At 31.5% G+C, this 117,950-nt stretch overlaps 11 protein-coding genes and 1 pseudogene across 27 annotated transcripts; 6 read left to right on the forward strand and 6 right to left on the reverse strand.

Moving 5' to 3' along the window:
* Positions 1 to 14,112: 14,112 nt before the first annotated feature.
* LOC112797049 (endochitinase) lies at positions 14,113 to 16,710 on the reverse strand. The gene is made up of 3 exons (XM_025839799.3): positions 16,186 to 16,710; positions 15,510 to 15,660; positions 14,113 to 14,754 (listed from the first exon to the last, which is right to left on the reverse strand). The coding sequence occupies exons 1-3, from the start codon at positions 16,649 to 16,651 to the stop codon at positions 14,385 to 14,387; spliced, it is 987 nt and encodes a 328-aa protein (XP_025695584.1). The 5' UTR covers positions 16,652 to 16,710; the 3' UTR covers positions 14,113 to 14,384.
* Positions 16,711 to 39,829: 23,119 nt separating this feature from the next.
* On the reverse strand, positions 39,830 to 42,589 carry LOC112797040 (endochitinase). The gene is made up of 3 exons (XM_025839789.2): positions 42,069 to 42,589; positions 41,203 to 41,353; positions 39,830 to 40,499 (listed from the first exon to the last, which is right to left on the reverse strand). The coding sequence occupies exons 1-3, from the start codon at positions 42,523 to 42,525 to the stop codon at positions 40,106 to 40,108; spliced, it is 1,002 nt and encodes a 333-aa protein (XP_025695574.1). The 5' UTR covers positions 42,526 to 42,589; the 3' UTR covers positions 39,830 to 40,105.
* A 704-nt stretch (positions 42,590 to 43,293) lies between these two features.
* Positions 43,294 to 46,044, forward strand: LOC112797078 (uncharacterized). The gene is made up of 5 exons (XM_025839837.3): positions 43,294 to 43,623; positions 43,867 to 43,998; positions 44,219 to 44,307; positions 44,615 to 44,712; positions 45,490 to 46,044. Exons 2-5 carry the CDS (start codon positions 43,989 to 43,991, stop codon positions 45,596 to 45,598), a joined length of 306 nt encoding a protein of 101 aa, XP_025695622.1. The 5' UTR covers positions 43,294 to 43,623; positions 43,867 to 43,988; the 3' UTR covers positions 45,599 to 46,044.
* A 361-nt stretch (positions 46,045 to 46,405) lies between these two features.
* On the forward strand, positions 46,406 to 50,489 carry LOC112797086 (uncharacterized). Of its 3 annotated transcripts, none has more exons than XM_072237682.1 (6): positions 46,406 to 46,625; positions 47,073 to 47,424; positions 47,620 to 47,747; positions 48,039 to 48,773; positions 48,876 to 48,989; positions 49,689 to 50,489. In XM_072237682.1, exons 1-3 carry the CDS (start codon positions 46,525 to 46,527, stop codon positions 47,704 to 47,706), a joined length of 540 nt encoding a protein of 179 aa, XP_072093783.1. In that variant the 5' UTR covers positions 46,406 to 46,524; the 3' UTR covers positions 47,707 to 47,747; positions 48,039 to 48,773; positions 48,876 to 48,989; positions 49,689 to 50,489. The 3 variants fall into 3 exon arrangements, 1 of the variants encoding a protein (XP_072093783.1); XR_011882370.1 differs by lacking the exon at positions 46,406 to 46,625 and adding an exon at positions 46,706 to 46,875 and having other exon boundaries at positions 47,047 to 47,424; positions 49,689 to 50,034; XR_003199580.2 differs by lacking the exon at positions 46,406 to 46,625 and adding an exon at positions 46,724 to 46,875 and having other exon boundaries at positions 49,689 to 50,034.
* LOC112805304 (protein STRICTOSIDINE SYNTHASE-LIKE 7-like) lies at positions 50,331 to 53,432 on the forward strand (annotated as a pseudogene).
* A 2,058-nt stretch (positions 53,433 to 55,490) lies between these two features.
* Positions 55,491 to 60,254, forward strand: LOC112797093 (protein STRICTOSIDINE SYNTHASE-LIKE 5). The gene is made up of 4 exons (XM_025839855.3): positions 55,491 to 56,235; positions 58,108 to 58,415; positions 59,182 to 59,311; positions 59,875 to 60,254. The coding sequence occupies exons 1-4, from the start codon at positions 55,792 to 55,794 to the stop codon at positions 60,148 to 60,150; spliced, it is 1,158 nt and encodes a 385-aa protein (XP_025695640.1). The 5' UTR covers positions 55,491 to 55,791; the 3' UTR covers positions 60,151 to 60,254.
* A 1,171-nt stretch (positions 60,255 to 61,425) lies between these two features.
* LOC112797145 (LRR receptor-like serine/threonine-protein kinase EFR) lies at positions 61,426 to 66,751 on the forward strand. Its single transcript, XM_029297192.2, has 3 exons — positions 61,426 to 61,976; positions 62,256 to 64,480; positions 64,565 to 66,751. Exons 1-3 carry the CDS (start codon positions 61,507 to 61,509, stop codon positions 64,894 to 64,896), a joined length of 3,027 nt encoding a protein of 1,008 aa, XP_029153025.2. The 5' UTR covers positions 61,426 to 61,506; the 3' UTR covers positions 64,897 to 66,751.
* Positions 62,991 to 70,176, reverse strand: LOC112797109 (isovalerate--CoA ligase AAE2). 14 transcript variants are annotated; one of them, XM_072237740.1, is made up of 5 exons: positions 66,896 to 67,366; positions 65,201 to 66,477; positions 64,656 to 64,819; positions 63,473 to 64,401; positions 63,052 to 63,400 (listed from the first exon to the last, which is right to left on the reverse strand). In XM_072237740.1, the coding sequence occupies exons 1-3, from the start codon at positions 67,229 to 67,231 to the stop codon at positions 64,792 to 64,794; spliced, it is 1,641 nt and encodes a 546-aa protein (XP_072093841.1). In that variant the 5' UTR covers positions 67,232 to 67,366; the 3' UTR covers positions 63,052 to 63,400; positions 63,473 to 64,401; positions 64,656 to 64,791. The 14 variants fall into 14 exon arrangements, with proteins under 14 accessions (XP_072093837.1, XP_072093832.1, XP_072093841.1 ...); XM_072237733.1 differs by having other exon boundaries at positions 63,473 to 64,390; positions 65,078 to 66,477; XM_072237736.1 differs by having other exon boundaries at positions 62,991 to 64,401.
* Positions 70,177 to 72,813: 2,637 nt separating this feature from the next.
* LOC112797153 (isocitrate dehydrogenase [NAD] regulatory subunit 1, mitochondrial-like) lies at positions 72,814 to 75,878 on the reverse strand. Its single transcript, XM_025839960.3, has 4 exons — positions 75,250 to 75,878; positions 74,760 to 74,999; positions 74,599 to 74,677; positions 72,814 to 73,334 (listed from the first exon to the last, which is right to left on the reverse strand). The coding sequence occupies exons 1-4, from the start codon at positions 75,751 to 75,753 to the stop codon at positions 73,060 to 73,062; spliced, it is 1,098 nt and encodes a 365-aa protein (XP_025695745.1). The 5' UTR covers positions 75,754 to 75,878; the 3' UTR covers positions 72,814 to 73,059.
* A 1,237-nt stretch (positions 75,879 to 77,115) lies between these two features.
* LOC112805374 (serine acetyltransferase 2-like) lies at positions 77,116 to 80,003 on the forward strand. The gene is made up of 9 exons (XM_025847788.1): positions 77,116 to 77,340; positions 77,740 to 77,937; positions 78,394 to 78,453; positions 78,540 to 78,635; positions 78,746 to 78,770; positions 78,906 to 79,000; positions 79,232 to 79,398; positions 79,837 to 79,910; positions 79,984 to 80,003. The coding sequence occupies exons 1-9, from the start codon at positions 77,116 to 77,118 to the stop codon at positions 80,001 to 80,003; spliced, it is 960 nt and encodes a 319-aa protein (XP_025703573.1).
* Positions 80,004 to 80,760: 757 nt separating this feature from the next.
* LOC112797143 (G2/mitotic-specific cyclin-2) lies at positions 80,761 to 84,280 on the reverse strand. Of its 2 annotated transcripts, none has more exons than XM_025839934.3 (11): positions 83,958 to 84,280; positions 83,682 to 83,817; positions 83,421 to 83,477; positions 83,180 to 83,228; positions 82,950 to 83,075; positions 82,732 to 82,860; positions 82,024 to 82,113; positions 81,690 to 81,911; positions 81,497 to 81,595; positions 81,222 to 81,400; positions 80,761 to 81,132 (listed from the first exon to the last, which is right to left on the reverse strand). In XM_025839934.3, exons 1-11 carry the CDS (start codon positions 84,010 to 84,012, stop codon positions 80,988 to 80,990), a joined length of 1,287 nt encoding a protein of 428 aa, XP_025695719.1. In that variant the 5' UTR covers positions 84,013 to 84,280; the 3' UTR covers positions 80,761 to 80,987. The 2 variants fall into 2 exon arrangements, with proteins under 2 accessions (XP_025695719.1, XP_025695730.1); XM_025839945.3 differs by having other exon boundaries at positions 83,682 to 83,814; positions 83,958 to 84,222.
* Positions 84,281 to 87,115: 2,835 nt separating this feature from the next.
* Positions 87,116 to 94,809, reverse strand: LOC112797102 (uncharacterized). The gene is made up of 7 exons (XM_025839866.3): positions 94,641 to 94,809; positions 94,003 to 94,565; positions 92,269 to 93,382; positions 91,892 to 92,053; positions 91,654 to 91,782; positions 89,398 to 89,520; positions 87,116 to 89,059 (listed from the first exon to the last, which is right to left on the reverse strand). The coding sequence occupies exons 2-7, from the start codon at positions 94,458 to 94,460 to the stop codon at positions 87,239 to 87,241; spliced, it is 3,807 nt and encodes a 1,268-aa protein (XP_025695651.1). The 5' UTR covers positions 94,461 to 94,565; positions 94,641 to 94,809; the 3' UTR covers positions 87,116 to 87,238.
* Positions 94,810 to 117,950: the final 23,141 nt, after the last annotated feature.

Genomic DNA, 117,950 nt, shown 5'->3' on the forward strand with positions numbered 1-117,950 from the left:
CAGGTGTACAAACACAAGCAATACAGACAAGTAATACAAAAATAAGGTACAAGTAGAACAAGTAGCACATAATCAGGTAACATAGCATATATGATGTAGAAATCCAAAACAAATAGGCAAACCCAAACAATTCAATCATATGCAAATGATGTATGCCTGCCCTATGGTTGATGATATCATCTGTCGGTTATATAGGCAACCCGACATGTCCTGGTAACTAACCATTGGATAGAAACACCCCTTGCGGAGCAAGTAGGTTTGAGCTACAACCCCCTTGCTTCTACCCGCTCAACCCAGAGCCAGTGGAACAACCACTACTGCGGCTACTACCCAGGCGGGTGTTTAAAAGCTCAACCTGGAGTGAGTGGATTCACCACTACTGCCGCTACTACCCAGGCATCACAATCTCTGACCTGGAGCAAGTGGGATGAACCACAACCCTTGCTACTGCCCAGGTATCTTAAGTATTGACCCAGAGCAAGCGGGACGAACCACAACCCTTGCTACTGCCCAGGTATCTCAAACATATATTCATTCAATCTCAATTCATATTATCAATCCTCATTGTTATCAAATCTCAAACATTAACCTGGAGCAAGTGGGACGAACCACAACCGTTACTACTACCCATGTATCAGAGCTACATTCATTCAAAACTCCATAATTAACTCATTTATCATAAACATCCTTTTCCGTCTCATACCCGGAGCAAGTGGACAACGCCACTGCCTACTAGCCGGGGTTACACATCATATTTCAACATCTTCCATTATTATCCATTTAACACATTCATTCATTAATCATATATACATTTATACTCAGCCATAATAAATAATGGCTTTGCCATAACCCGGCAATAACTCAGCCATCCGGCTCATGGTTCAATCAAGGACTACCCATTTATCAATAAACATAGCCCTTCAGCTCATGACATACACGGTACTTCCACCGTCATCCTTCATATCTCATATAATCATCGTTGATCATCATTGATCATAACTTTTCCCCTTGCTTCACTCGCAAGTTACCACATTCCCTAGCTCCTTTCTCATTGCTAGGAATATCATAATGATTTAATACATAAGGGATGAGATCAGAGGCTTAGAAGTATGAGAATTAATTTTCAAGACTCAAAAATCAACTTTGGGATGAAAACAGGGCCACGCGTACGCGTACTCCACGCGCACGCGTGGATGGCCACAAAGCTCATCGACGCGTATGCGTCATACACGCGGACGCGCAGATTGAAACACAGCCAGACGACGCGTACGCGTCAGCCACGCGTACGCGTGGGTGTATTTGCGCCCCAGGCACAAAACTGGCACAACTCTGGCACAACTCTCAGGAAAAATGGCTGGGCATTGGGTGCAGTGCATCGACGCGCACACGCACACCACGCGCACGCGTGGATGGTGCCTTCTTGAAGAACGACGCGTACGCGCCAAGTGCGCCTACGCGTGGAGGGTCATTCTGCTAAAAATTTTCTAAGTTAAAAGCTGCAGAATTCACAGATTCAACCCCCAATCTTCTGACGGACATAACTTTATCATTTTAAATCGTTTTTCGCCCGTTCTTCGAACGGCATGGACATCCCGGATCCAATTTCACTTCTAAACAAGTTTGGCACAAAACGGAGATCTAGAGTCCAAGTTATGTCCCATCAAAGTATGCCCAAAAATCATATTTTCATACAAAACCACAAGGTGCCCTTTTCAAAACAAGCCATTTTCAACCCTTTTTAAAATCAACCAAAACATGCTAGTTTCAACCCTTTTTGAAATCAATCAAAATATACCAAAATCAACATCAAGCCTCCTCAACTCATACATTAACGCTTTGCCACGATTCACAAAATCGCCATATAACCATTTTTACCCATTTCAAACAAATGGCTAAATTACAAACATATCAACATGTCATACACCCTTCCTCATCCCAATTTCCAACAATACTATTTCCAATCAACCATCATTATATATAATCAATATCATACTCACTATCACGTGGTTTCACCCCCAAATCAACCTTAATCATTCGTCAAGCATATATCACAACATACATATCTCTCATGCATTATCATACCATCAAGGCATCAATAATCATGATCACATATATGACCACATAACATAGCTCAACCAAAACCAAACATACCTCATCTATACAATTTCACCCAAAATTACCAATTTCCACACTTCAACTCCTCAAACCTCATTATTCAATAACCAACCCAATCATTCATATATTCATTATCTGAAATTCATCCAATCACTTGTGTCATCATACAATGCACACATCAACTTACCTTCCTTACCTCTTTCCGTCCTCTGGCCCAAAATTTACGGCCTCTGGCCCAATTTCACAATTTAAATGCATAAACCACAAATCAATACTCATTACCCAATACATCAAATTTTCAATACACCAAGCATACAAGGCCGCACAATTCTCAATCCAATCATTAATTCACATTACAGACCAACTATGCATATTAGCACCAACCATTTACACAATCCAAACTTAATCCTAGGGGCATCTAGCCTAGAAATTCTCATCACACCACACGGTACTTAAATGAAACTTAAACCGTACCTCTTATAGCCAAATCAATTGAGCCTCTTCTTTGGAAGTCTCCACCAACCTTAGCCCCAAGCCTCACCAAAGCTCCTCAAGCAATACCAATCTCTCAATTGTGCACCAAAACCATCAAATGCACTAACATAACCAATATCACATACATACATCAATCTAGGGCTCATAAAAATGACAATTCACAAGGGTTGGAGGGTTTCTTACTTTAACCCACTGAAGTTTGTGATGAATATCACCCATGGCTTATACTAGAGCACTCCTAAACAACCAAAATCACAAGGTTTCCTCAAAACCCAAACCAAATTCGAATTTGAAGAGGAAAATGAAAACTGGGCAGAGAAAAGTGGATTAATCACCACAAAACTTAGATAGAATTGTAGAGGATGAGAAGAGCGACGCGTGGCCGCAAACGACTCGTCAATCGGAGCTCTGTAGCTTAAGTTATGGTGGTTTTAAGATCAAAGAGAGTTAGGTTTTCTCTCTTCTCTTCTCTCTTCTCTATTTCAGCGCCCCAACCTCTCTTTTAGGGTAAAATGAGCTGAAATGCTCATAACTAATGTTTATATATGTTGGGTCTTGGGCCCACTTAGACCCAGTTCACTTATTTTTGTCCGTTGGCTTAATTTTGGACCAAAACCTTTAAGATTAGCGCTCTAAATCGCACTTCAAATATTTCTACCTCCCCTAATTATAATTCCTCATTTCTTAATCTTATTTACTCATAATCAATTTTCTCAACTGCAGTACCAGACAGATCTCAGCCGGTACTCTCGGGCAAAATTTCACTGGCGCTTTTACGCAGAAAACTATGTTTTCCGACTCGAAAAAATTCACTGAATCCAAATATCATATTTAAATCATCAAATTCCAATTGCCAAATCTTCCACCCATATTCGCTCCTACTTAACTTGTTATTTAATTAATTTTGGTTAGACCGGGTATTACAGGCACTGTGAAAGCCCCGGATGAGCTCACCCCCATAAATATTCACCAGTGAGGGTGATGGATATGGATCATGATTATGATCAAGTTTATATTGAGTATAACTTGAGTTGGGGAGACACGACAGAGGGACAGTCCAATGGTTAACTACCAGGATTTGTCGGGTTGGCTCTATAACCGACAGATGATATCATCAGCCACTAGGGACAGGCATGCATCATATGCATCTATGTGACATTGTTTGGATGTGCATATTGTACTTAGTTTGCCTATGTGATTAACTGCTAATTGTTCTACTTGCAATAATTGTTTGTTTGTGTTTGTATCTTCCTATTTGTGTTTGCATCTGGAACTCTGTTGGATTGTGGTGGATTGGTTGTGGTTGGATTATTTGGGCCTAGGGCCGTGGTTGAATGAGATGGACCGATGGTTGATTTCGATTTTGTGGTTCTGGTTTGGAATAAGATATGAAAGGTTATTTTGGTTCAGTATAGATAAACCTTTTTGAAAGGCTTTGATGTTTTGAGAATTGAACGGTTCCTCTTTCAGAAAAGATTTCCGACTTTATTTTTTATCGAAAAACCGTTGTTTTTGAAAAGAGGCATAAGATGGTTATTAATCACTGGTGCGGTTATCTTCACGTATCCTATTACAGTAATTCCCAAAAACCCTCTACTGAGAACCCTTTTGAGGATGATGTTCTCACCCCCTACATTTTTTCCCCTTTCAGGATAAGGGCGCAGAAGTCACGAAGGGTTTATTTTAGTTGTTTGTGAGATGCTCCGTATTGTCTTAGTTATGGTTTATTGTACCCTCGCATTTATCTTGATATATTCTGTAAAAGGGATAGGAATTGTATTGGATAATATTTGTAATATTATTTATAAATATATGTATCTATATGGATGTATCCTTTATGAGTTTTTTTTGTAAGTTATATGGTATCTATGAATATACGTTGTCGAACGAAAGTATTCTTGGGAGCGGTATTGCGGTTTAAAGTTTTAAACAGGCTCATATTTTAATATTAAATAGTATAAGTGTCGTAGTAATGTTCGAGCTATCAGAGTTGCGCAGCCGGAAGCGTGAGCTTTGGTAGTTAAGGTGTTACATTATGGTATCAGAGCAGTTCTTCCTGTAGAGCCTGACAAATGGACCGACTATGCTTCAATTGCATACTCTGGGCGTTTGTCATGTATTAGGTCTTGTCAAATGACGAGAATTAGAGCTTTATGCACATGACGGTCTATTGGTTAACGCTGTTAGTCTTGCATTGCATGATTCTTGGTATTAAGTTTGGCCGGCTTAATACTAGTGAATTATGTGTATGAAAGTACTAATGGGTTACCATAGATAATATACGAGTTTGAGTAAAGCGAATCGCGGGTTTTGGGAACGTTAGAAACTATTTCTCGAGGCTATTTAGTTGTGTATCTTGGATTTTATTCGAGTCAACCTGTTTTTTCATATCCTAACTTGAAGTTCTTGTTTGCTAATCCTCTTGGAAGTAGTTTGATTTTTTCAACTCTATTCCTCTATTCATATGCATTCTTGTTTGATCTTAAGTGCATATGCTTGTTTGAAATCCTTGTTGCATCTATTTTCCTCTGTTTGAGTTCTTCTTGATTCACGTATTCTTTGATGTAGCTTTGAACTTGTCTTGATGCGCTGTGCCTTTTAACTTCGGATTTCGAGTCTGTTCTTTGAGAAATTGTTGATTCAGTTTTTCTCTTCTTTGACAGTGATTATAGCCAGTTTTGAGATTTTATGAAAATTGCTGTTGAATAGATACATACTTATCTATATATGAAACTTTGAAGATTTCTTATACAATTCAACAACTATTTATTTTTAATATGTCACCTGTACTTTTACTGCTTTACGGAACTGCAATTGCTTTAAAATTACAATTTGACTTTCTAGTAATTTTACTATAGTTCCAATGCACATTTTCATTTGATTATGTATTTGGATATTTTTCAAAATTTTGGGAAGAAAGAATTTTTCATTTTTATCCCGGTTGAGTTTCGTTTGATAAGCTTTACTTAACTTATTTTGAATTGAGTTGATTTAGCATGCTATATGGTTTATGCCATTGTTGTTCTTTTGAAAGTGTTGGACTCATAGCTTTCTTCCTATGAACAGACTAAATTCTCTATTAAACCTTCCATCTCTATGAATGTCATACTTGACCTTATTTTTAACTAATCTTTTACAATTTGTGAACATTACCATTGATCTTGGTTTTTCCAATCTTGTGAATCTCATTCTTATGTGAGTTAGTTTGATTCGTTTCAAAATAGTGCATCGTTTATCCTCTCATTGTCTTTACAAGAGTTTTTAGTCAAAGATTTATCCTTGAGAAATTACTAATGATTGGGTTGTCTTTTCCTATGACTTTTTTATTCTTTTGAATCAATTGAAAGCTTGTTTGACGTCTCATGCCTAGTGGATCTTGTTTGGACTACTTTGATTTAAGATCCTTTCTTGTATGACTTGACTCCTTTTCAATTACATTCCAATCTTCTTGACTATTATTGTGAGATGGTGATTTCAAGTATATTTTTGGAGTCTTGTTTTGAATTTTATAAAGCAGATTGAATTCTCTTTGAAGAAGCTCTAAATCGAACTTATTTTTTTAGTTGTTTGGTTACAATTTAAACCATTGTTCAATTTTTGACAAAGTTGATTAAATTGGGCATGCGCTATTTTAAATGAAGTTTTGAAAGCTTTCTTGTTTATTGGAAGCCAATTTGTTTGTAATGCAGCACTTAATTCCTTTACCAATTTATAGCAAACTTTTACCTCGGGTTTTCTTTTCTAAATAGAGCTTAACTTCCTCTTTCGACCTCGCTAAGATTTTTATACACGCTTGTTTGAATATGGACTTTGGAGATTTTTGAACAAGCATTTAATTTCTCTTTCGAGTTTTATGATTGCTTTTGGTTAAGTTGTGCACCTAATTATCTTTCTAAAATATTTGAGGGAATATTTTAGCCTTTAGCCAAACTTGTGAGCACCTTGTTTTTTAAAACTCTGCATAATCTACTTCAACATGGGATTGAATTAGAGCAAAGCCACGTTTATGCTTTTGTTACTCTCTTGAAGAATGTTTATTACTTAACTTTCTTATAAGCTGTGAATTGATATTCCTACAAGTTTTCGATTCTTTTATGAACAATATATTCGAAAGTGTTTTTAATCGTGTTTTTGAAGTTCTGTGAGTTTTGTCTTGGGTTTGAGAGATTGTTCTCTATAAACCTCATATTTCTTCGACTCAGCTTGAATTTGTTTCAAACTAATGTGCTGATCCTTCTCCTTGTTGATCCTATTGGATTTCTTTGATTCAAGGGTTATCTTTGAGGTTGTCAAATGAATTGTGTCTAGCAAACTTCATTGCTTGAGTATCCTTGGTTATCTGGGATTGGATACATTCTCTCAAATCTATTATTGATATCCTTGACATTTGACTCTCCTTTCTAAATCTTGTATCCTTCTGAGTAGACTCGAGAATTGTTTTGATATCACGTGTGACTTGTAGACGTAGTAACGCGATGCGTTAGTTCTTTAAGACGTGATATGTGTATATGGAAAGTGAAGCGGTAGGTGTGTAACGTTATGATGAGTTGTGGATGTTTGGTCCCTTGCAAACGAGCTTGCAGGTGTTAGGCTCATAATCGACTATGAGGTTGTAAAGTGCTTGATGGAGTTGGAGAGTTGAAGCTTTGAGGTTGAGATGAGATTAGTGTGCGGATGTTGAGCACGTCGCTGTAACCTCATCCTGTTTTATAACCTTCAGTGCCTTGCTTTACTACCACATGCTTGAACCATGACATCTTTTGCATTTGAGCACATCTTGTAATATTTGCTTTGCAACCATATTCCTACCTTTGTATCCTTATGCATACGATAATCCAAGTAATTGAAAACCGTACATATGTTTATATTTTGAGATATTTTTGCTCCTTCCTTAAATGTGTTCAAGGGTGAACTGATATGAAATTTCTTTTGTTTTGTATCAATTTTCGAGAGCAAAAATTTTTATAAGGTGGGTAGAATGTAAGACCCAGAACTTTTGAAAAGTCTTATTATGATCAAGTCTCAAATCATATGGTTATTTATAGCCTTAATTTCAGAAATTATTTTATTAAAAGTAATTAAGGCAAGTTTTGATTTATATTATTTGAGATGAGTTATGATTATTATCCAATTTTATAATTATTGGATTGTTTTCTATATTTAAAGTATAAAGTTGATAGTTATGAAATAATAAGAATTTTATATGATTTGGATTAGATAAGTAATATTTTGAATATTAATACTGCTATTTTGGAAAAATGAAGAAATTAAGTATATTATTTCTAATTATTTGGTTGGGACATTTTATTGAAAATAATTTGTAAAATTGATGAGCAGATAGTATTTTCTATATACAATTAGTGTTGAATTTAATTTGGGTTTCAATTATTATATCATTCCCAATTTAATGTGAAATTACCAAATCACCCTAACCCTAATTTTTAAAATAATAAAACCCTAACCCAGCAAACCATTACATGACCCGGTTCCCTTTTCCCCATACCCAGCTGAATCCGAAATCCCCTTTTTCCTAACTCAGCAGCAGCGTTTTTTTTCCATGAAAGAAAGAAAGGAGAGATTTGGGAAGGGGAGGGGGAGGTCAGAAGAAAGAAGGCAGGGGAGGACTTGTCATCGTCGATCCACCGCCAAGGAACTCGCCGCCGCCACTGCGCATTTCTGCTGCGGCCTAACTGTGTCGTCGCCGACCATGGAACTGCCGCCGATTTGTCGCATGAGGAGCCGCCATCCTTGCTCGTCGTTCCCCTCGGAGTCGTCGCCGTCGAGGGCCAGCAGAGGGAGAGAGAGCGACCGTGAGCCAGGTTCACCACCGAGGAGAGGGGCTGTGTGGCACGTCACCGTCGTGACCCATTTCACGACCATCATGACAAGGGCTCTGTGGCCGTCGTCCCAACATCGCCGTTCATGCCCTTGTCGCCGTCGCTTTTCTGCCTGGCATCGCCAGTGTTGAGGTCAGCCACTCCACTACCACCGTCAAGCTATGTTTGGGGCTGGTGCTTCTCGTGGAGGTTTGGAGGAAGGGAGGCAGAACCGCAGAGTGGAGGAGCCACTGTGGTCTGCCGTCGATCTACACGCCGCCTCCGCCGGAGTTGCCGCCGTCAGAAAATGGTTTAGGCTGCCGCAGGTGTCGCTGCCGGAGAGGAAGCTGCGCCTCTGTGTTTCTGGCTGCCGGGAGTGGTTATGTGGCTTCCGGGATCACTGTCGGAGCTCCGAGCTGAGCTTCTGCCACTTGAGACCCTGCTGCCGTCGCTGGAAAAGTTTGCCGGTAAGGGTTTTAATTGTGGTTTCTGTCCTTTTTGAATTTTCGAGAATACTATAGTCACTGCGTGTTGGTTTCAGTTGTCGTGATCAGAATTTCTCGCCGCTGCCACTTGAAGTGGCTGCTGGGCTGTCGCTGAACCGGCCTGGAGACCGCCGCTGTTTCGGTTCAGCCGTCGTTTCTTAGTTTTGGTAAGTAATTATGTTTCGAAAAGCCTCGCGTTAGTATTCGGTCGTGTTGGTTAATGAATATGAGTTTTGATAATGTGAGATCGAGTCCTGATTATTATATGTTGCGATTAGTGTTGCTATGGTTATTGCAAAAGTGGCTGGGAGCTGAGGTTTTGGTTCCCGTCAGTTTCGGTTTGAGGCAGAAAGGACTTGATGAGGCATTTGGGCTATGGTTTTGCGTTTTGAGGTAGGGGCGCTTTCCAAAAACTATGTTTTGTGTATTGGAATTATTACATATGGATACTAATGTGAGATATTGTGTATTTGGTGATTGTATCTGCCTTATGTATTATTTGATTGACTCGAATGATTATGGATGTTGGTTTGGCTGAGTTGTTGTGCGGCTTTGTGAAATGTAATGTTTTGAAGTTGATTCTTTAAAGATTTGAAATCTGAGTTTAAACCGTTGAGGATTGGTTTGAATTGAGTCAATTATTTCAATGATGTGAAAAGTCGAATGCACTTTTAAATTCAGCTTGGTTTATTTTAATTGACTTGGTTTTGGACAAATGATTTGTTATTGAACCGTTTCATTAAAGCTTTGGAAATGAGTTAAATCGATTGATATTGATTTGATTTTGAAATTGTTTCCTTGAGATACGCCATTGAGGCGACTGTTGGATTTAGCGTGATTTTGAATTGATTTTTGGGCTCTGGACTGTTGAAAAGGATTGAGAAACGGTTTAGTTGGGACCCAAACCAGGTGGCAAAGTCCAAGTTTTAGGGGAGATGCTGGCGAAATTTCTATAAAATCCGAGGCTTTATTTGAAATGTTATTTGGGAAACTTTGAGTTTAATGCCTTTCTTATTTACCTGGAGGATTGTGAATTTAGGGCTTCTTTTATTATCTTTACTTAGATCAATTATGAAAAGCGATGAAGCTATGCTTTGAAAGAATTACTGAAAAGAGAATCATGATTTCTCCTTATTTTCCAAGAAGAATAGTATGTCTTTGGGTACAATTTATTCGAAAGAGAATTTTGCCTTAAGGCTGTTTTAAAAGGTAAAACGGGTTTATGTTTTTCTCTATTAAACATAAAGAGTGTCCATTGGAAGAGTTTTCGTGATTTTAAAAGGAATTGGATTTCGATTGATGAACCTCATTATTTTGACGTTTTGAATAAGATTCAGAGTACCCTTTGAACTCTAGTTTAACACAACAAAAAATGATTCTCTTAGCAGTTTGAAATGCTTCAGATTTAATTATGGAACTGAAGCCGGTTTTGTTTAAGTAAAGAAAATGGCTTTGAAAAGAGTAATTGATTACATGACTCGGATTGGCTTAGATCCTATTTTACTACTCAGATCAGGAAGCCAAGGTTTTTAATGAATTTAAAATTAATTTGGCGAAATGAGTTATGTTATTCTCCCCTAAAGACTTGGAACTCTGCCGAGAAATTTTGTTATAAAATCCCATTGTTGGATGGATGATTTTGAATGTTTCAAATGAATCTTTAACTTTCTATGGTTATGGAAGTTTTGAAAAGAGGATGTCGAGAGTGGTATTGTTTTCAAAGGGGAATTTACCTTGAGTAAAAGTGGCTTATGAGCCTGAGATGATTTGAGAAACGAGATTTCTAAAAGCCAAGGTTGAAAAGAGTTGAAACTTGATTTCAAAGTGAAACGATTTGAGAAAAAGTGATTTATGGCTTAAATGCTGATTTTACGAATTGATGATGTTGAATGTGGAAGTGTTGTTTTGTTGTGAGCCGGAATGGCTGTGTATGTTATGAATATTGGCTGGTTCTGGATTGAACCGTGAGCCGGAATGACTGTGTATACTATGAATATTGGCTGGTTCTGGACTGAACCATGAGCCGGATGGCTGAGATGGATGTTGATCCATGGATGAAAATGAATGCATGTATATGCTGAATAATTGATAATTTGTGATATTGCACTTCCACTGTCGGAGATAAGAGTTTCCCTGGGAGAAAGCAGTGGCTAGCCACCACGTGCTCCGGGTTGAGACTTGAAGCTCTTTTGACCCTATGTCGTCAGGGTGGCCGGGCACTGTGAAAGTCCCAGATGAGCTCACCCCCATAAATATTCACCAGTGAGGGTGATGGATATAGATCATGATTATGATCAAGTTTATATTGAGTATAACTTGAGTTGGGGAGACACGACAGAGGGACAATCCAATGGTTAGCTACCAGGACTTGTCGGGTTGGCTCTATAACCGACAGATGATATCATCAGCCACTAGGGACAGGCATGCATCATATGCATCTATGTGACATTGTTTGGGTGTGCATATTGTACTTGGTTTGCCTATGTGATTAACTGCTAATTGTTCTACTTGCAATAATTATTTGTTTGTGTTTTTATCTTCCTACTTGTGTTTGCATCTGGAACTCTGTTGGATTGTGGTGGATTGGTTGTGGTTGGATTGTTTGGGCCTAGGGCCGTGGTTGAATGAGATGGACCAATGGTTGATTTCGGTTTTGTAGTTCTGGTTTGGAATAAGATATGAAAGGTTATTTTGGTTCAATATAGATAAACCTTTTTGAAAGGCTTTGATGTTTTGAGAATTGAACGGTTCCTCTTTCATAAAAGATTTTCGACTTTATTTTTTATCGAAAAAACATTGTTTTTGAAAAGAGGCATAAGATGATTATTAATCACTGGTGCTGTTATCTTCATGTATCCTATTACAGTAATTCCCAAAAACCCTCTACTAAGAACCTTTCGAGGATGATGTTCTCACCCCTACATTTTTTCCCTTTTCAGGATAAGGGCACAGAAGTCACGAAGGGTTTATTTTTGTTGTTGTTGAGATGCTCCGTATTGTCTTAGTTATGGTTTATTGTACCCTCGCCTTTATCTTGATATATTCTGTAAGAGGGATAGGAATTGTATTGGATAATGTCTGTAATATTATTTATAAATATATGTATCTATATGGATGTATCCTTTATGAGTTTTTTTGTAAGTTATATGGTATCTATGGATGTAGGATGTCGAACGAAAGTATTCTTAGGAGCGGTATTGCGGTTTAAAGTTTTAAATAGACTCATATTTTAATATTAAATAGTATAAGTGTCGTAATAATGTCCGAGCTATCAGAGTTGCGCAGCCGGAAGCGTGAGCTTTGGTAGTTAGGGTGTTACAATATCAATATTTGTACATCATAGATAAATAGATATAAATAAGTATAAGAAATGAACTTTTAATTAGTTAATATTAATTAATTATTTTCTTATAAATTTTTTTAACTCTTATTTATTGGAGAATTTAGCGTTAGAATTTAAGGATTAGAGTTTAAAATTCAAAATTTAAAAATTTTAAGATAAAAAATAAATTAAAAATAACTGATATTATTAATTAAAAAAATTAGCTAATTTTGGCTTCATATATAATTAAATTTCCTTTGATATATGTGATCTATTTTGTTGAGAGTCATAGGAAGGAAGGGTGTGGCCGCCCCTATATATGTTGAATCCTATAAAAAGAAAGTGACATATATTTTAACTGAGGAACGATAGAGTTTTTAATAATTTTCCTCAATATTTGTTTAAATATCAATTGAAGATAAAAGAAATAATATTTTTCTTCTTCCATTTATTATTATTCATTTGGAAAGTTTGAATAGGAGATAATTTGGGTTTAGAGGGAGGGGCCGGGGTGGATGGGGCATGAAGAAAAAGAGAGAAACAATTAAAAAAATAAATCTCCTGTTTTCATGTATATATTTATTAAGAAAAAAGAAAAACAATTGAATTTGTGGTTAAAAAAAATGGAAAAGGGAAAAAGAAATATATTCCTTCTCTGTAATTGTATGAGTGAAATGTTGGTAAAAATAGGGCAAATATAGCCCAAATTTACTTCATTTAACATTGAATAATTTAAACGATAATCAGTGAATATTAAATAAGATAAATTTAAAATATTTGAATAAATATTTTATTATCTCCCAAATTTATTAGTCTTTAAAATATTATGGATCGATATCTTTTGTTAATATTAACTAATATTTGGTCAATATTTTATTTTTATACTATTATATAATTTAAAATTTTAAGTTTAGAATTTAAAAGTTATCACTTAAAATTCAGAATATCAAGTAAATGTTAGGCAAAAATAATATATTTTTAGTCATATATATGACATCACTCTTTATTATAATCGTTAATTAGTTAATGCATGTGTGTACGATACTAGTTAAAGTAACACATATATTTAGTCCATTAATAAAGTATTTTGAATTTGATTCTAAAAATAGATAAATTTTTGTTGGGAGGCTAATGAGGTAATAATGCTCCCTTTATTTGAAAATCATAAATTGATGAACTAGATCAGTCAAATTCTTAATGGCAGAGTTTACTAAATCATCAATTGGTTTTATTACCTAAATATATATATAATTAACAAAAATATTATATATACACTAAAAATCAACCACCACCCTAACATTGCCTGTATCTACATATTTCTAGATACATTCTTGTGAATACGTTCTGAATATTTATTGCTTGCAATTAATTGACCTAGTAATATTTTATAATAATTTCAACAAAAAAGAAAAAAGAGACCAAAGCACATGTAGGTACATTTCGTGTTAGGCATGGCATTCCAGCTTTGTTTCAAGAGGTGCCACATCCAATTGTGTATAAAAATAAGAAAAAGTCTAGGGACAGTAAATTTGTTAAAATTTGATCAGTATTTAGTCAGTAAAATAAAAATAATTTATTTTCTATAATTAAATAAATCTCACACCATTAAATACATTATTAATGGCTATAACTTACAAAATCTGCTAGTCCTGTAGCACTTCTCTAAAAATAATTTATACACGTATTTAATTAAATAATTATATTTTTTCTTTCCTTTTGTTACTTTTTATTTTGATAGTGATTAAAATATAAATTCTCGTATATAAAAAGGATTTTATGTAAGAGTGTTAAGAATGGACTAATCAAACTAATGAAATCGATCAACAATTTATTTAGGCAATTAGGATATCCATAAATTTTTCTCAGTTTAGACTTTAGATACTGAAAATTTATTCTTAGTTGTATTATTTACTTTAGGTAATAGTAGCAAAGTAATTTGCTATTACCTGTGGGTATCACTATAAACCCTTATTATTACAACATGTTCTCTTATTATTACAAAGGTAAAAATTTAGGTACAGTTAACTTTATGTGAAATTGATAGTTGAAAGTCATTAAATAATTTGATTACTCTCAACTATCAACTTCACATGAAGTTAACTGCATCTAAATTTTTACCCATTACAAAACATACAATAATAGCAATTTGCCCTAAGCAAAAGGCTTTTGATTGTTGCAATCCAAGTTATCTCCAGGACTAACTCCCAATATTTGGCAATACCTTTTATAAAACCCGATCCGATCTTGGACCCGGGAATCCGATCCGTGCCCACATTCAATTCCACCATTAATAATGTTAGTGATCACTCCAAATCCGGAGATTCGGCCGGCTGCCTTGTCCGCAGCCGATGGTGTCCATCTTCCGGTGATGACATTATGGCTTGATGGCTTGTTTCCTTGTGCTGTCATCCAAAACCATATGGCTGTCTTGAATGAAATAGTTGCATCTCTAGCCACTAAATCAGGGTTGTTTAGAAGATCTTGTCCTATAGCCTTACCAGCTGGCCCATAATTATAGTTGCTGAAAAAAAAATATTAATTAAATATCGTCATCATAAATATAAGGGTAATGTATGTAGGGCAAGACCAAAATTTGATGAAAAGAATTATTATTTGATGGATTCACAATTTGATAAAAATGATATAGTATGTTATGTAATTCTTTGACAAATGAACACCTCAGATCATTATTGGATCACTAGCTACTCTATAAGGCATTGAATTTTAATTTGTATAGACGAAATTAAAACTCATATGAAATGATAATAACAATAATTTGTTAGTTTAAATTTTATGTAATATTATTAATTCATTCATTTTTCACTAATAATAAAATTTATGTATACGTTTAATTATTTAAATTCATTTTATATATATTAACATGTTTTAAATTATTTTCTAATCCAATATAATGTGCTTAAATAAAATTGGAGAATTATTTAGGTATAGGTGAAATTAATAATTATATGGGTAGATATCATTGAACAATATATCGATACATTGTTCAATGATATATAAAAGGTCAGAAATTATATACAAATTGTTTAATTATATTTTTTTTAGTTATAATAAATTTCATATAGAAACATACATCTGCATATAAATTTTTAGAAAACTTTTAAATATACTGATAATTGATATTTTAATAATTTTAATCATTGATCTTAATTATATATTATATATTATATATGTTTTATAATTAAGATCAATAGTTAAAAATTACTAAAATATCGAAAGTTTTCTTAAATTTTTACCGTTTTATATATATGTACTTACTGAGTAAGTTGAATTGGTCCTCTGCCATAGTATTTTTTGCCAGAAGCACATGGCCATTGTTGGGAAGGGGTACAATAATCTGCTTGAGTATTTTCATTGATAAAGCAATATCCCCATGCATATGGTCCATCTGGTGCACTTGCCCATCCTCCTATATATATATATAATATAAATTCAAAAGTCAATAAATTAATTTCATCTCATTTATATTAAATGTTTGTTAGTAATTAAATTAATGTCACCTAGCTACCGACACCAATCAATTCATGTAGTTCTATATATGCTTTTAAAAGATTGTGACTTCTTGCAATGAAGTTGATGTATGTGTAGAATTGAAATTGAAATAGGTGTCTTATTATCATCATCTCCATGTAAATCTAATCTTAAAGATTTCAATTCCAAAGGAACATTATTATTTCATATGTATTATATAACACGTTTTTTTTTAATTAAGCAACAATTGGGATATATATATCATAGACTAAAATTCTCTTTAAATTCATAAAATCTAATTTTATAGACGTTAGTTAAAAGAAACAAGTTTTAAATTAAACAACTCAAGCAAAATAGTAAATGCTTATTTAAAAGTTGTGAATTCAAGTCTTTCTATCTTTGATAAAAAAAATTAAACGGTTATATAACAATAATAGAGTTTGAAATTAAAGTACAATATAACCTGTGGTTTCATGGGAAGTTTGAGCCAAAAAAGCAGCAAGCTCCTTCTTCTTGGTGGTATCATCACCGGTGGTACCAAAGCCGGTGAAAGAGCGAGCGGCGGCGATGAAAGCATTATAGGAATAGAATCCGTTTCCCTTACACCGCGGATCGTTCCGGTACTTAAGCATTTGATCAAAGATAGAAGAAGTTATGATCCTACCAACATCACCACCACCGGAACCACCGCCGGAACTAGGTGGTGTTTTTGGTGTTGAACCTTTGCATTGGCTTTGGCAACCGTCACCACAATAGTCATTTGTGTTACCACAATAACCAAATTTGCTACAACATAGGTTGTTAGGGCACAATGCTCCATTTGCTTGTTTTCCACATTGTTCAGCTATGGTGGTTCCAATTAGCAATGTGAATGCTAATGATGATATTAGGGTTAGCATAAGATAATCAGGAATTTTTGTGTTACTCATTTTTGTGAGTGGGTTGGTGTTGAAGATTTTGATGTGTGTGATGTGTTGGTTTCATGTGGGATAATGTAATGTATTTATAGGTGAGTTTTGAAAATGATGTGTATATTTATTTTCAAATTTGGCTGCTTCTATTATTATATAGATTATTGTATAATAATTATTTACAAAAATCAGTTAGTATCTATTTTTGTGTATATTTATATATATTAATTTACGTATTTTTCTAACTAAATAATCAAAATTATCAGAATAATTAAACACGTGTTAAAGAAAAATAGTAATCAATCTTATTTAGTCTAATTTTTTTTTTATAAAATATCATATATATATATATATATATATATATATATATATATATTATGAGTGACTAATTCGTGGTTAATTTTAATAAGTTTATTGACTTTATTCTTAGCATCATTGATAATGGATTATTAACATTCAGTTGTTTGGTTAAAGTGGCATAAGGCGTTAAAGGACTAATGTCTCCTTTAATTAAAACTTCTATAAATAGAGTTAAACCGATCAAATTCTTGATAATAATAATAATAATAATAATAATAATAATAATAATAATAATAATAATAATAATAATAATAATAATAATGGGTCTAGTAATATTAATCCGACATATATATTTCACCAAAAATAATATTAAAGAGTTTAATTAATACTTTATCTGTTGATAATAAGTAACTATTGACTTGGATAAATTGATATATTTGCGGTCTATTCAGGCAACGGAACAAGCTAAGGGTGTGGGACATGTTTAATCCCAGGAAAAGAAAATAACATGCATATATTTCAATTGAGAAATGATATAACCTCTTAATAATTCTCTTCAACATTATTTGTCTAAATATGAAAGGAAAAAATAGATACATAAGTAACATTTCTTTTGCTAGAGAAAAAGAATCGTGAATAAAATGAGAGAATATTATGACATAGTATCAAAATTTTTATGAAAAAAATTGAAAATTATTTAATTTTTATTTTTTTTAAAACAAAGAATAACATAATATAAATAAAAATTAAAAAAAACAAGAAAAAAAAGTTGTATGTCAATATCAAAATCTTTATTATTTGATAATTATTATATATGCCGGAGGGAGTATAGTCCATTTTGCGTTGAAGAAGTAAAAGCCAAATAATTAATTGATAAAGATGCATGAGATATGATCATATCAACAAAGGATAAACACAATCTTTTGGATGGATGCTTATTCTATATGTTAAGACAAATGAGTGCTGAGCCAATCGTGCCATACTTTGCGGGTACAAACTAGAAACTATCTCAATCTTTTATCATACTATTGAAAATATTATTCGTCTATGACTAAGTTAATTATTTTATTATAAAATGTTTAATTATTTAATTAAAAATATATAAATCGTATAAATATATATTTTTTATTTGCTAACTGATTTTTAGTGTATATATCAAATATCTTTTTATTAGCATATATCATATCAATCAGCTAAGAAAAAAAAATTACACATTTAAAATTATAACTTCAAAATCTAAAATCCATACAATCAAAATTCATGCTAGAGAATTGTTAAATGTTTTTTTTTTATTGTTATCCGAATTTATCCGTTACACATTTGGAAAAGTAACTAGTTTCTTTTGCCGTGTTTTTAAGGGTGGAAGTGGAAACTCAGAGTCTTTGAATTTTCTTAGGGTTGAAACTTGAAAGTAAAGTTCTGTAGCTCTCAATTCCTTATTTTCTACGTAACCAAAAATGACTAAATTTTACTAAAAAAATGACACATTCAAAATTGTTGAAGTAATCAACGACCATTTTTTAATTTATATATATAGATCGGGATAGATAGATAGATAGATAAATACATTGCTTCTCTTTTATTTATTTTTTATTTTTTGGTCATGCCATATGTTTTAGTATTGCTGTTGCCTTATTGACTTATTGTTGCAATAGCGTGTGTAAATCTAAAACCGTACAAGAAGTGAATACTCAATATAATATATGATGTGAAATCCTATTATTTAATCAACCCAATAAAAATATGGAGAGTGTTAGATAAACAATAATCATGTTGAATAATATGAATAATTACTAATTAAATAAAAATACATTACACTCTAATTTAATGTTATTAATTAAATTTAAAATTAATTTATTCTTTTAATTCTATTAATTCATATTATTCACACATTGTTCAAAAATATTGTTAATTACCTATACTTTTTCTAAAAATATATATAATTTCTGACAATTTTGGCCTCTAGAAGCTAAGATAAAATCTCCAATTGAGCATGCCTAGCTAGCTTATACAACATGAAGTCGTACCCTCATGATTGATGATTGACTAAGGAAAAAAGAGTATGGCTTGACAAGATTTTTTTAAAAAAAAAAAGAAGTGCCTTATTACCATACTTTAAAATTTAGAAAAACATGCGAGTGGAAGACCTTGACAAAAGATTGGGACTTTTCTCGAAGATTGCATGAGCTCTACGGTTTGGTAAAATTCTAGATGTTAAATGTTGTTTATAGATATTTCTACTTTGTATATCAACGATTTTATTAATCATTTTTAATGAATAAATCTTATTTTTTATAAATAAATTTTATTACAAAAAACGTGTAACTTTTTTTTTTGTAGTAATCAAATAACATATGCATTTGTCTCTCAAATAATGTATAAATTTTTAGTGATATGAGATTCATGTAATTATTTAATTCGGTCTTTAAAATTCTAATTTTACTATATTAGTTCTCTAAATCGAATTTCAATCACCATAAAAAATTTTAAAATTCTTTTCGATACTAATTTAGTTGTCAGAATACTGATGTAGTTATCTTTTATCACGTTAGATTGTTCTAATTTAATTCTTTTCCAATTATATAATCTTAGATCATTTCCAAATGTTCCAAATTGTATTTTTTTCTTCTTATTGTTATTGAAGCATTCTGATCATCTGTAGTAAATTGATGTTGAAAAACTATTATGGGAGGTGGAGGTACTATTACGGGTAGTTTTATCCGGTCAGTTTTAATGAGTAGTGGGCAAATTCATGGGAGGTCAGCGCGAATGCCAGATGTAAACCCCGTTAAATTAGTAAATAATTAGTTAATAAATTAATTTTTAATAAAAAAATTAGAAATGTGAATATTATATTAAATTAGGATAAAGCTCATCAAAACGAAAATTTTGACACTAATTTCAAAAAATTCAGCCCAAAATTAGACTGAACGGGCCAAACCGATTGGACCGAACAGGCCAAACCGATTGAACCGAGTTCAAACCGGACCCGTGAGCCCAACCGGACCAACCTTTAAATGAGCCAAAGCTCATTTTCTCCTCCAAATGCATCAGAAACAGCGTTCAATGCAGCAATGGAGGAGAAGGGTACGAAACCCTTACGGTAATTTCAAAATGCCGTAACTTTTCAATTCGAGTTTCGATCGCCGCATCGTTTGCGGCCACGCGACCACCGCGTTGAGCTCTACGTTTCTACTGGAACAATTTCATAGGTAACTCACTTTATTTTTCTCAGCCGCTCATTCCTCCAATTTTTGAAAATTATGTGGAGGTATTGAATTTCTTTGCTTTTTGATGTTTTAGGATCTAATTAGCTTGAGAAAAACGTTCACTCTTGTTTATACAAAGCTTCGGTAAGGTGAAGATACCATAAATCCTATTTAATTTATTGAATTTATGCCTTGGGTATTAAATTAGGTATATATGTGTTATGAATGTGTATTAGGTTGTGAATAAATAATTGGAGCTTGAAATTGTGGATATTGAAACTTGGAAGAAGTTGAACACTAGTGTTTTGTTGAAGTTTTTGGGGCTGTGTTTGTTTTAATAAGTTGTCTTGATCACTACGAAGAAACCGGACAAGGTATGTTTTAGGTTTCGTGCATTTAATATATAATGTTCTATGAAAACTTAGGTTAGATGACCATAAGATAAGCTGGAACGCATGAAAATGTACAATGCTTAGTATCCTTGATATTTGTGATGTGATTTGGTTGTGTGATGGAGATTGTTGTTATATTGATGTTAGTATGGAATATGGTTGAGTTGGTGATTATATGTTTACATACATATTGAATGAGAGCATGATGGAGTTGTTGAAATGTGAGATTGTATAATGTTAATGAATGACCACTACAAGAGACACACCGAATAGCGGCGGTTTTTATAGGGATTTGCGGCGATTTTTAACCGCCGCAAAACAATATACCAGCGGTTTCGTAAACGTTGCAAGTTAGGGAGTAGAGATTTGATTTTGCGGCAATTTTACTGAAACGCTGGTACAACCGCAGCAAATTAGATAACTAATTTTGCAGCGGTTGCAAAACCGCTGCTATTTGGGTAGTGGATTTAAAAAAAAATTGCGACATTTTAAAACTGCCGCAAATCTATGTAATTTTTTTTTAAAAATGAGACGGTTAACTACCGCAATTTCATGCATGGGCTTATTTAAAAACTGAATAATTACATTCAGATTAAGGGAATGAAGAATTCATAGCAGAACAGGGGCATTTTCTTTTCTTTTTTCTCTCTTTTCATTCAGATTGATGAAAATGATGCCTTTTTTTCTTTCGCAGTTGAATGTATGTAAGCAGGTTCCCTTCAAATCACTATAGTTTCACGATGCAGAAGAGCCTGAAAAACGGGTTAAAAAGCTAAACAAGTAAATAAAGGTGAAAGGACTTGGAAGAAGAGAGAGAGTCAGCAGGTATATAAAAGCTATTAGCTATATAGCTAGTGATAGAAAAGAAAGATATATTAGAAAGAGAAAGAATTTCACATCTGATGTATGTATATAGGTTAGGATAATGGTGATGCCTTCAGGGGCTTTCTTGTCCATGTGAAGTAAGCTAAACATTCCTTGGGCACAGAGACAAAGCTACTACTACTACTATTTCACCTTTTTATATATCTATCTTAACAATGAATTAACATATATAGATATATAGCATAAAACAAGACACATTTCAAGCATACGTACTTGATTACTTGTCTGTCTTTCAGTTTGGGTGATTTCGGCTTAGTTATATCTAAATCTAATAAGCTCCATCTCTTTGCTTTTCTAAAAGAGGTTACTAATAAGTTTATCCATAACACAAGTTAATAAAATCATCATGTATGTTAAGCTGTACTTTCTCAATTGCTTGAAAATTGAGGGCAAAAGCTAATGAAGTATAGATTAGGCATTCAAAGTAAAATCTTTTAGTTAACAATAAAAAACAAAAATGTACCTGGAAACAAAAATGTTGGCACAAAATTAAACTCTAATATGATACCTACTAAACCCAATGCTGGGTATGAGTAGATCATATCAAATTCAGATTCCACCATTCTAACATGTGTAAGAGGATTAACCTGATCAAAATCTTGAAGCTGTTTTATAGCCTTAGCAATTTCCTCCTGGTTTTTCTCGTCCCACTTTTTCTTTCTTTCTTTCTGCCAGTGAACATTTCATAAGAAGAAAAGGGAAATTAGATCCATTTACCAAGGGTAAGAAACCAAAAATAAGACTTAATATTTCTCAAGATTGTGATTCTACCTTCAAACAAGAAGTCAGTTCTTCTGTAAAAATCTCATAAACAAATTTGTAACCAATATGCCATTCACCAGAAGGATTTTTCCATGAAGTATTGATGATCAAAGATGCCCCTGTTCAACATTTTTTCATGGAACTCTAACCTCAGACAACAGTTTAATAATTGAACAGTTTAAGTTCATTGACTAACAAGAAAAAAGTTGTGCAAAAAAAAGAAAAAGACAATTGCATGCAAGCACACAAAGTTACAAAGAGGGAAAACAGAATGGAGAAAGAAAGAACGCAGAGAATTTGGAGGAGGAAAACTTAAAAGGCTTCTTGTTATAACAAAGAATAAAGAATCACCAAAACTATGTGAAAGAGTATTTTCTGATCTTTAATATGAAAACAAAATAGAACAAATGTGTTCAGAAAATATGAACAAGAGCATTGTTAATAAGTTTTAAATTGATATCTTGTGATAAAAAATTAAAATTGTATACAGCCTCATTATTTGAAGAATGTCAGACCATCATAACTTGCACATAAAGGCTATAAAAATGGTATATAGCCTCACTAGTTGAAGAATATCAGACCATCGTAACTTGTATATAAAGGTATTTAATATTCCAAACCACTAACCTGATGCACCGCAAATACAACCATGAGCATCAGCCTTCACCTTTAAGGTATCAACATCTCCACTGCCAGAACTGAAGATACAAAAAAGCAACATTCTTTTATTTTAAAAACTAATATAAACTCAAAAGTTATCAGCTAAGAAACAACAACAACAACAACAACAACAACAACAATAACAAAAGATTTTCTTTCTACCAATCAATGACATCAAGAATTTTGGGTTTCTCATTTGAGGTAACCTGCAATCCAGCAGCGGCCGGGTCTATGCCAAAATTTGTAAACATGTAGATCGAATAATTGAACAAACTTGCACTATCATGTGAAACTATAACAAATAACCCCAGAACATACAAGTACACCAGAACATGCACACCAAAATGCATTTTAAAACTGGAAAACTAGATCCCATAAATCCAGTAGCTGAAAACTAGATTGCCACCAAAACAACTTTACATTATTACTAGTATGAAAATTCATCATTTAATATAAGGAAACAGGATGCATGAATCTGATCATGAAGACAACAGGAAAAAGAAGAAGAGCAATAGTAATGCAAGTTTAGTAGTGCACTGTAGCATGGCTCATGAAGTAGACAACACGGAAAGCAAGTATACGATACATTCATTACATATATGTGTATATTGAGTTATTGACACAACGCAACACAACAACAATATCGAGTTTTAGTAATTAGAAATACTAATAAGAAGTGAAATGTTCCTTTTTTAAAAGCACTAAACAAAATAAAATACTTTGTTTCTCTTTATTTATTTCAATATCAATGCTGTATTCAGCTTTCATTTATAGCATAGCTCAACAAATGCTGCAAACACAGCTAACTACTACATCATTAACACTATCTACCATTAACAACTAACTACTCATGCAAGCTCAATAACTCTTAGTAGTAGTGGAGCAAAACAAAGTGCTATACACTTAATTAATTTGGAAATTAACAAAAAGGAACTAAAAATAAAATTAAACAGAAAAAGTTGAAGAAAGTGAGTGAGAATAAGGTCAACGCGGAGGAAGAGAATACCAAAGATGGCGATGAGAACACCGCAGCCATCGTAGTTAGGGTGATCTTGGAGGAATCGATCGACGGCAATCTCCTTCTTAGGCATGTGTGAGGCCAAGAAGGTTGTCTCGTTCAGCTTGAAATTGGAGGAAGCATCATCATCATCGTCATGTTGAGGAGTGATTATTGAATAACAAGGCATTGGCGTAGCTTTTCTCTTTCTCTGAAATTCAATCCCTAATTAATCAAATCACAAGAGTGTGTAGCTTTCTCACTCTTCAGTGAGTGTAGTGTCTGTTGTAGTGTGGGAAGATTAATGGTTATGATTACGATGATGAGATAGTTGGTAATAACAATAATCGACACCAATGTTAGCACACCAATATGGTCCTTACAAGCATTTGCCAATGTTAGCACACCAACAACATCAACACCAATAGATTCTATTTTGTTAGCCCCAAACCACTCCAAATTAAATGCACTAGTGAAATCATCAACATTAAAAACATGAGTAAGCTTACTAGTCTCAATAACAACTAAGGTTCATGACCTGTCTTCTAAGCTCCCCTTTCCAAACCCAAAGGGTATCACCTGATTCTGACAAATTTATAAAAATATTTGTAAAAATTATTCTCATACTGCAATTTACAACTTGGTTTAGATATCGAATGAAATATACTAAAAAGATTCGCTATCAAGCTTTCTCTTCTAGTCTTCTTTGAAGAAGTAAAAAAATCAATTTAATTAGTAGAAAAACCTAAAAGCAGAACCAGAATCAAGATTTAGAGTGAGCGAAAAATATGAACAAAAAAACATATACTGTGACGCCAATAACTCCGAACACGACTTAGCGATGTCGAGGAGAAGACATATGCAAATTTTGTAAGTAATCAATAATGAAAACAAGAAAGAAAGAGCAATGTGGAAGAACAAACCAGTGATAGGGAGAGGCCGCGATAACTCAGATTCGCTCACAGTGGAGGAGAGGGAAACGGTCGACAATAGGGAGAGAAGGTTGTTAATATTATTGATATTATTGTTAATATTAATATTAATAAACGGTCACTAACCGTTTAGTACCATTTGGTTGAAAGGACACAACCTTTTAAGGATTGTGTATGTTCAAAACATTGTGTCTATTGGCTAAAGGGACACAACTCTTTAAGAATTGTGTATGTTCAAAACATTGTATCTATTGGAAATAGAGAAGACACAACCATTTGTATACGTAACTAATCATAATTGCTATGTGCAATATGTATAAATAAGTCCTTGCCCACTATTTCAGGTATGAAGTACTAAGTGTACATGTTAATCAACTATTAAGAGATTTTCTTTGTTCAAGAGAGTTGAGAATTTCTTACTATTGCTAATTAAGAAATTCTTAGGTTTCATTGTATCCTAGGAGAGTATTGTCATCAACCCTATAGCAACTAAGTGTGGGGACAAATATCTCTCTAAAGAAAGCGATCTAATCGTGCCTTAAAACCACTACACAAATATAAGATTTTGTCATCTTCTCATACTAATATACCCAACAATTTTATAGAGATATTTGTTGAAGATGGCACAAGATCAAAACACCACATTCAAGGTCATGAATCAAGAGTTTGTCATGTTAGATTGCTTTGATGGAACAAACTTCAACCGTTGGAAGGACAAGATGATGTTCCTTCTTTCGATTCTCAATCTTGCATATGTGATTGACCCAAAGACTACACTAATTGCCGATGCCACTGAAAATGTCACACCAGAAGAGAAAGAAAAGATCGTTCAATTGAAGAAGAAATGTGATGAAGATACTTTTGCATGTCGAGGTCATATTCTCAATACTTTATCCGACCGACTCTATGATCTCTACATGTCAATTCAATCACCATTAGAGATTTGAAAATCTTTGGAAGAAAAGTACAATATCGAACGATAAGGAACATATAAAGTTTATTATGATGAAATATTTTGAATTTATTATGAATGATACTATGCCTGTCATGGATCAAATTCATGAATTACAAATCTTTGTAAGTAGACTTCGTGATCTACAAGTGGTGATCCCTGAATCATTACAAGTTGGAGCAATTATTTCAAAATTGCCTTCATCTTGGAATGGTTATAGGAAGAAACTTTTACATCTTGGCGAGGACTTCACAATTGAGAAATTACTACGATATATACGTATAGAGGAGGAAACTCGAAAACGTGATGCTATGTATCTTTCTCAAAGTTCTAAAGTGAATCATATTGGTGAAAACAACACCAATAAGAAGAAAAGAAAGTTCTCTAAAGATTCAAAGCAAGATAAAAAGAGACAAAGAGAGTGTTATCATTGTCACAAGAAAGGACACTATATCAAAGAATGTAGACTTCTGAAAAAAGGAAGCACCAAAGACCAACTTAGTGGAAGAGAAGGATCTAATTACTATGGTTGCAGAAAAAGTACAAAACATGCATATTGGCATGGTTACAGAAGTCAACATAGCAACACAAGAAAAATCACTTGAGTGGTGGTTAGATTCTGGGGCTACTGTTTACGTTTGCAATGATCACAACCAATTCAAAACATATGAAGAAGTGAACAATAGAGAAGTCTTGATGGGCAATGACAACTCAGCCAAAGTTTGTGGTCAAGGAAATGTGGAATTAAATTTTATATCTGGAAAGAAATTAAGTTTAATAAATGTATTTCATGTTCCAGATTTGAGAAAAAATTTAGTTTCTGTTAGTCTCTTGTGTAAGAAAGGATTCAAAGTTATAATGGAATCCGATAAAGTAATCTTGCTTAAGAATGATGTATTCATAGGAAAAGGATATTGTACAGAAGGCATGTTTAAACTTAGTATTAATGAAGTGAATGTTTCCTTGTATGTTGTTGATTCTTGTGATTTATGGCATAGTAGATTAGCACACTTATATTACAAATCAATTGAATATATGCAAAAGAATAACTATATTGATCTTAGTAACAAGGATTTTAATAAGAAATGTGATATTTGCATACAATCCAAAATTACTAAGAAACCTTTTTCTAAGGTTGAAAGAAATACACATTTATTAGAATTGATTCATAGTGATATTTGTGAACTAAATGGCAATATTACTAGAGGAGGAAAAAGATATTTTATAACCTTTATTGATGATTGTTCTAGATTTACTCATGTGTATTTGCTTAGAAATAAAGATGAAGCTTTTGAAATGTTTAAGAAATATAAAATGGAAGTAGAAAATATGCATGATAAGAAAATAAAAGTTCTTCGTAGTGATCGAGGTGGAGAATATTTTTCTAATGAATTTGATCACTTTTGTGAATTACAAAGTATTGTGCATGAATCTTTCGCTCCATATACTCTGCAACAAAATGATTTGGCAGAAAGGAAAAACCGTACCTTAGTGGATATGGTAAATTCAATGTTACTAAATGCGAAATTGCCTTACAATTTGTGGGGTGAAACATTATTAACATCATGTCATATCCATAATAGGATACCATCAAGACATAGAAAGGTTTTTCCTTATGAAATTTGGAAAGGAAGAAAACCTATTTTAAATTATCTTAAAGTGTAAGTGTTCAGCCTTTTATCGAGTTTATGATCAAAAGAGAACCAAATTGGGGCCAAGAGGCATAAAAGGCACTTTTATAGGATATGCTCAAAATTCTAAAGCATATAGAATATTAGACTTAGTGTCTAATGTAGTTGTTGAATCAAGAGAAGTAGAATTTATTGAAAATAAATTTATCAATGATTCAACTTCTAATTCAGAGTATCCCCAAAATGATACTGATATTTCACAAGAAATAAATAATCAAAACAATAAATGTCTAAGCGACAAAAAGTAGATTGAACCAAGGAAGAGCTTGAGAGTAAGAAAAGAAAAGGACTTGGGTCTAGATTTTATTTCTTCTTAGGCTATCACTTTTTTGGTAGAAGGAACTAGGAATTCTGTAACAAATAAGATTCCTATTATGATGAACATAGAAGGTGGTCCTCAAACGTTCAAAGAGGCTATGGCTTCAAGGGATTCTGCTTTCTGGAAAGAAGCAATAAATGATGAAATGGACTCAATATTATCTAATAATACTTGGGTCTTGATTGATTTGCCTCCAGGATCAAAGCCTATAGGATGTAAGTGGGTATTTAGAAGAAAGTATAATACTGATGGGTTCATTACAAACCTTTAAAGCAAGGTTAGTGGCCAAGGAGTTTAGACAACAAGAAGGTCTAGAATATTTTGATACCTACACACCTGTGGCAAGAATGACTTCTATTAGAGCTCTTATAGCATTAGCATCTATACATAAGCTTTATATACATCAAATGGATGTTAAAACGGCTTTTCTAAATGGAGATCTTAATGAAGAAATTTATATGGAGCAACCAGAAGGCTATGTGCTACCCGAAAATGAAAAGAAAGTTTGCAAATTAATTAAGTCTTTGTATGGGCTAAAACAAGCGCCTAAACAATGGCATGAGAAGTTTGATTCAGTGGTGTTATCAAATGGCTTCTCACATAATAGTGCGGATAAATGTATTTACTCAAAATTTACTAAAGATTATGGAGTAATCATTTGTTTATATGTTGATGATATGTTAATCATCGGAACAAATTTAGAAGGAATTCGTATAACGAAGGAGTATCTAACTTCTAAATTCAAGATGAAGGATTTGAATGAAGTTGATACAATATTAGGCATCAAGGTGCATAAGAATGAAGTTGGCTTTACTTTAAGTCAATCTCATTATATCAAAAAGGTATTGGAAAAGTTTGATCATCTCACAATTAAAGAATCCAATACGCCGTATGATCCTAATCTTAAATTAGAAGGAAACATGGGAAGACCTATAGCACAATTAGAATATGCTAGTGCTATAGGAAGTTTAATGTATGCAATGCATTGTACTAGACCTGATATAGCATTTGCTGTGTGCAAATTATCAAGGTTTACAGTAAAGCCTAGCAATCAACATTGGAAAGCTATAACAAGAGTTCTTGGTTATCTCAAAAAAACTATAAACTTGGGATTAATTATAGTGATTATCCCGCAGTTTTAGAAGGTTATTCCGACGCAAGTTGGATTACAAATCTTAGTGACAACAAATCCACTTTAGGATGGATTTCCACCATAGGTGGTGGAGCAATAAGTTGGGCCTCAAAGAAACAAACATGTATTACACATTCTACTATGGAGGCTGAGTTTGTAGCTTTATCAGCCGCATGTAAAGAAGCGAAATTTTTAAGAAATTTGTTATATGATATAAAGTTATGGCCACAGCAGACGACAGCTATTTCAATCTTCTGTGATAGTGAATCAACCATGTCTCGAGCATATAATAAGGTTTATAATGGAAAGTCTAGACATATAAGTTTGAGACATGAATTTGTGAGGCAACTAATAGATGATGGTGTAATTACCATCACTTATGTAAGATCTCAAGGAAATTTAACAGACCCTTTGACTAAAGGTTTGTCAAGGGATAAAATCAAAGAAACTATTGCTAAAATGGGATTAAAACCTATTATTGCTAAGTGATGGGAACCTAACCTTATTCTAGTAGACCACTAGTTTCAAGGCTTAATGGGTAATAACCGTTTAGTACTATTTGGTTGAAAGGACACAACCTTTTAAGGATTGTGTATGTTCAAAACATTGTGTCTATTGGCTAAAGGGACATAACTCTTTAAGAATTGTGTATGTTCAAAACATTGTATCTATTGGCAATAGAAAAGACACAACCATTTGTATACGTAACTAATCATAATTGCTATGTGCAATATGTATAAATAATCCTTTCTTGAGATGATATCGAGGGTTAGGAAAGGTTAGACACAAGCAAAGGTAACAGAGAGGGAAGCAGGGAAAGGTTTTCAATGTATTTTCTTCTATATACTTTATTTACAATCACTCTCTTAATATAGAATTCTAGGAAACTAAATAAAGAAAGTATTCTAAATAAATATAATTGATTTCCCTTGATTATCTCTGATATCCTATGATTTGTTACTCTAATTATAATATTCTAACAAATATTCTAACACTCCTCCTCAAGGTGAGCAGTGGGATCACCAATGCTTAGCTTGCTAAGGACACGGGTAAATGCTCTACCTGCAACGGCTTTGGTGAGGATGTCTGCCAACTGGTCTTCAAACCTTAAAAATGGAAGCTCAACACTGCCATCCTCAATCTTCTCCTTAATGAAGTGTCTATCAACTTCAACGTGCTTAGTTCTGTCATGTTGTACAGGATTCTCTGAGATACTGATTACTGCCTTATTATCACGCTTTAATTGACTTGGTAGTTGTGGTGGAAAATCAATTTCGGTCATCAGTTTTTTGATCCATAAAACTTCAGTTATACCTTTGGCAATTCCCCGAAATTCAGCTTCAGCACTGGAAAGAGCAACCACTTTCTGCTTCTTACTCCTCCATGTCACCAAGTTACCTCTCACAAGAGAAAAATAGCCCGATGTAGATCTCCTGTCATTTGGATTACCAGCCCAATCAACATCAGTGTAAGCCTCAATGTTTAAGTGCCCATTCTTTTGGAACATGATCCCATTTCCTGGTGTTCCCTTCAAGTACCGAACAATTCTCATGGCAGCTTCCATATGATCCTCTTGAGGTTGGTGCATAAACTGACTTATCATCCCCACTGCATATGCTATGTCTGGTCGAGTGTGTGACAGATAAATCAATTTTCCAACTAACCGTTAGTACCTCTCTTTATCTGCTAGATTAGCCCCTTCCTCAAACTTTAAACCGTGGTTAACTTGCATAGGAGTATCTGCTGGCTTACAATCGACCATCCCTATTTCTGCAAGTAAATCCATGATGTACTTTCTCTGAGAAATAAAGATCCCTTTGTTGGAGCGAAGAACCTCTATTCCCAAGAAGTACTTTAGTCCTCCTAAATCCTTCTTCTCAAATTCTTTGAACAAGTTATTCCTCAGTTTTGCAATTTCTTTCAAATCACTTCTGGTTATGATCATGTCATCCACATATATTATTAGGCATGTGATCATATCTCCTTTTCTTTTCAAGAATAAAGTATGGTCAGAGTTGCTTTGTTTGTACCCATACCTTTTCATGGCCACTATAAACCTTCCGAACCAAGCACGTGGAGACTGCTTAAGCCCATAAAGTGCTTTCTTAAATCTGCAAACTTCATTTCTTTAGAAATATTCAGAGAACCCTGGAGGAGCTTCCATGTATACTTCTTCTTTCAGATCCCCAAGTAAAAAAAGCATTTTTGACATCAAACTGATGGAGTGGCCAGTTTTCATTTGCTGCTATTGAAAATAGTACTCTGATGGTGTAAATCTTTGCAACTGGTGAGAAAGTTTCTGAGTAGTCAATGCCATATGTCTGTGTATAGCCTTTTGCCACCAACCTTGCCTTATATCGCTCAATGGTGCCATCTGCTTTGTGTTTAATGGTGAAGACCCATCGACACCCGACTGGTTTCTTCCCTGCTGGTAAGATGCACCTCTCCCAAGTTCCATTTTTACAAGAGCCTCCATCTCTATTTTCATAGCTTTTCGCTATTCACCCTTCTTATTGGCTTCCTGAATTGTTCTGGGAATGTCTTCAGCTAGAAGGGAGGTAAGGAAAGCTCTTGCAATGTCTACCACTCCTTCTCTGGTTGTCTTTATAGGATACTTTAAATTTCGAGGAACATGTTCTGGAGAATATCGAACAGGTGGTACCCCTCTGTTTCTTCACGGCGAAAGTGTGAAAGGTTCTGGTTCCGATTCTAACCTGTCATTGTTAGTGACTTCATTCATAACAGGAGAAGACTCAGCAAAGTGAAGGTCACTTACCTCTTGTTGGACATTCTCAGAAGGATGCTCATTGGTTGTGTTGGTCTCTTCTTCGTTAACAGAGGCATGCTCGTTGGCTCTATCTACTTGCTCTTTTGGAACAGTTTCTTGGCAACTCAGGTTAACCAACCAACTTGGTGGTTCACTAATAGTTTTCTCCCCCTAAACATCAAGTTGGCTGCTGAAGAAATATTCTGATTCCAAAAAATCACAATCCATAGTTACATGTACACGATGAGTGATTGGGTTATAACATTGATACCCCTTTTAATGCGTAGCATACCCAACAAAGACACATTTCTCAGCACATGGGTCAAATTTGGTTCGGTTAGCTCTGGGTATATGGACGAACACAGAGCACCCAAAAACTCGTGGTAGTAACATTTGGACAGGAGGGATGTCAGATTGAGTAGCTAGGATCTGTAGGGGTGTTTTGTGGTTGAGGGTCTGAGAGAGTAGCCTGTTCAGAAGATAGGCTGAGGTAGCAACGGCTTCAGGCCACAAACATGTCGGAACCTTTGCATCAAAAATCATGGCCCGAGTCATCTCTAGTAACTTACGATTTTTCCGTTCTGCCACACCATTTTGTTGGGGTGTGTTTGGACAGGAAGTTTGATGAATTAAGCCTTTTTCTCTAAAAAACTCTTGCATCGATTTGTTCACAAATTCACCACCATTATCTGATCTAAGTACTTGAACTGAGTGAGAATCATTTGATAGAATGTATAGAACTTGTCGGGTACTTCAGATTTGTGTTTTAGAAAATATACCCACGTCATGCGAGAAAAATCATCCACAAATAATACAAAATACTGAAATTGATTATTATGAGAATTAGGAGCTAGACCCCACACATCATAGTGCACTAATGAAAAAACAGAATTGACTCTAGTGTTGCTAGGGAAAAACATAACTCTATGATTCTTTGCCTGAATGCAAGTTTCACATTTGATGGGCTCAGTGTTACTAGTAAATAAACTAGGGAATAAATAAGGTACCCAAAGGAAGGATGTCCCAAGCGTCTGTGCCATAACCAGAGTTGCCTTGTAACCATTCCATGAGCAAGCATGGCATGTCCCTTGTGAACAACCTCATTAACGTAATAAAGACCTCCACGTTCAGTACCACGTCCAATGATCTCTTTCATAAGAATGTCCTGTAAAAGGCAAAAAGTAGAGAACATGAGAACCACACAATTTAGTTCCTTTGTAACGTGGCTTACAGAAAGTAACTTTGATGACAGTGCAGGGACATAGAGACAATTTTTTAATTTTAATTTTTTTTGAAAAAAACAATGGAGCCTTCTCATTGAACCGCAATTAATTTTCCACTGGCTGTTTGAATATGAGTTTTAACAGGTGTGGAGAGGCTGTCAAAGTCATGAGGATCATGGGTCATGGTGTCAGTGGCCCCACAATAAAAAATCCACTGATCAGATTTTTCTGGGCTGGTATATTTTTCTGATTAGGATATTTTAAAAGATTTTGGGCTTTCGGCTGGGTCATAGGGAGAAGGAATTTGGGCTTTCTTTTTTAGTGGGCCATTTTGCTCAAGAGACCCATTAGGGTTCCCATTCTCTTCTGAACTTCCATTTCCTTCTCCCTTATGCGCCACATCCTCTCTTCTTTTACCTCTATGAGTGGTCGCGGCTTTTCCATGAACAACTGCTGATTTTGTTTCTTCCTCTCTTCATGCGTCACCACCGTTGCTGCTGGTGGTCTGCGGAGTGCCCACTATGGTGGCGGCCTTGCAATTTTTTGGTTTGGGATCTTCCCACCATTCGGGATAACCCACAATTTTGAAGCAAGTCTCCTTGGTGTGTTTCTTCATTCCGCAATGAGTACAATAGAGGTGGCTTTTGTCTTCTTTGTCTCGCTGTGATGAACGCCGTCTGGCAGTTTCTGAGCGATTCTATCCCTGTCCATGTGGTCTATTTCTTGCGATTAAGCTGATTCCGACCTCCCCTAATGATGTGTCCCCTCTGCTGCTGGTGGTAGGCTTCAAAATCTGGAGTCGGGCCGCCTCTCTTCTGACGGCAGCATAGGCGAACTCCACTGAAGGGGTCTTCTCTTGCATCAAAAGATCTCTTCTAATGGCTTCAAAATTTTCATCTATCCCTGTTAGGAATTGATATAGTCTCTGTTCTTGTTTAATTTTGTTGAAAATTGCAATATTATCTAAGCACTTCATAGGATTAGGTTGTTTTCTGTCAATAGCCATCCATATAGCCTGTAATTTATCCAGAATTCTTCTAGGGTATCCTGTCCCTGTTTTTGTGTGTTTGCTTTTCGGTGTAAATCGTAGATTTGTACTGGGTCTGTGCCGCTCCCATAGGTTGTAGCCAATCCCTCCCATAAAGCCTTTGCGGTTGGGAATTGGGAGACATTGGTCATCAAACTCGTCTCAATATTTTGAATTATCCAGGTAAAGACAGCTTGATCTGCCTGTTTTCATTTTTCATATTCTGGTTCTCTCTCTTCTGGTGCAGGAGGAATACCTGTTAGATGGCTTTTCTTTCCTCTGCCATCGATAGCTTTCTTCATAAGTGTTGCCCACAATGGATAATTGTCTCCATTTAATTTAAAACCAATTGACAAATTGTCAGGATTGGCTTGTGTTTGCTGAATTCCTAGGCCATTACGAAGCATATTTGCAATTTGCAAAATTAGCTCATCAGTAATGATTGAGGAGTTACTCTGGTTTTGGTTCATGTTGTTGCTAATTTCATCCCCTGAAGATGACATTTTTTTTGGATTTTTTGGTGTTTAGGGTATTGAAACAATAATGTTGGTTTCTGGGTTCCCAGGATCTAACACCGCTCTGATACCATCTTGAGATGATATCGAGGGTTAGGAAAGGTTAGACACAAGCAAAGGTAACAGAGAGGAAAGCAGGAAAAGGTTTTCAATGTATTTTCTTCTATATACTTTGTTTGCAATCACTCTCTTAATATAGAATTCTAGGAAACTAAATACAGAAAGTATTCTAAATAAATATAATTGATTTTCCTTGATTATCTCTGATATCCTGTGATTTGTTACTCTAATTATAATATTCTAACAAATATTCTAACATTCTTGTCCACTATTTCAGGTATGAAGTACTAAGTGTACATGTTACTCAACTATTAAGAGATTTTCTTTGTTCAAGAGAGTTGAGAATTTCTTACTATTGTTAATTAAGAAATTCTTAGGTTTCATTGTATCCTGGGAGAGTATTGTCATCAACCCTATAGCAACTAAATGTGGGGACAAATATCTCTCTAAAGAAAGCGATCTAATCGTGCCTTGAAAACACAAATATAAGATTTTGTCATCTTCTCATACTAATATACCCAACAGTTTCTTGAGCGTTGCGCTTTTATTTCATCTGTTCTTCAAGACTGCTAGTATATTATAATCTTTCTACTATTATATGTACACATCTTATTTTAGAGGTCGTAATACCACACCATTTCTGTTTTACGGCTTAAGCGTAAAGTTCAGTGTGGTAGGGTGTTACACCGAAATGATGTGGTTGTGGCTTTCATCCGATTTTGTGGTGATCTGGGACAGATTCGAATTCAAACAAATTTTTTTGTTGTTGTTCTAATTATAATATAAGCAAAAAAGTTAGTTCTCTATGTTGATTTGTTAGTTCTTTCCCCTCTTTTAAGCATTTTTTAATTTTTGATTGATTTCAGATAAGTGGTGTGGATTATTTGTGTGAGCGAATATTGAACAAGAGGAAGGTGGAAAACTAAAACCTAATAGTGAGAATGGTAAACTGAAAATGAACTTTGTTTGATGGAGACTTGGAAAGTTGCAAAATGATGTTAAGAGTAAAAAAAAAATTATTATTCATTTGGTTCGTTGTTTTGATTCTATTTTTAATAGTAGCGTTCTTTGTAGTGATGTTATGTAAAGTGTGAATGGAATTTATTGTTGGTCAATCTATGTAATGAATGTATTATATGAACTATATGAATGAATGATATTTGTTCATAGTTTTTTTGACACTATAATTAATTTTGTCCATCAAAGTCGCAAGATATAAAAAATGATAGTAAATAATTGAAACAACAAAAATAACCGCAAGATAGTCACAAATACACTCTGAATATTTGGAAATGATTTAGGGTTATATAATTGGAGAGGGAATAAATTGAATTTAATTAAAATTTATCTACGTCAGCTAGTTGTTAAGACAATTCAGCGTGATAAAAAATAGCTATATTAGCACTTCGACAACTGAATTAACCGAAAAAAATCTCAAAAATTATTATGGTACTCGAAATTTGATATGGAAGATCATTATTATAGTAAATGAGGGCGTCGAGAAATAAATTAGATAATTACGTAAATTTCAGGAATCACTATAAGAATTTATTCTTCAAATAATACAAAAACAAAAGATACAACTCTTTATTTCGTACAAAAGATGACATAGAACATTAAAAAATCTTGATGATAACCCCTAATCCCAATGGACAACACTAAGTTTTATTGCAAAAAACACTGAAATTAAAGCACGGATCGGATAATGTTTATTACTTATACAACTTGCTTAATTAACAAACTATTGCCAAATGATGCTTGGTTATAGCAATCTAAGTTATCCTCTGTTCTAACTCCAAATATGCCACAATATCTCTTGTAAAATCCAATCCGATCTTCAACCCTAGCATCCTACCCATGTCCACACTCAACTCCATCTTGAATGAAATTATTGCATTTTGGGCTACTAAATCAGGATTGTTGAGATGATCTACACCAATAGCTCTACCCGCTGGCCCATAATTGAAGTTGCTGTACGATATTAATTTAAAAGATTATTAGCAACATCATGTATAACATGTGACATTAACAATGTAAAACACCATAAGTTATTTGCTTTTTTGTTTAAATACAATTATTTGACAAAATGATAAGTATTTGTTACTAATCTTAAACAAAGGATTAGAGACAGAATTTAGTAGAGTATGATAGGATTTAAGTTTTATTTATTTCTATTTGCTGGTGTAAAATATCCCGAAAATTTTATCGTCGTATATTATTTAATTTGTGGGTTTAAAATTTCTTTACTCGAATTTTAGCCTATTACTCGTAGAAATAACTCTTTTTCGATTCAACCCATCTAATTTTTTAAATAGAGTTTAGATTTACAACAAATTAATTTTTAGCATATTAGATTAAAGGAATATTGTGAAAAAAAATACTAGTAATTAAATATTATTTTTGTATATATGACAATAATATATCTATTTGATAGTCCAAATTAAAAAAAAAAAACAGATTGGTCCATAGTGTAGTAAATAAACTTACTAAGAGATTTGGATGGGTCCTCTTCCATAATATTGTTTACCAGGAGCACATGGCCACTCATTGGAATTAGAACAATAAAAGAGCTCAAAACATTGCATTGTGAGACTGCTTGAATGACAGTATGTACCTTCGTACATCTTGAAATAAACTATTCATCCGTGATCCATGTGATAATAACATATTAACATCATCTAATAGATTAACTATTTTTTTAATTTTTTAGACGGGCTTTTCGATAATTAAAGGATTTTTTTTTAAAATATAAGCTAAATATAATAATATCCATTTGAGGCATAGATTAGCTTATTAAAGGGAATGTTTGTCGTCTTCTTAGTAATCGTCACATATAAAACTCAACTAAGATTTTGTGAACAGATATATGTCACGAAAATACTGGCTGTATTAAAAATTAATTATTAAATTAATTATTATATATTTATTTTTACTGTTATTGAATCTTGACTACTATTAACAGAAAATTTATCTAATTCATCAAAAAATTATGATGGTGAGATTTAAAAATCATTATTTAAAATACAAAAATATTATGTATATATTAAAATCTATTGTTAAATTTATTATTATGTATTGTGTATAAATATGTGTATTATTTAATTCATTTTAATATATATTTTATACAGATAGTTGATTTTATTAGAGATATAATTATTTATGTACTTCTTTTTATTTATTTAAAATTTTTTTAAAAATAATTTCAAATTTAGTAATTAATTTTTGTTATACACTTAAGATCAGATGATTGTTTAAATTTTAAAATAAGACCATTTTAATAATAATAATAATAATAATAATAATAATAATAATAATAATAATAATAATTTCGGTATTTAAGCATGACACCTTGGATCATTTCGGTATTTAAGCATTTGATCAAACATAGATGAACTAATATAGTTCGAAATGCCACCGGTGACAGCGTCGGCGTCGGCGGTGTAGGTGTTGGTGTCGGAGAATCTTTGCATTGGCTTTGGCAGCCATTGCCCACTAAACAATAATCATCACCGGTACCACACCAACCCCACCGGCTACAACACAAGTTATTAGGGCACAATGCACCACCAGCTTGGCTGCCACATTGTTCAGCTGTGCCACCATGTAACAAAAATAATGTTAATATTAATAGGTTTAGCATAAGATTAAGAATTTTGGTGTAATTCATTTTTATGAGAGTAGTGTGAAGAAGATGGTTTAATTTATATATATGTGTGTGTTTGTGATGTGTTAGTTTCCTTGGGGTTATGAAGTACTTATAGGTGAGTTATCATAGGATGATAACTCATCTTGGGGTTATGAAGTATTTGTGTGTTTGTTTAATTTTATGAACATGGGCTGCTTCCAACACTTAGAAAAAAACAATGGGGAGTGGCTGCTTTCACTTGTATTATAGGTCAGACTGATGTTTAATTTGTTTGTATCTGAATTTGTTAATTTTGTAAATTATTATTAATGTAATAATGCAGAAAAAAAGAATATCTTTGAATCATTAATTTGTTTTCAATGATCACTATTAAATATATTTAATTATTTTAAAAAATATTTTTTATAGTAGCTAATTGTAAAAAAAGACTCCACATACATATTTCAATGGTTATTTTAAATTAAAAAATAATTTTTACTAAACTTTAGATACTATAGTCCAAAAATGTTTATCAGTATGGTCAGGTTAGGTTTAAGTAAATCTAGATACGATTCTAAAAAGTCACAAAATTTATTTTAATCCAAATCCAAAAATGATCCGAAATAAATCGAATTAGATTTGATATAAAATTAGTATATATAATTTTGTAAATTTTATACAATAAAATAATAAAATTTTATTTTAAAAAATTAAATTTAACAAATGTTATATTATATTTATATTAAAATAAATTATTTTAAAATAAAAATAGTATCGTATAATATAAAAAATATTAATTAAAATATAAAAAATATAATATAACATCACTAATTTCACTTTAAAATATATTTTTTATTATAAAAAATAACTTTGTACCGAGTCTCTCTAATCCAAAAATAATATCGAATAAAAAAATAACAAATTTAAATCCGACAAAATATATCTCAAATTCAGACCGAATTTTAGATGTCGAATCTTAAACACTAAGATATATATATATATGTATTAGTTATGCACCATTAAAAAGAATTTTCAACAGAAAGTATTTTCATGTGGCCTGATGGGTGATGAGCATTAAATGAGAATGGCATAGAAAGTTAATTGACAGTATGCGTTTCAAGATGTTAATCACTGTTGTTTATTGAACTAATTAGGGCTGAAATGAAAGGCCAAAATTAGGGTCAATTTTCATCAATTAAGAAAAACTAAGGGATCGTCGATCTAAGCCAGCCATTAGATCTTATTATATAAATAACTAAGATTAAAAATACATAAATCTTTCTATTATAATTTATTTTGCCATTGGCCATCACAGTGTAAACTTATAAATTATCTAAACGGAGGTCGCAATTCATAATTAAAATTAGACTGTTGTTCATCATTAAAAGTCTTGATTAAATGATTGTATTGTTTAATTTCTGTTTCATCTTGAATCATACGATTGCCACATTTTGATTTACATCTCTGCACTTCTTTAGGGTGTCAAACAAATTTTAAATTTTTCTAAAAAAAAGTAGTATTAACTAATAAAGCACCATATTATTAAAATTTAGTAGAAATATCGATAAATCAAAAGCTTTAATTTTCTCTTTATTAGTAATATTTTTTAATATTACAAATCACTTAAAAGTTAAAAAAAAAAAGTGATTTTACGATAATCATAACACTTGTTTACATCACGATTTCTTATAAAATAGGAGCAATTTTTTTTTAAACAATTAAATACCATAAAATATGACTCTCAAATGGAAAAACATAAAAGATACAACCATTTATTTCATATAGAAAATCACACATCATACACGCCTTAACAAGCTAAGCAATAAACATGAAAATAAAATTACATGACAAACTCAATAACAACCCTAATTCCAATCCACAACACTCATAATAATCTTTTCTTAATTAATAAGTCAACCACACTAATGCGATTATATAAGTGGTAAAATCATTATATCATGGACCATTAACGATTTTATTTCCGTAGCTAAACTCCTTATTTTTTGTAGTGACACTTGCAATTATCACGAGCTAGCAATTTGGATACCTAAATTAAACGACCTTTGGTTGTTGCAATCTAAATTATCCCCAGGGCTCACTCCCAACAATTGGCAATATCTTCTAAAGAATCCGATCCGATCTTCGACCCGAGCATCCGGCCCATGCCCACATTCAAGCCCACCATTGATTATGTTTGTGATCACACCATATCCGGGGACTCGGCCGGCCGCCCTGTCAGCATCGGACGGTGTCCATCTTCCGGTGATAACATCATGACTTGATGGCTTGTTTCCTTGTGGTGTCATCCAAAACCATATGGCTGTTTTGAATGAAATTACTGGATCTGTGGCCACTAAATCAGGATTGTTAAGAAGATCTACACCAATAGCTCTACCAGCTGGTCCATAGTTGAAGTTGCTGTAAGAATTTAATAAAGATTAGTAACATCACATTATCATATTAACATGTCACACATTAACAATATCATATTACACATCTATATATATTAAATAAATTATTTGCATAATTTTATTTAATTCAATTTAGTCTCTTTCTTTCTCTCTCTCTATATTCAATTTTTTAAAAAGAATGGTCAAAGTGATGATAAAATATGTCAGATTTTATATATGACAAAAAGTGTGTAAGTTGACTCATAATAAAAGGCAGGTAAGCAAGAACATAAATTAAATGTGGCAAAAATAATGACGCTAAGATGGATGAATGATTAAATAAATAATGTTTATTGTTCAAAAAATATGTGTAGAATATCATCTCAAATTATTTGGATATGTGAAAAAAATATTTGACAAAAATTTAATTAGAATGATGCATCAGATGAAATATAGACAAATGACAAAAAATATAAAAAGAGCTAAGAAGATTATATTGTTAAAGAAATCTATATATAAATAGTTTTATTGTAGACATATAACATAATAAAATTTACTAACATCATTTAATCTATATAATTAATCATAGTTTACCTAGTAGGATAATACTTTATTATATGTTGTTACTTGTTATAAAAAAATTGTTAACTGTTTTAGACAAGATTTTTTTTAATGATAGTTTTAGACAAGATTAATTGGTAACTTCATGCATGCTATAGTAGAAAACTTACTAGGAGATTTGGATTGGTCCTCTGCCATAATATTTTTTACCAGGAGCACATGGCCATTGTGCAGAGGGGCTACAATAATCTGACTGGCTATTTTCTTGGAGAAAGCAATATCCCCAAGCGTATGGTCCATCAGGAGCACTTGCCCATCCTCCTAATTATTTAAAACATTTACATATATAATTAATTAATTAGTTAATAATAATAATATTAATAATAATAACCATATGATCAATAATGTACTATTCATAATTTCATATATTCACTCGAAAATAAAGACAATAATTTATATATACGTAATGGAGGCTTTAGTTTCTAGCTACCTAAAATATGTAAAAGTTGATTGTGATTGTTGAATGAAACTGTGTATATATCTATGTTACATAAAGAAATAGATTAGAAGTCATCCATATCCACGATGCACGCCAAAATCCAGCCAAATATCTTTTGGATAAATTTAAAATTTTTACGAGTTAATATATATAGATATTTCTTCTACTAAGTATTAGAATATTTCTTTTTCATATTAAATGGATATTTTTTATATATTTTTTGAATTTGTGATTGTTAAAAGTGGATAGATTAATGTGAGAAAAAAGAGAAATGTTTTTATAGATTTTAATTAGGTTTATTTAATTAATTTAAAATTTTTTAGATTTTGAATTTAAAAAATTTAAAATTAATTAATTATTGATATAAATTAATATAGTTTTGTTTAGTTTTTGGGTGATAAACTTTTAGTTCCTTATACTTTTCCTTAAATATAATATATCATGTTTTAAATATAATATCCAAATCGCTTTCATGTAAATTTTCTCACCAAGTGGATATAATAATATATATGATCTTATTATTAGAGCTAGATTAACCTGTAGTTTCATGAGAAGTTTGACCCAAGAAAGCCGCAACCTCCTTTTTGCGAGTGGCATCGTCGCCGGTAGTGCCAAAGCCGTTGAAAGATCGAGCGGCGGTAATGAAAGCATTATAGGTATAGAATCCATTGGCATGACACCGTGGATCGTTACGGTACTTAAGCATTTGATCAAATATAGAGGAACTAATGACGTTTGCAACGTCGCCACCGGGTGGCGCCGGTGATGGTGGTCGTGGTGGTGAAGGTGTTGGTGGACCCCTACATTGGCTTTGACAACCTTTACTTGCTAAACAATAATCATCTGTCTCACCACACCAACCAAATTGACTACAACAATAATTGTTAGGGCATAATGCTCCACCTGCTTGTCTACCACATTGTTCTGCCTTGGCACCAAGCAACAACAATAATAAGGTTAGAGAAAGTAAATAAGGCAATTTGGCGTTTAACATTTTTTTGAGAGTAAGGAAGAAGAAGAAGAAGACTAATGTTTTGAGTGATGAGTCAATATGATTAAGGCAATGAAGGTATTTATAAGTGCGCTATACGTTAGGATACCATTAATTGATTTTTCTCTCTCTTTATTTTCTATTGTTGTTATTTGTTTATTCTCAACGTGGGCTGCTTCCACCATTGTTGATATTATAATTTACTAGTATAACATGGTCATGTCGGTTATGTTGTCTTTTTTATTATTTTTTTTAATTTTTTAAGGTACTAAAATAATTATTAGATTAAAGTATTAAAATTGTTATTATATAATGTGTAATATTTGTTTTTATGATGATGATGATGATAATAATAATACTAATAATTACAAAAGCAACTACTATTTTTAATGTGATAATCGAAGAAAAATTATGTACTTTATCATTTTTAGTAATTTACTTAATTTAAATATTATTTTTTACAATGTCTTTTTAACGAAGTATTTCAACATTTAATAATTATAAATAAATTGTTTGAGGCATTTTTCAAAAATTTATTTCATAACATTTTTATTTTTAAAATTTGATGATATGTTAATCTCATAATGGATATTTGAGACCATTTACCGTTAAACATTAAATAATTTATAATTTATAATAAGAATGTCTTCATATATAAAAAAAAAAGAAATGGATTCTCATTTCCGGTCAGTTTGGGCCAATTCAAGAAATTTGGGCTTTTTCGGTTAGGCCCAATGACAAAAATAAAAAAATTCCTGTTAGTGTAAAGGCCTCCCCAGTCCTGCAATTCATCAACTCATCATCAACACTCATCAGCCAGCCAGAGCTCACCGTCGCCGCCGGAATTTGACTGACAGAGGGTGCCGTCTCCGAACGTCTCTGCCACTCACCCTCTTCTCCTCGCCGTGGAATCTCTGCTCGGAGCTCTTCTCGTTGCCGTCGCGAACTGCTCCTGCTCGTCTGTCGTCTCCTCGCCGTAACGAGCTCTGTTCCCGGCGTCTCTCTCTTCAAGCTCTCTCTCTATCTCTACGAGGTCACTGTCAGCGCCGTGTTCCTCCGAGCTCACTCTGTCACCGCCGTTCCTCCCTTGGCGTCTCACCGGTAGGCCACTTCTTCTTCAGTTTCATATTTATTTTCTAGTTAAATTTTAAGATTCTGAGCTGAGTTTGTGTTCTGAAATTGGATTCTGAAGTTATTGTTGTAGTGATGCTGAAGTTATTGTTGGCATGAAGTTTTTTAGTTGTTGCAGTTGGTTCTGTTGTTGGCATTTACTAAACTTCCAAAATTTTTTTGATCCAATATATATCTTAAATAAATTTATATAATTCTTAATTTACAAAACAGTGCCTCTTTCTTCTCTTCGGACGGAGCTCCCGCGCTCAACACAGTATTCTCCAAATTCCACCTCACTTCAAAACTCCTCTCTCTCCGACTCCGATTCTGCGAAACCTTTTCCATTCCTACAAATGAGTGCAGGTACCATTTGCTTATTCTATTCCTCACCAAGTTTTTTATTATTATTAGGGTTTAAGTGATTTATATAAGCACTAGCTGGATTTTAATTGAAGCGCTTGAGGAACTTTTGCTTAAATTTATGTTTCTTCAAATACGAATTTTTTCTTCTATCGTGTGAATTTGGTGAAATAGTGAAGAAAATAATTGATAGTTGGTTTGATACACTTATTGATTTTAATAGGTGGCGCATTTGGTGGCAATAGAGGGCTCCGTCCAGTGCCTCCTGAAAAGGGTATTTTCCCATTAGACCACATGCATTTATGTGACCTGGTAATGCTTTAATCTTAGTTTCTCGATCTGCAACTAGTCTTAACCTATATTATATCTATGGTTATAGTTGAATTTCGAGGAATAAGCCGTTGCAACTTGTGTATTTGTTTCTGGACGATTAGTCGAATCGATAATGAGTAAATGTTTCCTTAATGCTAAAATTGATACAATCAATATGTTGATACAATCCATATATTAGAAAGTAATTAATTCTTCCCTTATTTGGTAATAAGGAAGATGTTTACAAGGAATTGTTAGGGGGATAAATTATTTCTCATCAATTTTTTGTGTGTTGCGTTTGTTTCAGGAGAAGAAAGAATATTTGGGTTGTCTGAAAACTGCGGGTCACCAGTCTGAAAAATGCAGGGACTTCTCAAAAAAGTACTTGCAGTGCCGAATGGAAAAGTGAGTCTGGCTTTTCTGTGTTATCGATATCATATTTGATTGGCTCTAGTGTTTTTCTTTGTGTAGGTTAGCTTAAGTTGGAATGTTTTTAGTGCACTGTTTCTTTTTAATCTTTGGAGCACAACATTGTGGTGTAACTCAATTAGTGTGTGGCATTCTAAAAAACTCATATTCAGCGGATTTGGAATAATCATTCTAAAGTTTTTGTGATCTGTTTGAGTGAGCATGCAGTTTTGAGAATGGGAAAAGGAGTGACCAATGCCATTAAATTCGTGTCTAATTGAGCATGTGACTAAAAAAAAGTATAATAATACGGTCACACGAATTTGCTAATTACCAATCTCCTTGATGACCTTGTCCCAAAGTTAAAAGATTAGGGAGCAGTTCTTAAAGAGTTAATGTGATCAGAAAAAAGGTGTATATTAAGGCATAAGGTTATTGTAAGATGAAAGGTAAAACAACCAATAGTTTTGAAGAAGGTTCTTTCTTCAATGGACGCAAAATTGTTTTTCAGGCTTTTAAGACTCAGTTTTAGTTGTTCTCTTCGCATAGGAGTTTGGCAACATGGGAGATTTTCGCAGAAAATTTTACAAAGGAAAGATGGAATCTAACTTCACATAATCCAAAGTATTTCTCATGGTGAAATGTAATGTTTGGAAAGTTTTATTGGTCATCTTTATCTGTTTCCATGCTCAGCGTATATTATTGATACATGATTACTGTTAGCATTATTTTTGGTATACATGGTTCTTATTCATTGGCTTCTACTTCTTACAGGAACCTAATGGCTAAGCAGGACTTGGCAGAACTTGGTTTTAAGGAAAGAAATGGAGAAACTCCTGAAGGGAAACCCACTGAGAGGATTGATAATTTGAAAGACCAATGAACCCAAAGATTTAACAATGTATATTACTTTTGGGATAAGTTTGGCAATGCCATTTCTTTAGTTTGTCATTCGATTCCTCTCGTGAAAATTTTACAAAACCATGTCATGCTCCAATTTTCACCTTTGATAGATGGAGTCAAGTATGGGACCGATAAAAGTATCTAGTTCAGTGGTAAAAACTAACACATGATAGGGTCTTGTAAAATTTTCACACGAGAGGATAAACCTGTAAGTTAGCAATGGTATACCGAGGAGAGTGTGGCTGGGAACAAAAATTGATGGGAAAGAGTTTATCCCAATAATGCAAAGTGGTAGTTGATTTGAGGATCTTGCTCCTGAAAACTGATGTAGTCTGGGAAAGGCAAATGATAGGTTTTTCTGAGTATCAATTTTGTACTTCAAGTTCAGAACAATTTTGTACCGAATAAGATGTGTTTCCAAACAAATTCTCTTGTCGTTATCCGGTCAACGTTTGTTCATAGAGGTAGTAGAATTCTTTGCACAATTGAAATCCATTATGAAATGACGTTAGGATTATTAAGTTGCTGCAATTTTATCATCATAACCAAGACAATTACATGATCTGATTAACTAAATATTTCTTGCAAGAAGTTTTTTTTTTCTTATGGGTTTTCTTTTCCCTTTCTCTTTTTAGGGGATAGGAAGTGAAGCGTCAATAGAGATTATTCATATATTTGATAAAGAATTTTTTCTGATCTCATAAAGATATGAGTTTGATTCGATGTGGATTGTGGAGTAAGAAAAAAGGGAAAAAAGAATAGCATACTCTTAACATTAGACAAATAAAGAAACAAAATTTGAATGACCAAAACCATGAATACAACAAACTCATAAGAATTAGAAAATTGATTGACACCAAAGTCCAAATGGGTGTTTGAATCTGGAAACATGTTCATAGTTCACACATGAATCCTATGATTATCACAAGGTTACTAAAAACCTTAGCTAAGGAAAAAGGTAAATGTCAGGAGTTAAATCCAAAGGGAATTTGTAATAACAGCATAAGGTATGTTTTAAACTCGTCTTTTCTTGTACTTGTAAGCAAAATGGTTATTTATTTGTACCTAACTATCTCTCTTTCTTTCTGTGCCTCGATGACATCGCTTTAATGCTTGCACTTATTTATAGTTTTCTAGAGAAGGGTGGTGTTTGTTTTCTTCCCTTATTTGTATCATTATCATTATTATTTTGATATACCATTTTCTATCTTCCATGGCTACACCTTTCAATATGCAGCATCAACTGTTTCATCACTTGTAAGCTTCCTTTCTTCCTTTATGTTTTATTACCTTGTTATTATTCTTAATTGTACATTAGACACAGTGCATAATGATGTGAAGTTGAAGTGTTCCCTGAAACTGATTTCTGATGTATATGATTTCATTTGTATAACTCTTTATGCATTTCTAACACGGCAAATCTACAAGTTCAAGAAGCTCATATCTAACTGCAGATCCTTCGGATTAGATATCAGAAAGAATTTAATTGTCTATTCCCTTCAACATGCCAAGTTGAAGAAAGTAGAGGGCTCTTTGAATAATGGCCTGTTGGTTGGGTCCTTGTCTAGATATTACACATCCTTAAGGGAATTCTCATCGCTCGCCGAATCAGTTAAGACTCATTTTTCTTGTATTGAGGGAGTGGAGTTTAATAGAGTGGAGTACATTGTTTCGGTATTGCATGAATCTGCTAGGAGCTTTTCTAAAGCTGTTGAGTCCCTTGGAGTCTCAAGATGTGGTCCAGAACTCACAATGGCTTGGATTGGAAAAGATGTTCATGAGTGGCATAGGCGAATCGCTTACCAGGTTTTGATACTGAAATTTGCAACTACTTAATTACAACAACTGACAACATGCTTGATGAAAACTGCAATTGATTTGGAGATATTGCTATCACATGAACGAATTTTCTCTTGCATACTTTTTGGAAATGGTAACATCCATAGCTATGATTCGGTTTTGAGAACCTTGAGTGTAATCAATTCCTCATCTTCTTCCAAGGTACATGAAATTGGGATTTATGGATCTCAACTTCTTGCTTCGCTGCTTCTCCCCCATCATTCCCCGATTTTGAGCAGCAATTCGTGACGTCACTCTACAGCTCTGCTCTTGGCCCGTCGCTGCTTCATGTACGTCTCCACTCTCCTTCTCCATCACATCTTTTTCAGTTCTCACAATTGAGTTACCCTGTTAGTCTGTTTGAATTGTTTATGGTGTTAGTATCTTGATATTGTTGATGATTCTGGCTGTTAAGTTAAGGATTTGAATGCATTTGTTGTGACTTGTACTGCTATTTTAATTTACTATGTGCTTTGTGGTGAAATTGTTAATTTTCTTAGACTTGCGACTATGACAATATTACTAGAGAAAGTCTTAGGTTCTTAAATCTTGATTTCCTCCTCCTGAATTGCAATTATCAGAGATGTCTGTGGTGTGCCTCAAGTTGCCGTGCCGACTAGAGATGCTGCTTTGATGAACTTGAAATTGATGTGAGCATGTTGTCTCATCGTTTTCTTCTGCTGTCGAGCAATGCATGTAGACGTACACCAACCTTTCACTTTCGATTAGAAAAGAGAAGAAGACCAGGGCCAAGACGAGGCAGCAGCATTTGTTGTTATTGTGGTTCTGCGGGAACTTAAGGATTAGGGGTGTCAGAGGAGGAGTCCTCATCCATCGCATCCAAGTCACCCTCTTACTCCAACATGTTGGTGGAGAGTGTTAGGGATTTGGACCAACACTCGCCTCCTTGGGCTTCAGGGAAAAGCTTCTTCACATTGCCTCCCTTACTTTGAGAGTCTCGGCTTCACTCTTGCTAGGTATCTCTCCTCTCAGAACCTCCCATCCCTCATGCACAAGGTTGCATCCATCAAGCTGATCACCTCCTCATCAACAACATTCGTCGCATATACTCTCTCCTTCTTTGAGAAGCTTGAAGCCAGGCGTTGAGGCTTAAATGTCTTGCTCTTTCACATTTGATTGATTCCTTTCCTCGTTTGCTTTCACTCTCACTGGATAACCACATCATTCCTATTATCGATTTTCTCCACAATATTGGAGTCCCCAGAGTTCACATCACAACCATAATACTCTCTTTTCCGCCTATTCTGTTCTCGAATATTCAACTCCTTAAAGCTAGACTCCTCGCCTTGAAACAGGTATCCTGCCATACATTTTGTTTATTCCTTTCCTTCCATCCTCTTTTGGCACCATAACTACTTTCGACCAAGTTTTAATTGCTATAATATATGCTTTTACAGATTCATGTGGTGGATAAAGATTATATCAAGTTGTTGATCAGATATCCTTGGGTTCTATCTACAAGCATTCAAGAGAATTATGAGGAGGTTCATGGATTTTTTCTTTCTGAGAAGGTATCATTTTGTAAGGCCAATGCTTCTCTGCCTATCGATATTATATGCATTGTGACTTTATCTTTCTGTAAGTTGAGCTAATATTACTCAAATCAAATAGGACTTTAGTTTGAAGTGGTGCTTCCCTAAACATACTCTACAGCGAGACCAAAAAATTTAAATTGAGTAAGATACCAAACTGAAATAAACCCGTTTCATTGTACTTTACAAGTTAAATATCCTTTCTTAGCATCATAAATCACAACCATGTCAATGCTGTCAAAATTCCTAGTTGGCATACACTCTAGTATGATGTGCTATTGCAGTGTTTTAGGCATCAAGTTAACCAATATCTGACCTTTTAGGATTTTACAAGTTGCTGGTGGTATGATTAATTCAAGAAAATATGGTAAGAACTTTTTCAAAAACTAATTATAAAATTAATTAGTACTTACCAGATTTAATTTTGTGTAGTTGTTTCTTTAGGATCTTCATAATTATATCAGATTATGTGGAGTTTTTTAGCAGTATGTCATATCCACATGATTTTGGCTGGTTGCTTGATCCTTTTCATGCATTATTATGATTTGAATTTATTGAATGCCTATGTGCTTGTATCCATTGATGCTAGTGATACTTGTTTTATGGATGAGTTAGTATGACTAGAAAATTTATTTGTTGAAATACTAGACTAGTAACAAAAGGATTGCTTCATTATAGGTTAGAAAGATATGTATTGACTCTGCAATCAGAGGCCAACCATACCTATTGGGTTGTTCAACTGACAAGCTGAAGTCGATGCTGGATCAGTTGGCTGATCTTGGAGTTAAGGGAAATAAATTAGATAGGGTTATTGCTAAAAGCCCGCAGCTACTATTGTGTTCCAGTTAAGAAGCTTGTGTTCCATGTTGTCTGCAGGTTGTTCTGTTCTTTGAAAATATGGGCTTGGATAGAGAAATTGTTGGGAGAATTCTTTCTCGCTGCCAGCATCAATAAAACTCTTAAGAGGAAGATTGAATTCCTTTCTGATCTTCCTGGGGTAATCAGAAAGTATCCGGAATTACTTGTAACGGACACTGATAAAACCATACTGCATCAGTTTATGATTGAACAAATTGAGATTGCTTCATCTGCATATAGTTGATCCTACCTAGTTGAAAAAAAGATTAGTTCTATAGTATCGTAATTTGTATACCTTCCACATTCTCTATATTTTTATAAGTTCATCTGTGATGTTCTGCAGGCTGATGTACCTGATGAAGTTAGGACTTTCGGAGAAAGAGATTGCGCACGTTTTCTCCGCTCCTCGGGTACAGTATAGAGGAGGTTTTGAGGCCAAAAATAGAATTCTTGGTGAAGTCGATGGAGAGGCCGATACGAGAGTATTTTAGCTATTCATTAGAAAGGAAGATAAAGCCAAGATACTTTGTACTCAAGGGAAGGCACATTGAATGTAGCTTAAAGGATATGCTGGCTGTGGGTCTTGGAGGGATGCTTGACCCTCCTCTCTGTTCTGAGAATGTGTTGTAAGTATCATACATCCTTTCGTAGTATTTTTTCTGGGAAATTCATCTCATCACAAGCAGATTCTTTGATATAAGGGGCATAAAATGTATATTCCACTAATTCTCAATTGCATAAAAATATAAAATATCACATTTGAGATTTTTAGAAGCAAAAAGTCTCAAGTTAGAATATCAAAATTTGGTCGTCTTAGGAATAATGTGACAGGTATATCGAAATTTGCAATTGTTTTCTTATATAATATCATGTTTAATTCAATGAAAGCAATATAGGTATAGAAAACACTGCTACGGTTCTTAAGCATTTGATCAAATAATTGAGAAATAATTCAGTGTGATGACAATAATAGCCACTTTCTAATAACTTATAAAATGTGAACACTGATCTGAACACTCAGAATTCAATTTAATTAATTTAATGATGTAGGGATTGCTGAGTATTACAAAAGATAAGAAGGTAGAGCTTCTTACCGATGAGGTTGATGGATTGAAATTCAAATTAACGGATGGTGTTGATATAGCAAAAGATGGTACCATTTATTTCACAGATGCTTCATACAAGTACTTATTAAAGGACCGCTTCTTAGACTTGTTGGAGGGTAAGCCTCATGGTAGATTCATGAGTTATGATCCAACAACAAAGAAAACAGAAGTGCTTGTCCATAATCTCTACTTCCCCAATGGTGTTGCTGTCTCACCAGATCAGCAATTTGTCATCTTCTTTGAAAGTGTTCAGTAAGTTTTACATTCTATTAGAACATTAGAACTTAAGTAAAGGTATATAAATATTATGATTTAATTTTGATATGATATTAGTGTAAATGTGATTGGATGATCGTATAAAACGTTTTACATTCTAAGTGCATCAAAATTAAGCTCTTTAATTATTTTGTTTAAGTTTATGGTTTTTTATGAAAAAGTATACAGAAACAAAAACAAGAAAATAGCAATGGATACCATAGGTGTTTATACCTTAATAACTTGCAATATAATAGAATGAATTATTTTTAAGACCAATAATTTTTGTGTTTAGATAAAGAATATTCAGAGAGTTTTTGTATTGCACCATGATTAGCATTTGCTTATAGACTAAGTACCCTTAATTGATTGTTAATAATCTTGTAATGATCCTAATAATAACAATCTTAATGGGCCAATGGACTTTAGAGTGTATTATAAAGTTAGTTATTGACTCTAATACCAAAAAGAAAAAAAAATCATATATATACACATCATTTGGATCTTTTTTCCTTCATATTATAATTTATAATTAAAACAATTATTAATCATACATGTTGCTAGAAAGTCATTAGAATTTATTGTTTTTATCCATTTCTTTACCATTAACTCTATTCCTTTAATATAATTCCTTTAGTCTAGTAATCTGACAATATATTTTATTCCTTGCTCTTAAATATTAATGGCTAATTAATGGCAAAAAATAATAAATTTTGATAGTCCTCTAGCATTTTTCTTTATTTTAATTTGAAGCTAGCATCTCATGTAATATTATCTAAATATCTCACTATTAGACCACTTCTAGTAATTTAAATAAATGCGTGAAATGTACATTTTCAAAAGAAAATTGTCTAATTAATTATTAGCATTACTTATATGGGCAAATTAATAATAAGGCTTGTACTCCATTGAAATTATATTGTATTAACCGTATATTGAGCATATATTTGAAGGTTGTTTGATTATCTATCCAGGATGAAGTGCAAGAAATATTACATAGAAGGCCCTAAGAAAGGAAGTGTTGAAAAATTCTGTGATAACCTACCTGGCTACCCTGATAACATTCATTATGATGAACAAGGTTAATATTGGATTGGACTGGGCTCGGTAAAACAATTCTCAATTTCAATAAAATTACTTTTACTTTTTACCATTAATTATATTTACCTTCAATAATCATAATTATATATGTATGGTGTTTTTATTGGTGATGGGTAAGTTGGTAAAGTAAAAAAATAAAAATAAAAATTAAAGATCTAATAATCATATTTAAAGTAGTAGAACTCGTACATAATAAAAATTATAAATTTAATAGTAATTATTATCTCATTTTATTATTTTACTAATCTTCTCATTTTAAAAGATATTTTTCTATATAAATATATAGCATTTGTGTGGTAAATAATGGAACTTCTATATATTCATGTAAATAAGGGGACAATCTCCTTCTATGCTAATAATTTTTATTCATACCAAAAAGAGTAGCAATAACCCGTCAACCTTTTCCTTGACCTCCTCCATGTTTTATGGTTTAATTAATCTGAAAATTTCTTATAATTTTACTCATTTTTAATTATTATTATTAGCTTCTAATGATTTAAAATTTTATAACTGAATTTTCGTATCATTATATAAAACAAGTTTAATTCTGTCTATATATTTTGTATTTTGTTTTTAACTTTAAATCACTATATGCTGCAAACATTATTTTTTAGTCAAATTTTTATAGTCTAAAACTTTGGTATCAATGCCTATAAGAAGAAATAACACATTATAATACTTTTTTTTTTGTACTTGAATTAATGCAGGGATCAACCCCAGAACTGGATATAATATTCAGATACCCTTTGATTCAGAAGGCTTTAGGAATGTTTGCAAAGTATGTAACAAAAATGAAGGAATTATATCTGTAGATTTGGATGGAAAACCAATTGGTCACTATTCTGATCCCAAATTAGCATTCGCAAGTGGAATTAAAATTGGTGATCACATTTATTGTGGTTCCCTTTTTTATCCCTATATACTACGTCTTGATGTGAAGCAATATCCTGCTATCAACTCATCATCTTCAAAAAAATTTAAGTTATATATATTATGCACATTATTCAACTTTTTAGTTCTATATGGACTATATGTTGTATGTTGTGTACATTCTAATCTTATAATATTTGTATTGTTAAACTATTCTATTGTTTGCTTTTAATCTGTTTTTTTTTTATCAGTTATGTTACAAACTCGATTCAAATGAAGAGAAAAGTTTTTGAGATAGCTTATACATAATTGATATTCTCCTTCAGTATTGTTAAAATATCAATTATCCAAAAGACAACCTCAAATAAATCTGTAATTACACAAAAAAAATCAATAAATTCAACTACATCTAACAGCATACCTAAAATACCTATTCTACATAAACACACATAATTTTTTATAATTCAGTTTCAACCACACATAATTATTCAAAACTCCATAAAATTCAATAATCAATACTATTTGATGTCAACGGTTTTCATTTGTCTGTGTTCGAAGTTTTTGTCCACCCATAAACAACTTCAATATTATGAAATAGATGTTCCCTGCACTTTGTCTTATTTCTTAGGATTTTTTTTTTGGTTTATCCAAACGGTTCCGACTCAACAGGTTAATAACTAATCCGTCGCAGATCTGAGCTCCATTTAAAGGTCTATACTGGCCAATGAGTTGCTGCATGCACAAAGCGGGATTCGAACTCCCAACAATTACTTAAACAGACGAGTGAGCTGACCAATCGACCAAGCCAAATTGGTTATTTCTTAGGAATCTTTGCTCCTAACTTGTTTCGTCCTTTCTATTAATCCAGTCCCCTATTCCTTTGTAGTTCACAATCCTTTTTATATTTTCCTCTCTTGCATTAAACTCCTCAATCAAGAAGTCCACTATTCCTTATTTGTAGTCCACAATCATTTTTATATTTTCCTCTCTTGCATTAAACTCCTCAATCAAGAAATAAATTCTTGAATGCCTTTGAATAAAGCTTCTCCTCTTGTGTTTTCAGCTGCAACATGGTCCATCAAGCATTTAAGTTCACTTATAGAATTGTTACATACTTACATGTCTTCTCACTATGTACATATTTATCTTTGTTTTGTACATCACACATCGCCATCACACCCACTTTTTTCTTTTCCCAACATCAGCATTAACAACTATATAATCTATCATTTTTCTTTCTCACACTCATTGTAAAACTAGATTTTTAACCTGTTCCCAAGCACAATTCTAAGGTACTAACTTATTTTTAAAATTCTTTCTATTTCTATACCTCCAAACAGTCTATATAATACCAAAGAAATGAAGTATCCACTCTTTTTTTACCACGAAGTACATAAATATCTTTACTTTGATGTATGATTCTTCTCCTCATGAGCACATCTTTGTGTTCAACGCTCCTAAGATCACGAATCATATTAGCAATATCAAAAACATATTTTATCGTCGCTTTTTCGTATGTCTTTCTCATAGAGTAATGGTCATGAAACTCTTTATTGTGTATTTTTCATCCTCTCTAAATATCCACATTTATTTATTTCTGTAAAACACACTTTTCAATAAATATTGTAATTTTGTTAATTATGTTTTTTCTCTCTTAAAAAATTCTGTCATTAAAGATTCCAAACCCAAGATTTTTATCTGATCTAACTATAAAAAATGGTCAGTTATTAATAAAGTGGTCTAATGGCTGCTAAACAATTAAATAATGTGTATAAGATGTTATTAACTTATTATATTCAAATTGTTTTTATTAATGTAAAGAGAAAGAAAAACATATAAAAACATGTTGAATTTGACGGTCGAAAATTTACTGAAACCACTGTATAACTCATGATTTGCAAATAAAATTTGTGTTATGAACCCCCTTTTTTTAAGAGTGACTGCTAGATTGGATTTTCTTTTTGGAAAAAGAAGTCTTTTTTATTTTTAAAAAATTATTTATATAATTAAATAAGGATGTTTGGAATTTTTTAGAAAAATATATTTATTAAAAATTAAAAAATATTTTATTTTAGACAAAAGAACATGTTTCCTTTTAAAAAAATAAAACATTGAGAAAATTTGATAAATTTGTCATTGCAAATATTTTTTATGCTTTCTTATCCAAACAGAAAATTATTTGATCTTTTTAAAAAATAAAATAAAAAATATACTTTTTTAAAGATACTTATTAAAATTATTAAAAATAATCATTTTATATCTATAATACACTAAAAATATCATATAAAAATTTAATTTAAAAATTTATTATTAATCAATAAATTACTAAGATAAATCAAACAGACTAATGAATTAATAGCTAAATTAAATCAAATAGACTGTATTTATATTTATTTTAAAATCATCTTCTGATTCCGGAGGAATTACACCCACATTCTAAACCTAGAAATCTGCTACAAGTAGGACCCACGTAAAAAAAATAAAAAATAAAAAACTAAGTGACTATGGAAAAAGAAAAACCACATAAGAATTAAGAAGATATCAAGAAATCTTTTAGAACTGAAAGTGAAGCAAACTGCAATCTATCCAATATGCAAAAAACACGAGTTGACTCAGCTTCTGCAACTCGCTCTGAGCTTCAGACAACAACAAGGTCAACGCAATGGCTTTTCATAGTATCCTTTTTCCTCCTTCTTCCGGTGGTTCTAGCTGCGCTTCTTTTCCGCCTCGAACCGTTCGATCCGGTTCATTTCCCGACCCATGAGATAACCCGGCTCAACTTGGCCGGCACGGTTGCCCGCAACGATAACATGCGACGAGGCTCGGAGGTTGTCGGAAACGGACGCGTGGCGGGGCCGGAAGACCTGGTTTATGATGCGGAGGCGCGCGTGGTTTACACGAGTTGTGAAGATGGTTGGATCAAGCGAGTGAGTTTAAGTAATGACTCGGTGGAAGATTGGGTCAACACGGGTGGAAGGCCTCTTGGTTTAGCTTTTGACCATCATGCCTCACTCATTGTTGCTGATGCCTATAAGGTAATATTTTATTTTATTTTATTTTTATACATAACAATATAATTAATAAGTTCTATATAATATATATGATTATTGATTAAATTTAATTTGTGGTTAAACCAATAATATCAATGTTTAAGAATCCATGGGTAAGAATACATACTTGTTTTCTTCATAGTTCATACCAGGAATGTATGTTAGAAACCAAGAGTTTAGCTTTGAAGTTTTTCTCTAATTTATTAGTTATATTATATATGAAGTTAAAAAAGTTGTTAAAATATTTTATTGACGAACAGATTTTTTTTTTCATTTTATATCTATGGGATATTTAGAAATGGATCATCTTTATTTTTTTATTTTTTTATAAAGTATAATTTTTTATCATACTCTCTTTAGGTAAGACAAATATATATATATATATATATATATATATATATATATTGAATAATAAAAATCATACTTTATAAAAAGACTAAACAAAAAATTGAATGTATCTATTTTCTGAAATATTTTATATATGTATGATTTTTATCCCTCCTTCCAAGTCTCAAGAATTTGGTAATAATATACTTATAATTTTGTGAAGGACATACTTGTTGATATCGGTCATTTTTTGTTATATTGAAACGATAATTCTGAAGAGATAATACCAAAGAAAAGTAGTGTATGTCCGATAATATAAATGGTTTATCTATCATGTATTTTAAAAGCATATATTAAATTTATAAATTAAAAATATTTTTATTAAAAATATAAAAATTAAAATTTTAATATATTTATTCAATAAAAAATATTTAAAATATTTTATTAATAATAAATTTATCAATATATCTTAAGAAGACATGTCAATTAATCCCTAATATAAAAGCTGTTGGGGATTGGATTTGCATGGAGACCTTAATTAGCCATATTATAATTAAAAAGTAAAGAAAAAATTCATGTGATAACGATGGATATGGTAGCGCAGCTAACATTAATGGTTGTTAAATGCTTAAACGTGGACCTGTACTTTGAGAGTTAATAAGTCTCGGACCTAAACAAATAGTGAAATAGTAGTACGTACGTAATATAGTAGTACGTACGATATATATATATATATACTTCTTTCTAACAAGCGTATGAAATTAATTTTTAGTTAGTTAATATTAATTAATATTTTTATTGTAAAATTAATTTTTAATTTTTAGAGAATTTAAAATTTAAATTTTAGAATTTTTAGTTTAAAATAAATAATTTAAAATAAATAATTTTCAAAAAGTTACTTTGATATTCACTGAAAAAATGGTTAATTTCCTAGAACTCATACTTAAATAATGTCTAATTTCAATTTTTATTTTTTACAAATAATTATCAGGTGTAAAATATTTAGGTAACATTGAATTTTTAATCATTTATACAAGCTTGTTTAATTATAACATATAATTTATTTTCTTAATAATCACATTCTAAGAACAACTTTTTATTCATATTTTACAACTTTAATGCTTTTATTTATTAAATAGGGATAAAATAGAATAACTTTATTTAAAAAAGAGGTATATTTAAAAAAGAGGTAAAATTATTTATATTTAAATTAAAATTTATCTAACTTTTTATCATTTAAAAAAATTGGAATACTTAAAATTAAATAAAGACAAAAAAGACATACATAAATATTTTATATCTTATGGAAAACAGAGAAAATTGATATTTTCTATTAAATCAAAAGAATAAAATAAACGCATAAAATATGAAATTATAATAAATTTAAATCGGAAAACTATTCCATCTAAAAAAAATTAGAATGGACTAACTCATTTAAAATCGTAATATAAAAATTTTAAAATTAAATCAAAATTATATATATTACAAACTAGAAAGTGAAGATATTTGTTTAAATAAAATGATGCATAGGGATTGCTGAGGGTGAGAATGGATAAGAAGGTAGAGGTTGTAACAGATGAAGTTGATGGATTGAAATTCAAATTAACGGATGGTGTTGATGTGGCAAAAGATGGAATTATTTACTTCACAGATGCTACTTACAAATACTCTTTAGAGGACCACTTCTTAGACTTGTTGGAGGGTAAGCCTCATGGTAGATTCATCAGTTATGATCCAACAACAAACCAAACAAAAGTGATTGCTCATAATCTCTACTTTCCCAATGGTGTTGCTGTCTCACCAGATCAACAATTTGTCATCTTCTGTGAAAGTTTTCTGTGAGTTTATTTTGTGTGGATTTAATTTGCTGTTTATAACACTACTTTTTCTTTAATTTCTCTGTTTTTTTTTTCATCATTATTATCACTTTTTGATAGATGCATATCATATCAATATTCAATATAGTTGGTTATAAATTATAGTCAGGTAGATACAGCTGAAAAATTAATATAATATTTTAAAAAATACTGTTTTAATTTTAATGTTTATGCTAAATTCTAATTCGTTTTTAATGTTTGAAACGTATGCTCTATTTTCATCCCAATATTTTATCTTATTTTAGTTTTCAAGTCAAATTTTTTTTTTAAAATATTCTTTTTTTTTCTTTTATTTGTATTTTTTTTTATTATTCTATCTCTTTTGTTTTCAAATCACTACAACCATCATCACAATTATTATTTTTTTTCTAATAGAAAAAAGGGTATTTTTGGAAAATAAATAAATTTATAAAAAAATTAAAATAAAATATTTGAAATAAAAATAAAATATTTTAAATTTTAGAAATAAAATTAAGACTTAATATAATCGTGAGAGATTAAAGCAGTACTTTATCTTATAATATATAGTATGCATGTATATTTCATTTAGGGCATGTAGTAGTATTTATGCTTATAATGCTTTATTATTCTTCATTGTATGTGATAAAGTAGTGTGAATTTTTATCGTATAATTTTTTTCCCTTTTACATATTTTCTTTTGTTCTACTTAAAGAGTATGTGATGAAAATCACACTTATTTAATAAGGGTATGGTGGTTATTGTTCAGGATGAAGTGCAAGAAATATTACATACAAGGCCCTAAGAAAGGTACTATTGACAAGTTTTGTGACCTACCTGGTGCTCCTGATAATATTCATTATGATGGACAAGGAAACTATTGGATTGGAATAGCCACGGTAAAATAGTACCAACCCTAAGCTTCATTATTATTACTCATTCTATTCTATGTTATATAATTAAAAAATAATAACTTTACTAATAGATGATATATAATTAAAAAATAAATATTTAAATTCGTCTTTAAAAATTTTTAAATCCAACGTTTTAATTTTGTATAAATTTTTATTACTTTAAAATTATTTTCAGAAAAATTAATTAAAGAAGGGTTAATTTATGTTATAATAAGATTTTTTGAGATTTTATTATTTTATAATAATTTTTTTAATTATTTATTTATCTAGTATGCATATTAAAAATTTTATTGAAAGCCACAGAAAAATCAATCTATATAATTAAAAGTAATTTTTGGAAACTTCAAAGTAAGAAAATTTGTTGAGGACTAAAATCTCAAATGTAAAATTTGTTGGGATTAATTTAGATATATATTTACTCATAATTAAATGTTTGGATAAAATAAATTAAATAACTAAATTATCTATAGAGAGTACTGAAATTCCATACAAATTAAATTATTAATTAATTAATACCTAAATGTTGGTTAAATGTGAATGAATTACAGGAATTTACAGCTGGAATGGAATTAGCATACAAATACCCTTTCATTCGGAAGGCTGTAATGATGTTTTCAAAGTATATAATGAATCCAAGTTTTGCCAAGAATGGAGGAGTTATAGCTGTTGACTTGGAAGGAAACCCAATTGCTCACTATTATGATCCCAAATTATCATTAACAAGTGGAATTAAAATTGGTAATCACATTTATTGTGGCTCCATTTCCTACCCTTTTATAATAAGTCTTGATGTCAACCAATATCCTGCCACTCACTCAACTTGAACAATAAAATACATCTACCTCATAAGATTATATGATGTATGTTATATGTTTTTTAATTAATCTATTTTCTGACTATATATTAATTAAAAAGTTGATTAAAATCACTTTTAAATGTGTTGTTATATGAAAAAAAAGTTATAAATATTAGTAATATACTAATATGTGAATATGTTCATGATGTATTATATTATTTCTTTGATTTGGAGCCAATTTAGATAAATAATTTAATTAAATTTAAAAAAAAATTAAAACATAAGAATTTATATTAAAATAACTTATAAATAAGTTATTTTATATTTAAAAAGTTACCATAAAAGTATTTATTTTAAAGTCGTTTAATAAATAAGAATGATAAAGTAAATTTTGAAAAAGAAAAAAGTTAAATTTTTTATTTTTTATTTTTTTAAAAGTTTTTAAATAATTTTTTAAAAAATTAAAAATATATTTAAAAAATTATACAAAATATCATTAATATAATTTTTTATAAGTCGAAAACTTCAAAAAAAAATTTTTGAAGCTTCCAAACAGATCCTTAGTGCTTATTGAAGAAGAGGTTCGTTAAAAAGGTGAAATAATTGCTAACGTGGTCATTTTAGAGTTGAAGATAGCAACAAATTAATTAAAAGCATATGACATCATATATAGTGATTTATCTGAGAATTAAAGGTGGACCCAATGATTTTTTTGTCTTTTTTATCATCCGAAATTTTTAAAAAGTTTTACAAGAGTTTTTATTTGTTAAATAAAATATCTCAATGGTATCAAAAGTGAACGCACTTATAAGCACTATTAGAAATTTAGAATGAATAAATACATTAAAAATTGGTAGTGCAGCTTATTGCTACTCTGCCTGAAGTCCAAATTGACCATTGACCATGACAAGAAAAAAAAAAGGAATACTTATTATTTAAATTAATTTAAATTGGTCGAATAATTGGTTTATTTGTTCGTTTAAATAAGTATTGAGTTTCGAATCTCACCTTATATATATGCAACAACTCATTAACTAACAACAAACGTTTAAATAGATATAAGATAATTAGTTCTTAACTTCTCGAATTGCAGATATAGATTAGTATTAATACACTAATTTTATAATTGACATGTCTTATAAATGTAATGTTGCCTAACCTCTAGGATGGGAAGTGCAATTCATGAAAACCACAAAGAAAGCAAAAGAAGACATAAGACTAAACAAATTTGAAGTCAAAACAAATAAAGAAGAACCGACCTAGAAAGTTATTTAAATCAATGAACTTTTAAGTCTTCAACTATATATATACACACATAGAGGCTCTCTTCTTCAGAATTTAGAGCCAAAAACAAAAACACAAAATCAACAAAGGTTAAAGATACATGTTTCTCAATAAAATGAAGCTTCTTCTTTTCTCCTTTACCATAAACTTGCTCTGTTTTTTTCAATCTAACATAGCTTCTTTTTCTCTAGCAATAGAAAACAACAACGATAATAATGATGAGCTTAATGCACTGCTCAAGTTCAAGGAAGCTATATCCAATGACCCTCATAAAATCTTAACCTCTTGGAATAGCTCCAACCACTTTTGCAATTGGCATGGAATCACATGTAGCAAAAGAGAGCAAAGAGTTTTGGAGTTGAACTTAGAAGGATATCAATTGCAAGGGTTCATGTCACCCCATATTGGCAATCTCTCTTCTTTACAAACTCTCAACCTTCAAAACAATAATTTCTACGGCGGGATTCCGCCGGAACTTGGTCATCTGTCTAGGCTGCGACTACTCTTTCTCGCCAATAACTCGCTGGCCGGAGAAATTCCAACCAACTTAACAAGTTGTTTGGAACTTAGGTATTGTTAAAGATATTATAGTGTTAGATATTTTTAGATTAATTATTAGTTGGCTATATTTTTCACCCTACATAAGCATACGCTTCACTTTTATTGATTAGTAATTTTTTTTAATAGAAAATACTTTCTGTACAACACAAAAAATATCTAGCAAGTATTCAAAAGTATGTGTATTTTGTTTTGAAATTGTTGTGTACTTGTGTTAAGAGTATTTGTGTATTTATAATATTTGTGTTACTTTTTTTCTAATCATCATAATATATATATATGTTTTTTCAGGCGTATATATTTACAAGGGAACAATCTTAGTGGAAAAATACCAATGGAGATTGGTTCTCTTAAAGAACTTCAATGGTTATGGTTGGCCAAGAATCATTTATCAGGGAAGATACCATATTCCATATGGAATCTTTCATCCCTTCTTGTTCTTTCTCTTTCATATAACAACTTGGAGGGAAAGATACCACAAAACATTGGCAACTTGAAACATTTGCAAATTCTTGGTATGGTTTCCAACAAATTATGTGGTATGCTTCCTTATTCTCTTTACAATGTGTCATCTCTTACTTACATATCGGCCACGAACAACCACTTTAACGGCTCTCTTCCGGCCGACATGTTCTTCTCCCTCCCTAGGCTCCAACTTTTTGAAATTGGAAGCAACCAAATGTCAGGTTCAATCCCTGTTTCAATCACCAATGCAACCTCTCTTAGAAGATTTGATGTCACTAATAATAGTTTTTTAGGGAAAGTTCCAAGTCTAGCAAAGTTGCATGATCTTTGGTGGTTGAATTTTGGTTCCAACTATCTAGGAAGTTATTCACTTAAGGACTCTGAGTTCTTAGAATCTTTGCAAAATTGTAGTAAGTTGGAAATATTGGACATATCCGCCAACAATTTCGCTGGCCGTTTGCCAGAAAATATAGCCAACTTTTCCGACCGGCTCAGAGAAATATACCTTAGTGATAACCTATTGTTTGGAGAAATTCCTACCACTTTAGGAGATCACATTAATTTAGATGTCCTTACCATGGAACTCAACTTTTTTATAGGATCAATTCCAACAACATTTGTAAAGTTTCAAACAATGAAAAGATTGGATTTGAGTTATAACAAAATCTCAGGACAAATTCCACCCTTTATAGGGAACCTTAGCCAATTGCTTGAGCTAAGAATCTCAAACAATATGCTAAGAGGAAACATTCCTCCAAGTATAGGAAATTGCAAAAGTTTAGAAATTCTAGACCTTGCAACTAACAATCTTAGTGGAGTCATACCCCCAGAAGTTATAGGTCTTTCTTCTTTGACAGTCCTACTAAACTTGTACGAAAACTCGTTGACCGGATACCTTCCTGGACAAGTAAGCCTGTTGAAATTTATTCGTCAGTTGGACGTCTCGAAAAATTATCTGTCTGGCGAAATTCCTGAGAATATTGGAGAGTTGGTAAACCTCGAGTACCTTAACTTACAAGGTAATTCATTCAATGGAACCATACCTTCATCTTTGGCTATGGTGAAGAGTCTCCAACATTTAGACCTATCAAGAAACAACTTGTCTGGATCGATTCCAACCGCGCTACAAGATCTATCTCTTCTAGAATACCTAAATGTTTCTTTCAACATGTTGGATGGTGAAGTTCCAAGAAAAGGTGTGTTTGGAAATTCAACTGCTATAACACTATTTGGTAATGTTAAGCTTTGTGGAGGAATCTCTGAGCTGAAGTTACCACCATGCCATGGTTCAAAACAACCAAGACATCATAGTTTCAAGGACATAGCAGTGATGATAGTTTCTATGGTTGCTTTTCCTGTTCTGTTGTGTTCTATGTTTGTTGCTTATATGATGAGGATAAGAAAGAATGAACCAATTTCAGATTCATCAGCATTAAATGACTTATTTGAAAAGGTGTCGTATCAAAGACTTCACCAAGCAACTAATGGTTTCTCAGCTAGCAACTTGATAGGGTCTGGAAATTTCGGCTTTGTTTATAAAGGCAATCTCGCCTCGACTAATAAAGTTGTAGCTATAAAGGTCTTAAACCTTCAAAAGAAAGGAGCTCGAGCGAGTTTCATGGCCGAATGCAATGCACTGAAACACATTAGCCATCGAAATTTGGTTAAGATTCTAACCTGTTGCTCGAGTACAGATCACAACGGCCGAGAATTCAAAGCTCTGGTGTTCAAATACATGGAAAATGGAAGCTTGGATAAATGGTTGCATCCAGATATTGAAAGATTTGAAGTGCCAAAAACCTTGATGAGTCTAAACCAAAGAATAAGGATTCTAATTGATGTTGCTTCAGCAATAAGTTATCTTCACTACGAATGCGCGCAGCCTATTGTTCATTGCGATTTAAAGCCGAGCAATATTCTTCTAGATGATAACATGGTTGCTCATGTTGGTGACTTTGGATCTGCAAGATTTCTGTCAAAAATCAATGACAAATCTTATAAGCAAAATATCATATCCAGAATAAATGGTACTATTGGTTATACTCCTCCAGGTATAATGTCATCTTCAAAAGAGTGATTTAAATTTAACAACTTTGTTTCTTAAGATGTATTAACCAATTCACAACATATTGCAGAGTATGGAATGAGTTCAGAGGTGTCGAAACAAGGCGACACGTATAGCTTTGGGATTCTTGTTTTGGAAATGTTAACAGGAAGAAGACCTACTGAGGAAACTTTTCAACTTGGTCACAATCTCCATAGCTATGTAAGGATGGCATTTCCAGATAAACTCTTGCAGATTGTAGATCCAATTCTTCTGTCCATAGAAATAGAAGGAACAACAGCAAAGAAATGTTTGTATTCACTCTTTAGAATTGGACTTGCTTGTTCTGTGGAGTCACCAAAAGAAAGAATGAGCATCGAGTGTGTTAGCAGAGAACTAAACCTTATAAAGAATTCCTTATAAAAGGTACAAATTAATTTCTTTTATTCAAAATAAGCATATGATAGTCAATAACAGTGATTAACACTATGAATTGAATTTTGTGCAGAACACCTTTCATGTGAATCAATTACAATTAATTATAACTAACTGGGTGGGTTAAGAAATGCTTCCTAATGCCTTGGCTTTCTCTCTAAGAACATACTTTTGTATCTTCCCTGTTGAAGTTTTTGGTATATCTTGAAAAATCACTGTTTTAGGTGCCATGTAATGTGGCAAATGATCCCTACAGAAGTTGATTATTTCTTGAGAATCCATATCATCATACCCTTCTTTCAACTCCACGAATGCGCACGGAGTTTGTCCCCAATGATTATCCGGCCGGGCAACAACTGCTGCTTCAAGCACGGCTGGATGGTTATACAAAACAGTTTCCACCTCGACCGAGCTTATATTCTCCCCGCCGGAGATTATAATGTCCTTCAACCTGTCCTTGATTTCTATGTATCCATCTTGGTGTTTCACACCAAGATCACCACTATGGAACCAACCATCTTTGAAAACTTCTTTTGTAGCTTTCAAATCTCTAAGGTATCCACTCATCACTGTGTTCCCTCTAAACATAACTTCCCCCATTGTTTTCCCATCATTTGGAACACTCTCCATTGTTTCCGGATCCTTGATATCAATTTCATCCAAGCCAACATGTGGAATTCCTTGCCTTGCTTTCAATCTTGATCTTTCTTGCGGCGCAAGTAAGTCCCATTCAGGCTTCCAGACACAAAAAGTGCCTGGGCCATATGTTTCTGTGAGGCCATAGAGGTGAGAAACTGTGAATCCGAGCTCTTCCATCTTGGCGATGATCTGAGGCGGCGGAGGAGAGCCACCTGTCATAGCCAATACCTTGTGATCGATCGGCTTCCTATCGAATGAAGCAGAGTTCACAATCATGTTAAGAACTGTAGGAGCTCCCCCCAAGTGTGTAACCTTGTAATTTGTCACATTATCAAAAATGTCCTTTGGCTTTACCTTCCTAAGACAAATATTGGTTCCAAATTGTGCCGCCACGCCCCAAGGAAGGCACCATCCATTGCAATGGAACATAGGAACTGTCCATAGATACACCGGGAAGAGATCCATTCGAAAGAGTAGAACTGTCGCGAGCGAGTTCAAATACGCGCCTCTATGGCTAAAAATTACTCCTTTAGGCCTTGATGTGGTGCCAGAGGTGTAATTAATACTTATAGGATCCATTTCACTCTTTGGCCTAACTATTTCAAACCCTTTTTCACCATTTGCTAGTAGCATCTCATACTCATAACTGATTGAAGAAGTGTCAATTGTTGAATCAGAATCAGAATCAGCAATTAGGACTAGAATTGGCAATTTTGAAGATGTTCTTTTGCATAGCAGGTCCAATGCGCTGCGCGCGACTTCAAGCAGTTGGTAGTCTACAAAGAGGATCTTAGCTTGTGAATGCTCCAGCAAGACTGAAACCATGGATGCGTCGAGGCGCGAATTCAAGGTGCAGATAATGGCTCCAGCCATTGGGACTGCAAAATGCAGCTCATACATTGCTGGAACATTAGGTGATAATGTTGCAACCTGTTTCAAAACAACATTGAATATACAATAGCATCAATGATTGAATCCATTCACCTTAAAGAGTTTAAGGATGCTTCCTAATATTTTTCTTAGTACAAGATTCAACAGCAATAACAGCCACTAGGCATATCATAATAAATAATATCTGCATTAAACCAGTTTTATATAAATCTCCTAACATCTAAATCCAAAAATATCAAGATGATTATAGAAGTCTCAGGCCTCTAAATGCTATTTATTAAACTTTGACTTAATAGTTAATCAATTACCAAAACCTAAAATATTAAACTGTGGATGAAACAGATACAACTTTTCAGGACTTTCACAACAAAATCAGAAGCAGAAACAGCTTCTAACTCTAATATACTGAGAAGTTATCAAAGTAAACAAAGTGACAAAAGTAATAAACAAAACTCACAACATCACCACGGGAAATCCCCAACTGAGAGAGAGAAGAAGCAAGTTTCAAACACCTTTGATGTGTCTCACCCCATTTATACTCCAAAGAACCATAAACAAGTGATGTTCTCTCTCTGCAAAACCTTGCTGCTCTCTCCAAGAACCTTAATGGAGTCAGAGGAACAAGATTTGCAGAACAGTGGAATAGACCCTCCATTAATTCCCATGATCCTTGATCCTTATGATCTTTGGAAAAGTTGCAAAATTTAAGTGATTTATGCGATGAAATGAAAAGGGTCGCTCTTGAATTCCTAAGAGAACTTGTCCAATGCATGTTCTTGAAAAGTTGGTTCATGGTTGTGGATAACTAGTATAGTTGACACTTGACACTCTTTAACAGTGTTTTAACGTGTCATGTGACAATGAAAACATAGTGAAAGTGATGAGTTTATCGGTTTCTGAGTAGAATCATCAAAGTAAGACCTAGCTAGTAACTCATCACAATTATGATCACTTTTTTTTCCAATGATTTGTTTGGTAGTGAGATAAGGAAATCAATGAAGCCACGTGTTGCATGTTATGTATAGATAATATAGATAAGAGAGAGGGCCAAATCAAAAGGATTATGCTAATTCTTAAAAAAATTGAGAGCTAAAGCGTGATTTTAAATTTTTTATTGTTTTTTTATATTTATTTTTTATTCTACTTATAAAATTAATGGTATAAAATCACACTTTATTTTTTAATTATTAAAAAAATTGAGAAAATTTATTTCCTATTAAATAACCAATAATTTTTTTAAATAATATAAACAATGAATTTTAATTTTAATTATTATTAGATATTAATTATTCATATCACTAATTAAATTTAAAATTAATTTATTTTTTTAATCTCATTATTTATATTATTGAATATTGTTGTTATCTATCCATACTTATCCAAATCTCGAAATTTCAATTCAAACAATGTGCATATAGCCAATAAGAATAAGATTTGAGTTTAGACTAAATCTCTAATATTCACTACTTTTATCATTTCAGTATTTCAAATTTAAAATTTACTATACTAATTTTTGAGATTCAGTTTTAGACACTATATTCATCTCTAAATTCTTTCTAATTTGAGTCAATAATCGGAGTGTTGAATTAGTTTAATAACTCTTACTTATTATGTTAGACACATAGCTAAATATTATTTTTTATTTTAAATTTTAAATAAGACAAAAATAAGATTGTTTTAAAAAATGAATAAAAATATAATGATTTATACATCATATATACTCTTTTTTTTTTTTGGTCATGTTTAAGTAGCAAAACGAAACGACATTTTATTATGTGTCCAAATTCAACATTTAGTTTACTTAATTTAGTACTAAAAAGAGTTTAAAGACTAATTTGATGTCCAAAATTAAATCTCAAAAATTAATATAAATAATTTTAATTTTAAAAGACTAAAATAATAAAAAATTATAAATTTAAAATACCACTTTAAAAATTTAGTGTTTTGAGTTTATGAATTTAGCATATTATCTAAAAATAAAACCTTACAGTATCAGCCATATCTAATACCTTGGCCACTTAAATCCACTTACATATATTAAGCTAATTCATCACCTAAATACAAAACATTAATAACATGAGGATTAAAAAATACCCACTAGCACATAGTTTGTCGCACATAAAATAATGGAAAGAATAGGTAATGCAATCTGAACATGAAAGATAAGATATAATAATGGCCACGAACTTACTCAAATTAATTATTTTAAATAATTCATCAAGATTGATTTTCTTGCTTTTAATTAAAAATTTACAACTTTTCTATTTAGAAAAAAAAAATGGACTAGCCGTTTAACTCACGATTTTTTCTTAAATGGGTTAGACTTTTATTTTAGAGCATGTATATATTTAATATATAATTTGGGGTGAATTAACCGTTTGACACGTTTAGTGAAAGATCTTTCTAAAATAAAAATAGTTATAAATAATAATTTTATGTGAAAATGATAATTAGGATGTGAATGTATATTGTGTTAAGAAATTTATTCAAATATATTAAATTATCTAACCGTTTTTAATTATAATATTTTTTATAAAAAAATATCTTCACATATTAAAACCAAAATATTAATGCTCAATTTAATCCTTAATTAGTTTCGTTTGGTTTCTGTCCTGTGACAAAATACAAATATAAAAATAAAAATGTAAAGATAAAAATATATTAGAAAGAGTAAAATACTGGAAAAACAAAAAATTATGGCTGAAAGATAGAAATGTGTAGATGTTTTATATTCCAAAACGGTAGACAACTAGACATAACAATAGACAGAAATACAGAAATTTTTATTCCTCAGAAATAATATTAAAAGAAGGTAGATCGTCATTCATGTGAATGATAAAAAGATGGGATTTTTTTAATTTTTTTCTGTCTGTATATCTTTATATTTATCAAACATAAGCTTAAGTATCACCTTATGCTATAAGAATAATAATTATTTTAGACATTAAGAATTTATATGATATATAGTAGTAAGAGTTTAATTTTCATATACTGACAGTATAAAATATTTTACACAATCGTACAATCACAATTCTTGAATTATTATTCACGCAGTCAATATAAAAAATAATTATTTTTATGTACGTGTAAAATAATTTTTCACTCACAACGCATCAAAATTAAATTCATAATACTAAATAAATAATAAATTAAAAAGACATAAATTAAAGGAGAAGACTTACTACATCACCAGGTGAGATCCCTAGCTGAGTGAGAGAAGAAGCAAGTTTCAAACACCTTTGATATGTGTCACTCCATTTATACTCCAAAGAACCATAAACAAGTGATGTTCTTTCTCCACAAAACCTTGCTGCTCTCTCCAAAAAACTTATTGGAGTCAAAGGAGAAGAATTTGCATCACAAAAAACAACACCCTCCATCGATGATCCTTGATCATCATCATCATTTGGATAATGGGAATTATTGTTAAGGGAACTATGAGCTGAAAATATTATTTGTGTTTTTCTACTATTGGAATAATAATAGTGCCTTAGAATAACATTATTACACAACTTCATCATGATGAACCTTTTATGGTTCATATGTTGGTGAAGAAAACAAGAAGATCTTGGAAAAGTATTGCTTACCCCATTGGAAAAATTGAAGGCACAAATCAAGCCACCACCACCACCATTCATAGATCTTAATGTTGCAAAATCCATAAGGTTTTTTAGTAGTACACCACACAAGCCTAGCTCTGTTTCACTTTATTGGGTTAGTGATATGTTTTTATGAATTATTTTATTTTATATATATGGGATAACCATCAAGCAGTTGGAAAATTAAAGTGCATTTAAAATTGCTTCCTCCCTTGTCTTCTAAGGATATAAAAATCAACCATTCATGTAATTGTATCAAAATTTAATTGAGAATAAATTATTATTTTTTGTCTCTTAAATAGTTTAATTCTTTTGATAAAATAGCTTTTTAAAAAATAGTAAATTAATTTTCTAATCAAAATTGTAATAAATTATTATTTTTTTATCTCTTAAATAGTTTAATTCTTTTGATAAAATAACTTTTTAAAAAAATGATATATTAGTTTTCTAATTAAAATTGTACCAGTTTAAAAATATGCACTATCTTTTAATAACTGATAAATAATTTATATATTCAGTCCATTTTTTTTAAAATATTATTTGAAGTTTGATCTCTAATATTTTTATATTGCCATTGGCATAAGAAAATTATAAAAAAAAACATTTAGTATAAAATTACTAATTTTAAAAAATAAAAAATATTATTTTTAAATAAATTTACAAAAATTCGCTTCAAAATATGAGTGAATTATATTTTTAACTATGAAAATAAATTTGTTTCTCTCACACTAATTTGGAAATAACGTAACACACTCCAACACACCTATTGTGGGTAGACAACATGACTCATCAAAAATGACATTTAACCAATTCCTTAAATGTGTCCATGGCTATAATGTACAAATAAATATAGAATATAATACAATATGAGATAAGATATAATAGCAGATAAGATGATATATAAATTTTAAAATATTATAAAATATAAAATAAAATTAGACACATTAATACGTAATAATATTTAAATATGTCTAGAAAAAATGACAAACAGAGTATAATATACGACAACTTGCTTCAAAACATACATATCAAATTAATCATGACCAGGGACGGACGTAAGGGGGCGAGTGGCAACCTCGGCCCCCAACTTTTTTTAATAGTAATAAGTTATTATGTATATAATTTAATTTTTTTAAAAAAATTTATTTAGTATTTAGTCTAGTATAAATAAAAGTCTAATCTAATTTAAATATTAATAATTTTTAATATCTAAAAAGTAAGTAACAATATTAAAGAAATCTGAAAAAGATATTATTACTAATATTTTTTAATTAAATAAAAATTTTTAAATCTCATAAAATGAATTCTTTTTTTTTCTTGTAGCCATCTTTTTTTATTCATTTGATATTAATTTTTTCTGTTCAACTGTTACAATTAAGAGATTTTTTTCAAGTTTCAACTATGAATATTGTGAAAAATAACTTAAAAACAAAATAAAAGATGAATTTTTTGCTAATTGTCTTTTAATTATATTGAAAAGAAAATTACTGACAAATTTGACACAAATTTCATTATCAGTAAATTTTATGATACGAAGAATTGACCACTTCGTTAGTAAAAAGTATACACATATTTTTTTATTTTAAAATATATTTTTTGTCGATATATTTTTGTAATACATCTTATATTATATAATATTTTTTTACATAATTTTTAATATTATATGTGTTATTGACCCCAATAATATCATTTCTGAATCCGTTCCTTATCATGACCATATCCACAATCCACTAAATTGTCCACCCTAAATAAGGATAACAACTATAAAGAGAGCTCTTCTGATCTTTTTTTTTCCCATGTAGAAGATGAATAAATAGTCAAATTTTACACACTGTATTATATTATTGTTGGTAGTAGTTGAATTAATTAGGTAGATTTATCTTTTGTTGGTGGGTTTTGCTCTGAAAATTTTTTAACCTATGTAACCAAATCTAACTCATCCAACCATTTAACTTTCTTAACTTATAATATAATTGTCGAGCAAAGGGGGAAAAAAAAAGAAAGAAACCCTTAAATATCGTTATCAACTTGTATAAACCTTGTATTCGGTTACCAAAAAAAGTTTTACTTGAAAATACGTCTTATCAAGGGATTTAATACAATTCAATCAACTAACATAAATAATAGACACCGAAAAAAAAAAATCAACTATCAAATGGACTAGCTAGAAGGTGCCCATTCCCCACAAGCCACCCTATATATGAAACATAGTAATTAGTAATTACTCATTGCACACTATGCTTGAGATTTGAGAGTTGTCCATAGCTTCCTAAAGTTGGCTAATTAGTTCTTAATTAGTTAATTAATTAATAAGTCCGTTAGGAAGACAATGGATTATTTGTACAATGTGTACAATTTGAGTACTAGAGATAATAAGGATAATAAACATCTTCTCAAAAGTTTAAATTGATTTTGGGTTCACTAAAGATCGAACTCTTGACCTTTCGGATCTAGTACTCTAATACCATGTCATGATATCACTCATTCCAAAAACTTTAGCTGATGAAAAAAGACAACACTAATGATTATATCTCTAATACTCTATAAACCTTCATTATACACATTGTATAAATATTCCATTGACTCCTCATACTTTTCCTTAATTATATTAATTAGAATTCATTTTTCACATTATATTGCACAAGGCACGAATAGTAATAATTTCTTTTCTATAAAATCTTCAAGGATCATAAAAGAGTATCCAATACATCATTTTCTGACTTTCTGTGTTGCATTCGCACAAACATTTTTATTGTAGGGATTAAAATTTGCTATCTTCAATTTTGTGAGGCGACAAAAAAAATAATGTAGAAAAAAGAATTAGTAAGAAACAAAAAACTAAAATATTTTTTCACCTTAAAAATAAATGTCATTTTCTTTGACGTTGAAAAATATCCAACTACTTCAAAAATTGGATTAATTTTTCAACGTAATAAAAAAATTGAAAACGACATTTATTTTAAAAAATTTGAGGCTAACACCTTTTTTTTGGTAAAAAGAAAAAAAGCAAATAATTTTAGAATTAATCTAAAGCATCTATTACTGCATCAACAACCTCTTGGGTGGTACTTGATCCTCCAAGATCCTTTGTTCTGACTTTGCCTTGAAGAATGACTTTTTGAACAGCAGTTTCTAATCTGTCAGCAAATGCAGGAAACTGAAGATGCCTAAGCATCATTGCAGAAGAGAGAAGAAGTGCAACTGGGTTTGCTGTTTTTTGTGCAACAATTGAATCCTTTCCAACATTTCCAGCTGAAGCTCCTTGCTCAAACACAGCATGTTCAGCACCAACATTACCTACCACAAGAAAAATGTTAAAGCGATTCTTTTTTTCTTTAATTCTGTTTGGAGAATAATAAAAGTCGAGTAATAATGCTAGACAAACAATAACACAAAGTTATCTTATTTAATTTAATATTCATAGTTTGTATTTATAATTATATATTTATTATATTAAATTTTTTTAATTATTTCAACAATAAAAAAAATACAAAATAAGAAAAGCATAAAGAAAACTAGAAGAAAAAAAAAAAAAAAGCAAACTAAGACATCCTTGATTCCCAAACTATGATTCCAAACATTTTAGTAAAAATCAACCTATGAATCAGAGAGACCCACACTAGTTAAATTAAATGTTAATTAAAATGAACACTACAACTAACTATATTGATTCATCAAGTACAATATAGGGGGACAACTAACTAGTAACTACATTCATCAAGTACAATCTAGGGGGCTCATACTGTTAAATGGGTCAGTTGGTTTAAATTTGTTTTATTTATGGACTATAATTTTCAACTTGAACTATTTATGAATAATCTAATAGATTAAATGGATTAACTCATTTATTTTTTTATTTTATTTTTTAAAAAATATTTTGATAAAAAATAGGTCAAAAATTTTAAACAAATAATATTTTTTTAGTTGATAGATCAAATATTAAGAATCGAATAAAAAAAATATTAGCCAAAAATATTAATTTTTTTGAAAAATACAAAAAAAATTACAAATTACCTATTTAACTCGTAAACTAGTCCGTTTAATCCGTTTTTTTTTTGAATTAATCAGATTCAGTCAATTTAACTCAAAATTTAAATATGTTTAATTTAAAAGACAAAATAGGGAGTCAATCTTTTTCAATGAAAAAAAATTGGATGGAAAAAAATTAGATAGTGTCCAATATTTGATCTCACTATTCATTGTTCTCTCTTATTAATTTCTGATCCCACTTATAGAATTAAAGGTGAGAGAACACACTTTATTCTTCAAATAAAAAAAATAGAGAAGATCCATTTCCCGCTAACTACCATTACAAGTTAACTAAAAAAGAGAAATACTACAGAGATGCTTAACTAAAAAATGAGATAGAGATGTTCTCTAAAATGTATCTCTTTAAAAAAATGTGAGCAAACATTTTATTTATTTATTTATTTATTGGTTTGTGCTAAGTTGTGCTTTAATACAATGCCTAAATATTGAATTTCCCCTTTGAGGTTTAGTAATGTAACAAAATTTTGCATTATATATATATATATATATAATCCTTGTAAACTACATATACCTCCAGGCATGACTCCTGTGCCTCCACAAATGCCTGCTGCAGTATTTGCAACTAGATTTCCATAAAGATTGGGAGTCACCTACAAATAATGTGGAAATTAAATAGCTTCATGATAAACTCTATAAGTTACATATTAAATAAAAGTTTATTATTTAATGTACCATGACATCAAACTGCTCAGGCTTTGAAACAAGCTGCATGCAACAATTATCAACAATGATTTCATTGTATTGGATTGCAGGATACTTTTGTGCAACCTCTCTGCATGCTTCCAAGAACAGACCATCTGCTAGCTTCATTATGTTTGCTTTGTGCACCGCTGTCACCTTCTTTCTGTTGTTCAGATACGCATACTCGAATGCATATGATGCTATTCTCTCCGAACAGAACTTCGTTATCACCTTCATCATACCATTCGTAAACACACACACACACACACATACATCCACTTAAAAAAATAGAAATTTACATACAGTTATCTAGTTATCTTTATGTATGGTCAATAAATAAGAATTGTTAGATAATTTAATATGTTCGCTAAATTAGTATCTAATCTAATTATTTTTAACTATTATTTTTACATAAAAATGATCGAATCAGAACGTAATTTCTCAACTACAAAGAATCAAATTAGGGTTAAGAGAATTTTACCTTAAGACTTTCAACAACACCAGGCACAACCTCATGTTCAAGGCCAGCATATTCACCTTCAGTGTTCTCTCTAATCACAACAATGTCCACATTTTCATGCCTCGTCGGCAACCCTCTCATATTGAAGCAATTCACCAACGAAGCGTAGAGATCAAGCTCCTTCCTTAAATACACGTTCAGGGAGTTCACGCCACCGCCCATCGGCGTGGCCAGACCTCCCTTGATGCACACCTTGTTCTTTCGAATCGAATCCAGAACCTCTTCTGGAAACTTCTTCATGGTCCCGTGCACTTCGAATTTCTCGAAGTACACCGGAGCGTGCATGGCCTCCATGACCTGTTCCACGGCGTCGGTGACCAGAGGCCCGACGCCGTCTCCCGGTATGAGGGTTACCGGGCGAGGGGAGCCATCGCCGGGACGGTGCATGTAGGTTACGGATCTGGACGGTTGAGATCTGGAGATGAGGCGGTTGAGGAGTGGGATGATGGATCTTGCGGTTGTCATTTTCGGTTGGGTTGACGGTTATGAAAAGTGCGTTTGTATGGAGGAATAAGTTAGTTACGGTTAGTGTGGGAGGGAGAAGGAAGCCATGCGAAAAGAGAGAAAGGAGAAAGGAATGAAAAGTCTGTAACGATAACTAGGGGAGATCAGTGGAAGGAGCGAAATCCTAGTGATGGTGGTAACCAATTTTTTTTTTTTTTTAGTTATTTAAAATTTTTTTAAAATATTTGATTATTTATTCAGTTTTTGTATTTTTTTTAAAATTAGTTTCTAATAAATTATTTATCCAAGCGACTAGTAAAATTTAATTTTAATATACTTTTATATATTTTTTAATTACATAATATTACATTAATTAAAATAATTATTATTTTGGAATTGTCTGAAAAACTAAAATAAATGTAATTTAGGTCTGAAAATGAGGTTTAAATTTCTTTAGGTAAGGTGCTTCGATGTCTTCTCCGAAAAAGTGAAGCTGCCCGAATTTTTTGAAAAGATTCGAATGGTATTTATAAAAAAATTTGATGTTTAATTAAGTAAAAATTTTAAGAAAATTTTTATATAGATTAAAGTTAAGAAATACTTAAATCTGGTAAAATATTTATATAATAAAGGAGATAAATTATTTTTGTAATTTATTTTTATATTTATGTCTTTATTATTTAAAAAAATTTAATAATATTTAATTATTTATTCAATTTTTGTATCTTTTAAAAATTAGTTGCTAATAAAGTATTTATCCAAATGACTAGTAAAATTTAATTTTAATATATTTTTAATATAATATAATTATATATATATTTAATTACATAATAATTTTTTTATTGTATTATTTATATTTTTATATGTATATTTAATTACGTAATATTTTTTTATAATTTTACATATTTTTTACTAATTTGGTGACCTCTTAAATGAGTACGAAGAGATTTGAGTTATAATAACTCGTTGAAATCTAATTACGGAATGTTATGTTAATAAAAAAATGGTATATTAACCAACACTTATGCATTTGCTTGGTTTAGATCTAAATGCTTCTTTCTACTTATTGCACCGTTAAATAATGTATATAAAAAAAGAGAAACTTTGGCTGCATTGAAACTTAATTTGGAGCCTAAAAATCACCACCTCATTGCTGACATTGTTGCTAATAGCTATGGATTATAATCTGATTTCTTTTCTAGCTTAGTTAGAGAGTTGCCTTCTAATTTGGAACCTAAATTAGTTATTTTTACTTGTTATAACAATTTAAGTACTTATATATAGAACTTGTTCCAACAGATGAAACCACACTAGATATATATAAATACTTCAAACTCCTTAATTCTATTTCCATTGTAACAAGTTAAATGAACCAACACAAAAATGAGGCCTCAGCATGTTGAAGATGGTGATCATGAACACCATAGTAATGATAATAAGAACATTAACTCTTCATTTTCAACAACTGCTTATCACTTGGAGAGAGTTTTCCCTGTTTATGCCATGGGAATTCCAAACCCATCACACTCTTCTGCCTTTCATAATAACCATTTGGATATTTCTCTTCAAACCATTTGGGATCATATAAGAGAAGAAGCCAGGTTTGAGGTATCAAACTTCATCATTTCTTCTTGTGTCTTTTTTTTTTCCTTTTTCTTCTTTTTTTTTCTCTTTTTTTTTTTTTTTTTGCTTCACAAATTTATGTAACATTACACTCAAAATCTTATTATTATTTTGTAAATTGTGATACCGACGTACCTCAAAAAACATGGGAATAAAAGTTAGAATAAATATAAAAAAATTATGGTATATTTTGTATAGAATAATGCTAATGCATTTTTGGAAAAAAAAATAATAAATATATAATTAACATTTCTTTAAAATTGTGCCATGTTATATATCATTGTAGTATACAATTACTCGTTAGCAAATTTTAATTAACATACTTTATATTCCTTACATTAGATTTATTTATATAGTAATTAAATTGTATGTGCAGGGCTGCAGGCAGAAAGGGAACCAATTTTGAGTAGCTTCATGTATGCAAGTATTTTGTCACATGATTGCTTAGAGCAAGCACTAGCATCTGTTCTTGCAAATCGTCTCCAAAATCCTACTCTTTTGGCAACTCAGTTAATGGATATCTTTTTCAATCTCCTAATGCATGACGAATCTATCCGAAGATCTATTCGTTTAGATCTCAAGGTATGCATGCAAAGGGACAACATACATATATTTTAGCAGTAATGTTAAGGAGAAATAAAAAGAGCTTGAATTATTTATTAATTATTGTTAAAATTAATAAATATTAAATAAAATAAATTTAGAATGTTTTTGACTAATTTTTTTCGTTATTAAATATTTTTAAAAATAATAGTTCTGAAAAATCAGACCAAATCGATTGATCTAACTGAATTAATTGAGAACCAATCACTTACCCAATAAATTAATAAAAAAATAGTGAATTGCGGCTAAAGAATTATTTTTTTAAAAATATATATATATATTATAAATAAAAATATATTACTTTATTTTATTCGGTTAAACTTTAGTTAAATCCTTAAATATTTGAACTTTTATTTTGTCAATTCAATAATGGATTCGGTTTTCGAAATTTGATCATTTCATTTCTTATGTTTACATTTTTTCCCTTCTAAGCAGGCATTTAAAGACAGAGGTCCTTCTTGTGTGTCATATTGCTCTACACTTTTGAATAGAAAGGTAAATTTTTTTTATTTTTTATTTCCATCAAATGTTCTATCATTTTGTGCTACTTCCCTCAACCTTTCTCCTTTGATTCATTGCAGGGTTACCATTCTTTGCAAGTGTACCGTGTAGCGCACGCTTTATGGGGCGAGGGTCGAAAGGTATTGGCTTTAACTTTGCAAAGTAGAGTTAGTGAGGTACGTACTTTACTTAAACTTGTTCAAAACTTAGAGTAGATTCTACAATGCTGGTTTCATTTAATGTTTGTTATGCTTGTTATTCAACCACTTAATTTTCTCTGCTGTAGGTTTTCGGCATTGATATACATCCCGGTACGAAGGTTCTGATATTGGATCATGTCGAGTGAAAAATTCCGTTAATTTTCACGCGACAGAAACGCTGTGATATCTAGAATAGTCTAATGACATGTGGTTAATTTTATTGTTGTATGATTTTATTTAATATAGCTGCAAAAATAGGAGATGAAATTCTATTAGATCATGGAACACGTGTGGTTATTGGTGAAACTGCCATTGTTGGAAACAGAGTCTCATTGATGCAAGTGAGTAATGTTTCCTTATTTATTTCTTTTCGTCACGAATTCAATAGTCAATATTTGGTAACAAAAAAATTAATGAAAAACAGTTAGAATTTGTCTTATTTAATTTTTATTAATTGTTATAAATTTTGACTTTTTTTGTCTCTTTAGTATTATGACAAAGATTATTGATTTACTATTTTGCGAACATATTGAATTAATTATCATAATATCATGGTATGTTTGATTTTGGAGGGTGTGACTTTAGGAGAAACAGGGAAAGAAGGGGGTGATAGGCATCCCAAAGTAGCAGAAGGTGTTCTAGTTGGGGCAAGTGCAATCATACTTGGTAACATAAGAATTGGTGAAGGTGTTAAGATTGTTGCTGGTTCTCTTGTCTTGAAAGATGTTCCTCCCCATAGGTAAAAATATGTTTGAATTTTTTTATTGCTGTTCTAGTAGTATTTGATTCTAGAAATATGTTGTTTGTGTCTCTATTTAGAATTACAGAAATTATTTTAAACACTTTTTATTAAATAAAGAATATTTTATACTTTGTTAATTAAATAAATATTAACTCTATTTATTATATTTTATATCATTTACTCGGATTTAAAATTTAAGGTTTAGAATTTAGAGTTTAAAATTTAAGTTTTAGAGTTCAGAGAGCGACGCACTCCTTTTTTTTTTTTTTCGAAACGCATTAGCATTGGCCTAAATAAAACCATATATACATCCCCAGCTTAGTTTAGTATTTTAAAAATCTTAAAAAATCTCCAATACATGTTTCTTGTGTCACTCTATGCTAGTAATATAGAAATTATCTTTAAATTTGTGATTTTTCTTTTGCTTTGGTAAAGCATTGTGGCAGGTGTACCAGCACATGTTATTGGGCGCTTAAATGAGCATGATCCATCTTTAACCATGAAGCATGGTAAGCAACCCTTTCATATTAGTGTTCTGATTTTAAGATTGTGCATAACACATCATTTGATGTGACTTTGCAGATGCTACAAAAGAATTTTGATAACTCTTCAATAAGAATTGTTTTTCATTATGTTTGTAATAATTATATTAGTTTTGCTGAAATTTTATAAAATATTTCTTATTTCTTCAATTTTTTTTTTTGTAGGTATAATAAAGCAAAAAGTATAAAAGGCATAAAAGTATCAATCGGAAACGGACCTATATTAGTATTATTTATTTGGCCCAATTAAATTTATCTCCATTATAGTAGATGAATATATAAGAACATAAGTTATAGAGAGATTAGTACATTTATACGAGTTTGAGAGAGTTTCTTATATATTCAAGATCAGCTCTTTTTCACACCACAAACTTTGCTCTTTCTTGTTTCATGTTTGAGATATTTTGGCAAAGAAATTTTAGCATACAGCAATAGGTGACCGTTGAACTTAATGTCATGTTTCAAAAGTAAGCTAAAGTCCAAAAAAACGTTCAAAAGTAAAAGTGAAGCTATGAGCTACAATTTTGAAAATTTTTACCTGGAAAGTTGCAATAAGATTCCATCTTTGTATTGGAAAAATGTCAACCAAGGATATTAAAAAAAAAAATGAAAAGTTGAGAAAAAAAGAACCCTCACAAAAACATTTGCTAGAATATCCAACTTTAGTGAGTTCTTTGCTCAATATGTACCATAAAATGGTTGTTTTAAAAGTTCTATGATCTGATGCTAATGATGCATCTTGAATTAGTTGAAAAAAAAATTGAGCAAGAACTCAATCATTCAGATCATAAAAGAAAAAAAAACCAAATGAGAGGCATAAGCAAAAGGAGAATAAAATTGTATCTGTACCATCCATTTCCATTATTTATTCAATGGAGAACTACTAGGGAAAATATAGATTTAAAATGTACTAAATTATGTTCACCTAAGAACATAAGAACAAGAAAAAATAAATGATGAAAAACAAGGTAAGTAACTTCTCATCAGAATCCAGAAAATAAATTTCAATTCACCAGTCACCAATGTTCTATACACATGGTCCTGCTAGAATTGGTTCTCCAGAAGAAAACATGCCGGTTCGCATTTTGCAGTATAGCTATAGTTAGATGAACTGTACTTCCTACGCACACCAGTGAGTTTCGCAGTCGCGGCCTTCTGGTGTAAGCCAACCATCATCCGAGAGCACTCGCTGAAATTCGCCAATAAGATAAACATATTATTAGTATTAGTGTAGTGTCTCAAAATAGTTGATAATTCTAAGATAAGAAGTTTTCTTACAATATCTGATCTTCTGAGTAGTTTGTGTGCCATTCACATGTCTTGTTCCATTGTTTGAAGCCACTGACAGTGCATTGAGCCGTGTAGACTGCGGCCGCAGCTAGCAAAGATGCCGGGAACTTCAGCATATCATATTCCACAAGAGAGAGCTCTATCAAGAAGAAAGCCAGCAGCTCAAGCTGTTCCAAGGTAGAAAAACTTAAAGGGTAAGTGTGGAGTTCTTGCGAATTTGTGACTGCGAAAAAGTATATAAGTTAACAAAGACTAGTACCGACTTTTTTGTCGGCTTGAGCTGCCTTCAGGAATCTTCTCATAAAAACATATGCAGTTGGCACAGAAATGTTAAACTGCAATGTGTTGAGCATCAACTTCTCCTGCAATGTTTGAAAAGAAAATCTCAGCCAAAATGGCAAAACTGATGCCATTTTGCAAATGCGAAAAGATAAATGATATGTTTGTTATATTTACCATGTCCAGAACATCCTTCCTTGTGTAAGCTTTATCCGAAATAAGGATTAAATCGCCAACCACCGGCACAGAAACTTCCTCATACTTGCAAGCCAAAAGCATGGCAACCAAACCAACCAGCTGAAGCTTCTTTCGTATCACAGTTTGTTTGGCCAAGAATCTGTCTATGAGATTAATTGTAAGAAACAATGTCTCTTGCATCAGGTTGAATTTATCATGCACCTGAAAGAAGCTCAAAACAAGAATATCAATATTCGAGCACGAGTTTGAGTCACGAAGCCAACTATTACCCTTTTTGGCATAGTGGTTTTAGTAGAAACATTTTAATACATACCTCAATGAGCCAGTCAACAAGTATAGCCCTCATTCTTTCATTAATGTCAAATTGTTGCGCCATATAATCCGGCGAGACACAGTTCAAACTCTGCATGAAACTAATGATGTTAGTCATCAAAATGGTAATGAGATCTAATATATACTTTTTCAATACAATGAATCCATCATTTAGACTATGCTATGATTTTCCAAACAACTTCAAAATTTTGATTTAGCAAACTTATATCTTTCTGTCATTGATTGCAGATTTGCAAGTTATGAAAGCAAACAGAACAAGAGTCTCAACAACAAATGGAAATTGGAAAAAAACTCAATGATGTAAAATCAAGAAATTTAAACACTGTTAAGTGATCAAGTTGACACACAAAAGCATGCAAGTCGCACATTCGGATGAGCTGAATTAACTCCATTTTCAAGTTTAATAAAATGATTGCAAGATATAGAAGATCAAGGTTATTATTAGAATGAATAAACTATAACTTGAAAATGAATAAACTTTACTATTCAAATCTAACAACTTCACAATAGATCACATGAATTATTTAGAATCAAACCAAAAGGAATTGATTATGCAAAAACACACAATATATGCGAAGCTCAAACACATAAGTCTAATGCTTTAAACATAGTGATTTATTGGGGAATGAACTTCAAATACAAAAATCCTCAAGTGTTTAACTGTCCTAAAAGGTGCATTTCGGTATACCTCAAATTTTCTGTAGTGTGCATGAAGATCTTCGATGTATTCAACCACCGCAAGATGATCATCCACATCGCTGCTATCGATGTTTATAATAGACTCCTCCTCAACTATATCCTCCATCTCAATTTCCTCCTACAGCAGGTTTGGTCACAAATTCAAAATAAGAAATACTTCAGGGATAATATGAAATTGAAACTAAAACAACAGACTTATAGTACCACCTGCACTAGTTTTGGTTTCTCCAAGGACATGGGCACTGGTTGATCTGCTGTTAACTTTTGTTCCTCATCGATGAGGATTAAGTCTTCAAATCTGGTCGAATTCGAGGGGTTCGACTTGGTAGGATCCTGTTCAAATTGAGCAACCACCATATAAACATTAGCATAATAACAATAGTCAATGACATTGCAACAATTTCAGCATCAAAGAAATTGAAACAAAGAAAGGGTACCTCAGCACAAGATTGTTGTTGCTGGGAAGCAATTTGAGCAGCAAACCTCCTAAAATAAATTAATCAATATTAACAAACATTAGTTTTTCACTTATCCTTCATTTGGTCACCTAGTAATTTATGAACAACATTGAAAGAAAGCTGAAAAAACATATTATCTTAGTTTGAATAAACATATATTCAGCACTCAGAAACAACAAAGAGCCATGTCACAACATCAAATTTTGAAAACAATTGAAACCTTGTGATGGGACGATGCACTGGATCTGCCTGCTTCTTTTCACACATTTCTTGTTTTCTGGTTCCACACAAAAACATAACCACCAAACACAATTAACCTTAAAGAAACCAAAGGGTCTATGATGAATCAACATGAATTACCCAGACAATTAGACAAATGCATTAACCTTAAACAAACCAAAACAATAAAATAATCTAAACAAAAAATTCACAAGAAAAGAAGGATCTATGATGAATCAATATAAGATAAGAGGAATTATACCCAGGCAAAGGTCTCTTGTTAACAACACAAGGGTAAGATCGACCTTGCACTAGATTCTGATTGATCACACTCAATGCTCTTCTGTTCTGTCCAAACTTTCTTGTACCAACATTCTGATTCTGATTATTCATCCCTGCTGAAATTCCAAAACCCCCAAAAGAGAAAAAAAAAATATTAACACCACAGTTAAATCTTTAAGCTTAGAATCCAAATTGAGCCCCAAAAATCTGAACTTTATTCTTTCCCAGAAAAAAAGAATTAAAAAAGGTTTTGTACCTTGAAGAATTCTGGGCAAGGTTGAATTAGAATTGTTTTCATCAGAACCACCCATGATCGTTTTCACCTTAAAGTTTGTTAATTTGAACCAAAAAACAAAAATTAACAACAACCCCAAGAACAACAATCGCTCAAAAATCTTTCCCCAAGAACCCAGAAGAAACCCCCAAAAAAAAAAATTCTAGTAAAACAAGATCATTGAATAAGAAGGAAGATTCAGAGAGAGAGAGAAAGAGAGAGAATCAAAGGGCGCTGACACACACACACACTCTCTATGGACTGAACCACAACGGGTATTTGTCCCTGTTGAGACACAACAATAAGAACCAATGTGTTTTTTTTTCCCCCTTTGAAATGAGAGGAAAAAAAAAGGGTTAACGGCTAGTGCTTTACGACCGTTGGATCATGTTTTACTTTTGACATTACCGTTTGATCCTTGAGGTTTGCAAAAAAGGGCTTTCTTTAATTTGGAGTTTTTATTTTTTGGTCCTAACAACGGTAATGTTTTGTTGTTATAGTTAACACGTGATGACAGTGCAAGAAGGGAGGGGGGAGTATCTATTTCTTTTTATTTTTTGAATTAAAATTGTTAATTAATTTATTAATTTATTGGGGGGATTTATTTTTTTTTGTTTTAGAATTGTTATGAATGTTTTCTAATTATTGGGTCAGAGAATTGGATTTTTTTTCCAAATTGGGATCATGGAATTAATTTTTTCAGATTTTGGATTATTTGTTGACTTATAAGAATCTTAGACCATTTCATTTTTTTAATTTGGCAATTAAAGTGTTTTTTGTTTTAAAAAAAAAGTTGAAAATTTACAAGTTATTTTTATGTGAAGTTGATAATTAAAAATTGGGAAAAGTATATTTTTTGTCGTTAAAGTTTGACAAAAGTTTTTAAAATATCCCTAAATTTTATTTTGTTTCAATTTTGTCTCAAAAATTTTCGGTTTACATTAAATATGCCCTGACGGCTAATTTTTCAAAGAATTTAAGACCGATTCAACATCAATTTCATAAGAACAACCCCTCAACACAAGCAAATTAAGCATAATTTTCATGCATTATTGTTAAATTGATCTTAAACTTTTTGAAAATTTAGCCGTCGAGGATATATTTGATGTAAATCGAAAACTTTTGGGACAAAATTGAAACAAAGCAACTAAATTAAACCTTAGGAATATTTTTGAAACTTTTGTCAAATTTCAGGACAAAAAATATACTTTACCCTTAAAATTAATAGATAATTTAACATTTTTAACTAAATTATCATCTAATAGTTTTTAACTATTAACTTTATATAAAAATAAAGCAACTATATATAAATTTTTACCATTAAATAAAGGCTGTATTTTTTTTTTATTTCACACAGTATTTCTTGGTCTAATAGAAAAATGACTAATTTGTTATGTATCGAAACTTCATTTAAAAGCTTGTTATTGGTTAGTGGATTTTTTTTAATAAAAAATAAGAAGACTCGAACTCGCAATCTCTTATGAGTATGAAGAGATTATGTCATTTGAGTTATAACTCATTCACTATTGGTCAATAAATTAATAAATACACAAAACAAAACTTAAATTCCAAACACTTATTTAAACGAATTAGTAAACTATCTACTAAACCAACCCAATTTCTCCTTCTATTCTTTTACATAACATAAAATGCGCTCCAATATACGTTCTAACGCACTTTTTCTTTATTATATTTTTCTCCTTAAACTTGTTTATTTAATTTAATTTAATTTAGTTTTTTTCTCTTTCAAATATCGATTAAAAAAATCAGTTTAAATAATATTTATATTATCATTCATTTAATTAAATATTTATATATGAAAATATTAACATTAAACAATTGGCTCAAATATTTTTGTTGATGAGACAATATATCATTCAACTTTTATATAAGTTTTGTTATATTATAAGTGCATTCAAATATTAATAGTTATTTGTTAACTATTTTTCCGCCAAAATGCTCATTTGATTTTCAAATAATGTATATATTATATGTAAATAAAAGATCAAGGCATTTATTTATTTAGGAAAAATTTACTTAAATAATCCAAAAGAAATGTCTGCCATTAAAACGTGGTGTTATTTGGTTGAATCCTCAATGCTATAATCCATGGAAGAGAAAATAAATTAGATTCTAGCTACCAAGCTCATTTATTATACGTGTTGACAAATTTAATTTTTGATAATACCATTAATAGATGGTGAAATATAATAGTCTATTAAGTTATTTATTTAATGAGCTAACTAAAATAATATATTTAGCTTATTTAAAAGATATTGTTCAATTTTTTTTTTTAGTTTTAAATGTTTTCAATTTGATTTTTGAGTTTTATAACTCTAAATTAATTCCGTTCTTTTTATCACTAATTTAGTTAATATAATATTTATATTGCAATTAACTATCAATGTGACACCTTACTGACTAGCTAATATTATTGTATTATTGGAGTTATTGTGTTCAATTTGATCTGAATACACTAAATTGACTTATTTAAATTTGTAATAGAGGAGTGTTAGAGATAGTAAGTTTTGTGATTTATAGTTATTAATTAATTATTAATAGTATTTTTAATGGTGTGAGATTATATCTAATAGTACGAGATTACTCACTTTTTTTTTGCTAGTGAAGTGCTGGACAGATTTAACAAAAAGTGTTGCCCTATAAACTTTCGAGACCTGCTACACATACAAGTCTTTTTGGTATACAAGTTTATACAAGTTAACTCTAACTCAATAAAATTCACTTTTATAATGCAAGAAAGAAGAGGAATAGTTTTGAATTATACAAAATTTATCAATACACATACACCAAAAATTTTTAAACAATACAATATAAATGACTTGTATAAACTTGTATGTGTAAATAACTTGTATGTGAAGAATAATTCTAAACTTTCTCTTTGCAAAAATTATTCCACTGAAAGATCAAATTAAATTTTTTAAGACCAAATTTTTAAAGATTGAAATAAATTTTTATAATGCTGTTAAAAATTTTCAAGAATTGAATGGATGATGGAAGTTCTGATATAGATCAAGATTGTTACAATCTTTTAATGTGAGATTTTTAAGACTAGAAAGATATTTGAAGTTTAAAGACAAATTTTTTTAATATAATGCAATTGAAAAATTCTAAGGATTGAATGGATGATGAAAGCTTTGATGTAGATTGAAAATTGCTACAATCTCTCAATGTTAGGTCTTTAAGATTAGAAAGATACTTGAAGTTCGAAGGCAAACTCTCCAGCATAATGCAGACGAAAATTTTCAAGTATTGAATGGATGGTGAAAGCTAGGAAGAAATTCTTCTAGATCGCTACAATTGCTTATTGTCAGGCTTTCAAGAGTAGAAAAAAACTTAAAACTCGAAGGCAAACTCTCCATCATAATGCAGTTGAAAATTTTCAAGGATTGAATAGATGGTGGAAGTTCTGATATAGATCGAAGATTGCTACAATCTCTCCATGTCAGATCTTTAAGACTAGAAAGATACTTGAAGCTCGAAGGCAAACTCTCCAGCATAATGCAGTTGAAAATTTCCATGTATTGAATGGATGGTGGAAGCTCTGATATACATCGAAGATTGATACAATCTCTCAATGTCAAGTCTTTAAGACTAGAGAGATATTTGAACCTCGATGGCAAACTCTCCAGCATAATGCAGTTGAAAATTTTTAAGGACTGAATGGATGATGGACGCTCTGATATAGATCGAAGATTGCTACAATTTTTCAATGTCAGGTCTTTAAGATTAGAAAGATACTTGAAACTCGAAGACAAACTCTTCAACATAAGACAGTTGGAAACTTTCAATGATTGAATGGATGATAAAAACTCTGATGTAAATCGAAAATTGCTACAATCTCTCCAAGGCAGGACTTTAAGATGTAAAAGATACTTGAAGTTTGAAGACAAACTCTTTGAAATAATGCCGTTGGAAATTTCCAAAGATTGAACGAATGATGGAAGCTCTGATGTAAACGGAAGGTCTGTACAATAATCCAATGACAAGCTTTCAAGATGTGGAAGATAAGTGAAGCTTGAAGACAAACCCTCTGGCATAATGTAGCCATCAATATCCAAGGATTGAATGGATGTTGGAAACTCCATTATAGGCTGTAAATTTCTAGGCAATGACAGGTGTTCCATATACACATGATGATTGATCTTCGATGGCAAACTTTCCCGCCACATGCGCATTCTGCGGCAAGTACGCACGTCTGGAATGAATGGTGGAAGCTTTATTTTATGCCAAAAACTTCTACCACCACGCACTGACAGGCTTTTAAGATGCGGAGGAAGATGCATGATGCTCAAAAGCAAAGGCGAAGGCAAACTCCCTGGAGATACTTCTAGAGACAATTTTACACAATTCGTTAACTGAGGACCAACAGGAAGTTGCATAAACTGAGAATTATTACTTATGCACCATAAATAACTCCATTGGAGGCTCGATCCACCAAGAACCAAGATAGACATTTGTTCGGAATACCGTAGCCCATCAAACAGGACTAGAAGCTTCGGTTTCCCAATATGTTTATTCTCTCTGCAATTAGAAAGCCTGTAATAGTTTGTAGATCTCAGAAAAGATAACTCATCTTTACGGGTAGTCTCAAGTTGCAGATCATCAATATCTGAGTAATCATGAGAAATGAAGCACCCCGTGGAGGAGTTCAATAGTTCCATTCTAGTCTCTGCATAACATTGTAGAGCTTTAGCATCTGAGCATTCAAGATTCTTGAAGAGCTCCACGGAGGAGTTCAATGCTTCCGTTCTGTTAAGGGTTGAATTTATTGATCTTATTTCCTTTGTTGAGAAGGACAAGCCCTTTGAAACTGAGGAACCTTCCATGAAAAGATGGTGAGTGGATTTCACGTGAAACTCACTTCCAAGGCTGATCAACTCTTTCACTGCAGATCCAATGTTGGGATTCCGCTGTGGCATTGATCTACTTAGATCATTTGTTGCTAAAACCAGAACTCCATCATTTTCATTGTAATTTGCCAATTTATGAACACCCCCCAACTTAGACAACTTCGACAGCATCAGAGGCTGAGTGGATATACCCTTTGTATCCTTTACCAAATCCTATGAAAAATAAAAAACCAAAGCAACACAATCAGAGTGGCTTTCAATTAGATGATTAAAATTTAAATGCCTTTAAGTGAAATTGATAATTAAGAGCCACAATTCAATCATGTCAATTTATTTAACAATTTTTATCTATCAAACAATTTTACATCAAATTTATTGTACTGAATTTCCACCTTGAAACAATAAGAGAGAAAGGATTGGAAACTGACTTTTAGTCAAACCAATTAACTTTAGTGTTTAGGTATATAATTTAAAATCATTTTAAAAATATTAATTGATGGTAGTTGAAAAAAATTAATTAAGAATAATTCAAAACAATGTATTCTTATCACCTGCATTATCGGCAAACCAGGCATAGGATGCTCCACATGCATCGGCATGTTTAATTTAGGCATTCCCAAAATATGCATCTCTATAATAGTGTCAAGAATTTTTATGCCATCTACTTGAGTTCCCTGAAATTTATATCATATTGTTGGGTAACAGAGTTATATAAGTAGTAAATTTAACAACAATAGAGATAAGAAAAGTGGAACTGGCATACAATTAATATTATACGTAGAAAAACCCTTGTGATAAGGGAAAAAATAACGGACAAGAAAAAGAATTTTCAGTAATGTGCGAAAGCACTATAACCTCTCTAGTGATTAGGAGAGAACAATAACATTTTTTCTTATACTAAGAGAATACAAATTTTGAGAACAATAGCACTAAAAATCTCCTACTTATATATATATTAGTTGATGAAGAGTGATTACTATTTACTAATAGAACCAGTTTGATAAAATTTTTATTTTTGGAAAGTAGTTTATTATTTAACTTAGCTTTTAAAAGTTGTAGTATATATATTTAGTAATAAAATTATAAATAACTTTTAATAAATACAAAAAATAATAATTATATTTAGTAAAATAAATTTGAAAATTAGAAAGGATTATATTAGATATAAATATAAGAGCAAATCTGAATATTTATTAATATACGAAATTATATTAGATATTTGAATTTTAATAAGTATAAATTAACTTTAAAAAATATCTCTTTAAATATTTTCAAAAAATCTTTAACCTTTAAAAAATAAAAACCACAAACATAAATTAACACAATTTTTTTATTTACCAAACAATAAAAGAAAGATTTGTGAAAAGGACCTTTTTAAAATATTTTACCAAAAACAACTAACACTAGCACTTTAATTTTGTGCCACTAAGTGTGGCTTTAGTTGCTCACACGTATGATTCATGTTAGAGATATAACCATTAATGTTGCCTTCTCCTATCAGCTTAAGCTTTTGGGATGAGTGGTTTCATGACATGGTATCAGAGCTCTATGTCCGAAAGGTCAAGAGTTCGATCCTTGGAGAACCCCAAAAAGTGAAAAAGAATAAAAAATCAAGCAAACCCAAAAGAGATATAACCAACCTGAAATATATATCAGGCTTATTTGTTAGATCTGAATTCGATCCTAGATCCGATGAAATCTATACACTTATTTGACATGGTAAAATTCACTATAAAAAATATAATAAGAACCAACTCTTCTCTAAAATAAAAGTATAACCATAATCAATACTAATATTGTCTAATAACACCAAATATTTAAATCAATACAAATAACACAAGATTATGCATTAGTCTAAAATTTTATGCATTTTAAACATAAAACATTAACTTATAGTTTTATATATAATGACTAATAACACAAAATATTAAAGTTTACGATACTTAAACTTCACATAATAATAGCCATCATCCATCACTAATAACACAAAATATTAATTGTGTATGATGACCGAGTCACTGGGTCAATTTCGGGTGGCCCGAGTTATGACTCGGACCCGACCCGAAATAATGACCGAATCTATTTTTGAGACCCATACCTAATTCTAAATCCGATAAAATTATACCAAATTAACTCCTAAAATATTCGAAATCGGGCAGAGTCTTTGAGCCGGATCGAACCATACAGACCCTATATGAATGTTTGAAATTATGAATGAATCGAATGGATCAAAATTAATTTTGAGTGTTAAAATTGAGGGACTACTTAAAAGAGAAAATAAACTAAGCTTCAACTTGCATATTACAAGTTAATTAATCTTATTTTTATATTATCTCTTCATTTTGCTCTACTAATAGGACTAAGCTTAACTATGCTAGTATACTATATATAATTTGTAAACAGAAAAATTTAGCCACCAATAATTTTATTAAATTTTGGCATGTATGTAATTAGTAAAAAAAGAGTGAATAATCCTATATTATTGGATAAAATCTCATACCATTAAAAACATCATTAATGATTATTTGATAACTACAAATCACAAAAGTTACTACTCTCTAGCAAGACACTCTACTATATAAATTGAAGTGGTATAAAGAAAAAAAATAAATTCTTTTTATAGTTATTTTTTATTATTTTATTATTATTCAAAATATGGATCCTATCTTTTTTAATTTCTCTTTCATCCTTTAAAAAAAATATCTGTAAACTCACATCTTTACCATATAATTCAGCCTCCCCAGCACTCCTCTTTCTAAACAAGACACGTCTAAAGTAAGATGACTTTTAATTTGATTTCTCTTTACCTTGATAGTTTCAACGACATCATCGATATCCTCATTATCACATGATTGATTCAAGCTTCCAGATTCTTCCAATAACTCTTCTGTCAAGTCATCCATTTTTATTCTTTTGTAAAGCACACTGAGAAAATCCTTTAGCAGAGGAAAAAAAAAATAAAGATAAGAAAATCCAATATTTCAATGCAATGGAAAAACAATATCTTGATCAACATAGTAAAATCAAATCAAGATTTTTAATTACCTGTGGTATAAAATATCTAATTTGCATAGGAACCTCAATAGGCAATGGAGAGTAAACCTTGATTAATCTTAGATTAGGCATCTTTTTAAGGCTGTCAACATTCAAGGCTACCTCTCCGATTTGAGATAAATCTAACAGTATGCCTTCCACTGAATCACTTCCCTAATCAAAATTAGAATAACAATAAGACAACTTTATCAAATATAATATTTCTTACAAAAATCTTACATATACATAAAAAATTACCTATATATATATTGTTTCACACATTTTCAATATATATTTGATATTCTAACATTATTATTTACTAATAATTATTTGGTAACTGATTTCTTATATATATTTAACATTTAACATTATGGTAAATTTTATCTTACCTTGTTATTCTTCAATATGTCATACACTTCCTCTGGATCATTCACTCGGCTTCGTCGTCCGGGAGTAGCAGATTCTTGACGAACTATTTCCCAACCCATTCTTTGCAATAAATCATGCATTTGTATTTTATTGTCCTTTGAAATGGTTATAAGAGCTTTCTCTTGGAGAGAGGCTATTCCACTAGGTCCATGAAAGTTCCAAGCATCCAGCTGGCTTATGACATAATCTTTATCTTCTCCTTTGAAAAAGAATGCAATATCTAGAAAAACCTTTTTCTCTATGTCATGTAATTCATCATAACTAAACCTCAACACACTTTGAATTTCCCCATCAGGATCAGGATACTTCTTGAATCTTTCTAGGGCACATTTCCATATGTCACTACTTTTAGAATGGAAATATGAACCAAAAACTTTTAAAGCTAATGGGACACCCTTGGCAATAGCAACTGCCTCTCTAGATAGCTCTTTGAATCCCCTTTTGGGTTGGCTTTCATTGAAGGCATTTAAACAGAAGAGTTCAAGGGATTCTTCAGACTTCAGCTCCTTGACATGGTGTATTTCATGAAATACTCCTGCAGTAAACACTTGCTGATTTCTGCTAGTTACAATCACTCTACTCCCTGGCCCCAAGTCAATTGGTTCGAGGAAATCTCTTAGAAGCTTTGGAGTATTCACATTATCTAGCACAAGGATAACCTTCTTCTTACTTAGCCTCCTCATGGTGGAGGAATTTGCCCTGCTTGCACCAGTTATATGATGATTTTCTTCCCCTAATAGCTTAGAAACAACTTCGTCTCTTAAATAATTTAACTGATTATTTTTCAGTTCATCTCTTATATTCTCCAAGAAGTAGCAGCCCTCATATTGGTGAGAAAATTTGTCAAACACAAGTTGAGCAATGGTTGTCTTACCTATGCCACCCATGCCCCAAAACCCAATCTTTAGAACTTGTTCTGAATTATTTGTCATTAAGGAGTTAATCCATCCAATATTTTTATCAATTCCAACAAGGCCATTTGATTTAGCTGGGTCATCTGATTCACTTGAGGAAAACTTTCTCAGTTTGCTACAAATGTCTTCTACAATTTCATCAACAACATCGGATTCATCCCTAGCAAACAAACCAAACAGAGAGAATTTGAGAGAATATTCTTGATTAATATAGAGAATGATGAGTTATTATAGAGTTTTGGTTTATATAGATAGCTCTGTGACTTGAGCAATGAGCTGTACTTCTAACTAACTCTGATATCTCTACTGCCAGCCTGGCATAACTGATTCTCAACAGATTCTAATTAACCATCATCTGGTGACTTTCAGACAGAAGATATTAAAAAGCAAAGAAAGGAGAGTTTAATTTGATGCAATATTTATACTAAATCATCTTCGCTATATATTTTATTCATTCTGCTTCAAGTTTCAACATATTTGTCATTTTTTTTCTATGCACAAGAAAAATCTTTTTTTTTTTTTCAGATATATTGAAACCATTTGCAAAGATGTGCTTTTACTCAGTGACTATCCTAGTAACCTCTCCTACACATTAAATATTAGAGGAGAAAGGATAAATTTATTGGAACCAATTTTTAACTATCAGATATTTCAATAATCATTTTAAACTAAACTGTTCACTATTAATACCATAAAAAATACAGAAAATAAATCATTTGACTAACAACAAATAGTAACAAGTATGAAAATGAAAATAAAACAAAAGAGGAGGAGGCTTACAACTCAGAGTCCATCGGATAATGAAATCCTGAAAATTCAGCAGCTTTAGTTAGAGCATATCTCCATTTTTGTACCTTGACCTTGTCTTCCCTAGCTTCATGTTTAACAAAAGCAGCAGCATAATCTCCTCTCTGGTGCCGCACCTCTGATGGATCTAGTTTATAGAAGACAGGTACCACAGCAATTTGTTCATTTTTTTCAGCACACTCTATTATCTTTTCGAGCTCAGCCAAACACCATTTCGAAGAAGCATAGTCTTTTGAGAATATAACTAACAAAATTAGCGACTCTTCAATTGCCGTGAGTAGTGATAATATTTTATCTCCCTTCTTAAGTTTAGCATCATCTACATAGAAATCAATCTTCTCACGGTGCAGATCTTTCTTCAGATGGCTAAGCAGACCACGCCGGACATCGGTGCCTCTAAAGCTGATGAACACATCATGCTTATATTTCATTTCAGCAACGTTTCAAGGCCAGGAACGAAGCCGTTCCACGCAACCAATAGAATCAGGAAATTTAAATAGTAAGGTTTGAATTGTAAATATTACGCTCCCAACAATCTGCAAAAGTAAACTAACAATTAGAAAGTCGAATATAGAAATTAGAAAGGAAAAATCACATAAATTATTTGATACCAGTGTGGCCAATAACAACTTGAAGCTATTGAAATGTGGAAGCTGATGAGGTTCTACAACTGCATAAGATTAAGATCTCAAGCTTCCTTCATGAAAATATAGGTCTGTGAATCTATGCTTCAGGATCAATAATGACTTTATTTATAATTAAAAGAAGATGACACTACCCTTATTATTATTATTGCATGAGATTTATTATTTTAATATTTAATTTTGATTTATTTTAAATTTTATATAAAATATTAAAATCTAATTAGTTTTTATATCAAAATATTTTTTTTAAATAAAATTAATCTCATTTCATTAATCATCTCCAATATAAAATAAAATAAATAATAAAAAATCACATTTTATCCTATAAAATAAAATTCAATGTTACAGTTGCGAGGAAGTTGCATTGTAGTTTCGTATTTCTATCACGCGTAGGGATGGATGACATATACATAATGAACCAAGAAGCTTCTTTTTCTTTTTCCCCATAGAAGACTCAAGTCAATTTGTGACCCCATAAAAGGAGAAGAAGCAGGAAATTACATTGCATAGATAGGTTTTAACTTTGAAGAAGTTAAGAAGACTAAATTAATATTATTTCTTCCCCCCCTTTTTTTTCTTTTTTCAAAAGAAGCAGTGTATTTTTTTCGTTTAATTTTGCTTTCGATGTTTACTGCATTTTTTTTTTAAATTTTGTACCATATCCAACTTTGAGAAAAATGCTTATCTTTTCCCTCTTTATAGCTCAACAACAGTAGTGGAGTGAAAAATATTGGTAAAGTTGGACAAAACACCCGGAGGAATCTACTTAAGTCCTAATAAATTCTTGTATGCTGTAAATTTTAGAATTAACTATCAAAATAATATTTGAAAAATTTTGATGCTGCCAAAAATAATTTTGAAAGACACAAATAATAAAATAACCAATAAAAGATTATTAAATTTTACAAAAATAACTAACTATCAATTATTGTCTACCAAAATCTTTGGGGTATTAATTTGATAGTTTATTCTTAAAGATTATCAATTAAATGTTAAATTTCAACATCTTACTTTTATATATATAATTTTTCATCAAATTTAGAATTATTTTGATATGGCAGTATAAAATTTTACATTTTTATGTATATTAAAGTTTTAAAAAAAATATGACTATTAGAATACGTATCTATATATTGATTTTTGAATTTTATGAAATTTAGTAAGTTTAATTTGTATGATGATGGTTTATCAGTAGCTAAGAGAAATGGGTTAAATTTTAGCCATTTTCACTTAATAACATTTGTTGTCCTTTTAGAAAACTTGAGAAGATATTTCTTGTTTTTGTCTCGTGTCTAGTCAAGAGACCTTTTTTTTGTCTCGTAACTAGCCAAGAGATATTTTTCAGTTTTGTCTCCTATACAGCAGAAACAGAGATGGAGTAGAAGAGAGAGAAAACACACCAAAATGTATCTTGGTTCAGCTGCTAAGTGCAATGCAGCCTACATCCAATCTCCATCACAACAATGATAGAATTTCACTATAATCATCATGATTACATACACCAATTCTCCCTAGGAACTATCCTTCCTATCTGAGACAAGTCCAGAATCTAACCTCAATCCTGAACTTGACTTGGCCACCTACCAAGTTTTCAACTGCAAAGTGCTAACCCAACTTACAAGGAGATTCTCACAGAATCATGAAACACAACACAGATGTACAAAGGACCTAAGATATCTATGACTTTTCTTTTAATTTTGTGCACTCTGTCTTTTTCCGCTCTATGGCTTTTTCTTACAAACCTCACTGTTTACTTTTTTTCATGAGACTCAAGACAGACAAAATTAAACAGAAAATTACAAAATGAAGAACATTGAAGGAAAAGAACTACTGTTAGCTGGGGTAGCTATAGGAACACTGTGCTTTCACTCTTTTTCTTACTTTAAGCCCTGGATGTTCTCCCTTATTTATAGAAGGAGAAGCCTCCAAGGTTGAAACTCTTGAACCGAGCTAAACTTCTTCTTCTTCTTCATGTAAAAACCGGTTCGGCAAGAGAGAGAAGAAAGATAACCGAATGTAAAATCCAACATGCAATTACCTCTGTGTCTTCCCTTCACACCAAACTTCATCAATCCAGGTCTTCCATCTTGACTTGCACTTCGAGAAAGATTCCTAGCCCTTGATGCGTTCTTGATGATGATAACTCTATTTGCTCAAACTTCTGCCTCTTCCATCACGTAGTTATAGTAGCTACCTCCTGTGGTGGTTGATCAAAAGTTGAGACGAACCATCCTTCCAAAGATCTTCTTTCTCTAACCGAATGGATCTTCTTCCATTTTTTGTTATGGAAGGCTTGAGACTTCCTCACCACTTCTTACCATAAGTGGTAAAGATCTTAACCACTCCATACTTCAGATTTTCTTTTTTTTGATACCATCAGCATAATGGCTTTGCTACTAGCTTCTTCTTCTTTCTGATGGTAACTTGCATTAGCTTCCATATTTTATGTGAAGTGACCAAAAGAGAAGAGAGAGTAGAGAGAGAAGAGAGAGAAAAACAAAATTATGGGAGTAATGAGTATTATAAAATAAAATCAATTAAGATCAATTCCCCATGCTTTCTTTCTAATAGCGTGTAAGCTACACTTAATGCCATCAAATTACTTTGCATTTTCTCTTTTATGTTTTCAATTTTTGCATTAACTTCTCTTAATAAAAATTTGAATTCCATTAAAAGATGAAAGTGGAATCCGTTGAAAGCATGCAACATTGACTTTCTCTCTTTTTTTTTCAATTCGGACCAACTCTTTTGGTCTTGTAGCAAATAATAATTTTGGGTTTGTTTAAATAAATCTGGCCCAATAATCATAGCAATAATTCAGCCATAACAATCAAGACATTTTTTTAAACCAAGGCTGAATTTTAATTTCACATAGGGCTTACTATTTTAGCCCAAAATAAAATTTGCAAATAACAAAATTATTAATTAGCAAATATGAATTAAGGATCAATTTAATAATTTTGTAATTAATTGTTTTAATAATATTTGATCATCATCAATCTAATTTAGAGTATTCCAAACTCATCATCTACTTAATATACTAAAACTGGGTTTTCCCCCAACTACTAAAGGTGACGTGTCGATCTCTCATGCCTCCATTTTCCCTCCAAAATGAATAAAATTTTTTTTCTATTCTAAATTATTTTATTGTAATTATATTGTAATTAATACTAAATGAATAATATATAATTATACTAATTTAGCAACATATCTTCATTATAATTATATCAAATCAATATTTAATGCACTATTAAACTACTTATCAATTATCAATTAAAAATACTTTTAATAATTTTAATGATAATAATAATAATATCAATAATAGTAATAATAATAATAATAATAATAATAATAATAAATCTTTGTTACCCGATTCACGTATATCAAATAATTTTTCTAAATTATTTTATAAAAAAATATCTTTAATATAATTATATTGTAATTAATATTTAATGAATAATATATAATTATACAAATTTAGAAACATATCTTCATTATAATGGTATCAAATCAAAATTTAATGCATTATTAAAAAATTACCTTAATAATAGATAATTTACATATTTATTTTTGTTTTACTAAAGTCTATATATAGTGTTTTCCTGTGGTACATGAATCTAAATTTGAGAGTCAATTCATAATTTTATATTTAGTGTTTTTTTTTTACTACTTCATAGAATAAGAATGTATTCTTCATTTTTTATTGAAGTTGATCCTTTTAAGTATAATTTATAATTTTTTATAATATCATATACTCATTCTATTATATTATTCTTTTGATAATTTTTTATTTGTTGTTACTCTAAGTTATTCTTATCGTCTAATGTTCCAGTTCGATTTTTTTTGCCACAATCATTTACAATGCATCACATCCATAAAATACCTCATCGAGTTGTCTTCACTGATTCGGGTTCCAACTACATGGATGTAAGCGTTCAAAGAAGAGCCAATAGTCTCTACTTTACCGAAGGATGGTTGGATCTATTCACCTATTATGACCAACCCAATGGAATGTGGTTAAAGTTAGATTTCTTAGGAGGAGCTCGATTTTTGATTGAGGAATTGCATCCGCGGAACTTTATAGGGCAAGTTCAAGTTCCATCCCCTCCATGCTTTTTACGTCTGCCCGAAAATCTTCGAAGTGGAGTACATAATGAAATTGAATTCCCTCATTTTCAGTTCAGTTTTGCTAAATTCGTGACAAATGCAGATATGCAATTTCAATGATTGGTAATATATTTAAATTTTCTTAGTTTAAACTGTTAATTATTAGAATAACTTTTTAACATATTTTAATTTTTTCAGAAATTATTAGCTTTCTTTTGCATGCATGCAATGCCATTGAGGGGAATAAGAGTTAGTTTGGTTTCTCGGTGTGATAATTCTATATCTTGCCACATTACATGGATAGCGGATGATGAAGCTTATCTAACAAGAAGATGGTCTGATTTTGCACGAATTCTAAATATTGAAACTTACGATGTTATTTCAGTTGGTTGTCGTTATAAGAATGATTCTATACTATACGTGACTAAGGACTAGAATAGGTTCAATATTGTTTAGGTAATTTGGTTTTACTATTAGTATTTGATTAAATTATAATTATAGAATTTTAAATTATTGCCTCAATTTATATATTAAGATTATTTTTGTGAATTTTGCTATTTTTAAATAATTTAATAAAATGAAGTAGTGTCAGATATTATTAAGTTTATTTTTATTCTTTATTTCTTTATTTGTATTTTCATTATATTTGACAAAAAATTAACTTATACATATATTAAATCGTTGACCTAAAGATAATTTATTTGCCAATAAAAACAGATTTTATTTATAATTGGAATAAAATTTATTTGCCAATAATCGGTGGATAAAATTGAAATTACACCCGTGTCATATAATTATAATTAATTAATTGGTATAAAATGAAATTATACATGTGTCATCGGTAATAATCTAAATAATTATATCTTAACAAAATATAATTTGAAATAATTTATAAACAATTATCTTAGCAAAAATAATTATTTAATAATTGATTTAAAAATCAATGCAAAAAATAATTATTAATAATAGTATTATTAACTGGGTAAATAATATAATTTCAAATTATTACTTGAAATATAAATAATATATGAAAATTTATTGAGTAAATCAATGATTTTGTACATTAATAATTTGACAATTATTACTCAATTAACCAGTTAATTGAATTAGTAATAACAATTTCCAATTTCAAATTTTGTATATTAAGTAGTTATTAAGAACTGGGTAATAACGATTTACACGGAAAAATCATTGATAAATTTAATTAACCATATAGAAGATAATATACTAACAGTTTTAGTATATTATTTATGGCAAGCGAAATTATTTCTTCAGATTTTCTATTAAAATTGAAATTAGTAATAGTTTAAAATAAGGTTTATTAATAAAATTACTAATAATCACATTTTTATGCACAAGATATATATTTTCTATATATTATTTAAAAAATATAATGAAACATGAATAATAAATGAGTATGTTATTTTTTCGACTAGCTAATTAATGCAAAATCGAGTATCCTTTTTTATTCGATTGAGGTCATATTCTGTTTGGTGAAAGTTTCAATCACCTTAATTAAATCATGTGTTTGTGCCTTAACTTATACAGGTAGTAATATGTTACATATTATTTGGTATATCTAAGTAGTTATTTCCCATAGCAGAGATGTAAAAAATCCTATTAAGGTTTATTGCCAAATAATTAGTGGATGAATAATAGTAGATTATATTATTTTGGGAAAGTATTTTCATTATAATTATATCAAATCAATATTTAATTATGATAAAATATGTTAATTATAATTATATTATAGAATTATAATAATTACGATATTTATGTTATATATTTTAATCATTTATGTACGTAAATAATTAGAAATCAAAATATAACTTATAATTACTCGTGCCATGCAAGATTAAATAAGATATATAATAACATAGATAATTTGTTACTTATGCTGATTAAATACAATAAATATATATTAATTTAGTTAAAAAAAATTACTGTCTTCTATGTTTTTCTATTTTTTTTAATTCGTTAAATCCAATCAATTATAATAAATTAATTATATCAACTAATTAATTCAATTAATTATTTTTTAATTTATTTTTTGAATTCAATAAATCAAATAAAATTAATTATACTAATTATTTGTATTGACTAATTGATTTGATTAATTCTTAAAAATATTTTTATTTAATTTATTTAATTTATTTAAATATAACTAATTAATTATTTAATTTTATTAGGATAAATATCAAATTCTATTTCTAATATAAAAATACAAAATTTTATTCATTCCATTTTTATTTTACCACTATAAAAGACCATATATGCTAGAAGAAAATATCATTCATTTACCAATTACTCTTTTATTGGGTAGCTTTTACAACAATTATTTTTCTTCCTATGAGGCGCCGTCACAAGAAGGCAACCATCATGAACACAAATCAGCATACACTCTTCAACTCCCGTGCTCATCATTTAGAGCAATATATGATATGTTATCCATTAAGCATTTATAGACCATGGTGTTATCATATTTGCATAAATAAATAAAAAATTCATAATTAAGCTTAAGTCATTTATCTATTTGTGTGGTATATTGTAGTGTGAAATTACTTTTTGTTTGTGTTGTGCAATGATATTATGGTTTAATTTAAGCTTTTATTTTAGAATTGTGTTATGATTTTATCTCATCCTTTTTTCTTAGATATTAAGTTGATGTATTTTTATTTATTATTATTGAAGCAGATGTGATATAAAATTTGTAAAAAAAAAAACTTACATTCAATTTATTTTATTGTAGTCTTCTATTCTTCTATTTTTTATTCTTTTATTCATTTTATTTTCTTTTTAAATATCATATAATTTATTATAATTTATACCAATTAATTAATTATAATTCATTATATCAGTTAGTTTAATTCATTAATTTATAATATATATGATCAAATAGATCATTTGTTACTTATACATTTATTTTTCTAAAATCTAAATCTGAATAATTATATTTTCAATTTTTTATGAACAAAATATTATTAATAATGAATAATAATTAACCATTCATACTTTTAATTAAAGTGTTTGGATGATTTTTATATTTATTAATATTAATTATTGATTATTTTTTCATAAATAAATTATATTATAATTTTATGTTAGTTCATAATTGATTAATGATTAATGTTTATAAAGCTATGTTACTCTAAATTTTATATTTTATAAATATTTTATTTAAATATATTTTTTAAACATAAAAATGTATTATTTTTAATAATATCATAATTTTATATTTTTTAATTATTCTAAATGAATATTTTATCAAATACTAATTAAAGCTATTCTTCCATTTGCTTTTACTAATATATTTTTTAACTATTATATAAAATTAAAATCGTATTAATAAATTTAATATTAAAGTTAATTTGGCTTTTTATTATTTAGGGTGTTTTTCACTCAATAATTTTATACTCTTTACTTTTTTTTAGTTTCATTTTAATTTTAATTTAGTACTCAAAGGTAGTGAAATTCTATTAATACTGAAATAAAGTTACAAAAGGGTCCATAGGGTAGAATAAGTAAAATAATGTGATACCACATTGCAACATTTAAATGAAACAACTTAGGATCTAAAATGTTTATCTTTCTCTTTCTCACCGTCTATTATATTATCTATCCTATCATATAAAAATCGAATTTTTACCTTTAATGATAGAATCAACGTAGCATGCTTTTGTATTATTTTGTTTAACTCATTAAAGTCAATTCATTATGATGAATTAATTATATCAACTAATTGATTTGAATAGATATTTAAGTATCACATAATTTAAAATTATGTATATTAATTATTTGATTTAATTTTTATGATATATAAATTTAAGGAATAAATTAAAATAAGATAATTTATTAATTATTTAAATTGAATACAACAAATATAAATTAATTTAGTTAAAAATTTACTATTTTCTAATCTTCTATACATAATAGTTATTAACTACATCTAATAGAATGACTGAGAAGTGAGAACTACGAGAAGTTAAACCCAGGTTCAAAATGCTAAAACAAAGAAAAGAAAATAGTGAATATATGATTAGAGAAAAATGTATAATAATGACAAAATATACTAAAACTGGATTTTTTCTCCAACTAATAAAAGTGAGGTGTTAATTCCTCATAAATTTATTTTTTCTCTAAAATAAAATCACTATTTTTTTTCTAAATTTATTTTAAAAAAATATATTTATTATAATTATATTACAATTAACATTTAATGAATAATGTATGATTATACTAATTTAGAGAAATATTTTTATTATAATTATATAAAATCAATATTTAATACATTATCAACTAATAAAAATGAGTTGTCAATTCCTTATGAATTCATTTTCCCTCCAAAATGAAAGTACTATTCTCTCTTCTAAATTTATTTTAGAAAAATGTCTTTATTATAATTATATTACAATATTACAATTAGCATTTAATGAATAATGCATAATTATAATAATTTAAAAAAATAAAATAAAGTCTAGTAATTTATCTTCCGACTGCACACGTGTATAGAATAACTTTTAAGAAGGAGTCATGTATAGTAAATACGGTCGATGATTGTAAAACTGTATACTAACATTGATATAATATTATTTTAGGTATATATGTTGCAGGCATCAAAGAAAAATGTTGAGTTATTTTTTAGTAGATTTAAATTATTCATTGTTTATTAGAGAATTTTGTGCATTAGAATTTTCTAATAATTTATTATTTATTTTGAGCTAATTTTGATATATTTTTATTTGACAGTAAAACAACATATAAAAATTTGTTGGTGGGTCTAAGTATTATTAAGTTATTTATGGTCACATTAAGTATATATGTTTGATTTATTGAAGAAAGTAGATTACTAAAACTAATTAATAACTATTTAGAGTTAATATATTTAACACTAACTTAATAAAAAACAAATAATACATAACATGTTATATTTTTATTAATCAAATTATTATAATTTAAATTAATCTTAACAAAATAATTTAAAATTATAATTTTAATCTTATCACGTGCATGGCATGGGTTAATACACTTGGAAATTACTGCACGATGAATGTGGTATATAGAGAAGTTTTTGAGAGCCTATAATAAAAAGGTAATAACAAAATGTCTTACTAAATCTATTTATTTATTAAAATTTATTACTATCACTTAAAATAATTTAAAAATTCTAGAAACTAATAGATGAATTCTTATTGTACATTAATAGTTTGAGAATATTAAAATTATCATAAAAATTCGTATAATTTTATTCTCTTGACAACAATTTTATAATTACGTTAATCATATAATTTTATATACAAACATTGATACAATGTTATTTCATGTATATATTTTGCAGGTATCAAAGGATAGCATTGAATTGTTATTCAGTAGGTTTAAATTATTTATTGTTTATTACAAAACTTTCTACATTAGGATTCTCTATCAATTTGTTCTTCATTTTGAGCTGATTTTAATATTTTTTTTATTTCACAGTATACCAATATATAAAATTTTGTTGGTAGATTTAAGTACTACTAGATTATTTATGGTCATATTGAGTATATATACCTGATTTATTGAAAAAAGTAGATTAAATAACTATTTTATAGTTAATACAATTAACACTATATTAAGAAAAGAAAAATAACGCATACAAGTTATTTTTTTATTAATTAAATTATTATAATTAAAATAAAATTTAACATAACAACTTAAAATTATAATTTCAATCTTATTACGTGCATGACACGGGTGATTAAACTTGTATGATATATAACTTAATTCAATAATTGTTAGATTAATAAAATTTATTGCAAATAAAAAAAGAAAAAATTTAAGGAACGACAACTTTATTAAATTTTGGCCAATATGTAACTAATAAAAAAAGGTGAGTTATTGAATAAAATTTCACACCAATATCACATCATTAAAACTATTATTAATAACTATTTAATTACTACAAATCATAAAAATTACTAAAATTAATGACTCTAGCATTCCTCGTAAAATAAATATTCAACGTTGTAACTTTTAACTAAAAAAGACATATATCAGGTGTAAATAAATATCTGATGTATATATAATTATATAGTTTAGATGCTTCAATCGACTCTCTCAGCCTCTCTTCTATCCATCATTATTGTGCCAGATTGAACTACTTTTCACCCATTTCTTGTATTGCATTAAATCACCCATTAGCATTCTATATATTGTGGTTTGAAATTTCCGCGAACGTGTGCCCAGCTGAGCATGCAAGTTGCCTAATGATTAATGAACTTAACATTTTATTTCTCGAGTTAATACTCAAAATAGCCCTTAAATTCACTGAAGGGTATTTATAAATTTAATTAATTAATATTTTAATATTATTATTAATATTAATAAATGGTTATTAACCGTTTAGTATCATTTAGTTGAAAAGATACAATTTTTTTAAAAATTATGTATGTTTAAAATATTGTATTTATTGGTTAAAGAGACACAACTCTTTAAAAGTTGTATATATTTAAAACATTGTATTTATTGGCAATAGAAAAGATACAACTATTTATATACGTAATTAATCATAATTGCTACGTGCAATATGTATAAATAAGTCATTGTTCACCATTTCATAAAAACAAATACTAAATGTACATTTTAATCAACTATTAAGAGAGTTGAGAATTTTTTACTATTGCTAATTAAGAAATTTTTAGGTTTCATTGTATTCGAAGAGAGTATTGTCATCAATCCTATAGCAACTAAGTGTGGGGACAAATATCTCTCTAAAGAAAACGATATAATCGTGCCTTGAAATCACTACACAAATATAAGATTTTGTCATCTTACCATCTTCATATACCCAACAATTTTAGAGAGATATTTCTTGAAGATGGCACAAGATTAAAACACTACGTTCAAGGTTATGAATCAAGAGTTTGTCAAATTAGATCGCTTTGATGGAACGAACTTCAACCGTTGAAAAGACAAAATGATGTTTCTTCTTTCAGTTCTCAATCTTGCATATGTGATTAAATCAAAGATGACTACACCAATTGTCAATGCTGCTGAAAATTTCACACTGGAAGAGGAAGAAAAGATTGTTCATTTGAAGAAGAAACGTGATGCATATACTATTGCATGTCAAGGTCATATGTTAATTCAATCACCATTGGAGATTTGGAAATCTTTGGAAGAAAAGTACAATACTAAATGACAAGGAACAGATAAGTTTATTATGATGAAATATTTTGAATTTATTATAAATGATACTATGACTGTCATGGATCAAAATTTATGAATTACAAATCCTTATAAGTAGACTTCGTGATCTACAAGTGTTGATCCCTGAATCACTACAAGATGAAGAATATTTTTTTAATGAATTTGATAACTTTTGTGAATTACATTGTAACAACCACCCATTCTAGAAACAAAAATTAAATTCGAAATTCGAAAGTCAGTTGGGAGTTGGGCTTAGAATTTTGAATTTATGGATAGGAATCTAGTAACCGCCTTCCGTTTGAATTTAAAATTATCCCAACCACCCTATCACCAAATGTATATAAATAGGGGTGCACCTATAGGTAGAAAATCACTTCTCTCAAGCACTAATCCTCTCCCTTCTCTCTCTACAAAAATATATTCTGTGTGCAAACACTGTGACCATAGACCCTTTTAGGTCATCCTTTCGAAAAACTGTGACCATAGACTCTTTTTTGTCACTGTAAAAAACTGTGACCATAGACCCCTTTAGATCACTCCTAAAACCGTGACCATACACCCTTTTAGGCCACCCACAAAAACCGTGACCATAGACCACTTTAGGTCACCCCCCAAAACCGTGGCCATAGACCCCTTTAGGTCACCCTTTTTTGAAAAATCGTGACCATAGACCCTTTTTTGTCACCGTAAAAAACCGTGACCATAGACCCCTTTAGGTCACCCCTAAAACCGTGGCCATAGACCCTTTTAGGCCACCCCCCAAAACCGTGACCATAGACCACTTTAGGTCACCTCCCAAAACCGTGACCATAGGTACTCTATGGTCACCCTTTTTGTAAAAACTGTGACCATAGTCCCTTTTTGGTCACTGTAAAAAACCGTGACCATAGACCCCTTTAGGTCACCCCCCAAAATCGTGACCATAGACCCTTTTAGGCCACCTTTTTTTAGAAAACCGTGACCATAGGTACCCTATAGTCACCCTTTTTGTAAAAACCGTGACCATAGTTTTCTTTTTTTGGTCACGGTAAAAAACCGTGACCATAGGGGGTCTATGGTCACGGTTTTTTGCCGTGGTCAAATCTGTGTCCCAAGAGAAGGCGATCTTCAAAACAAGATTGCGGAAGAAGCCCATAAAGGAGACTTTACCATTCACCCAGGCATGACAAAGATATACCATGATTTGAAGAAGATGTTCTGGTGGCCAGGGATGAAAAAGGATTTGGCTACAGTCGTGAATAAATGTCTGGTTTGTCAGAAGGTAAAAATCGAGCATCAAAAACCATCGGGGGTATTGCAACCTCTTGGCATCCCAAAATGGAAGTGGGAAAACATATCGATAGGTTTTGTCACGGGACTACCTCGTACTCAAGCAGGACGTGACGCCATATGGGTCATTGTGGACCGGCTTACCAAGACTGCCCATTTTCTACCAATCAAGGCGACCGACTCGTTAGAAAGACTAGCCACGCTATATATCAAAGAGATCCTGGGGTTACACGGGGTACCATCAACCATAGTCTCGGACAGAGACCCCGGATTTACCTCCAGGTTTTGGAACACATTGCAGAAGGCATTCGGGACAAAATTGTGCTTAAGCACGTCATACCACTCGCAAACAGATGGACAAATGGAGAGAACCATTCAGTCGTTGGAAGATATGTTACGAGCTTGTGTCCTAGACAGACTAGGAGAGCGAAAAAGTCACTTACCACTGATCGAGTTTGCTTATAACAACAGTTACCATAATAGCATCGGGATGGCACCATATGAGGCACTTTACGGGTGAAAGTGCCAATCTCCTTTATGCTGGTATATACCAGAAGAGAAAGGCTACTTAGAACCCGAATTAGTAAGACAGACCACAGAAGATATCAAAAGGATAAGGAAAAGAATACGTACCGCCCAAAGTCGACAAAAGAGCTATGCAGATCAACGAAGAAAACCCCTCAAATTTCAGGAGGGCGATCACGTGTTCCAAAAAAATCACCCCTACCACCGGGGTAGGAATGGCCCTTAAGGTACGAAAACTAAGACCCCGGTACCTGGGCCCATTCCAAATCCTCCGGCGTATAGGAAAGTCGACATACCAACTCGCCCTACCACCGAATCTATCGAGACTACACAACGTGTTCCATGTGTCCCAGCTCCAAAAAAAAATACCAGCACGATCCAAGCCATATGTTGCAGCAAGAGGATGTAACACTCAAAGACGACCTGACCTTTGAACTACCAGCCGTGAAGATTGTAGACAGAAGCATGAAGCAACTAAGGAGCAAGACGTTACGACTGGTAAAAGTGGCATGGGGTAGTAGCAATTCAAGGGACTACACATGGAAAAAGAGATGCTGACATAAGACAGAAGTTCCCGGAATTATTTACAGGTAACGATCATGGTGAAGATTTCCTTTCCAACGGTAGGAGATTACAATAAGACTCCTAAGTTATTTAACAATCCTCATCGACCAATTTCGGATATGGAATTTGGGGACAAATTCTTTTTTTACGGGGGTGATAATGTAACAACCACCCATTCTAGAAACAAAAATTAAATTCGAAATTCGAAAGTCAGTTGGGAGTTGGGCTTAGAATTTTGAATTTATGGATTGGAATCTAGTAACCGCCTTCCGTTTGAATTTAAAATTATCCCAACCACCCTATCACCAAATGTATATAAATAGGGGTGCACCTATAGGTAGAAAATCACTTCTCTCAAGCACTAATCCTCTCCCTTCTCTCTCTACAAAAATATATTCTGTGTGCAAACACAAGGAACACAAGAGGCAAGCTCATAGGCAACAAGGAAGCGTTAGAAAAAGTGTAGGGAATTATGTTTTTTTAAATGCTTGGCATGTGTTATGTTCCATTTTTTATTATTACTTTCTTCCATTCACGAATATTATCATGACATTAATTTTCTTTCACTCATCTTTCATTCATGTTGAGCATGTCTCTCCACCATGTCATTCACGTCTTCTTGAATCATTATTATATGTCTCCTTATGATGTTCATTCAATTATTTACTATACCCATTTTTGTGCTCTTTCATATAATTATGTTGTTAATATTCCCTTTAGGTCGAGAGTACGTGCCCTCTTATAATGCTTATTCAATATCCTATATTATTATATTAATATTCTCTTAGGGTCGAGAATACATGCCTTCTTATGTCTTGCTCAACATATAGGCAAATGTGTGATCTCTTACATGGTTATATTATTATTTATAATATTTTAATCCAATTATTTAATATGCCATATTCTATTATATGCATATGTGTGATCTCTTACATTATTATATTACTATTTATATTATTTTATTCAAATATTTTATGTGCATATTATTATGTTATTATTACTCCTTTAAAGTCAAGAGTACATGCTTTCTTAAGTATTTTATTCAAAAATTTAATATACCCTATTCTATTATGTGCATCTATGTGACCTGTTATATTATTATGTCATTATTACTCCTTTAAAGCCAAGAGTACATGCTTTCTTAAATATTTTATTCAAACATCTAATATACCCTATTCTACTATGTGCATATTATTATGTCATTATTACTCCTTTAAAGTCAAGAGTACATGCTTTCTTAAATATTTTATTCAAACATCTAATATACCCTATTCTACTATATGCATATCATTATGTCATTATTACTCCTTTAAAGTCAAGAGTACATGCTTTCTTAAATATTTTATTCAAATATTTAATATACCCTATTCTATTATGTTCATATCATTATTATTACTCCTTCAAAGTTAAGAGTACATGGTTTCTTAAATGTTTTATTCAAATATATAATATACTCTATTCTTATTATATGACCGTTGCACCATTATATTACTCCTTTAGGATCGAAAATACATAATTTCTTTAATATTTTGTGCAATTATTTAAAATGTCCTATTTTCTGTACTTTGATATGACCTCTTTCAATCCATGCTATTATATTACCAAGATCTTTTAATTAGAATATCTATACACATGCTAGAGTCTCATGATTTTCATATATCTCTTTATTATCACAATTGTTCCTTTTCTTCCATGATCTCTTCTTATATGATTTTTCTCTCGTGTATGTTTAAACAACCTAAGTGTAAATTGAACTGAGGGAATGATCCTTCGGTAAGGGAAGGTGACCCCCAAAGACAAGATAATCGAGATGATCCTTCGGTAAGTGAAGGTGATCGGCAAACCTTTGGGAACCTTCGGTAAGGGAAGGGAACTCCCATCAATTTTATATAATAAGATATCTTTGTTGATATAACTCTTTTCTTGTGTATGTCTAAATAACCTTGATTGTAAATTGAACTGAGGGAGTGATCCTTCGGCAAGGGAAGGTGACCCCCAAAGACAAGATATCGAGATGATCCCTCGGTAAGGGAGGGTGATCGATCGAGATGATCCTTCGGTAAGGGAAGGTGATTGCCAAGACGCTCGAGATAAGAACCTTCGGTAAGGGAAGGGGACTCTCATTTATACCGGTTTGAGCTCAATACCTTCCATAAAAGTTAAAAGTTAAGAAAGCATGAATGAAAGTTTGATGTTTATGTTTTTTTTTCTTTAGATTTAATTATGATTATGTTGATGTTACTTAAGATGTTATCCTTCTATTTTTTTCCTTTTTGCACACATGTTTTACAAGAAAGATACATATTACATGCCACGTTATACGCTCTTTTTAAAAATCCCGCACGTGGACTGGAGATGGATATGGAGGTGTTGCATAGCACTCCTACTGAGACGTTAGGTTCTCACTCCCTTTCTTTTCCCATACTGTCTCCAGAGGAACATGGCACAGCGGATAGAGACGACTGCAGTGTCCCCCAAAGGTAACTTCTGAGTATGACCCCTCGAAGCACGCGTGGGTAGTTGCGACCACTACTACCGTGCTCCAAACTATCTACTTAGATAGAGAGTTCGTGGAAGAAGAACCCCAACTGCGTGTCGTAACCTTCCTAGACAGGAACGCTTCAGCATCTAAGAAGCGGTCATCTAAGGTGGTACACCTCGAGTCTGATTCCGAAACCGAGGAAGAGGAATCCGACAACCCGAGCCAAGGATAGGACATGACACAAGGATGGAAGTTTCTTCGATGAAACTAGTTAGGATGCGTTAGTTTCCTTTTCGTCATAGTTACCTTTAAGCACTATCTCCTTTAGAACCGTGTTCATGGGAATTCTTTTATGTTTGCTTGAACCTCTTTGAGTTTTGTTCAATTTCATCCTTTTAGTACTACTCAATTTCCACCCAATGTTTCGCGCATATTTTCCTTCTTTTATTAACTAACAATTTAGTTCTTTGCTTTTTCATATTAAGTGTGACACCCTACTTAAAGGCCTTTAAAGGTAGAATATTAACTTAGGATGTTACATTATTGGTATCAGAGCAAAGTCGATCCTAGAGATCCTGTTTTAGAAGGTACGACTGATAGAACCTCTCCTTATAGTTACCCATGAACAGGAAACCTATGGCAAGCCAAAGGAGCCCACCAGTCAGAAGATTGAATCAAGGGTAAGTGCACAATTAATGGAGTTCCTTTAGCTATTCTTTACGATACTGGTGCTTTTCATCCATTTATATCTCTCTCTGCTACTAGTAGAATCAGTTTACCCATAACCAAACTACCATATGTCCTACTGGTGACTACCCCAGCCGGTAAGAGTGTTAAAACTCAGCAGGTTTGTCAGGGGACTTGCATCCTCATTTTAGATAGGTCATACCTTGCTGACCTAGTGTGCCTCCCTTTAGTAGAACTAGACATCATCCTAGGAATGGATTGGCTCAACAAAAACCGAGTCTTGTTAGAGAGAAAAGTCATCTTTCTTTCTCCATCCATACATGACACAAGTGATAAATGACCTTCCAAGATCCTCCAAAGGTACAAGTACGAGACAAGAATGTGCCTTGCAAAATTCGGTAAAAGCAGATCCCAATCAGGAGTTGGGTGAGATACCAGTAGTACGAGACTTTTCAGATATCTTTCCCGAAGATATACCCTCTTTTTCCCAACACGAGAAGTCGAGTTCTCCAAAGAATTGGTGCCTGGAATAGGGCCAATCCCCATAGCCCCTTACCGGATGGCTCCATTGGAGCTCACTGAACTAAAGAACCAACTAGAAGAACTGCTACAAAAGGGATTCATCAGACCAAGCGTCTCTCCCTGGGGAGCTCCAGTATTGTTCAAAAATGATGGCAGTATGCGTCTCTGCATAGACTATAGACAACTCAACAAAATCACGGTGAAGAACAAGTATCCCCTCCCAAGAATACATGACTTAATGGACCAACTACAAGGTGCAATGGCATTTTCAAAAAATTGATCTGAGATCAGGGTATCATCAAATAAGGGTAAAAGAAGAAGACATTCCGAAGATGGCTTTTCGAACGAAGTTTACAATAATGTCTTTTGAGTTGCGTACTAATGCAATGCAAGAAGGTAGTGGCGTATGCGTCAAGGCAACTAAAGACCCACGAAGCCAACTATCCAATTCACGACCTTGAATTAGCCGCAATAGTATTTGCACTGAAGACATGGAGACACCATTTGTACGGAGTTGAGTTTCAAGTATTCTCCGATCATAAGAACTTAAAGTACCTGTTCGACTAGAAGGAACTCAACATGCGACAAGGGAGGTGGATGGAGTTTCTTAAAAACTACGACTTTGTTCTAAACTACCACCCGGGAAAGGCTAACTTGGTGGCTGACGCTCCAAGTCGGAAGGTACTCAAGGCATCATGGCTGATGATAAAAGAGGCAGAGTTGATAAAGAATTTCAGAGACATGAACTTACAAGTCACCCCCGCTCCAGAAAGCATACGTTTGAGCCACCTAACAGTGACAAGTCAATTCAAGGAACAAATAACTAAGGCACAGAGCTCTGACCCCGACTTTCAAAAAATCATGCGCCTTGTCAAAGAAAGAAATTTGAAAGGTTTCACCAAAGGAGAGGACAATGTATGGAGATACCAAGGTCAAATCTGTGTCCCAAGAGAAGGCGATCTTCAAAACAAGATTGCGGAAGAAGCCCATAAAGGAGACTTTACCATTCACCCAGGCATGACAAAGATATACCATGATTTGAAGAAGATGTTCTGGTGGCCAGGGATGAAAAAGGATTTGGCTACAGTCGTGAATAAATGTCTGGTTTGTCAGAAGGTAAAAATCGAGCATCAAAAACCATCGGGGGTATTGCAACCTATTGGCATCCCAAAATGAAAGTGGGAAAACATATCGATAGGTTTTGTCATGGGACTACCTCGTACTCAAGCAGGACGTGACGCCATATGGGTTATTGTGGACCGGCTTACCAAGACTGCCCATTTTCTACCAATCAAGGCGACCGACTCGTTAGAAAGACTAGCCACGCTATATATCAAAGAGATCCTGGGGTTACACGGGGTACCATCAACCATAGTCTCGGACAGAGACCCCAGATTTACCTCCAGGTTTTGGAACACATTGCAGAAGGCATTCGGGACAAAATTGTGCTTAAGCACGTCATACCACCCGCAAACAGATGGACAAATGGAGAGGACCATTCAGTCGTTGGAAGATATGTTACGAGCTTGTGTCCTAGACAGACTAGGAGAGCGAAAAAGTCACTTACCACTGATCGAGTTTGCTTATAACAACAGTTACCATAATAGCATCGGGATGGCACCATATGAGGCACTTTACGGGTGAAAGTGCCAATCTCCTTTATGCTGGTATAGACCAGAAGAGAAAGGCTACTTAGAACTCGAATTAGTAAAACAGACCACAGAAGATATCAAAAGGATAAGGGAAAGAATACGTACCGCCCAAAGTCGACAAAAGAGCTATGCAGATCAACGAAGAAAACCCCTCGAATTTCAGGAGGGCGATCACGTGTTCCAAAAAAATCACCCCTACCACCGGGGTAGGAATGGCCTTTAAGGTACGAAAACTAAGCCCCAGGTACCTGGGCCCATTCCAAATCCTCCGGCGTATAGGAAAGTCGACATACCAACTCGCCCTACCACCGAATCTATCGAGACTACACAACGTGTTCCATGTGTCCCAGCTCCAAAAAAAAAATACCAGCACGATCCAAGCCATGTGTTGCAGCAAGAGGATGTAACCCTCAAAGACGACCTGACCTTTGAACTACCAGCCGTGAAGATTGTAGACAGAAGCATGAAGCAACTAAAGAGCAAGACGTTACGACTGGTAAAAGTGGCATGGGGTAGTAGCAATTCAAGGGACTACACATGGAAAAAGAGATGCTGACATAAGACAGAAGTTCCCGGAATTATTTATAGGTAACGATCATGGTGAAGATTTCCTTTCCAACGGTAGGAGATTACAATAAGACCCTTAAGTTATTTAACAATCCTCATCGACCAATTTCGGATATGGAATTTGGGGACAAATTCTTTTTTTTACGAGGGTGATAATGTAACAACCACCCATTCTAGAAACAAAAATTAAATTCGAAATTCGAAAGTCAGTTGGGAGTTGGGCTTAGAATAGGAATCTAGTAACCGCCTTCCGTTTGAATTTAAAATTATCCCAACCACCCTATCACCAAATGTATATAAATAGGGGTGCACCTATAGATAGAAAATCACTTCTCTCAAGCACTAATCCTCTCCCTTCTCTCTCTACAAAAATATATTCTGTGTGCAAACACAAGGAACACAAGAGGCAAGCTCATAGGCAACAAGGAAGCGTTAGAAAAAGTGTAGGGAATTATGTTTTTTTAAATGCTTGGCATGTGTTATGTTCCATTTTTTATTATTACTTTCTTCCATTCACGAATATTATCATGACATTAATTTTCTTTCACTCATCTTTCATTCATGTTGAGCATGTCTCTCTACCATGTCATTCACGTCTTCTTGAATCATTATTATATGTCTCCTTATGATGTTCATTCAATTATTTACTATACCCATTTTTGTGCTCTTTCATATAATTATGTTGTTAATATTCCCTTTAGGTCGAGAGTACGTGCCCTCTTATAATGCTTATTCAATATCCTATATTATTATATTAATATTTCTTTAGGGTCGAGAATACATGCCTTCTTATGTCTTGCTCAACATATAGGCAAATGTGTGATCTCTTACATGGTTATATTATTATTTATAATATTTTATATCAATTATTTAATATGCCATATTCTATTATATGCATATATGTGATCTCTTACATTATTATATTACTATTTATATTATTTTATTCAAATATTTTATGTGCATATTATTATGTTATTATTACTCCTTTAAAGTCAAGAGTACATGCTTTCTTAAGTATTTTATTCAAAAATTTAATATACCCTATTCTATTATGTGCATCTATGTGACCTGTTATATTATTATGTCATTATTACTCCTTTAAAGCCAAGAGTACATGCTTTCTTAAATATTTTATTCAAACATCTAATATACCCTATTCTACTATGTGCATATCATTATGTCATTATTACTCCTTTAAAGCCAAGAGTACATGCTTTCTTAAATATTTTATTCAAACATCTAATATATCCTATTCTACTATGTGCATATTATTATGTCATTATTACTCCTTTAAAGCCAAGAGTACATGTTTTCTTAAATATTTTATTCAAACATCTAATATACCCTATTCTACTATGTGCATATCATTATGTTATTATTACTCCTTTAATGCTAAGAGTACATGCTTTCTTAAATATTTTATTCAAACATCTAATATACCCTATTCTACTATATGCATATCATTATGTCATTATTACTCCTTTAAAGTCAAGAGTACATGCTTTCTTAAATATTTTATTCAAATATTTAATATACCCTATTCTATTATGTGCATATCATTATTATTATTCCTTCAAAGTCAAGAGTACATGCTTTCTTAAATGTTTTATTCAAATATATAATATACTCTATTCTTATTATATGACCGTTGCACCATTATATTACTCCTTTAGGATCGAGAATACATAATTTCTTTAATATTTTGTGCAATTATTTAAAATGTCCTATTTTCTGTACTTTGATATGACCTCTTTCCATCCATGCTATTATATTACCAAGATCTTTTAATTAGAATATCTATACACATGCTAGAGTCTCATGATTTTCATATATCCCTTTATTATCACAATTGTTCTTTTTCTTCCATGATCTCTTCTTATATGATTTTTCTCTCGTGTATGTTTAAACAACCTAAGTGTAAATTGAACTGAGGGAATGATCCTTCGGTAAGGGAAGGTGACCCCCAAAGACAAGATAATCGAAATGATCCTTCGGTAAGGGAAGATGATCGGCAAACCTTTGGGAACCTTCGGTAAGGGAAGGGAACTCTCATCAATTTTATATAATAAGATATCTTTGTTGATATAACTCTTTTCTTGTGTATGTCTAAATAATCTTGATTGTAAATTGAATTGAGGGAGTGATCCTTCGGTAAGGGAAGGTGACCCCCAAAGACAAGATATCGAGATGATCCCTCGGTAAGGGAGGGTGATCGATCGAGATGATCCTTCGGTAAGGGAAGGTGATCGCCAAGACGCTCGAGATAAGTACCTTCGGTAACGGAAGGGGACTCTCATTTATACCGGTTTAAGCTCAATACCTTCCATAAAAGTTAAAAGTTAAGAAAGCATGAATGAAAGTTTGATGTTTATGTTTTTTTTCTTTAGATTTAATTATGATTATGTTGATGTTACTTAAGATGTTATCCTTCTATTTTTTTCCTTTTTGCACACATGTTTTACAAGAAAGATACATATTATATGCCACGTTATACGCTCTTTTTAAAAATCCCGCACGTGGACTGGAGATGGATATGGAGGTGTTGCATAGCACTCCTACTAAGACGTTAGGTTCTCACTCCCTTTCTTTTCCCATACTGTCTCCAAAGGAACATGGCACAGCGGATAGAGACGACTACAGTGTCCCCCAAAGGTAACTTCTGAGTATGACCCATCGAAGCATGCGTGGGTAGTTGCGACCACTACTACCGTGCTCCAAACTATCTACTTAGATCGAGAGTTCGTGGAAGAAGAACCCCAACTGTCCGTCGTAACCTTTCTAGACAGGAACGCTTCAGCATCTAAGAAGCGGTCATCTAAGGTGGTACACCTCGAGTCTGATTCCGAAACCGAGGAAGAGGCATCCGACAACCCGAGCCAAGGATAGGACATGACACAAGGATGGAAGTTTCTTCGATGAAACTAGTTAGGATGCGTTAGTTTCCTTTTCGTCATAGTTACCTTTAAGCACTATCTCCTTTAGAACCGTGTTCATGGGAATTCTTTTATGTTTGCTTGAACCTCTTTGAGTTTTGTTCAATTTCATCCTTTTAGTACTACTCGATTTCCACCCAATGTTTCGCGCGTATTTTCCTTCTTTTCTTAACTAACGATTTAGTTCTTTGCTTTTTCATATTAACTGTGACACCCTACTTAAAGGCATTTAAAGGTAGAATATTAACTTAGGATGTTACATACATGATATTGTGCATGAATCTTCTGCTCCATATACTTCGCAACAAAATGGTTTGGCGAAAAGGAAAAACCGTACCTTAGTGGATATGGTTAATTCAATGTTACTAAATGCAAAATCGCCTTACAATTTGTGGAGTGAAGCATTACTGACATCATGTCATATCCATAATAGGATACCATCAAGACATAGAAAGGTTTCTCCTTATGAAATTTGGAAAGGAAGGAAACCTAATTTAAATTATCTTACAGTGTGGGGTGTTTAGCCTTTTATCGAGTTCCTGATCAAAAGAGAACCAAATTGGAGCCAAGAGCCATAAAAGGCATTTTTATAGGATATGTTCAAAATTCTAATAAAGCATATAGAATATTAGACTTAGTGTCTAATGTAGTTGTTGAATCAAGAGAGGTAAAATTTATTGAAAATAGATTTATCAATAATTCAACTTCTAATTCAGAGTATTCCCAAAATGATACTAATATTTTACAAGAAATAAATAATCAAAACAATAAATGTCTAAGCGAC

The sequence above is a fragment of the Arachis hypogaea genome, chromosome 1, assembly GCF_003086295.3.
Source record: "Arachis hypogaea cultivar Tifrunner chromosome 1, arahy.Tifrunner.gnm2.J5K5, whole genome shotgun sequence".
NCBI lineage: Eukaryota > Viridiplantae > Streptophyta > Magnoliopsida > Fabales > Fabaceae > Arachis > Arachis hypogaea.

Coding starts and splice junctions, on each gene's coding strand:
- LOC112797102 (XM_025839866.3), bottom strand. CDS start 94,460: ATGAAATATAAGCATGATGTGTTCATCAGCTTTAGAGGCACCGATGTC. Junction 92,054..92,268: donor ACATATTGAAGAATAACAAG/GTAAGATAAAAT, acceptor AATTTTGATTAG/GGAAGTGATTCAGTGGAAGG. Junction 89,521..91,653: donor ATGTCGTTGAAACTATCAAG/GTAAAGAGAAAT, acceptor TATAAATTTCAG/GGAACTCAAGTAGATGGCAT.
- LOC112797143 (XM_025839934.3), bottom strand. CDS start 84,012: ATGGGTGGTTCTGATGAAAACAATTCTAATTCAACCTTGCCCAGAATT. Junction 83,229..83,420: donor GTGCATCGTCCCATCACAAG/GTTTCAATTGTT, acceptor AATTTATTTTAG/GAGGTTTGCTGCTCAAATTG. Junction 81,133..81,221: donor TACTCAGAAGATCAGATATT/GTAAGAAAACTT, acceptor GGCGAATTTCAG/CGAGTGCTCTCGGATGATGG.
- LOC112805374 (XM_025847788.1), top strand. CDS start 77,116: ATGAGGCCTCAGCATGTTGAAGATGGTGATCATGAACACCATAGTAAT. Junction 79,001..79,231: donor ACAGAGTCTCATTGATGCAA/GTGAGTAATGTT, acceptor TTGATTTTGGAG/GGTGTGACTTTAGGAGAAAC. Junction 79,911..79,983: donor ATCTTTAACCATGAAGCATG/GTAAGCAACCCT, acceptor GTGACTTTGCAG/ATGCTACAAAAGAATTTTGA.
- LOC112797086 (XM_072237682.1), top strand. CDS start 46,525: ATGAATCCTATGATTATCACAAGGTTACTAAAAACCTTAGCTAAGGAA. Junction 46,626..47,072: donor ATTTGTAATAACAGCATAAG/GTATGTTTTAAA, acceptor ATCTAACTGCAG/ATCCTTCGGATTAGATATCA. Junction 47,425..47,619: donor ATAGGCGAATCGCTTACCAG/GTTTTGATACTG, acceptor TCTTCTTCCAAG/GTACATGAAATTGGGATTTA.
- LOC112797145 (XM_029297192.2), top strand. CDS start 61,507: ATGTTTCTCAATAAAATGAAGCTTCTTCTTTTCTCCTTTACCATAAAC. Junction 61,977..62,255: donor ACAAGTTGTTTGGAACTTAG/GTATTGTTAAAG, acceptor ATGTTTTTTCAG/GCGTATATATTTACAAGGGA. Junction 64,481..64,564: donor TATTGGTTATACTCCTCCAG/GTATAATGTCAT, acceptor AACATATTGCAG/AGTATGGAATGAGTTCAGAG.
- LOC112797109 (XM_025839876.3), bottom strand. CDS start 70,100: ATGGATTTTGCAACATTAAGATCTATGAATGGTGGTGGTGGTGGCTTG. Junction 66,478..69,620: donor GGATCTCACCTGGTGATGTA/GTAAGTCTTCTC, acceptor GTTTTGAAACAG/GTTGCAACATTATCACCTAA.
- LOC112797078 (XM_025839837.3), top strand. Junction 44,308..44,614: donor ACATGCATTTATGTGACCTG/GTAATGCTTTAA, acceptor CGTTTGTTTCAG/GAGAAGAAAGAATATTTGGG. Junction 44,713..45,489: donor TTGCAGTGCCGAATGGAAAA/GTGAGTCTGGCT, acceptor TACTTCTTACAG/GAACCTAATGGCTAAGCAGG.
- LOC112797049 (XM_025839799.3), bottom strand. CDS start 16,651: ATGAGTAACACAAAAATTCCTGATTATCTTATGCTAACCCTAATATCA. Junction 15,661..16,185: donor AACTTCCCATGAAACCACAG/GTTATATTGTAC, acceptor ATATATATATAG/GAGGATGGGCAAGTGCACCA. Junction 14,755..15,509: donor GGACCAATTCAACTTACTCA/GTAAGTACATAT, acceptor TTTTTTTTTCAG/CAACTATAATTATGGGCCAG.
- LOC112797093 (XM_025839855.3), top strand. CDS start 55,792: ATGCAAAAAACACGAGTTGACTCAGCTTCTGCAACTCGCTCTGAGCTT. Junction 56,236..58,107: donor TTGTTGCTGATGCCTATAAG/GTAATATTTTAT, acceptor AATGATGCATAG/GGATTGCTGAGGGTGAGAAT. Junction 59,312..59,874: donor ATTGGATTGGAATAGCCACG/GTAAAATAGTAC, acceptor AATGAATTACAG/GAATTTACAGCTGGAATGGA.
- LOC112797153 (XM_025839960.3), bottom strand. CDS start 75,753: ATGACAACCGCAAGATCCATCATCCCACTCCTCAACCGCCTCATCTCC. Junction 74,678..74,759: donor CTGAGCAGTTTGATGTCATG/GTACATTAAATA, acceptor CATTATTTGTAG/GTGACTCCCAATCTTTATGG. Junction 73,335..74,598: donor CACAGGAGTCATGCCTGGAG/GTATATGTAGTT, acceptor TTCTTGTGGTAG/GTAATGTTGGTGCTGAACAT.
- LOC112797040 (XM_025839789.2), bottom strand. CDS start 42,525: ATGTTAAACGCCAAATTGCCTTATTTACTTTCTCTAACCTTATTATTG. Junction 41,354..42,068: donor AACTTCTCATGAAACTACAG/GTTAATCTAGCT, acceptor TTAAATAATTAG/GAGGATGGGCAAGTGCTCCT. Junction 40,500..41,202: donor GGACCAATCCAAATCTCCTA/GTAAGTTTTCTA, acceptor AAATTCTTACAG/CAACTTCAACTATGGACCAG.